The 144,179-nt window shown below is 37.3% G+C and overlaps 4 protein-coding genes across 4 annotated transcripts; 1 reads left to right on the top strand and 3 right to left on the bottom strand.

The window, feature by feature from the left end:
• Positions 1-63,746: 63,746 nt before the first annotated feature.
• Positions 63,747-113,310, top strand: mrps5 (mitochondrial ribosomal protein S5). Its single transcript, XM_028469031.1, has 12 exons — positions 63,747-63,849; positions 68,115-68,267; positions 70,178-70,303; positions 70,511-70,624; positions 71,427-71,546; positions 76,563-76,597; positions 86,279-86,369; positions 86,571-86,617; positions 87,402-87,459; positions 88,940-89,002; positions 112,126-112,259; positions 112,939-113,310. Exons 1-12 carry the CDS (start codon positions 63,801-63,803, stop codon positions 113,161-113,163), a joined length of 1,215 nt encoding a protein of 404 aa, XP_028324832.1. The 5' UTR covers positions 63,747-63,800; the 3' UTR covers positions 113,164-113,310.
• Positions 113,311-115,349: 2,039 nt separating this feature from the next.
• On the bottom strand, positions 115,350-124,514 carry LOC114477060 (myelin and lymphocyte protein-like). The gene is made up of 4 exons (XM_028469138.1): positions 124,307-124,514; positions 117,945-118,112; positions 117,730-117,852; positions 115,350-115,678 (listed from the first exon to the last, which is right to left on the bottom strand). Exons 1-4 carry the CDS (start codon positions 124,397-124,399, stop codon positions 115,604-115,606), a joined length of 459 nt encoding a protein of 152 aa, XP_028324939.1. The 5' UTR covers positions 124,400-124,514; the 3' UTR covers positions 115,350-115,603.
• A 1,421-nt stretch (positions 124,515-125,935) lies between these two features.
• Positions 125,936-134,518, bottom strand: LOC114477030 (myelin and lymphocyte protein-like). The gene is made up of 4 exons (XM_028469068.1): positions 134,234-134,518; positions 131,544-131,708; positions 126,994-127,140; positions 125,936-126,855 (listed from the first exon to the last, which is right to left on the bottom strand). Exons 1-4 carry the CDS (start codon positions 134,318-134,320, stop codon positions 126,781-126,783), a joined length of 474 nt encoding a protein of 157 aa, XP_028324869.1. The 5' UTR covers positions 134,321-134,518; the 3' UTR covers positions 125,936-126,780.
• A 2,172-nt stretch (positions 134,519-136,690) lies between these two features.
• LOC114477124 (myelin and lymphocyte protein-like) lies at positions 136,691-141,843 on the bottom strand. Its single transcript, XM_028469237.1, has 4 exons — positions 141,574-141,843; positions 138,847-139,011; positions 137,056-137,202; positions 136,691-136,917 (listed from the first exon to the last, which is right to left on the bottom strand). Exons 1-4 carry the CDS (start codon positions 141,658-141,660, stop codon positions 136,843-136,845), a joined length of 474 nt encoding a protein of 157 aa, XP_028325038.1. The 5' UTR covers positions 141,661-141,843; the 3' UTR covers positions 136,691-136,842.
• Positions 141,844-144,179: the final 2,336 nt, after the last annotated feature.

The raw sequence follows: 144,179 nt of genomic DNA, 5'->3' as shown, positions 1-144,179 counted from the left end.
TTTAGGAAGCGCAACACAATAAATGTCGATGACTAATTCTTACTTCTGAGAGTAAAATCTAGCCTATGTTTTTTTACTACTATACACTATGTATGGCTAGGATGATGGCCGATGATGAGCGTTCCCAGTGAAGTATATTTTCAAGTTTCCCAAGATGTCTTTAGAACCTACAACGACAAAAACCTGAATCACACTGAGGCTAAATATCTCTGTTGATTCTCCATATTTGAAAGTTCTGAAAACAAGTAGAATATCAACATGTGCTCATTTGATCCATAAAAGTCACGGAAACGCATTTCATGATCACTGCTACTGACAAAACCTCCGGTTAACTTCTAAACAAGAGCCCTATTTACAATACTGTTAAAAAACTAATGGAAGACAAGAAGAGATGCTTTTATTTTGAAAAGAAGATTTTTGATTTTTAGCTTGAAGTCGGTTCCCGAGACAATTTTACAGTCTGTTTGCAATGCATCATGGGGCGGTTGAGTATGAGTAGTGTGGCCACCAGATATAGTATACATCCGGGTATTTCTTGCATACTCATCCTTTACATACTATCTATTGTGAACACATGCACACATGCTCTTCCCAGGTGTGACTTAGTAGGCGGTTCTGGTAAAATATCCTGCTTTTTGATCAAATGCCTGCGAAAACTGATGTTATTAACTTGAATCTTTTAGGTTTCAATACATAAATACCCTTAAAATGTATTGTTACATTGTACAATGCCAAAGCAAAGTGTCTTTAATACAAGGTTGTGGCATTTGTGTGTTTTGTTTTAGAAAGACTGAAGTTGTGCTGAACATGGTTTGGTGTAAATGATTTGTAGACTTTTTGGATGAACTAATCCCCACAAAACCACACTTTGTTACAACCCAGAATAGTGGTGAACTGTTATTTTTGTCTTTTCTGTAGTCTCGTACATGCATTTGTTTAACATTATTACAAGCAATTTTACTGTAATAACGATGAACATATATACTGTATATATAATGTTTTTAAGTCTGAGCACTAAAATAGCTAGAATTAGAATAAACGGCTCATTTATCTTCTGGTGAAACTCTTCTTTTGATGGTCGTGTGTTGTGATGTTACAGTGGTTTACGCCACTGGATAAATCTAAATTACCATAACTTGGTGAGTAAACTACCATTGTGTCATCATGAATTTTAATCACCAAGCAAAAACCTACCTTTAAAATAAAGTTACTATTAACTCCACAGAAAACAAATATGTAGTAGCTTTACAAGGCCTGTGATGTCCATTACAAAGCTTAGGAAAAACTAGTTGTATGGAGCAGTAGCATTAAATTTGAAGTATGCTTGACATTACCTGAGTCAGCCTTCCTCAAAGGAATTGAGGTCACACTTGTTAAAAGCACGAACAATTACTTACCTTTAGATACACCTTTTTCTGTAAGAACCACCTCTTCTCTAGACATGGTTTCATAATATAAAACCTCATCAATCATCTGCACTTCCCTATTGCGTCCTTTTACCATCAACGCATTGATTTTTGCTCCTTAGCACGATGATAGGGATCAATTGATGAATGGATTACAGCGAAAGTACTGAGCTAGCAACATGCTGCTAACTCGTCAACCACTAGCTGAGATCATGGAGCTTAGGGAGGTATTAGACTTGGTGATGAGAATGGGGTTTAGAGTTTTTTCAGCTGAGAAAAACTGTAAATATCTTCAAGGTATGAAAGAAAGTCTTTCTCTTTCTTCTTCTTCTGCTTCATTGCAGGAACATTATTATACTTTGGTTGGCATTTGAGAAGATGAGAGATTTCAAGGTTGATCTTTTGAAGATTGTATTTCAAAATGTCAAATACAAGCATGACTTCAATAAAAATCTGGATGACTTTTTCTTTTAAATCTGTCAGCGTTTCCCAAAAGCTTAGTATACGAAATCCCTCACTCGCTTTACTTTCTTGAAAACCATGTTCCTATCAGTGATGACTCTTCATTTTTGTTGCACTTTCAGTTCTTTTTCTTGTTTTTACAATCACCACCTTCGTCTACCTCCTGTACCTCCATCGAATAGTTGCTTTAGTAGATACTTTGTAGAGTTGTGGTCGCAGACCCTCCGTTAAGCCACACCCTCTCTTGTGCGGTCCCATTAGGGCTTCGTCCAAAGCCACGCTCCCACAGGCTTGAACTGGCATATGATATCAAAATAACCAAAGCAAACAAGCAATGAACCCTCCAACAGAAAGAAAGCAACCTCTGTGTCACTTTCCAGCCCTCAAATCGTCATTTGTACTCAATATTTCCAGGAACAGTGTCACGTGATGAGTTTACATGAAGGAGAAGTGGGGGGGTGGGGTGGGGGGGGGTTGTCAGGACCAGACATGAAGGCATCCGATTGGTTCTTTCCATTTCGGACCAAATCTCAGGGATTGGTCGGAGTTAATACAGAATTGCAGCTGCTACAAATTCTTTTTATTCCTTTTTCTGAATAGCTAATCCATTGACTAGGGTTGAGCATCGATTGGAATCGGGACTAACTTTGATTTTCCCAGCATCGTTCAAATTTAAAAATTCCGATTCCTACTTTCGATACCCAGTCCACCAAACGGAAGAAGAAGAAGCTGCCAAACACCAAGGTACCGTGTAACTAGTGCCCCCCCTCCTCGCCAAGGGGTCAAGGGCCGACCCGCTTTCTTCGGGTGGGTCCGGATCTCACCCACTCCCTGCTGAAGGCGGCTCCACCCCGAGCCCTTCGGGCAGTCGGCCTCTTCCGCCAAGTGACACGTCACTCGGCCCAGCGCTTGGACCCGAAACACCACTCTGCCTCGGCGGGCACAATGGCCTTGTCCTGGCCATCGCCCCGTCTGGTAAAACCGTAATTGTTCAAATTTAAACAATGCCCAAACCAAGTATTGACTACTCTCAGGATGGAAGGACAATTTCCCCCAGAATAACAAAAAGTGATTCTGAACAGGATTCCCAATTCTACCTTTAATGGTGAAAGGAATGCCCATCACTCGGTGGACATTGAGACATGTATTTCATTAGAAGGAGAACAAAGTCTACCTTGTGTGTGTGGATGTGCCCTTTTGTCCAGTAATCTGTATTCTACTCGTCTCCCTTGCTAGACTTGAGACGAGAGCTATGTCTGAGTTGACGGCACTTAGCAGAATTGGATGGTTCAGATCATTCTCTCATTATTATTATTATCATTATTTTGAGTTGAGAGAGATTTGAGATAGATACGGGAGTATTATAATGCAGGCTTGGTTACATGGTAAGATGCAATTTAGGTAAAATCCTTGATATCCAAAATTATTGAGTGGGGATCATATTAAACCACTGTGAAGCAGAAACACAGTTATTCATTTAAAAGTATGTTTTGTAACAATGATTGCACAGTATAACAATTAATCCCTTCTGTTCTACAGTCACAATTGGACGAGCCTTTACATGCCACTTTCATGCTGAATAATGAAGTAAACTGAAATGCCATGTGAGGGTGACTGTCACTCAGGCTGGCATCTACAATGACATTTCCAAATGCCACTAATGTGTTGCACGATGTAATTATTGTCGAACACGGTTTTCGGTTCAGCACATTTCAGCTTTAACTCAAAATCTGTGTTTACAGAGCTTTGTTGCTCGCTTTGTTGTGTCTGTTTCCATCTCATCTTTTATGGAGATCCGATGCATTAAGCCCACTTTCTTCTTCGTTGCTCTTTGTTTCACAGCAAACGTTTCATGGTTGGCCTCCATTTAATCTTTATTTCTAGCAAGTTTATTTTTTCTTCTTTTTTTTTTAAAATAATATGTTAGGGTTTCATTTATTCTGACCACTTTTTTCAGGAAATGTACTTTGATCTCCTGACACATACAAGGACACATCAAAGCGATCAGCACACACCTCTGAGGAAGTTGACAGTTGGCAGTCGAAGCATGTCAGGAGATCAGGGGTAAATTTCCTGAAATATAATGTAAAATAAATGAAACCTAAACATATTACTCCATTTCATCATCCAAACATAACTTTAGGAAAGAAAAGAGAAGAGTGGATAAAACTCACTTATATTTAGTAATATGTCCCATACATTTACTGATTATCATAAAGAAAAAATCAACACCCCTCTCTCTTAGTCATATAAATTATTGACTAAAAGCTTAATTTGGTGTAGTTTTGCTTCCGTATAAAATACAGATTTTTTTAAGTAAAATTTTTAGTGTCCATTGTGAAAAGGCTTTTCAAGTCTATCTAGCTGCAGTAATTGGGTTATAGATTAATCAATTATTGTTTGATTAGAGAAAATAGTTAAAGCAGATTTAGGCACTCCTGATTATTTTCCTCAGCTTCAACTATGGTCAATGAAAGATGTTCTTGTTTTCTAAATAAAGTCTATATAACTGTACATCTTCACCCCATAAAGACATTTAGTTTTTATTGTGTTTGAAATGTGCTTTTGATTTAATTTATCAGGTTCATAAATAGTCTACAGATGCTTAGTGAAGGGCTTCTTATTTCCATCAATTGATGTTGTTGACTTTGAGGAGCAACCTGATGAAACAACATATGTCTGTTTCCGTGTGTACAACAAAAACAAGACTTCTATTCTTTGTCGTCTTGCTATTTTCGCCCCACTTGATTTTTAAAACTCATCTGTTTCCCAGAATCCCATATGTTCTTGTTCTCTCTGTAGTCCCCAGCGAGAAAAGTGCAATAGATACAGATGAGAATAGAGATAGTGGGAGAGTAGAGAAGAGCGGGGGAAAACAATGGGCGTAAATCAAAGTTGGTATGTGAAGTCAGAAATGTGAAGAGAAATACAAAAAGGAAGCAGGAAACACAATAAGAATAATCAATAAAAAGCAATGGAATAGGACAGCAAATACCCATTTAACCCTCAAATCTGCAAACTTTGTGTTGCAACTGTGAAGCAAGAGCCAAACAGTAAAAGATTGACAGCAACGCCACTTTTAAAGTGCAAGACAAATTAAAAGCTGCTATAAATAGCTCTCTACCCATAAAAAAAACTAGGTTTATCACTCTACATTAATACAGTGAGGCAGCCTTTTGTGTGTGGGTGTGTGTGTGTCTTTCATTCGCCCTCTGTAGTTAATTGTCTTCCAGCAGAAATTATTTCTGACAGTGGGGACACAAAAGCCCAATACTGACTTGTCATTCAGAGCAAACTGCGATAAATCAACGAGACAGAGAAAAGTCCATCTCAACAATAGCCTGGCATTTTTTTAATGATTGCATTTATGGGATGTTGGAAAAAAATAATGTTACATCACTTGTTTAAACACCACCAAAGATGGATTGAAGATTTTTGCAATCAAAGTGTCACTTACATTGTAAATTGTTCTGCTCTATCTTCTGTTGTTTGTTTTGGTTGCCGCATGTGAGAAAAACAGATGTTAAAGGTTTTTTGTCCATCAAATGTATTTAAAAGAAACTAAAACTAAAGAGAGAATGTTATTTAACTATCAAACCTTGTCAGAAGTGGATTTATTTATATCTTTTTTTAAATTTAAAAAAAAAATGTTTATGGTCACGGCCTCGGCTTGTCTCGGTCTTGGTCTTGACTCGTTCTCGGCTCCCGGAAGTCTTGGTCTTGTCTTGGTCTCGGTGCATTCTGGTCTCGGGCGAGTCTCGGTCTTGGATAGTGTGGTCTTGAACACAACACTAGTGTGAACGCAGCATGATGCATGTAAAGCAACGAGCTCGATCGTGGATCTCTGCTTCCTTCACAGCAGACTTCTCCGGATTCCAAAAAGCCCTTACTCTCTCTCTCACTCCCTTGTTCTTCTGGTGCTTTTCCAACCAACAGTTGGTAGCCCCACATCTTCATCATTTGCTGGTCATGTGATAACCAAGGCATGACTTCCTTGGTCTTTGTTCTCTTCTGATTCATTATCTCTGAAACATTATCTCCACCTCTCATTGACACATTTACCAAGTCTAGTTCTCCAATAATGATTGTACAAAAGCATCCAGGTTTACAGAATCTGGTAATGTTTACCATAACGTTACAAAGACATGAGAATTTTCAAATCTGCAGCTTGTAAATCTATTATTTTTTGATTACTTTTAGGGAGAAAACAAAACAGGAATCAATGTGAGCAGCTCTGCCATCGTAGAACATCTGCATTTAATGGTAATTTATCTGTCCTCAAACATGCATGTAAAGCTCACATTGCCCCCTAGAGGACACTTATTTTCTTGCTAAAATGTATATGGGAGCTTCATTCATTCTCTTAGTGAAGCATCCTTCTCTCATTCTGATTCGTCGCCCTCTTATCTCTTCCTTGGTTGTTTTTTTTCCTCCAGCGTGCTTACATCCCCCTCTACTCTCTCCTCCTCCCAGTATCTCTCATTCATCATGGTAAGCTCCAGTGACAAGGGAGTGCTGTTCGCTGGCAGTCCGCTTAGTAGAGCCTGACACGCACAGCCTTCACGACAGCCTGGCAAAATGAAAGTGAGCAGGGGGGAATGGGAGAAAGGTACCGGACACTATGTAAATGAAGGTAGTAAGAGAGGAAGAGGAAGAAGAAAGAGGAAAAGAAAGACAACAAGGTCACATGTTCTCCCACAGAGACCATCATTGGCCAGCAGACTCCAGTATGTGTGTGTGTAGATGTGTGTTTGCTAGGTGACCTTGAGAGCTGATGTACAAAGGAAAAGCCAGGGGTGTTACAAACAAAAGATTCTTTAAAAAAAAAAAAAAAAACCATGTTATTTAATTGGTCGACATCGCTCTTAAAGAAGAAAACATGTATGCCTTATATAAAGGCATACATGTTTCCCAGTAGATCCTTTGGTATCGTCAATCAAAGCCTGGTGTCATGGCAACAAAAACACGCACACACACACACACACACACACACAAAATGAACTTTTCATAGTTCACATTTTTGACATTCTTCCCTAGAGGACCAGAAGACTATATATGTACACTACTTACAGATTTAGAAATAAACTATGTTTATTGGTTTTCTCTTGTTTTTGTTTGTTTTTTTTTTACCATGCATACCTAAACTGTCTTGTTAAACTCCTACACACACAAAAAGAGGACAAATCCAAATATTTACATATTACAGAAGCTGACTAGATCCAATTCACCATATACGACAACAGTCTCCCTCAAAACTGGCCCTAATTTGTTTCCGTAGCTCCTCATTAGCTACAGACGGACTGAATGCTCCACCTCCACCAAACGTTCTGAACAGATTACGTTTTTGGTATTATCTCTTCAAAGTCATTAAAGAGATTACAACACTGTATTTATGAGCTAAAAGACAAATAACCCAACTTTGACGTATAGTTGAACACATTCATCAATACACAGCATTTGGTAGATGGCCACAGTCTGCTGTTTGTTGTCATATAATGAATTGGCCCTCATCAGCTTCCATAGATTTGACTTTAATAGCAAACCTTTGACTTTTATCACAATATTGTTTTTTGAGTTAGTTTTCTAAATTTCAACTTTAATCTCGTCTTTTTGACTTTAATCTCGACATTTCGACTTCTCTATTTAAAACTGGCACAAATCCACTTCTGTGACTTATGACAGCTTGTTAATACTTACAGTATATATTTTTTATTTTTTCAATCATCTAGGTGTTTTATCTTTTTCTATTTTTTATTAAAAAAAACAAAACCAAAAAAAACCTTAATATATATTATTGACCATTTTTACTTTTTTCTTGTAATTTTTGAAGCACTCTGAGGTACACATTTTATTTATATGAGAAGTGCAACATTAACAAGATTACTCAGAGAGCACAAACCTCTGCCAAGCGCCAAATCTCTCTCTTTGTCAGATGTTGGCAGTTATCTGGATCAGTGATCCTGATCATGGTACCATAATCATTCACACTTTAAAGGCCTGGAAGACATTTATATCGCCATTAATAACAAAGTAGGTCCAAATTTATGGACACCCTCATTCTTTTGTAAAATCCAGATGAAATACGCATTCCGGATCCGATTCGGATGAAACTTTGCGGTAATTGAGGAACCAACCCAAAATAACTGAGTCAAATTTCATAAAGATCAGTCAATTGTGAACTGGGATCTAAGCAACAGGATTATTTCCATTTTCGAAACTGAATCAGCATATTGATCTGAATCCTTTCAAAAATTGAATGCAATCTTTTATGGCCTAAGGTTAATCTTTGGTTACATTTTTGTTAAAATATATGTTAAAATATTTTTTGACATAATGCTGCTAACAGACAAACAAACAAATGACAATGAAAATATTAAATATTATAGTTTCTTACCTCTTTGGTGGAGGTGATGAATTGCAGTGACGTTGCCGTGAGCACTAGGGTTCGGTAGGCAGGGTGTTGCAAATCGAGACCGCCAATGACAATTCCATGTTTCTGCTGGCAAGTGTTAATCTAACAAAATCAACATCGTAAAACACCATTAAAGAAACACAAGCAGTTATTCAATATAGCATCCATACTCTCCAAACAAGATCTATCTCATCATGACACTGCAGCACATCCGTTGTTTGTGTTGGAAACACAGAAACACGGAGAAAATGACAACAACAGCAGCCGGTTCAGTGAGACGCATTCACAAAGTCAATCCTTCCTTTTGTTCCATTCACTGTGAAAAGTACAAACAATGTTCTGACCTTCCCTTTACTGAAGGTCTGAAGCTCAGGTGTTGGTCTCTCATCTTTTAAAAGCTGTCGTTTTTCCTCAAAAGAAAGTTTATTTATTGTCTCTAGCGCTGTCATCCTGCCTGTAGTGTTGTCCCGCCCACTAGCTAGAGAACGTAGCAGCAGCGGTCACGTGACATCAATTCACTAATGCACTGTGACCTTAGCATTTAGCATTAGCACGGTTACGTCCAAAGGCATCGTAGAGAGCTGCCTTTTTACGTAAATGGTTTTCCATATTTGGGGAATGACTGTGCATGTGCAAAAAAATAAAAACACGCTATGGGGCCAGAGGCAGAGCAGCAATGTCCCTTTGGGAGGGGGCGTGGCCTCCTCCTGACTTACAGCGGAGTGAGACTGTGCCATACCAGGAAAAAGCGATGTTTAGTCATTTGGGCTGTGAAAAGCACAAAATGCTGACACGTTCCAACTTATAGGTACTGTAGGATATCAAAAATTGAAAAATAAATCTTTATAATTATATTATAATTAAAACAAATAATCAAAATATCAATTCACCCTTGGGTAGGCACTGCCTACCTTGCCTACCCTGACGGCACGTCACTGATGAATCGTGTTCCAATTGATTAATACAACCTTATTGAGTTAAAATAATATGAAGCAAAGGCAAGTCTTTGAATATTTAGTTTGATTGATTAAATGATTTCTGTCAGTAAGGATACAGCCAGTTTGGAAGAAATTCAATGAACCAGTTATCACCTTGTCAGAATGCATGGCAATTATTAACTGTGATACATCCACTTAATTTAATTCAAAGCACTAGGGTCAGTGTAAGTTGGATGAATCAGACTGTCATGCTGAGTTCCACTGGATGCGTTCACACGTGTAATTCTGCATTAGTTTAATCATAGATGTTTGCTGCAGCTCAGATCAACTATGTTTGTTTACTCACCGATAAAAACCAAGGTTATCTTTTGTATCATTTGTCCTTCCTTTGGCTATAACTGGCTCCCCTTGGGAAGATATTATGTTCATATTGGGTTTTCTTTTCTTTAAAGTACGTGAAGTCGATGTTTAAAGTGTGTGGTTGAATCATTGACGTATAAAGAACGTTGTGGGTTCAAGTTACGAAGCATAAGCCAATCTTTTTCTGTTGAGAGCCAGTGTTTGCATTTGTGGAGGTTTTCTCAGGGAAAGCTACACTTCATGACCCCATTCTGATATCACAAAGTCCTGGGGAATTCTTTTTAGAGTTTTTATGTTGTGTATGTTTGTGCACAAAGCAAAGAAATGCGCCAGCTTAGATATTTTGTATTTATTTATATGAAAAAGTGAAAGTTTAGAATACAGTTATTTGAGAATATTTTTTCTATTATTTATTATTTATTTTAAGACATGATATTTTAGGCGACCCCATGTGGGCTCACAACCCCAAGGTTGATTGTGTGTGTTTTAACCTATTCCATTCTGAATACTGAAAAGTGATTTTTATATCAGGGCTGAGACTTTAACCCGTTAATTGCGATTAATTCATTACAGAAAAATGTTGGCCAAAAAAACAAAACAAAAAACAAAGCAGTTAATCACTTTTTTTTTTTACTCCAAACAGCGCGGAACCTTTCACATTTCACAGGTTCCCGTATACCCATAATGCTGATGCACAGACTACAATACAACAAACAGGTGAACCCAACGCGAAGTCGTTCCTGTGCTTTGTGAACGTTAATTTTAGTTTATAATAATAATTTCCATGGAGGAAAAAAATACAAACAGGTTAATTTTCTCTGTAAAGACACCAGAGGATGTTCTATTGTCAAAAGCAGTGCAAACAATGTGCTTTCACTTGCATGATATCTTTTTTTTTTACTAATACTTTTAATGTAAATCATATTAGTGACAGAAATGATTCATTTCAACAGCTTGTCTTTGCACATTAAACGTTAATCTACGATGTCTCAGACAGTTTTTTTTTTTTTAAAGGACAAATTTCCCAGAAATGAGCAGAAATAAAGGTGGAATTCAAGCAGCTCATGAAGATCATTTAATGAAACAAACAAAAAGGTGGTGAGAAGGTAAAATTACTTCCAAGGCATTAGACACAACTGATAGACCAGCAGCTCTAAAAGACATAAATGGGAATAAAAAGGGCTACAGGATGAAAAGAAAAGCAATACAGGCTGAGAAACAAAGCAAATCAAAATTGAGAGGTTGATGCACAGACGTGGATTCATGCGGTGCTGCAGTGGGGGAGGAATGGACCGGGGAGAGCTGCCCACAGGCTGGATGGAATTACAAAGGTGCTGTATCTGCAATAGAGTGTGAGAAAGGTCTGAGCACAGCCTCACCAGGGAAGTAATAAGACTCAAGTATTACAGAGGGCATTATAATTCTATATTTACATTATTCCCCAACAGGATTCAATAAGAAATCTCTGTAATATTTAAATGTGTTTCTAACCAGAAACGACGACAGGAAATCTCTGACTTTTCTGACCCAGACAATGTGCTTTGTTGCTGGGACTCTGTGTTCAAGCTGCATCGAGGGAATATTTTGAGTTCATTTCTCACAGTTGGTGGCAGATGTAAACCCATGACTTCATTATATATATGCCTCACTCTTCTGATCCCACACAGACACATCCGTGGGACGGGGAATACACAGACCCTCATAACAGGTACAGTGAACTTTCTCAACAGATTGGTACAGGCAAGAGAAGAGGAAACTATTTTTACTACACAATTAAATACAAATCTAAAAATATGGCATATCGATATGTAAAAAAACAGGCATTAAAATACGTTTTCCAGAGTGAGCCAACTCTGCAGTGTGAACAGAGTAGAGCAGCTCCTCCTCCTCATTGGGACAAGCTGGTAGCAGAGCTTGAAACATCTTAATTTTTTTATTGAACCATCCATCCATCCATCCATCCATCCATCTATCTATCCATTTTCAGACCCTCTTCTTCCTGTTTCCAGGGTCACATGGGTCTGCCGGTGCCTATCATTCTTGAACCATTTGTAACATAATAAAAAAGCGATGGATAGTGTTGAAATCTGCTGTAAACATTATTTTATTGACATTGTTAGAAATGTTTTGTGCATTGCATTGTGGGATGTGGAGTCTCGTGGACGATTCATAGAAGTTTTGCTTCATTCTGACTGTGATTTCTACAGTGGCTGTGTCAGCATGGGGTTTTATTTTGGAGGGCAGGCAGGAAATCTTGGCCTCCCTCCCAGCAGCCTTCTCCTGCTGACTGGTCTCCTGCTGCAACTGATTAACTGCTGGGTATAAATGGGGAGGCTTTGCTTCAGGTCAGTGCTGGGACATTTACTTTGGTTTTATTCTACAGTGATCCCACTTGTGAACTGGGCTCGGTTTTCATGCCAGTAACTCCTGGATGGACAACAAGTGTTTTTGGCTGTTGGGCATTGTTCTTGTTTCCTCTCGCTCCTTGGTTCTGGTTTTGCTTTTTGTTTGTTTTGATTACCTCTGCCTTCCTGGACTGACCATGCCTCAGAAAACAATAAATATTGGAATAATGCACCTGAGCTCCGCCTCCGTCCCTGCATTTGGTTCTGCACCTACACATGCTCATGACAGGTTGGTAGATGTCAGACGATTCGCAAACGAAAAAACACAAATCCAATAAGAAAAACACAATTTGGAAACATCCTATCACAAGGTGAAACCCGTACGAGGCTATATTCATCTTAGCTGATGTTTTAAAACACAGAAAACAATGTTTTACTTACTTTTCTGAACTTTTTGACGAGGTGTGTCACAGTTGAAGTCTTTCAACATCCGTTGTCGTGATGCTTTCGTTCATTTTGTAGCGTTTGCATCCATGTTGGGGCATTTGCATTTGTGTTCTGGCTTTTGCATTCATATTTTTTTGTTTGCATTTGTGTTTTTTTGTATGTAAATCGTCTCACACCTACTGGCCACCGTAGATTTGTTGTGTTTCTTCGCCAGACAAAGTGAACAGTGATTCACCTTTTATGTCACCTCACTCTGTGGAACATTCAATTTCGGCCGGATTTGTATCTTTCCGTGTAAATCCCATAATAAACATCTGCCGTTGTTTTTTTCACAACTTTAAGTCTGTGTAAAATGCAGAAATGTGTTGGGAAGTCGCTTTGAAAGAGTTTTTGTTTAGCAAAGACAAGAAATCACAGTAAGTGTGAAGTAAAAACACCTTTATGAATCTGTCTACGGGACTCCACATCCCACAATGCAATGCGCTAAAATCTCCTGACGATGTACAGTCTGCTCCAACAATATTGGAACAGCATGGCTCAGTGGTAGAGTGGGTTGTCCACTAACCGAAGGGTTTGGGGTTCAAATCCCGCTCTAACCTAAGTCATTGTTGTTGTGTCCTTGGGAAAGGCACTTTACCCACATTGCCTTGTATGTGTGAGTATGAAATGTTGGGCCGTAGGCGCGAAATGGCAGCCACGCCTCTGTCAGCTGTGGCTACATTGTAGCTTACCACCACAGGTCACTCACTGTGTGAGTGACTGGTGTGAATGATTAATGGTTTCTGTAACGCGCTTTAAAGGGGACATATCATGCTAAATCCACTTTTTAGCCCTTAAATGCATTTTGTTGTATATTTAGAGTGCTTAGAAGTACAGAAAAAATCAAATTAGTCTCTTCAGGTGCTCCGTTGATATCTTTATATTCTGTTTTGCTCATATTTTTCAATCTGTTTCGATTTTTCTATTCTCTATTACGTTTTTTGAACTATTACATCACAGTATTTGCAGCGGAACTGCCAAATTAGTACATCATTTTTTACATCATTTACATCAATCCGCCATTTTTTTTTTTTTTTTTTTTAGAACTTTATTTTTCTCTTTTTAATAGTAAACATAAGAAATAACGTTACAGAACATTCCTTGACAGCAAGACAGAGTATGCACAGCAATGTAAGAAAAAATAAAGAATTTGAATAATACAATATAGTAAAATAAAATAAGGAAAAAACATATTGGATCCCAGAAAACCGAACAAAGCTGACATGATACAAATACACAAATCGATTGATGGCAAATCAAAACATTACAGAAAAGTGTAGGCCCCTCAGTTACCCAGGTATCTCTCTATGGGTGACCATCTCCTCATGAAGACCTCATACTTCAGCTGCAACTTTGCTGTTAAAGCCTCCATTCTATACACCTCTCTCACTCTTTGCTTCCATTGTACAACGGTTGGTGGCTGTGGATTCCTCCACTTTATTGTTACCATTTTCCTAGCAGTCATCAGGAGCACATGTAGCAGGTACCTTTGATCTTTTGTATACGTGTCTTTGGGAGTCAAATCAAGAAGAAACTGGCTCGGCATGTATAATAAATCAACTCCCAGAACCTTATCTATCTCCATTTTTACACCTCTCCAGAAAGGAACCAAGATTGGGCAGTCCCAGAATATATGAGAATGGTCACCAACCATTCCACATCCTCTCCAACATTTTCTTGCATCTGGGTGGTCAACAAATTTAGAAACCACCAAAGGTGTGTTAAAGAACCTTATCTTTGTCTTCCAATCAAACTCCTTCCACATGTTACTATTAATTCCTTTATGGCAGCCATTACAAATTGTTTCCCACTCTCCATCCTCTATTATAATATTCAACTCCAGCTCCCATTTATTTTTAATATAGTTAGTATTATCTGATGTGTCCAATAGCAGGTTTCTGTATAAATGGGAGACATGTTTTTTGTTGGGTAGATGATATTTTATTATATTAATCAGGTAAGTTTCAACATTTGATGGGGTAGTTTTAATTGTATTCCAATTTTTATGGTTTGTGATATAGTGTCTAATCTGAAAGTAACGAAACATGTCACTTTGAGGTAGAGAGAACTTGTCTTGAAGATATGAGAATGGCTGTAGAACGTCATCACAGAACAGCTGATCAATAACCTTTAGGCCTCTGCCCTCCCATCTCTTAAAGGTTGTGTCCACTGTGGAGGGGGGGAAATCTGGATTTCCGATAATCCGTATTGCCCGTGAAAGACCGGCTGTCCCTTTAATTCCTTTCTGAACCGTTGACCACATTTTTAAAGTGTGTTTTATCCAGATATTTTTTATTTCCAGTTTCTTCTGTGACTGCTTATCCAGAAACACTAGGGTGGACAGTGGTATAGCTGGCAGTGAGTTTTGCTCAATGTTCACCCATCCTGACTCCACGTCATTATTAACCCAGGCTACCACCGCTGTTAGCTGTGCCGCCCAAAAGTAATATTTCATACTGGGAAGGCCAAGTCCACCCCTCCTCTTTTCAAGGGCAAGCGTTTTAAGTCTCACTCTTGGTCTCTTATTTTGCCATATGAACCTAGATATAAGTCTGTCCAGCATTGTAAAAGCTGATGTTGGGACCAAAACTGGGAGAGACTGGAACAGGAACAAAAGTCTGGGAAGTAGGTTCATTTTAACAGCTTCCACTCTACCCAGAAGAGATAAAGGGAGCACATCCCATCTTGCCAGTTCCTTTCTAAAAGTTTCAAATATTTTTTCGTAATTAGCCTTGTATAATTGAGGCACATAGGGAGTGAGTTTGATTCCTAAGTATTTAAACCCCTGTTTGGTTCTGCAAAAAGACGCTGTGTCACTCAGCTGGTCAGGCCACGCCCCTGACACCATCAATGCCTCTGATTTGTTAGGGTTAACTTTATAGCCAGACACTACACCATATTCATTAAGATTTTTTAAGAGAGCAGGGATTGAGTGAATGGGATTTTCAATGAACAACAATATGTCGTCAGCATATAGGGCTATTTTATGTTGGTTCCCGCTCTCATCTCTTATTCCTTCTATAAGGGGGTTGCTCCTGATCAGTTCTGCAAGGGGCTCAATGCTGAGAGCAAAAAGGGCTGATGAAAGTGCATCCCCCTGTCTTGTCCCCCGTCCCACCTCAAAAAATTCGGAGCATTGCCCATTGACCCTGACTCTTGACCGTGGATTCATGTAAAACACTCCAATCCAGTTCAAAAAAGTTTCATTAAACCCCATACGAGCTAACGTTTGCTCCAGAAATGTCCAGTCTAGTCTATCAAAAGCCTTCTCAGCATCTAAGCTGAGAAGCATTGATGGAGTCCGTCTATTAGAGGCAATAAATTGTAGATTTAGAGCTCGTCTAATATTATTAGTGCCTTGCCGTCCGGTAATGAACCCCGTCTGATCCGAATTAACTAGTTTCCGAATATGTGTTTGTATTCTGTTTGCCAGTATAGAGGTCAATATTTTCAGATCCTGACAAAGCAAACTTATAGGCCGATATCCCATACATTGAGTGGGGTCCTTTCCATCTTTATGTATAACGGAGATAATTGCTTCTGACCAGGTTTTTGGGGGGTCCCTGCCATCTAGTGCGTAGTTGTATACCCGGCATAAAATTGGGGCCAACTCGTTACCTAGAACTTTGTAGTATTCTCCAGAGTATCCATCAACACCTGGAGATTTGCTGTTCTTTAACTTACTAATACTGTCTGTTACTTCCTGTATTGTTATAGGGGAGCTCAACCTCTCAGCCTCATCCTGTGTCAGTCTATTAAGTTGGACTAAATCCAGAACATCTGTTATTTTCTCCTTCTTCCCTACTAATTCTTGACTTTCATAAAGTTTTTTATAATATATAGCAAATGCCTCTGCTATTTCTTTTGGTTGGGAAGTGATTCTATTTGTGTCAGGATGTTTAATTTTAGGCACCACCCGACTTGATTGAGCCTTCCTTAACTGAAATGCTAATAATCTACTTGCTTTATTACCCATTTCATAATATTTTCTTTTCACAAACCGGAGCATTCCCTCAGCTTTATACGTGAGTAGATCGTCTAATTTTTGACGCTCCCGTTTTAGTAATACTAATACATCCCTTCTTCTCGATATTTTGTGTTCCTTTTCTAACCTCACAATTTCAGTCTCCAGAGCATGTGCCCTGGCTTCCCTTTGCTTTTTTAATCTCGATGTAATTTGGATTATATGTCCCCTCATAACAGCTTTGGCCCCATCCCATAAAGTAGACAGGCTAACCTCTCCATTATCATTTATATCCATGTATTCTTTTAGTCTGTCACGTAGTTCTTGCTGGATTACGGGATCGTTCAATATTGAGACATTAAGTCTCCAGTATTTGAATCGTTGTTCTTGACCGAGCTTTATTTTAATCTTAACAGGGCCATGATCCGACAAGGTTATGGGTTCTATGTTGCTCTCTAACATTCTATGTACATCAGCCTTTGAGACCAGAAACATATCTAGTCTGGAGTAAGTCCCATGAACCTGTGACCTATACGTATAGTCTCTGCCTCTGGGGTGATGATATCTCCACACATCAATCAATCCCAATGCATCCATCATTCCCAGAACAGCAACTGATTTACGAGTTTGAGGTCTCTTTTCAGTGGGCAGTCTGTCTACATTTGAGTTCAGGACACAGTTATAGTCCCCTCCAACCACAATGATTCCCTCCCCTTCCTCCGCCAGTTTGGATGCCATTTTCTTGAAAAAAAGTGGACAGTCCTCATTTGGTGCATACAAGTTACAGAATGTAAATCTATTCTCCCCGATAGTACCTACCACCATGACGTATCTGCCTTCTGTGTCTTTCATTACCCTTTCGCAGTTAAAGAAAACACTCCTACTGATCAAGATCGCAACCCCTCTTTTTCTCCATTTTTCATGAGACGCACTGTATATTTGCTCCACCCAGCCTCTCCTTAATTTCAAATGTTCCACCTCGGACAAATGTGTCTCTTGCAACATCGCAATTGAGCAGTGCAAAGCTTTAAGTTGGTTGAGTATTTTCTTCCTTTTAATTGGACTTCCCAGACCCTTTATATTGTAACTAACCACAGTTAAACCATCCATGTACTGTTTTTAATCCTTAATGTCATAATACTTTGTATTCAGATTATAAGTGTCATATGCACCATCAACTATTATAACATTCCTATCTGCCGTCAAGGAGGTAACGTGCAACAGAACAGAAACAAAGAACATTTTACAAAAAAGAACTTCAGAGAATAACCTGGCTTCCAAGTCCTCAACTGGTCTATCTTCAGTAGAGACCAGCTCCCGTATGAAACTGGGCGGAGGGTGGCGGAATCCCTCCGGGATAATGTCACTTTGTGTAGCAGTCCCACTTTTTTGGGTAAACTGCTGCGGCCATACGATGGCTGAGTGTAAATCACTCGAATTATCCATTGCATCTGCGACCACAACCCCAAACGACTTAATAATACTTTAGTTACATTCTAAACTCGGCAGAATATTTGGCAAAGAATAAAATAAAATCAAAAATATAGAAAATAAAATATAATAATAATTAAATATACATAATGAAAAGTTTAAATTACAATAATGAAAATAAAATGTTTTGCTCATTTTTTTTTCTCTTTTTTTTTCCTTCCCTTTCTACAAAAACAGAATGAGTATAAGAATTAAAGAAAAGTATCTAACAAAAACAGATAATAATAATTGTATACATAAAACAGAGATGGCAAATAAAGTTAACAAAACAATAAGATACCCAGATACAATAGATACTAAATATACAAATGTAATAGAAATAAACATAAACATGAATAATAACATAAATAGTAAAAAATAAATAAATAAATAAATTTAAAAAAAAAAAAAAAAAAAAAAAAAAAAAAATTAAAAAAAAAAATTAAAAATAATAATAATAATAATTTTTCCATGTTACGCGTACATTATATTATTTATATAATCCTTCAACATCTACAAGAATGTTTAACTTTAGCCCCTCAACAGAGTTAGCAACAACACCTTACTTCCTGCATGATTCTCCAGTCATTTCACTAGAGGAAGAGCCTGCAGTCCTCCGTAGTAAACACGTTGGCTTTCCGTCCACCTCGTTTCGTCTCCCATCTGTGCCTGACGAGCTCTCGTTCCACTTTGTCCCGTTCGTCAACACGGACCTGGATCTTCAATTCCCGGAGTATCGGCGCTGCGTCCATCACGGTCTGGAAAGTTTTTTCCTCTGAGCCCACGGTCATCCTCAGCCGAGCTGGATACATGCATTTGGCTTTAATGTTTTTCTCCTTCAGCTGTTTAACAACGTGTCTGACCTGGGCGCGTTTCCTCTGCAGCTCAGGTGAGTAGTCATTATCAAAGTAGATCAGCCTCCCACCAATCTTCACTGTGCGCTGTTTCCACGCTTGTTGGAGGATCTGTTCCTTCACCGTGTAGTCCGCGAATTTAACCACAATGGATCGCGGAGGGTCATTTTCTTTTGGTTTGGGCATCAGTGCTCTGTGCGCCCGATCAATCCTAATGTCGTCTTCAGTTAGCGGCAACTCCTCCAGCACTTTCGGTAGCAGCTGTTTAATAAACGCCACCATGTCTTTCCCCTCGCTGCCTTCGGGGACCTGGTACAGCCTTAAATTCTTCCTTCTCGCCCGATTCTGAAGGTCCTCACAACGTTCCATAAGTTCTGCCTCACGCTGTAATAAGAAGCCGATGGCTTTTCCGTGGGCCGCGGTGGTCTCCTCCGTGGTTGTTATACGCTGCTCCGCGTCAACAACCCTCTTTTCCAGTGTCGTCAGTTGTGCGCTTAAACCAGAGACTGACGTTTCAAGCTTTGTGAATGATTCTTTGGTTTGGCCTTTAAATTCTTTTACATCCATCATCATCTGTAGAATGTCCTCCCGAATGTCTTGGTTTGACTTGGCGATAGCTTGCAGCATTTCGGTCATGTTTTTCTCCGTAGCTTCAGCACCTCTGCTGGCGCTAGCTGCTTCGAGGTTAGCAGGCCTGTTAGCATCAGTTGTTTCAGTCGATTTCTCTTCTCCGTCTTTGTTTCTAAATTGATATCTTGAGAGCCTATCGGAGGCATTTGTCTTTGTTGCGTCGGTAGGCATGTTTTTGCCGAGTTTTTGTTTAAATGTCGTTTGGTTGGTTGTTTAGTCAGCAGAGCTCAAACTTATGCGACCTACATAAACATGGCGCCGCCGGAAGTCCAATCCGCCATTTTTATTTCTCGCTTTTATTTTGTAGTCCACGCTCCAGGATGCAGAAGTTACGAGAGGATAAGTCAAAATGTTTGGTTGTTGGATGTAGTAACCCACACGCTTCATTACAACGTCTCCCATCATCAGAACCTTTTCAAAGTGCCTGGTTGAGTTTTATTTTTTATGGAAATGTACCCACATCTGTGGGTAAGATCATTTTTGTGTGCGTGAAGCACTTCAAGGATGACTGCTTCTGCAACCTCCACCAGTATAAAGAAGGATTTGCTGAAAGACTTTGTCTGATTGAGGGTTCAATTCCTTCTATCTTTGGAGACGACGAACAGAGCACTTCGGTAAGCTGTAAATAACGCTAAAAAGTGTGATGATAAGACGTCCCTGTCATTGTTTTGTTAGCATTAGCAGTTGCACCGTCTTCATATGTTAGCGCTGTGTGCTCGTTTTAGATCCTTGATGATATGGCCTACGTGATTTAATTTAAATCTAAAGTTTTCATTAGTCATTTCATTTTGCCGTTTTTGTCTTTGAAAAGACTGTATTAATATGCATTTCGTGACATTAGCTTGGTGCTAGCGTTAGCTCGGTGCTTGTGTTAGCTCACTTGTTAGGGTTCTGCAGGTTCATCATCTTCATTTTCATCTCGCTCCGCTGGGTCCGACTCTGGCTCAAACATGTAAGGCTGGATGGACAAGTATTCTGTTGTTGACATTTTGTAAATAACCTCTGAATAAAAAGTTTATGCGCCGCTACATAACCGTATCTCTTCTATCAAACTACAAAAATGGCCGAGCAGGGTGGAGTTGAACCGAGTGTCACCTGAAGAGGGGGCGGGGTATGAAGTGTCTCATTTGCATTTAAAGAGGCACCAAAACGAGTTGCTCTCAGAAGCACATCAGAAAAGGGGTAGAAAAGTCTGTGGAGCTATAATAATGAGGAATTCAGACCCAAGCATTGCAGTTCCACTTTATATAGACCACAACTGTATGATTTATATGTAAAAATTGATATAAACATCTTTGGTGTGAGCGTCTGAGCCTTTTTGCTGTTAGTATATCCCTCGATTTAATTGTGTGTTTTTTTGTTTGTTTATTTTAAATAGTAAAATGCCCCTCAAAGAACTAACATGTAGTAGGAAAAGTTAATATGAAACGTATTTTAAGAATTATTAACTGTTTGTGTAAGCTATAGAACTGTAACATTGTTCCACAGGTTTGTGTTTCATTCAGTGACAGTTTTTATACAATGTTCATACAAATTAAAATTACAAAGTCAATTATCTGAACTCAATTATGATTATAACAGCAACATATTTTGTTTCCAATTACCAATACACAAAGAAAGCTGTTCTTCTAAGCAAATTCATCTGGTGTTTGTACAAAATTGGAGTGAGACCTTTTCATAAACTTGAGTTTTATTTGCATTGACGGAACAAATTTGTTGCTGTAATCTTCGTTTGATTTCTGTCTTTCATTATTGCAACATAAAAAATACAACGTCCCAAGGACAATGAACAGTTTAATGCTGAAATTTGCAAATCTGAGGACTCTCTTTCTTTCTGGTTTTTTTTTTTTTTTTTTTTTAAGAAAACGCTCATCCTCCAAAATGTAAAACACCTCAGGTAGAGTTTTTATCCTTTGTTCAATTCATCCATGAAATTGTCATCTAACAGTCAAAGAAACCAGAATAGACGTAAGGCAGACACTATACCCTTCAAGGTTCAAATGCTGTCCCTGGTAAGAAACAAAAAACCATTTCATTTCTATTGTTCGTGTCATTAAAATAAGCATTACACTGGCCTGAGGAGGAGGACGCCTTGGCAGCAGAAATATTTTGTTTATTTGTGCAAAGTGGAGATGGATTTAGTGTGTGTGTGTGTGTGCGTGTGTGTGCGTGTGTGTGTGTGTGTGAGAGACAAAGTCACACAGTGTCCTTGGATTTGAGCTGTTACGCTCACGGAAAAAAGCCGGGTCAGATAATCCAGACTCCACCCAAGATCCTATCTTTCATTGTATTGTGTGCATTTCCTGATTTGAATTCATATGTGAGAGGTATAATCATCAATCATCTTTTCACATCTAACATTGTAGCCTTACAACCATTGCATCGTGCACATATTGTACAGTATTTTACATTAGTTCTTATGAAGAAATGATTATCTTCAAACGAACTCATTTTCTTTCATAAATAGCTGTTAAACTCAACTATCTCTCTCTATGTATGTTTTATTTTGTAAGACCACTTTGCATTTCTCCGCAGGCAAATGGCCACACAAATCTACTTTAATTTGCCACCAGAGACCGAGGAAACCTTGAACTTGCTGATGTTGAAATACAGCAGAGAAAACTTCAGGTCACAGTTTTTGAAACAGACAGAAGGCCTTAGTCAGTCATTTCATATCTCTAAGTACGAAAAAACTTTGTGTATGATTTATTTTTATTTTTCTTAGACCCAGGTGTTGAGTCCTGAACAAGGTCGGGGAGCAATATTTTATTTTAATAACTTTTTTTTTTTTTTTTTTTTTTAGAAAAAGTCTCAGACACAATAATAACACTCTTCCAAAAAGAGGACAAAATAAAAATTTAATGACACCCAAAGGGGCAACAAAACCCCCTAAGTGTAACAAACTGTAAACACAACACAGTCCACACAGGACAGGCACTTAGACAGTCACACATATAAAACAGTAGTTACTAATACCATGGCCGTGTTGTAAATGTCATGCTAACGTACTACTCATACTAAGTTTGATTTCAAAATTAGTATGTAGTGCGTTCACATTAGATAGTATGAAAAGATTGAGTATGTGAGAAATACTGGTGCCATGTACTGAGTATGCATCGTACTGAGATTGTATATGCGCTGAGCATATATGACCGGAAAATTATTTTTTGCTAAAAAATAACAATTCATTTTGAGTTTTTTTTCAAAATGAATGAACACGTGTTTTATTTGTTTATTGGATTAGGTTAGGGTTAGGGTATGGGTTAGGTTAGGTTTTTGTTTATCTTTCTCGATTAATCTCCCTGAAAGCGATCCTTCAATCACTCCAGTTTGGTGTAGGGATGAAAAGGCAATGCACGGCCAACACCAGGTACCATGCTCCAGGATCACTCAGGGCCTCGATGTGTTAAAGATGGGCAGGTCTTCTCTCTTTCCCTTCTCTCCCACCTTTTTTTGCATCCTCCTCTTCTTTTCCACTCCAACTCCTGTATCTTACTCCACATAAAACCAAATGAGAATGCCTTTTGCTGGGTCTGGGATTAGGGTTAGGTTATCTTCTCGATTCATAGTGTTAGGGTTAGGTTATCTTTTTGATTCATAATGTTAGGGTTAGGTTATCTTTTTGATTCATAATGTTAGGGTTAGGTTATCTTTTTGATTCATAATGTTAGGGTTAGGTTATCGTCTCGATTCATAGTGTTAGGGTTAGGGTCAGGGCTAGGCTATCGTTCTTGATTCATAATGTTAGGGTAAGCGTTAGGGTCAGGGTCAGGTTATTTTCCTTGATTCATAATGTTAGGGTTAAGGTTTTAGACTCTGGGTCAGGTTATCTTTATCGGTTCATAGTGTTAGGGTTAGGTTTATAATCTCAGTACGGAGGTAAATTCAGTACGTGACACCGGATATCTACTATATGGGGACATTTGTTAAGTATGCACAGTGGGCCCATGATGCATTGCGACTTGAGCGGAATGTAAAATTGTCCTGGGACTGGCTTCAAGCTAAGAATCAAACATCTGCTTTTCATAATAAAAGCATCTCTTCTTGTCTTTGTAACCCAGGTTAAAAAACTGATTATGCTGACTAAAAATATGATATGATTATGATCATGAATCTAAAAACATGTAATTTGAGATAAATAAATCAGAAGATTATTAAAAACAAAGTGGATCTAATATACTGAAAATAAAAGGGTTATTTTATTTGTTAAAAAAGACGATTCGGCAGTATTTGCAAAAATCAGATTGTACTGAATGCACCTTTTGCCGTATCATGCCAGAACTAACACCCAATCAGATCAGCCTGGGAAATCTTCTGTTTCGGTGTCGTAGCTATCTCCTGGCTGGCTCGCCAAGTTACATCTTCCATTAGTTTTTTAACGCTTTTGTAAATAAGGGCTCTTGTTTTGAAGTAAACTGGAAGTTTTATCTGTTGTACAATGGAGGGTCTCCGAAAATGTCTGAAAATGTCAGCATGAAATGTGTTTCCGGGAGTTTTATGGATCAAATGAGCACATATTGATATTCTACTTGGTCACTTTCTCACTTCAAATGTTTTCAGAACTATCAAAGGTGGAGAATCAACAGAGATATTTAGCCTCAGTGTGATTCAGGTTTTTATCATTGTAGGTTCAAAATGCATTTTGGGAAACTTGGAAGTAGATTTCAGTCATCCTAATCATACTTATAGTAGATAGCTGACAGTAAATACCGTATTTTCTGGGGTATAGAGCGCACCGCTGTATTGGCCGCATTGAGTTTATAAGATAGATTCTGTGTTAGATTGAGTAATTTCAATACAAATCAATTATTCTTTATTCATTTTGGTTGCTGTTGTTGTTTTTTTTTTTTTTTTTTTTGCAATAGTACTTTGCTGTTTTTGTAATAAAGTGTCCCCTATAGGCTATAAAAGCAAGACAAAAATCCAATACAGTCTTAAATGACACATTATCCAATCCAATGTGCATCAGACACACTCTCTCATTCTCTTTGCAGTCTTTCCATTTTCTTAATTTTACATCTAAATTATGGTTGACACTGGAGATATAATAGAAGCCACTATGTCGCTAATTACCTCATTACCTTAATAACAACGCCGGGTGAGTTCATAGATGATCAAGCTGTGCCACTTATTAGTTGTGTTCTTATTAACAGAGCTCCGATATTACTCGAACCATAAAAGTATTTCTATTTATTATGTTCAATGCCTAAACAGGGATATTTAATTATGCTCACTCAAAGCATTTGTCCATGCCAGTTGGTTTTAATATCACACTGGCATGGGACACAATTTAGAGTGAGAGAAAATGGGAAAAATAAGTAACACAATTTATCCTGCCAATAACAGTTCTGGTGTGTGAGGTGACTTTAGATGACATTCAAAGAAATACAGCAACAGCAGGAAGAGGTTGTATTACTTTAGTTTAAACCCTACAATTCATTCATTGATAAAAACTTACGTGTGCAAAAAAAAAAAAACAACTAGTTTGTAGAAAACTCAAGCCAGAGGTGCCTAAGTGTGTTTCAGACGCTACCCTGGTCCACCACACCTGGTTTTAAAAGGTAGATCATGAACAGGTAAGAACTACATGGTTACAAAGCTAAATATCACGTTCAACTCAAAGCCCAAACTCTACAAAATGAAAGGTTTCAGAAACAAAATGTGTAATAATAATAATAATAATAATAATAATAATAATAATACATGTTATTTAAAAACGCCTTTCAAAACACCCAAGGACACTGTACAGGGCAGTCATTAAAATAAACACAATAAAAATGTACATTTGCATCGTAAAAATGTTTTTATGAAATCTGCCAGGGAGGAAATATTTTTACCAGGATTTATTTATGTTTTTTTGTTTGTATTTTTTTTGGCAGGATTACATCAGGATTATATTAAAGCTGATATCCGGAGTTTCTGAGAAATTTATGTTTATGTATGATTCTTTTGAAATACATACAAATACTTAACTAGTCTTGTACTATGGCCTACTGCTGGTGGTCGTTCATATACAATGATGTATTTAAGTCCCTCCTTCGTCCTATAGACCCCTATACAAATATATAAATGCGCCCAGCCAATAGGCTTGAACTTCCTGTTTTTGAGACTGTCAATCAAAGTGAATGCAGAACTGTGCACGAAAACAAGGTCACGTGTTACAACAGCAAACAGGTAAACATGATTTTGGCTCCTACCTGACCCGTAAACATATATCAATGTGACCTTGTTATGTTTCGCGATGCGCATGCAGAAAAGTAGAGGCGTGGCTTCTGGTAGATTGGCAGAGGCAGTAGGAGGAAGTGGAGCTGTTTAGGGCGGGACATCAAGACGTTCTCAGAAATTCTGGATATCAGCTTCAACATATTGTGACAAACGTTACGCAGTGGAAGATTCTATTAAATTTTGGAGGGGATCCGGATTAGTATATTGATTCTGGATTAGTTTGAAAACTCCCTATCTCTTATTATTGTAGAATTAAAAAAAAAAAAAATCCCATCACGGTTCATAATTGACATTGACTGTTTTTTTTTTTTTATAGATTTTTACTCAGTTAAGTCGGGTTGGTTCTTCTATTACCCCAATAAGTTTTGGATTGTGCATCTCATCATGATTTACAAACACCAAAATTTGAAGTGAGGTGCCCATAGATGTGGACATGCTTTATTGTTATTCATGAATAATCAAATCAAACTTTATTTATATAGCACTTTTCATATATAAAATATAATTCAAAGTGCTTTACATCATTAAAACTTGACATAGATTTAAAAAATAGTACCCAACGCAAACAAACCACAAGGAACCACATCACACAAACCCCCACACATAGACACATAGAATTAAGATAAGGACAATAGCACATGATAAACAGCTGGTACAGACAATCTTGAAGTGAGAGTGATGATGATCAGGATCATTGATCCAGATAACTGCCAATATCTGACAGAGATGTGGTGCTTGGTGGAGGTTTGTGCTCTCTCAGTGATCTTGTTCAATAATTTAAGTTGCAATAAAATAAGCTGGCAGCTGGGCCACGTATCTCAGTATAAAACCAATACTATAAACATCTTTTAACTTATTCTATTTACACTATTTAATACATTTTGCCTTAAAACAACGAGTGGCATGAAGTGTAATAGAAAAAAGCCACTTCATTGTTTCTGAATTGTACTAAACTTAATATGTTACTATGTAAACACTCAAACAAGTTCTATTTTTTTTAACAGATTATACCCAAGTGTTATTACTAATTAATAAGGGATCATAAGCCTTGACATAAACTAAAACCACTCACAATGGCATTCAATGAAGGAAGAGAACAATGTTTCATCAGTACTTTAAACTATCATCATTATGCCATTTCCATTCTATCGCTCTCAAAGCAGATTTGTGTAACTGCTATCATTAGTTGGTATAATCGCTTTTATTTCCCAAGTCACATTCAAACTGCTTCATTTGCATAAACACGTTGATAATGTATTTGTGTTTTATGTCGCCTGAAAAACACACAGACACTCACAGGTGCAAAATCACCCCGTAAATCAAAGGTGGCACATTGTTACCGAGGCCACTCTCTCTTTGTGAGACATTTAGACAACACTAATTGTGAAATATTCCATGGGAGGCGCACAGACCCCATGTTGGTTATGTTTTCAAGCTGCTTCGGTCTGTTTACTATCCAAAAAAATAAAAATAAAAGTGTAAGTTTGTTTGTGCAGGAGGCTTTTCTCCAAGGACCAACGGCTTCTAAGCTCTGACAAAACAAAAAGTACCTGTCAGTTTATAGAGCATGCCTCAGTGCACTGAGAGGGACACACACACATACACACAAAGACTAAATATGTGAGTCATTTCCTACATCAGATTACCTGCTTGCTGTTGGTGGTGTGCAGAATAACAATGAATAAAAACCAGTAGATCATAAGGAGTATTAAAGAACATGGACATTTGGAGGCGGGCGTGAAAGATAAAAAGATAGATATAGTTGGAGAACTTTAAGGGGAACTATTGAGTAAAAACCGCCTTAAGGTAATGTGTCTCCAACCATTACATAGACTTTATGTAACGTAGTATTTGTAGCTGCAGAGACAAACACAGTCATTCTGTTTCTGTGAGCATGTCTGCTTGCACGTCTGCTGGTTTTCCAGTAATTAAAGAGGAGGATGAGGTGTGTCTGCTGGAGTGTGTGCGCTTATCTGCGTATCCGCCAGGTTTGATTAGATAAGAGCGCGTGAATGTGTGCGCGAGTGTGCATGTGTGTGTGTGTGTGTGCGTTGTTTTGCCAAAGGGAACACATTTTATCAGTCCCACACACTCACATTAACCTGTGTAGACACAGAAACAAGCTTATTTACCAAACGTAACCTGTAAAGTTGGTTGTGAGGTTGCCACAATGACACCGCATGTCACTTTTTGTGCATTTTTTCCTTTTTTGTGCATCGTTTGTAAGCAAATGCAAGAATCACTGACTCTTATGCCATTTTTGCAAGTACAAATGCACACTAACGTACAATACACTGCAAACTCAAACTATATAGTGTCGTCTACAGTGGTTCTCAAGTACTACTTTCTATTATTTCTGAATCCAGGTACCCCCTTTGTTCGACTACAACATTTTGCACATAATTCTATGAAATAACAACTTATGTAATTAATAAATAATAGCACACATTTTAAAGAATCCCATCGTAAACAGTATTTAGTGCCTCCTGAATACATTTATTTCTATAGGTTTTATCATTTCTGGTCATCTCCCACCTGGAGTGGAACCAAGACTGATGATTGTATTTTCAGTTCATGTTCAAATCACGATTTACATCATCATTATTACCCTCATTTGAGAAACACTGGTCTACCAAGGATTAGGATGATGAGCGTTCCCACTGAAGTATACTTCCATCTTTCCCAAGATGCATTTGGAACCTACACTGACAAAAACCTGAATCACACAGAGGATAAATATCTCTGTTGATTCTCCACCTTTACTTTGAAAGTTCTGAAAACATTTGAAGTGAGAAAGTGACCAAGTAGAATATCAACATGTGCTCATTTGTACCATAAAACTCACGGAAACACATTTCATTCTGACATTTCGGATAATCCATATTATCCGCCATTTACTACTGACGAAACTTCTGGTTAACTTCAAAACAAGAGCCCTGTTTACAAAAGCGTTGCAAAATTATTTTCTATTCATTTCAATTCAACTTTATTTATATAGCGCAAATTACAACAAAGTAACCTCAAAGTGCTTACTGGATGACAAGTAGAGATGCTTTTATTTTGAAAAGGAGATGTTTCATTTTTAGCTTGAAACTAGTGCCAGGACAATTTTACATTCCGCTCGCAATGCATCATGGGACGGTTGAGTATGACAATTGTGCCCACCGTACATACTTTAAAAAATGTCCCCATATAGTATACATCCAGGTGTTTCTCACGTACTCAATCTTTTCATACTATCTGATGTGAACATACTACATACTCATTTTGAAATTAAACTTAGTATGAGTGTATGGGTTAATATGACATTTACAACACAGCATAAACAGACATTCTCATAATTACATTATTACAGATGTGTAAATGTGCATCACAATATGTTGCATAGAGGAGATAATGGATTATTTAAAGAAAATCTATTTCAATTCACCTCATTTTCTATTTATTCCTATGAAAAATATGATCAAATGCAACGCTTGAGAAAATGTGCACAGTTCATTTCATCCTTACCGACACCATGCAACATCTGCCCTAAAAATGTGCTCAGAGAAGTCTTAAAGCTGCTGGGCTGTGTAGTCACAGATGGTGGAGGCTGTGGATGGGTTCATGCCCAAAGCCCAACGGCAGCTCTCCGAATAATTCAACCATTAACAAAGCACAGCGGTCAAGGCGGGATTAAGAAAAGAGGATTTATAGACAAATATATGAATATAATCTTAACTTTATAGTAGGCTACTCATTTATAAGTAAACACTCCCATATTTAGAGGGTTTTATTCATTATTACATCATAATTATACATTTTCATTTGTAATTGCATGTTCTAATTTTGAATAGATAGATAGATAGATAGATAGATAGATAGATAGATAGATAGATAAACTGTTTCCAATGTTGATGAAGCTTCTAAAGCCAATCAGAAACCAGTCAGGGATAAATAATTAGAAGGAACGTCCCAATGCAAAGGGACAAGCTGCCCAGTAATCACTGATGTAAATGAATGGCCTTTAATGAATAATTCAACAGAAGGAAGTGCATTGTCATCTCATCCTCTCTCCCAATGTCATTCAGAATATATAATAGAGTTAAACATCTATAATTCATACGCTTAAACATCATTGACTTCTCATGACTCGCAATGACTGTAAAGTATTTGGGAAAAAACAAGAAGCAGTTATTCTTCGCTTTGGAAAATGAAAGGATGACTGGAAAATAAGGATAAAGGTTAGATTGTATGACAAAATATTTAAAAAAAATGAAGAAATGACTGGTGGAACCTTTAATTGTCTGATGAAGAGTATCCTTAAAGCTGCACGTGACGATAAATGAACATTTTTTAAAACTATACCTGTATTTATTCCAAAAGTTATTCTCATCCACTACTGACACCAGTAGACATTTGTGCTGTTCTTATGAAACAAAACTATGGCGAATGTTGATGTTTTGATTTTTAAAATACGTACATAGAACTGCGCGAAGGACGCTGAAATGCTCACCAAATAACTTCCAAATAACTTAAGAAAGAAAAAAGACAGTAGAAGAAATAAAGTTAACCCAAAAGGCCAGATATGAAATCTTAGCAGATGGAAAGTTCCTCAGCCTGAAAAGATCAAGCACTGGTTTTCACTGTAAATGTAAAAAATAATGCAGAAACAGGAATGAAAATACTATTTAGCATAAAGTAAACCTTGAGAAAATGACCTTTGATCAGTGTGTGTGTGTGTGTGTGTGTGTCGCGTTTTATTCCTCTGTTTTATATTAAACTGTGCAATAAGATGGAAAGGTGGGACTGGAGACGCAGCAGAACTCTAGAGATGTCTGTTCTCACTGAATGTCTGCTGACATCTGGGTGATTGTTTTTTCACTGAGCACGACAGTGAACACACACACACACACACACACACACACACACACACACACACACACACACACACACACACACACACACACACACACACACACACACACACTCTCCACCTCTGCATTTTTTAACCCTTTCCTGCCTGTAGCCGAGATGATTTAAAGGAAAAAGTTCTATTGAAGACACTATTCACTTGGTTTAGTGCAAATTAGAGCCGATAAGTTAAATGTCAAATTTCATGTTTTTTTTTTAATTTAATTTTATCATTGAACATGAGCTCACTTTAGCAGTGTGGTTTATGCAATGTTGCTTTTTTAAAATGTAATTTGAAATCATTTTGTTAGATTCTTGAATGTTTATCGGTTTTGTAAAATGAAAAGAAATAATCAATACATGTATTGTTTGAGAAAAAAAAAAAATATATATATAGTATGTAAAGGTATGGTCAGGTAAAGTAAATGATTAAAATATGATAATGAAATACATCAAAAACTCAAAAACTCACAATCAGTAGATTACTCCAGGTAATGGAGTAATCTACTTTCTCTTTCTAAAATAATATTTAGATGACCATAACATTAAAATATTTGTAAAAGTGAGACAATTTGTGACAGTTGCAAAGTCAGAAAGTCAAAAAGTTTACTATGTGAAATCATAGATGTATGGAAGTCCATTTCTACCTTTAAAAAAAAACAAAAAAACAAAAACAGGGAAAAGTAAAATAATGTTATTCTTATGTCAGATTTATAAGGTCATATCTCATAATTATTACTTAGCATCTCATTCATGTGATAGTATAATAATCATGACAGTATATCATAATTACAAGTAAGTAATTACAAGTAAGTAAGTACGTAAAGAGTTAAGTATCTCAAATTTAGTAAAGAATTAAGTAAGAATTAGTAAAGAATTAAGTATCTCAAATTTATGTGATAGTATATCATAATCATGACTTAGTATCTCATTATTATGATGTAGTCTCTCATATTTATGATTAGTATATCATATTAATGATTTAGTATCTCATATTTATGTAATATTATATCATAATAATGACTTAGTATCTCATTATTATGGCTTAGTATCTCATGATTATGTGAGAGTATATCATAATCATGACTTAGTATCTCATATTTATGGCTTAGTATCTTATATTTATGTGATAGTATATCATAATCATGATTTAGTATCTCATATTTATGTAATAATATATCATAATCATGACTTAGTATCTCATATTTGTGTGATAGTATCTCATTATTATGACTTAGTGTCTCAATATCATGGCTTAGTATCTCCTATTTATATAGTAGTACATCATAATCATAACTTAGTATCTCATAATTATGACTTAAGAAGTTATTTCCGAGCCCATTACCACCAGTAAAAAAGAAAAAACTAGAAAAAGTGAAATAATAGTAATAACAATAGTCATGATTATGATTTATACACACATATATGAGATACTAAGTCTGAAGTATTATATATTATCACATCAGTATGATATGCTAAGTCATAATTATGAGATAATATTTCATTATTTATAGATTCTAATAAAACTAATAAGATTTTTCCTAGTTTGTTTTCTTTACTGGCAGAAATGGGCTTCCATATAGATGTCATCCTGACATGTAAATATCTCATATTGAGGTAAAGATATAATGTGTTTGGATTAATTAGTATTAATAATTAAACTAAAAATGGAAATAAAGTTTCCAATCATCATCTTTTTCATTCCATGAAACAGGCGTTTACTGTAGGTACAAAATGAATCATTAATACTCCAGAATGCAAATTAACGTATGAATTTTACATAAAAGTATTCTACAGCGTTACCATGGTGATGTGTATTTTAGAGCACATTGAAATATGAGTTAAATAGGAGGGCGAGGGTTTCCCTAAAGAGGGATAAAGGCCAAGTATAAACACGTTTTAATGATAAACACAGTTTCCAGAGAAACAACAATAGAGACGTCTCATCTCTGCTGACCTTTGACCTCTTCTTTTGAAAGAAAATCAGAGCAATTCCGATGCCGCAGCGAGAGTTATTACTGAGGAGCTGATGGGATGCGTGTGGATGGACAGGAGTCTTCTATCAAATCTGTGCTGGAGAGATTTTTCCCATTTCACACCATTTCATCACTTTTTGAGCTGATAACTGATGGCTCGGACCTGCTACTGTTTGTTGTTTCCTGTATTTTAGATCCTAGACAGAGGGTCAGAGAGAATGAACGAGCTTTAAACTGTGTCATAGTTGTACACAATAGACGGATGAATCGACAACAGTTCGGGAACTTTTCTGTCAAAAATAATTCAACCTTCCTCATTCAAGTTAAAGCACAAACAAATCCTCACAAATCTTTAGATTCTCCAGGAATGACCACTTCAGGCTGAGGAAAATTGCAGAAAGAGAAGAAAAGTGATGATAATGTGTTAATGTCAAGCTTTTATTTTAATCCCCACTTCAAGGGATTTTGCAGCATTAAAAAATGAAGCAGTTAATTTCCAGGAGTCCCATTTTTGCCCCTTTTCCAAAAGAATTGGACACTTTTTTTGTTTTTTTTTCAGATTTTAGCTTTCTTTTGCCAATAATTATTTCTTTTTCCTAATTTTTGTTCATTTTTTAAAGTTCCATTTGACACTTTCATCCATTTTTTGTCAATTCTTTAACCATTTTTTGACACTTTTCATTCAAATAAACTATCTTTTGCCCCAAAAATAACCCTTGGATTCTTTTCTTCCTACATTTTGCCTCTTTTTGTTCCACGTTTTTGCCCTTTTTCACTATTTTGCTCATTTACTCTACTTTTTGCCATTACATATAACTTGTTTCCTCTTTTTTGTCATTTTTTTGCCACTCTTGACTGTTTTTGTCCCGTTTTAGTCACTTGAACAAGAAAAAAAACTTAAATTGTAACAGAAAAAGAACACACGTTAGCGCTTAAACATTTTAGTTAAACATTATTTCCTCACAAACTATGTTTTTGCTTTTAAATGTATTCACTTTCTCAATATCTTATAGTTAATTTAAATTAAGCTTCAAGATAGAATAAAATTGAAATAAAATGCTAAGCAAATGAGACATCACCCTTAATTCACATTCATTTATTGTTAACTTTCCTTAAAACAAAAAATTAAATAGCTTCCCAACATTCAGTTATAATTAACTTTTTAATTCTAATTTTTAAAGTTAAAATTATGACCATGTTTTCCCAAACTCAATTTGTCCAATATAATTTTATTTAAATTGAGCTTTTTTTTTTTTAAATTAATCTTCACTATATAGCTTTAGTTTAACTTTTTTTTCAATTTGATCTAAATAAGAACATCTAAGAGTTGAGAAATATGAATTATAATTTGTGAACTGTGACTTTATTCTCAGACCAAAAGCTGCAGCAGCACATGACCAGGTATGAGAAACAAACCCATTCACCAAATACTTTTGATTTAGATTTGCTATTCCCAAATATTATTTGTTTGTTGTAGATTTTTTTTTTTGGGTTTTATCACGTCGTGTTTTTATCGTTCCAGTAATTTCATAATGGGATCTTTAAAACACTAAGCTTAGTAATAGCAACAGCAATTTAATGCAATTTCTGCACGTTGGGCTCGTGCGTTGTATGTTGGTATTTTTTTTTATTTATTTTTTTTTAAATGAGTTCACTTTTAATGCACACAAATGGGTATATTTAAGTGTTTAATCTCATCTGGATATGCATATTCTATCTGTGCCATTTAGGTTGAAGGTCAGCAGCGTTAAATGCTGATGCAAGCAACAAAACCCAATGATCAATACGTGACCCTGCAGCTTAAAGAGCAACCCAACTCATCAATCTGTAGATACTGTGTGTGTGTGTGTGTGTGTGTGTGTGTGTGTGTGTGTGTGTGTGTGTGTGTGTGTGTGTGTGTGTGTGTGTGTGTGTGTGTGTGTGTGTGTGTGTGTGTGTGTGTGTGTGTGTGTGTGTGTGTGTGTGTGTGCTGTAGTTGATTATTGTTGATTTAATGTTTTTTATTGTTGATTTTAAACCCTGTTAAATCCGTGTATCATTTGTTCATTCGTTTTTCATTATGTAACAAAAACATGAAAAACAAAAAAAAAAAAAAAAAAAACACTCATTATTTGATATTTGTTTCCAAAACCAAAATGAAAAAAACCAAAAACGCCTTGTTTTTTTAAATTCAAGCTCTTTTGCTTCGGTACAGAAAACGAAAAACGGAAAATGAACACTTTTATTTGTTTCTCCATTACCGATTTGCCAGAGTTTATATATAAATATATAAACAATATTTATACAAAAAGTACACACAATTACAACAGAAATGCAGAAAACTACACAAAATGACAACAGAATCACACTACAACACTGGCAACAAAAAACTATAATTATACAAAAACACAACAGAGAGATACACAAATACACATAATGACTCCAACAAACATACATTACAGAAAAATACAAAAAAAATATGAAAATGACTCAAGATACACAAAACTAAATATTTATACAAAAAATACACTCTACAATGGCAACAAAAAAACTATAATTATACAAAAAATGCACAAAAACACAACAGAAAGATACGCAAATACACATAATGACTCCAACAAACATACATTACAGAAAAATACAAAAAAAATATGAAAATGACTCAAGATACACAAAACTAAATATTTATACAAAAAATACACTCTACAATGGCAACAAAAAAACTATAATTATACAAAAAATGCACAAAAACACAACAGAAAGATACGCAAATACACATAATGACTCCAAGAAACATATAAAAGTGAGTAAAAAAAAACAAAAACACATTTATCACATGCACTGTTTTACTTTGCACCCACAAATATACAGCTTTATAACACAGTGTACAGAGTATGTACACGTCTTTGTACATCCAACCTTCAAACACATTTTGCCATAATTGACAACTCTACTTAAGCTCCTCCCACTATATGAATACATACTTTCGACGAGCACTTTACTAGCAACCAAAAACAATCATGCAAAAAATGCACAAAAAGACAACTGAAAATAAAAAAATACACATGACTCCAAAAAACATACATTACAGAAAAATAGAAAATGACTCAAAATACACAAAACTAAATATTTATACAAGAAATACACACTACAATGGCAACAAAAAAACTATAATTATACGAAAAATGCACAAAAGCACAACAGCAAGATACACAAATACACATAATGACTCCAAAAAACATACATTTCAGAAAAATACACCAAACAAAAAAAATATAAAAGTGAGTAGAAAACACATTCATCATGTTCATGTCCCATAAAATTAAACCAGGGAAATCACACACGCTGTTTTATTTTGCACCCGCAAATAAACCCCTTTATAACACTACAGAGGACAGAGCATGTACACCTCTTTGTTCATCCAACCTTCAAACACATACTCATTTGGCCATAATTAACTCTACTGAAGCTCCCACATGAGTGCATACTTCCGACGGGCACTGTACTAGTCTGTATAAAAGACAGTAAAGCTGGAGCCAGTATCAACTGAATTTAAATGGATGTTTGTCCAAATCTTTGGTTAATGCTGTTTAAAGTCTTTAATGTTTTCATTAGACTCTGATCCATTCATTTCCCACACAAAGGAACCCAAACAGACAGACATCTGCGCGGTGAGGATATATTAAGGCTTCCCAAATCTTCAGATGAAGATTTCCTTCATGTACTGGTGTCCATAACAATGTGATGACCTTTCTCTGACATTTCCACTAATTACCATCATTGTACAATGGCTCTGCAGGCAGATTGTGAGGAGTGATGCATATGGAGAGAAGATGAAGGATTCTCACAAGAAACATTGAAGAGCAGACAATTAAAAATGATTTGAATCACAGGCCACGGTCGTGTCACTGCTACAGGAAAGAAGTTGATGACAAAAGATGCAGAATTAAATCAAACAAATACCCTCGTTAGAGAATGTCTGATAATAGGCCGTTTATTTATTCATGGAGTGAACACTATTCAGTTAGAATATTATCAAGATACAAAGACACGTTTAGTTGTTGGTGTATTTGTTCAACTGGTGATTGTTTAACCTGGTGACACGTCATGATAGCAGCATTACACGCCCAATTATACTTTGTATACTTTTATGCAAAACTCTAGGGTGTTTTTCCAGTTGGTGGTAATTAATGGTTTCATAAAGAACGTTTTGGGACCAAATCACACATTTCCATCCTATTTGTAGCGAACGTGGCGTAATCTTGTGTAAATTCATCTTAACCCTCAAGTTTCCATACGTTGTCTGAAGCTAAAGGTCAAATTAATTACAGTAGTTGATGAAACGAAAAGGAAACAGAAAAAGGGAACATTTTAAACGGGAAATTGGATGTTCTAAAATTTTTCATGAAGGTGAGACAATACTTTTAGCATCACGTGTATGATTTTTAAGCATCAATTGTTTAACACGTTGTCAAACTTTCTACAGTCTAGTACCCCTTCAGACATTTAAAGGCTGGGATACACTCATTTGCAGTCTGAATGTGCGCAGCTCACGATTCATATTCTCACACTGTACGGACCGACACTCTGACACAATCTGACACTGTACGTCTCTACACGACACGTCGGGGTCTTGTTTCCAGAAATGCACCGTACAAATTACAAGAAGAAGAAGAACACTGAAGCATCACCATTAAAACAGACAAAGAAGAAGAACCCTGAAGTGGAGAGACACTGACAAGGCTCCGCAAAAAGAGCTTTAAAAAAGAAACGACGGCGATGTGATGGACCAGAAGCTGGCTGGACAGACGTGGGCAGTACAGACTGTCAGTTTTACAGCCAACCTACGGTCCGTGGCACTGCCTATACCCTCTGATACCCTCACAAGGAGCATCTGTCTTTTAAACATGTTTGATTTTCATTCGACCATACAATTGCTGATCGGGAGCTGGTCGTGAGGTGTTAATCGCTTCTCGTGAAGCCATGTACACTACACGATGCACAACACACAATTTAGCAGAGACTCGGCACGGTCCCAAAAATAAATGCACGAGTAAAAAATCAGCTCAAAATGAGCCAAAAATTGCACAGTGGTATGATTTTTCTGTGCGATTTTTGGCTCATTTTCATCCAATTTTTGACTCTAAATGATATATGTTTATTAAAAATACACAGCTACACGTGGACAAGGCATTAAATTGTTCTCCACGCAAAGTCTTGTTTTGTTTTCATGTTGGTCAAAGCTGAAAATCCACTTTTACAGAAGTATGTGGTGGTAAAGGACATCAAGCTTTTTTGGCTCGCTCCAAGATATGTACAGTAGCTCTCGCCATTTGCTCTTTTTTTTTGATGAGATTGTTTCTCTGTCACCACTAGAGGGTAGTCTAGCAGAGGCCAACTTAGAATTTGTGGCAATGCGTGGAGGCTCCTGACTACTGGTCTATTTATATATTACATATTTTTTTTCAAGTACCCCTTATGACAATTTCTGTACCCCTGGGGGTACCCTTATCTAATTTTGGGAACTTAGGCTCTAATTAATTTGGTCTTCACTTTGCTTATAGAAGCCATTTTTTACACAATAAGTGCAGCAACAGAAAGTTACATAAAAAAAGCTCCAGCAGAGTCTGATTATGTTACTAAAATAACTGTTGCAAAGTTGCATCCAAGAACTTGATTCCTCTGATATCCATCGAGCTGCCCTGTGGCGGAAAAAAATGGGAAAAACAAATTGAATCAAATCGAGCTGTAGTGAAGATAAACATCAAAATTAAACTTATTTCAATTCCCACAAAGACGGAGAAATGTCTTTACTTTGTCTCCTTTGAGATATAAAAAAATAGAATAAATTCAGTCCAGATTGAACCCTCTGGGTTCCTAAAATCATATTTCCATGTTGTTTGCTTTTATAGATGCTTTATTTTCTAAAGTTTCTTCTTCATGATCCTGTGGACTTCATGGACATTATTGATAGATAAACCATTGCTATGGCACAGGACGGAGGAGAAGTTGGTGGGGGATCCAATTTCTGAGGACACGGCATGCTGCTTGTCACTATCTGTCAGTGTCTTCTCTGTTTGGCCTCGTAGGCAGACGCCATGGCACTGTGCGTCCTCTGAGGCTTTTATTTTAACTTCCTAATGTTGTGCTGCAGAGAGAGAATTGGAAGGACTCGGTCATTATAGGAAGTGATGGGACAGGGCCATGTTTGTGTGCTGCTATTTGACAGAATCTAATGATGTCTCTGTGGGGAAGTGAAGAGAGACTGAGAGAGAGCCAACAACTCTATTTGGATGGATTGATGTGATCTACCACCTTTGAACCAAGACTGTATATAAATAAACTGTCAGCAGATTGAATAAAACAGATGTCACAAACTAATATACATAGTGTTACACTGCATGGTATCCTGTAGTACAGAGGTGGGCAACTTTTACCACAGAAAGAGTCATTTTCTGATCCAAGTTTGTGTTATCTTGGTCATTTTGTGTATTTGTTTCTCATTTTGCACTTTCTGTTGTTGTGTTGTGCATTTTTAACTGGTGCTTTGTGTTTTTTTTAGGTCATTTAGCATATTTTCTTCTCATTTCATTAGTTTTATTCCTTTTTTGTTGTTTTGTGTGTTTTCAGTCAATTTGTGTATTGTTTTTTTATCATTTTGGAGATATTTTTTCGTGTATTAGTTTTCTGTGTTTTTGTTGTTTGCTGTTTGTGCTCCCTTTCATGTGAACGCCCACGTATCCAGGCTGAAATCACTTGGCTTAAATTAGCGTGTTGCAATCGACCGTCGTAGGACAGCTTCGCTCTGACAGGGAATGTTTGGCTGGTTGAAGCTCGCTAACAGAGATTAATCCAGGATATAATTATCTAAATTCGTAGCATTGGACCTTTAAGTCCAAGTTAATCAATCTGCTCAATCCTTTCTGAAACAAGGATTTACAAATGTAGCAAAAATAATATTTTTTCCTGCATGTACCAATGAACATTTACTGTATATTACTGTTACTGGGGTGTATTATGTGTATATATATATATGTGTGTGTGTGTGTGTGTCATTACTTTATGATGGCTGTGTTGATGGTAACCACTGGTTTAAATATATGTTGTGACACAAATATGCACAAAAAACACACAACACACACACAACATATCCCTGCCTTGCTTTGCAGCTATCAAATGGAAGTGTAGCTACCTCATAAAACACACACACACACACACATGCATGCATATGTGCATGTGTGCATGTGCATGTGTGCATGTGTGTGTGTTTGCGGGCGTGTGCCAATACACAACACTTTGATTTAGTGCGCTCTGACACACACACACACACACACACACACACACACACACACACACACACACACACACACACACACACACACACACACACACACACACACACACACACACACACACACACACACACACACACACACACACACACACCAGACTTGCTGCTCATGCATTTCTAAATGAAAGCAGGGTTAAGGGGAGTCGACCGGCCTGAAGGCAACACTACAGATGGAACATATGGATGGATGTTGTAATGCTTGCAGAGGTTTTTATTTAAACAGGATATAGTAAGAAAATACTGACACAAGATAAAACCTACAAGTGATTTAGAGAAATAAAAGCCTTAGAAAATAAAATACTGTATGGTGTGAATGGGCATGGATAGAATTAAGAGATCACCCGCACATATATTTTCACTTTGGTTTTGAATTTAAGAAGTTAAAATGTTACATAATAATAATGTCACATAATTGTAGATTTATTTACTTAAATATCCTTAGAGAGATGAATCAGAATCAGGAAAAACAGCTTGAGGAATTTCACTTGGTAGTTGGAGCAAAGAACACACATCAACGCCACACGGCGGCGGCCATTAATGTTTAGATGAAAAGTAGGAAAAAAACAGGAGGAAGGGGGGGGGGGGGGGCTCAGTATACAACTATGAAAAACCTCCTCAGCGTACACCAGTGGTTCCCAAACGTTTTGCAGTCGCGTACCCCTTCAGACCCTTAACCTGAAGCCATGTACCCCCTACTCCTGCACACTCAAAAAACATAATAAAGTAATGTCATATCTAACGTAGCCGGCCCTACAGTAGAATGTGTCCCTGAATTTTACCTATTCTGTTGAGGAATAATAATAATAATAATCTATAAATACACAGGAAAATATCTTGTTCAGATTTATTACTTTTTGATTTTCAGCCAACTGGCTTCCTGTACATGTGGGGTGCAAGCCGCTGATTGGCTGAAAAGCTTTCCTTCCACTAGTTATTGGATGAAAAGCTGCTGGGTGGGTCTTGATTAACCACCCACGCCCACCCGTGGCGCCGTGGGTGGTTCAGAGTTAACTTCAACGTTAGCCACGGCTCACTGGTCTCTCATCTCCTTGATGCATATTAATTACAGCTTATTACAAGCATCCTAATATAAAGTGTTGCCTACGCATGTTGACGACGGACCAAATTGAGTTGTTAAAAACCATAATTTCTTCAATTCAAAGTCTATAAACAAGTCAAATCAAAGGTTGTTTAATACTCCTACATATTTCTTGAATGTTAGGTTTGTGGTTAAGGTTAAAAATGGATCATCATATGATAAAACACTTTTCCAGCACAGGATACCAACATAATATGTAGCATAAATCAAACATGGAATTACATTATTGGCAGCTTTGTTTGGAGAATGTACTTTGCTTATTAATGTATTTATTTTATGGCTTTTTGGCTTAATCCCTATCAAACAACAATAATCAAGACAAAAAGAAGAGTAGAATGAATGTTTAGTTGGATGAATAAGAGCGCTTCAGCGTTACTCCACACATGTCATATTAAATATTCTAAACATCTTCACTGGATAAAAAAAATAATACCTCCACATCTTTAAAGTATTGTTGAGCAATTATTCAATTCTTTGTTTCTATGAGGCTCTCTATAAAGACAAGAGCTAACAAAGAGCTCAACTTCACATCATACCTAGTGAAGTAGATGGAGATAAACGAGATTAATAGAATGCTGGTCTGAGTGGCCGCGCGCTCTTGAAGTCTGAATAATTATCTGAGCAACATTAGCCGAACGCTTTCCAAAATGTCATTGAGCATATTAGAGCTTTAGATTCAGAGACACACACACACACACAGTCACTCAGAGAGCACTTAGCTGTAAAATGAGTTCATCCTGATGGGACTGCATGGGTTAGCTTATAATTCTCTTATTTTCTACTTCAGTCCCAAATGGGAAACACAAGCTGTTCAAACGGTGACCACCTGACTGTATCTGTGCGTCCGTGTGTGTGTGTGTTGTGTGTGTGCATGTGCATGTGCGTGTGTGTGAGAGAGAGGAAGATACAGAATGTATGGTGTGAAAAGAAAAAAAGTGTGATCAGATTTCTGTGTCGATAATAGTGTAAGATACTTTATGGATGGCATGTGCAGACTTAGCCCAGAATCAGAGGATTTTTTTGTAGAAAGTGGGAGAAAGACTGTATCTGCTCTTTGTCGGTGATGTTACATGAGGCCGATGGTATTCATCATTAGACACTTAACGCTGCTGGAGACGATCATTTTTAATCAGATACAGTACGTCCTTAGTGTTGGACACATTGATCAATAAATCAAAGATGTAAATGGTTGAAACAGCTGCTCGAAAAGGTTTGTTTTTGACTTTACTTTAAACAATCGTCAGAAATTCTTTGCACATAGCATTGTGGGATGTGGAGTCCTGTAGACCAATATATAGAATTGTTTTTACTTTACTATTCTAAAGGCTCAAACATACTTGTTTGCGTACCTGGTGTCACACAAAACACAAGGACGACAGAGAAGCGCTAAGGATTGAGAGAAATGTAGGATTTTACTGGAAACCACTATGCGGCGGTGCACTCCAGTATGAAAGCTCTGACAAATGGGACGTCCGCCTGAGTATGTTTGAGTCTTCACTCTGGTTTCTTGTGTTTGCCCCCAAAAACTCTGCCAAAGTGACTTCCCAAAACATTTTTGGTGTTTTCACTGAAAGTGAAATAGTGAATTTTTGTGGGTATTTACACGGGAAGATCAGAATCTGGCAGAAATTGAAGCAAATCCTTGTCCTCGTTATTTGGTAAAGAAACACAAGAAATCAACATAAGAAAGAAGTAAAAACTCCATCTACTGGACTCCACATCCCACGATGCAATCCACAGAACTTTTCCAACAACGTCAACAAGAGGGTGTTAGCGATACGTTGGCCAAGTGGTTATGCTTTTGCCACACAGTGCAGAACATCTTGCAAATACTGAGTTTGCCTGATTTCTACGTGTCTGCCATGTAGAACATCTCGCACGTACTGACTTCCAGAATTCCACTAGGGCTTGTGTATCAAAATTCTTCCCGGCAGAACCCCAAAATAAAAATCCACCAATAATTTGTCACAACTTTCAGTCTATGAAAAAGTCCAGAAAAGTGTTGGGATGTCACTTTTATGCATCTGCCTAAGGGACTGTGTTCATTTTAGCCACACTATTAGACACCATATGTAGGAAATGCTTACATCTCAACTATTTCCAGAAAACTGAAAGGAAACAAAACAACATTCATTTTAATATTCTTTCTTTGTCCATGGTCAAGGTTATTTGCCAGGGAAGATGGACAGAAAGTTGTTCACAATGCAATCCAATGCAAAACATTTCCGACAGAGTCAGTGTGAATCAAAACCACTGTGTTTACAGTGGAAATCGAAATGAAGTTTTGAGCAGCAATTTCAACCTTTTACATTTCTTTTGAGCAAATGATGTTTGATTTATGATCTATGACACCTACACTATGTCTTTATCTGATAAAAAAAAATATAGTCTCCGGCAGCTTTAAACCTGATTTTGCCTGATTCACTTCAGGATAGAAGTGTGTGGTTTTGCTCTCCTAAACTGAGGCTGCTTTGACTTTGATTTACATAAACTGTAACTGAAGAATTGAATAAAAGTCTTATAGTTTAGCTTTTAGATGCAAACGCAGATCCCTCAGCCTTGTGCAGATAAAGAGGCTGGAGAAGATGAATATTTTAGGTCTTTATCTATTATTATTGGTACAAATTCTCTCAATGTGAGTCGAAGCATGTACACCTCAATGAAGACTGATGTGCCCAATATAATCTGATTCATACAGATCATATTGGTTTATACACAGCGTATCAAAGTTTGTTGCAAGTGGAGCGTTATTGGGTTCCGATTGGCCCAGTTTTGTCCCAGATGATGGAAACCACAGAGCTGCTTCACTGGTGTAAACACGAGAGAGAAAAAAGACAGCGTGTGTGTGTTGAACCCCTGGGGTGTACAACGAACACACCTGAGCTAACGGAACCACTTATAATTGACATTACAACAAATCAAGACGACGAGGGATAACAAACAAGATTTTTTCTTACATTCCCACATGCAGTTATGGGCCAATGAAAATAATAAAACAAAAGTATTTTTTCATAATTCACCCAAGAACCAATGCATATATCTGACTAATCTGTAGGAAATTCTCTTTAAATTTCCTTAATTTTGAAAACCAATCTTTGTGTATTTTGGGAACATTTTTTTAAATAGTTTGTAGAAGATTGCAGAATTTGTGTAAGATTAAGAGTTTATGTCATTTTTGGAGGGGCTGAGAAATCTACAACTGAATTATTTGGCCATTTGTACAGATATTTTCAACCACGTGTCGAACTCAAGGCCTTGGGGGCCAAATCCGGTCCTTTAGAGCATCCGATTCGGCCCTCTGGAGAAAGTGAAAATGACAGAGAAAACATGAATCATTGTGTAAATTATCAAATAGTTCAGTTGTAAATTGTTATTGAAAGAACTCCTGCATTTAATCTCCCCAAATTTAATGAAAATTGGTCAACAAATAAAAACCTTTTACACCTTTTACAGTTCTTTCGAACAAATGATCCTAGACTTTTGATCTATGACACCTACAGTCCTACACTATACCTTATTATATCTTTATCTGGTTAAAATATATATCGTCTCCACCAGCTTTAAGCTGGATTTTACCTGATTCACAAAATCTCCCTAAATTAGATAACAATTGATCAAAAAAAAGGAGATTTAAGCACCTGTCACTTATTGCTTAGATATTGCTGATGCCTTCCATACTCTATGTCTAATATATAACTTGAAGTGCAAACTTGGGCATATATTGATGTTGAAATTGATCAAAAAAACTGCGGCTCACTTGTGATCAAACTGCTCCGTATTTGGCCCCTGAACTAAAATGAGTTTGACACCGGTGCTCTAAAGGGTCAAATTTAGCACTTGTGCCTTGAATTTGATACACGTGATTTCAAAAACACAAAAACAGTTTGTTTCCCTCTGCCACCAGCCTCATGAACACAGGCTACAGCCCTAGGAAAGAGTGAAAGGCATGTGATTACATCATACATTTTGACACCATTAGGAAAAGCTTGCACATACCCAGTGGTAGGTTAGATTGGCTAGACTTAAACCCAGGTATTACACACACTCATCACCAATTTAAAACTCATAGCGTTTCAAATATGTCGCTATTGCTTGTGCAATTACTGCTTCATGAATTATTCCAGTGTTTTATTACATTAACTCAGGTGTCCAACGTGTCAGAAACGCACAAATTGAACAAGCTCGAACTCCCAACCAAACTCTGCTGCCATGTAAATTGGACACACTAGACTTGCAGTCATCGGGCAGACAGCAGTTGTTATTTGGAGCTTTGTAGCTTAGCTGCCAACTGTTCAGTCAAATGAATCCGCCAAATATTTAAAGAAAATGCAATGTAAATCCTGTGCACAGGAACCTGAGTAAACAGCAAGGTACGTAAGAGCTTCCTAATTGGCTTTTTCTCTCAAATTTTGGTGAGAAAAAGAAAATAAACTTGAAGGGTCGATATTGATAGAAAACATGAGATAAGGCGTAGGGAGGAAAGGGTGTTGTTTTATTTTTAAAAAAAATCATTTTTACACATTTTGACAAACCTTTTATTTTTTTTACAGATGGCTTTGTGGAAAATAAATTAAGTTCCAATTGTGCATTTGGTCTCTTCCTTTTTAAGTTTATACATGAGATGTTTATTGTATATAAGGGAACTGTGGCAAGATTTATTACCAAAAATAATAAATGTGGGGGGTGAAAGTAAGTAGAAACTTTTACTTTGAGCACAAATTAATTGAGCTACTTTCTTGTACTTGTACTTCAGTACAATTTCAATCAAGTAACAGTACTACTACTTCAGTAGAATATTTCAGGACCCTTTACACCTCTGGCGTCCAGTCGTGCAGAGTCCGCTCCAAGTATGTTTGAGCCTTAATTCACTCAATCACCTTCTGTACCCATTTTACCCAGTACAGACACAAAGCAGAGTACAAGAATCGAAAAGAACAGAACACACCTTGTGTTGTTTTGAGCGAGAATATCATGAAATGATGCCTGTGGGTCTTTCTGAGAAGACTTTTTCATGTGCTCCAAGAATGAAGCCGTAGCACCCTGTGAAAATCCCGTACAGTCAGAAACAATTTAAATCCCCAAAGTGCCTTGAGTCGTAAATCTCTAAATGCTGGAGCTTGAATAAGCTCCAGAGTCCTCTAACTCTGAGCTGGATAAGTGCTGCTTGGTAAGAAGGTAGTTGGGTTAATTGCATCCTTGCATCATTTCTCCTCCTCAAGAGTTTTAGCGGTTACGCAACGAGTGGGTCAATCAGTCACGGAGGAGAAAGGTTTCTATGGTCGGCTAATCATCCCTCGGCCTAATCACTTAAACAGCTGTGAGTGCTTCCACAGCTGTGCCACTGTAAGTGACTGTGATGAAGATGAGGAAGAGGAACCCGGGGCGAGACCAACACAGTCTTCACATCATGCTCATGTAGTGTTCTTTAGCACTGTTTATATTTATGGCTGTTTTGACTCATTAAACAGGGATTCTCATAAACCGGAGCTAGGTGTCTGCTTCATTTGTAGTTTAATAGGCAGTAAAACAGAGATGCACTAAACCTAAATAAATGGTTTCACCAGGAGCATTTTGTGTCTTATATTGTGCAAGAAAAAGGGGATCAAATTCTTGATTTGTCAGCAGAAAAGCTTATCTCAAGATCTTTAGTCCTTTCTCTGAAGTTTTACACTTTATCAAAGTTATAGAGCAATAATGTTTCTGTGGAAAATTAATATTAACACACTATATTAACACACTAGATATCATTTTTTTGTTCTTCAAAGGCCGGTCATCACTACTGAAAAAGAAGAAAATCAGTTTCAACGAAACTATTTACAATAAGTGTCAAACTCGAGGCCCGGGGGCCAAAACGAGCCCTTTAGAACATCCAATTTGGCCCGCAGGAGAAAATAAAAATGACAGAGAAAAGTAATTTTTTTTTAAATGAAGCACCAAATTATTTAGGGGGGCTTGAGAATATTTTAGGGGGGCTTCAGCATATTTCCGCCCCCCTAAAATAGGCCTAACTACGCCACTGAGTTATTTAATCTTAAAAGTGAAATAAAATTTGTGATGAAGCTATATTTTTGTAGTTCTTTGTTGCAAATATTACAGCAAAAACATCACAATTAATAATTTCACAGTAACAAACAATCATCAGCTGTTGCTTTGTCACTGTCAAGCTTAATGATCATTTAAAATGCACTGTAGTCATTACATGCAATGATGATTAAGCAGTGGCTCATTTCAGAGTCAAATATCTTTTTTTATTACATTTAAATATTTTTCTATCAGCCAAAATAATACATTTTTTTTGATAGAAATTTGGATCAAAAAGTCCACTTTTGCAGGTATTTCATAGATAAAGTGATTTAATGCTAAATTAAAAAGCTAAGAATATAATGAGGAATGATGTAACTTTCTGTATCTATTTTATAATTCTGTATAAATTCCTGTTATGCAGAGCGAGCGGCGCTACCCACGATAGCACCACTTATCATGGAGGTGACAGCCACATAATAATAAGCCTCTATTGCTAATGGCTCCCACACATTCAAGGCTTCAAATGTGTTTCACTCTGCATAACTCTTGCCTTCCTCCTGCTCAAACATGATGGGATAATACATCCAATGCAGACGTAATGACTCAGGGCTAATGACGGGTGTCGGTGCAGAAGGACTCGTTCGTAGCCTCCGGCGTCAAAAACTCAGCAAAATGAGAGTTTTGTTTTGTGCCGTGGGTTTTTCCAACGTGTCTGTCCGTCATTTTATTGAAGGTTTTCAACAGCATGCATTACAGTAATGTAGTTTGCTTTATTTAGTATGGAGAGCATCAGTTGGAAAAATCGATAGTTCTATGATTGGATTTTTAAATATTTAATCAGAGAAAAAGGAGCTTGGTGCTACAACTATTACATGATGTGAGGATTCATTTAAAATAAAGCCAAAATTACTATCCATCAGCTTCAAACCAAGTCACTTTTAAGAAGACAAGTCATCTGCATGCATGTAAGAATGAGAATTATTTTTTTTTTTAAAAAGTGAAAAGAATCTTTAAGTAAATGATTAAACTAAACACATAGAGACCAAGTCAATGATTATATTGCTACAAGAATATGACTAAGGATTAAATATGAATAATCAGGATTAAATACATGTGCAAATACTCATGGAAATATAATACGTATAAAATTAAGTATAATCAGCCGTTTACAAACTACACTATACAATCCAAGAAAGCTGTTAAAATGATTAAATTAATCAATCAAACTTTATTTATAACAGCACCTTTCAAACAAACTCAATTGTATTCCAAAGAGCTTTACAGGATTTTTCTAAAACGATTAAAGAAAGGTAAAATGACAATAAAAAAAAAAGGTTTAGAGACAAATAACAGTTTATGAAATATAAAACATTAACGTTTGCATAAAAACTTGTAAAAGTGAAAAACAACAATAATAAAAGATTCCCCAAGCATTCCTATTTTGTTGGAATCAAAAGAAATAGTAAGTTTTCACTTTTATTTCTCTACATATTTGCTATAAGCAGTTAATGCTAACTCTAATGCATGTTCACTTATCATTAAAACAAAATGTTAAATGTTTGCATGATCCATCAGGTTTGCAATTGGCGTGTGTGTGTGTGTGTGTGTGTGTGTGTGCGCGTGTGTGTGTGCGTGCGAGCCTTTTGTCTCTGTGCTTTCAGATTCTGAATGTTGAATAAGTTTTACGAGGTCCATGAACGTCATCAGCTGTCATGATGGTCGCCTCCATTGCAGTTTTCTGTTGAGTGTTCTCTTGTTGTTAAAATAGCTCCGTGATCAATGATACTGTGGTTGTGTTTGTTTAGTTACGTGAATGAGCTTCTGGGCACAGTTTCAGTATCATGATGTCATTGCTTCTGCAGCAGGGAAGAATGTTGAAACTGGTTCCTTCATCAAAATTGAATTTTTTCATATATTTTTAGATAGCTTATGTCAATTTGACCTCATTTAGTGTTTATCATTCAAACAATTGACCTCATGCTTTTTTAGCTGTGTAAAACTTGTCTGCCTGTGTGTGACCAATGTGTGACCTTACACATTGGTCACACACATGCTTTGAAGGCTTACTGTCAATGAGGTTTTGGAACAGCTCTTTCACAGTGAAAGTGAAGTTGAGGATAATGTATATGAGACAGAAGACTTTACTCGGCCGGGCCTGCGTAACGTCTCCGTACCGAATCGCAGTACCGTGTTCCGAGAATTCAGTTCAATGACTCGGTTCCACCGAGTAAAACGAGCATATGCAGAGGAGTAGTCATTTGAAAAATGGGGCCCCCTGGCGCCCCCTGTGGCATGTATGGAGTGATGGGCCCCATTCACATATTGGTATGTGTCAATGATTTGGTACCAAAAATATTTGACAAATAAATGAGAAAACAACTTTAATGGAAATTGTGTGAGACATAATCAAAATCTATGTTGAAAGGAGATAAAATTAAGTAAATAAATATGTTTGTGAGAGGAAAAAGGGGTGTCAGCAACATTCTGTGAGAGTCATGAATGTGAACCCAAATTAGAAAATATTTGGATGAAAGATTTTCAAGATAAACTAACTCTGAAAGAGAAATTTTGACCTGATGGTGGCGCTGCAGGAAAGGTCATATTATCACAACGACTTAAAGGGTTCATACTTTTGTGGTCATTAATTTGAGAAGATTTGGATGAAAACTATTCAAGATGAATTCATTTTATTTCAAAAAGTTTGGCCTGATGATGGCGCTAGAGAAGAGGGAATGAAACTTTTTTAGGAGGGTTAAAACAAAATAAAAATAATGTTAAAAGTGCTTTTTTGGATACACAGCAAAGTATTTCTATTTTTATTCTATTCTATTTCTTTGTAATATTCAAACATAGATGAGCTGCTCTGAACTTTGGGCTATGTATATGTATTTTGGACACTCGACTCCCTGGTCCACGACCCCTCGCTGTCCCTGACCCTCAGATGGAGAACAAGCGCCTGTAGCTAGGCTACGAGACAAACGGACATAAAGAGTTTAACAGTATTATTTTACACTAGCTATGGTCCACTGATGGTAGTCCACTCTGTGTTGCTCACAGCTACGTCTCTCTGCGTCAACGAGAATTACAGTTACTGAGGTTCAGAGTAACACGAGTGAGCGTCTGCCATGCCCTCAGCTCCCAGTGGCTCCACTTTTATCTTTCTCTTAACACCCCCTGCCCAGGCTCCACTGCAGGCCACTGCTTACTCATGACAATGTTGTTCATGGAGAGGCCACACAGATTTAGGAAACCCCCGAAAGCAAAACTCTGACCTTTCTAACCCCCCACCCTCTGTGAAGGTCACGTATGAAAGTCACGTATGCTCAGTAAAACAATCCCTTTCATAGTTTTCAAAGACAAAAGAGAAAGAAAGAGCAGAAGCCTCGTAAAAAACCTAAAAACATTGAAATAATTGAGTGTACTTTTGTAGTTCTATCCAATATCAATGGTAAATGTAAAGAACCTTAAAGGACTTTCCTCTCATTGTTATAATATAGTTTTGAATTCACATGCAATGTAAAAAGTATCCAGTAGAGATGCTCAATATTAGAATTTTTGACCAATATCCAATATGCCAATATTCCACAACTTATATTGGCCTAAAACTGATACCAAAACCTTTTTATTTTTGCTTATTTTTACCCTTTTTCTGCAACCACACCAAACTTGCCAATTTTAACCTATTTTTAATTACTTTTTCTTGCCATATTTTTTGCTCCTTTTAAACACATTTTTGCTACATTACTCTCATTTCTGCTACTTCTCCGTCAAATTTCATTGCCTTTTCTGTATATTTTTTATACTTTCAAAACATTTTTGGCACTTTTCCCACCTATTGTCACTTTTAATCTTTCTTCACCATATTTCATGCTTAATTTTGCCCTTTATTTGCCAGTTAAAACCAATTGTTCCCAATTGTGTCACTTTCAGGCCGTTTTATTTCTGATTAAAGCAAGGACTTACATCTTTAGGATGAATATATACTATGGCGCAAATAATTATTAACTTCCTGTTAATAGCTTTAGCGTTAGACAATGACAAAAATGCTCATTCTCGGCATGGTTGCTCTTCTTCTGTTCCTGGTTGCTCTTGTGGGGCAAGAAAACAGCCGTACCTGTCTAACCACGCTTTTCCAACAGATCCAGATCAAAGGAGGCGGTGGATCTAAGCAGTTAGGAGGGATGAGGGTCCGGAATCTGTATTCTACACTACACCGGCTCTTCACTCAGGAGGATTTTGTCAGTGGATCCAGTCACCATCAGCCTCTTTAAAAGTGGAGCTGTTCCATCTCTCTTTCCCTGGAATCATTTTATCGCACCACCGTAGAGCGAGTCTGACTTCGAGTGTGATCAGAAACGGCAGCTTGTCCTCTCACAGCAAGCTAGCTATGCTAAAGCTATGGAGCTGCTACGGCACATCCACCCACAGGTAAATAAGACAAACACATGTCAGAATGTTAAAATAGAATTTAAAAGTCGATAACATGCCTCTCTTTAAACATTCCGAATATTTTTGCAAACTAAAGTAGGTTTCTTTATTACAATGTTTATATTTCATATGCTGTAGATAGCGGTTCGTTCACAAAGGTACTTCTTTTCTTATCTTGACAGCTGTGGATATATTCTTCACGGAAGAACTTATTCCCCTTGTCAAGTTTATTTGCCTGGGTATTCGCCGCTGCGATTGCCTCCGCATCAGCAAGCGAAAATGCTGGCAAGTTGAGTGACGCTGTTGAAAAAACAACTTTTCTCTTAGACCCGCAATAACAGGAAGTTGCTCTGGACCAGGAGGTGCTACTTCCGGTTGTCGTGAAAATGGTCTATTCCCCCTTATAGATGTCTCCACATGAATGTTCTTCAATGTTCAATGTCTGTGTTCAACTACTTCCAGGTAATGTGTGGGTCCCCAGTCTCTGGAACCTTTATTTTTGGGGTTGTGGGCTGAAAAGGTTGAGAACCACTTATAAATGACTTTTTTGCTACTTTTATTTGTCAGTAAGAAGCAGAATGGGGCAACGTTTGTAACTCGTTGAAGAACTGTGTTAAATGCAAAGGTGTACACCAGATAAATATCTGTTAATATCAATAACGCTGTTTTGTTTTCCGGGGCCAAACGTTTCACACAGGAGACTTCCGCGAGCTGAGTAAACTTAACAACTGTCAGAGTCGAGTGCTGCGAATGGCTCTGGGGTTAAAAGCAGTCAAGCTGCAGAGGAAGAAAAATAAAGAGGAGGTCAAGAAGGAGTTTATGAAACATGACAAAGCGTGTTTTCTCAAATTTGGCCCCACAGACACGCTGGAGGTGAACTTTTTCTGTGTGTGTGTGTGTGTGTGTGTGTGTGTGTGTGTGTGTGTGTGTGTGTGTGTGTGTGTGTCAACAAACATCAGATGCTACTGAGGATCATCACTATCTGCTGCAGAGTGGAAAGATTATCATATGGAACATGTTTGTCCAAGGAAAGTGATTACGCAACAAAAATTTACTAATGGTCAGATCAATGACTAATATCACACAATTGCAATTGTTTTAATATAAAAGCGTTCACTTTTTTTGCCGACTTAAATGTTCTTATAGATTTTAAGCTGATGAATGATTTCTGTTGCACTTTTTCACGTATCATGTAAAGCACATTGTGTTGCCTTGTGTATGAAATGCGCTATACAAATAAATTTGCCTTGTCTTGCCTTTTAAGTCATGTGCTGTTTGAATTACAATGCAGCGATTAAAAGCTTTTACATTGAAAGTAAACAGTGTGTTCACTCCAACAAACACTGGTTTGGTTTACCCACTCTAGGATTGGTTTACCCAGAAATTCCACTTTGTTTGGCCATGGGTGATGTCGCAGCCGGGGTCTGAACCTTAATCAAAGAAGTGGCTGCAAGTTTGCAACAGAGGATGTTGGTCAGGCAGCCAATAGTAACACCCTAAAACAGCTCATGAACCACTCTGTAAAAAGGTCTCTGATCGGCTGCAAAGTAGCGTCATGGTCCTGGATTTCTAAAGCTCGATTACAGAGCCACGAGAAGGAGCAGATGTTCAGAGTCCTGTCAAAACACCTTGGATTACAATATAATCAAATATTTGTATGGGTTATTGATCAAATGATGCCAATATAAAATACATACTGCAGCTTTAAGCAGGATGTTGATTTACGAAACAACACCATTTAAACAGCATGTTGCTTCCCAATCTCACCCGAGACACAGCAATGCCTCAGAGGTTTGGATCACACAGCAACAAGGGGAACACTGGCACTTCTGTCACCAACACTGAGTTTTCCCTCCGAGAGCTACACTGTATCTGCTAATTTTCATTTTCAGAGCAACACTGTACATTCATAATTACCAAAGATCATCTCAGTCACTGATGTTAGAGCAGAAAGATTGGCTTTGGAGACAAAGTCATCACAGACTTGAAGTACCTAGAAATGACTCCAAGGAAACATTTTCCCTCATAACCCATAGCATCCATTAACTCCTGGGTTTTTGTCCCACTGTAACAAACAGGATGGTAAACTGTCAGTGATCAATGCTCTGAGACACACCATGTTTCCACTCTCGGTAAGTATTGATCTGTCATAAACTGATATTTTGTCTTTAGTTGGAGTTTTATTGTGGAGTCTGGAATAGAATGTATCAACTTTTATTCACATGTTATGTATTAGCATCAAAAGATTCATATTTTGCCATTAATGTTTCTTCCTAAACAAGATTATTTTGATAATATTTTTTTTTTTTTTTTGGAACATGTAAACAGAATATTATAAGAAACAAAGAAAACAAAAAGATTCTCAGCGCAATACATCCCCTTTTTGTTAATTAACTAGCTTCCATCCATCCATTTTCAAACCCACTTGCTCCTGTCTCGCAGGGTCGCGGGGGTCTGCCGGTGCCATTCTCCGGCTCTCATTGGGCGCCGGGCGGGGGTACACCCTGGACAGGGCGCCAGTCCATCACAGAGCTAACTAGCTTCCCATTTTGATAATTATTAACAACATCAACTCTTCATTTCACCTTATTAACGCCACAAACAGAATTACAAAAACTTATAAAGTCCTTGTATTTTTTTATAAACATGTTTTGAATATGTGTGGCAGGTAAATTATTTTTTGCCTTACACATTATTTTCTGTATTTTATAATTAATGATTAATAATGGGATTAATATCTGTAGTGACTTAAGTCTATTTATATATATATATATATATATATTTTATCATGTTCTTATGTACATCATTAATTATGTATTTATTCCTTATGTTTTAACCTTTCTATGTGAAGTTATAATAGATATTGTATCTTGGGACTCACATGGAAATGTCTTTTCTAAAGCCTTTGGTAGCTTAACATGTTAATTATTGTTTCACTTTACTACCCGTTGGATTTATGAGACCTTTTATTGTAAAGAACATTTTTTTTTTTTAAATCTTTCTTTTTATTCCAAAAGCATTTTTGTGATTGTCAGATAATTGTTTTTCATGCTCCGTGTTGACTAAATTCCACTGATGTAACTCTTATATGCAATAAGACCTTTTGGATGAGTTATAAGCTGCGTCTCAGCATGTTATTGCCGCGTCAGACAGAGTGAGTAATAATGATTAATCCTGGTCACAGTCAGATCATCATGGTACAGTCTCGGGCTGCGCCGCTCATGCTTCCCGTTATCGCTCTGAGGGATGACACAGTGTACCTGACATTAAGATAAGCTGGCAGAAACACACAAATGGGGGTTGATGAACAAATGTCCATAGGCAGGGTAGCACACGCACAAATGTTCAGTCAAGGTTAAATGTTACGTTTATTTGAATGTCAAGCTTTATTGTAAGTTATACCGTAAACGGATGCCACGAAGCCAAACTGGCAAAACACGGCCCGCCAAAGTAAAATGTCAGCGCAATGAAGCTCAAAATTGGTATTCAGGGTTAAGATTACGTAAAGAAAAATTGGAATAGAAATAAAAAACAAGGATAATGTTGAGGTGATGCAGCTGAGTCCTGCTTTGACTTCTTCATCAACAACAGTCAAAAGAGATAGGTATTAGTGGTACTGTCCAGAAACTGTAAATAAAAAATTAAAAAAACTGCCTACATGTGGTGCATCAGACTGTTAGCGATTGATTATTAGAGAAATAGCAAAATAAAGCCCTCAGGCTTTTGTGAAGCCCAGAAAGTAAATGTAAATGTCTCCAAAACACATAGAAAAATACAGGAAAATACACAAAATGATGACAAAATACAAATTACTCCAAAACCATACAGGATAACTATAGGTTACATAACCCCGGTTCTCTGAGTAACATGAGTGAGATGTCTCACTATGGGATGTACATCTCCTCGTCATTACTCAGAAGCTCATTACGGCAATCCTGATTGGCTGGTGAAATGTATTCATCCGTGGCAGGTAGTCCCACCTACTATAAATAGAGTGGGCGGATGATACTACGCCATTCACACAAGCAAACCTCTTCTTACTTGCCCTGCAAGAAGAGTTGTCTGGTGAGACATCTCACTCATATTACTCAGAGAACCGGGGTTATGCAAATAACCTAAAGTTCTCTTTCATAACATTGAATTCAAGTTCTCACTATGGGATATGGTAGCCCCCGTATTGCAGACAAGCTTATCATGCGTATACCAGCCCGCAGGGCAAGCACTGTTCTGACCATGACAGGAGAACAAATCCACCTATGCCCGTGCGTAAGGGGCCCACAACTGTTCCACAACCTCCGGGTGTTGCATCCACTCCCAGTATATCAGTGCCCCCCTGGACAGCAGGTCTGCGCCTGCATTCAGGGCTCCCGGGATGTGTTTCGCCCTCAGTGAGAGGAGGTGACGACAACTCCACAGGATCAGTCTGCACGCCAGCAGGTGCAATTGACAGGAGTACAATTCGCCTTGCGGTTTATGTACGCTAACGTGGTCATTTTGTCTGTCCTCACCAGGACATGATGGCCGTCAGGAACGGACTGGTGTGATGAACTCCCTCCGTGCGCCGTGACACACCGGGTCCAACACACATGCGGCCACCCACAGCTGGAATTCCTGCATGTGGAGGCAGCCAAGGCGGGTCATGAGGATGACAGATGCCATCAACCCTCAGTGCATAAAGTTGTCCATCTTGCCCCTTTTCTAGCCTTGTGTTTGGTGTGAGTGGTTGTCAATCTGTTTTATCTCCTGTAGTCATTTCTGATTGGTTTCTGACTAGTTTCTGTCTAGTTACTGTCTAGTTACTGTCTAGTTACTGTCTAGTTTCTGTTTAGTTTCTGTTTAGTTTCTGTCTAGTTACTGTCTAGTTACTGTTTAGTTACTGTCTAGTTTCTGTTTAGTTTCTGTTTAGTTTCTGTCTAGTTTCTGTTTAGTTTCTGTTTAGTTTCTGTCTAGTTACTGTCTAGTTTCTGTTTAGTTTCTGTCTAGTTACTGTCTAGTTTCTGTTTAGTTACTGTCTAGTTTCTGTCTAGTTACTGTCTAGTTACTGTTTAGTTACTGTCTAGTTTCTGTTTAGTTTCTGTTTAGTTTCTGTCTAGTTACTGTCTAGTTACTGTTTAGTTACTGTCTAGTTTCTGTTTAGTTTCTGTCTAGTTTCTGTCTAGTTACTGTTTAGTTACTGTCTAGTTTCTGTCTAGTTTCTGTTTAGTTTCTGTTTAGTTTCTGTCTAGTTTCTGTTTAGTTTCTGTTTAGTTTCTGTTTAGTTTCTGTCTAGTTACTGTCTAGTTTCTGTCTAGTTTCTGTCTAGTTTCTGTTTAGTTTCTGTCTAGTTACTGTCTAGTTTCTGTCTAGTTACTGTCTAGTTTCTGTCTAGTTACTGTCTAGTTTCTGTCTAGTTTCTGTCTAGTTTCTGTTTAGTTTCTGTTTAGTTTCTGTCTAGTTACTGTCTAGTTACTGTCTAGTTTCTGTTTAGTTTCTGTTTAGTTTCTGTCTAGTTACTGTCTAGTTTCTGTCTAGTTTCTGTCTAGTTTCTGTTTAGTTTCTGTCTAGTTACTGTCTAGTTTCTGTCTAGTTACTGTCTAGTTTCTGTCTAGTTACTGTCTAGTTTCTGTCTAGTTTCTGTCTAGTTTCTGTTTAGTTTCTGTTTAGTTTCTGTTTAGTTTCTGTTTAGTTTCTGTTTAGTTTCTGTTTAGTTTCTGTCTAGTTACTGTCTAGTTACTGTCTAGTTTCTGTCTAGTTACTGTCTAGTTTCTGTCTAGTTACTGTCTAGTTACTGTTTAGTTACTGTCTAGTTTCTGTCTAGTTTCTGTCTAGTTTCTGTTTAGTTTCTGTCTAGTTTCTGTTTAGTTTCTGTCTAGTTTCTGTTTAGTTTCTGTTTAGTTTCTGTCTAGTTACTGTCTAGTTTCTGTCTAGTTTCTGTCTAGTTTCTGTTTAGTTTCTGTCTAGTTACTGTCTAGTTTCTGTCTAGTTACTGTCTCGTTTCTCATCCCTTCTGTCATCGTGAGGTTCCAGCTTGTCGTACTGTCCCTGCTTTTTATTCACCAAAGTTTTCACAGACTCAAACATCATGATGTGGTAAAAACTCTCAGTCTGAATGCTTCTCTACTAAATGTTGTTTTAAAAAGTAAACTGTCATTGCTCCTTTGTTTTCTACACCATACTCTGACAGTTAGTGTATTTCTGTCACCAAGATTCCCTCATTATTTTATCTACTCTTGTTTTCTCCCTGTCATGTTTCCCTGCTTGACCTTCTACCAACCAAGCAGTAAAATGCCTTCATTTCTTCTTATTTTTCCTTCACAAATGCTTCTCCTCAATCATATTTGTTCCTACAGCTGACTTTTCATTTTGGCCTCCCCATCTTTTCTCCTAGGCTTCTTATTTTGCTCCTTTACTTATTCTGTTTAATTTTTTTTCTTACTCTTCCGAGAAAAATAATAAGAAATTATCCCCCCCCCCCTTGAGCTTGACATTTAGATACATCTCAGCTTCATCATAACATGTGGTGATCACTAGCTTTTGGGCATAATTTGCACTTATTTATAGTCTTTTTTTGTTTGGCTGAAAATTTAAGGTAAAAATAAAATATTTTTGTTTTATTAAATTTACGTGAAACCCAGGAAAACTTTTATAATGTCAAATTTTCTCATTATTTCCCATGCTTTTTCCTCTTGTTTCCCTCATACATGCTTGTTATATCTCTCCTGGGTTTTTAATTCTTGCATTTGAATTTATCTCTTCTCTTCTTTGATTATTTCCTAAAGTTCGCCTTCTTTTTTCTTCTTATTTGAGACAAATACAATGGCTTTCTCCTTAATCTTGTACAACAATGGATATTACATAAAGCCTCACATGGTAAATGTTTCATCTGGCACAGATGCAGCTGCATTATTCACCAGCTGGGTGGGAAGTTGTGAACCACTTTTGTCTTAAATGGCTGCATAAAGACGATGAGGTAATAAAGAAAACAAAGGGCTTCCAGGGAGGAGATGAGTTTATTTTTACTAGAAGAGTTATTATGTCAAAGAGTGTTGGAGTTCATTATTCTGTAACAATAACAAAAACAAAACAAAAGCAGAAGATTATTTAATTAACCAAAGAAAGTCTATCTATCTATCTATCTATCTATCTATCTATCTATCTATCTATCTATCTATCTATCTATCTATCTGTCTGTCTGTCTGTCTGTCTGTCCCTTCCTACCATCCTCCTTCCACCTACTGTACCTATCCCTCCATTCATCCATCCATCTCTCCTTCCCTCCATACACATACCTATCCATTCATCCATCCATCCATTCCTCCTTCCCTCCCTCCCTCCATACACATACCTATCCATTCATCCATCCATTCATCCATCCATCCATTCCTCCTTCCCTCCCTCCCTCCATCCACCTACCTATTCCTCCCTTCATCCACCCATCCATTCATCCCCTCCTCCCTCTATCCATCCATCCATCCATCCATCATTCATCCATCCATCCACCTACCCATCCATCCATCCATCTATCTACCTACCTATCCATCCATTCATCCATCCCTTCATCCCTCCATCCAGACCAGGCCAGGCCATCTATCCATCATCCATCCTTCCACCTACTTATCCATCCCTCCTTCCCTCCATCCATCCATCCATCCATCCATCCATCCATCCATCCATCCATCCATCCATCCATCCATCCCTCCCCCTCCCTCCATCCATTGTGCATTCCGTACTTCCATACAAGTAACATCTATCCATCCATTTTCAGACCCGCTTGTTCCTTATTTTATGCCTATCTCCGGCTCACACTGGGCACAAAGGCGGGGGTACACCCTGGACAGGGCATACAAGTAACAATTCAAAAATAATATCAACAAAGTTATTCAACATTCACTAAGTGTTCCCTGAACAGTTGAGTCTTCAGACGTCTCTTAAAAGGGACCCTGCGGATTGAACAAAGTTGGGTAATTAATTTCACCATGAGGGAAAAAGCGCCTCAGAGAACCTGCCTATGGCCAATCATCAATAAAACCAGCCTTTGGGACATGATTGCTATGCAACAGAGTGACTTAGTGGTAATTACTCACCGCATGCATCTCAATTTCACCTCTGTGGCATTCAAGATAATGTTCTCAATTTTACCTGGATTCCCCCCAACGCATGTTGTACAATGGAGATTTGCAATCAAAGAGTTGCTGACAGAAGGAACAGCCAACCAGCTGAGTGACAGCAGGAAGTGGGGGGTTGCTGATGAAAGAATCCATTCAGTAACTTTTCTCTAAATTACCTGATAATGACAGCTTCATAGAGCGTTTTATGTAAAAGAGTGAGTCACTTTATCTTGAATGTGAGCCGCAGAGAGCGGAGGAAATTATTACCTTCAGGTAAACACAGCACTTCTGCAGTTTACTGAATTTCAAGTAGAAATAACACGTGTTACTAAGAAACAGAGAAGGTGCACTCAACAGGGTGATTTACTTTCATTGTTCAGGAAGTTTAGTCAAATCAGAAGCAGTTGGTGTGAAAGAAAATCTTGTTTTGATTTTCTATTCCAATAAAAGAATGAAAAAATAAGATGATTGTGTGCCTGGGGCATTCTTTGATAAAAGGTGTTTTATATTTTTTTAATAATGATTTGATATACAGTATAATTATTTTATGTTCACTATACAATTTTTCAATCCAAATTAAAGGCTCTCTTTTTCTCTACTGCATATTAATCATATTATTGTTGATTTAGCGTTTTTATGGCTGATTTTAAAGACCTTGATTGATTTTTAAACTGTTAAATGTTTTCTGTTGTACTTTTTAATCATGAAGCACATTAATTGCCTTCTGTATCAAATATGCATTACAAATACATTTGCCTTGCATTTTGTAATAATAAATAAATAAAATAAAATAAACAGTTTTTCTACTACAACCCCTGGCAAAAATTATGGAATGACCAGTCTTGGAGGATGTTCATTCAGATGTTTCATTTTCTTGAAAATAAGTATCACAGACATGCCACAAAACTAAAGTAATTTAAAATGGCAACTTTCAGGCTTTAAGAAACACTAAAAGAAAAAAAAATGTGTCAGTCAATAACTTAATGGCTTTCTTAAATCAAGAAGAGGGGAAAAAAATTGGAATCACTCATTTCTGAAGACAGAATTATGGAATCACCCTGTAAGTTTCCATTTCCAAAACCAACAGCTGCATCAGATTCAATCTGCTCATTAGCCTGCAGTTAACAAGGAGTGCTCACACCGTGGAGAGCTGTTGCACAAAGCAGATCGACATGAATCATGGCTCCAACACGAGAGATGTCAGTTGAAACAAAGGAGAGAATTATCAAACGTCTTAAAGATGGTAAATCATCACGAAATGTTGCAAAAGATGTTGGCTGTTCACAGTCAGCTGTGTCTGACATCTGGACCAAGTACAAACAACATGGGAAGGTTGTAAAAGGCAAGCATACTGGTAGATCAAGGAAGACATCAAAGCGTCAAGACAAAACTTAAAGCAATATGTCTTGAAAACAGAAAATGCACAGCAAAACAGATGAGGAGGAAACTGGAGTCAACGTCTGTGACCGAACTGTAAGTTACCGCCTAAAGGGAATGGGATTCACGTACAGAAAAGCTAAACAAAAGGCCTAAACAGAAAAGAACAAGGTTACAGTGAGCTAAGGAAAAACAATGGTAGACTGTGGAACGTCATATTTAGTGATGACTCACAAATCTGCATTGGGCAAGGTGATGATGCTGGAACTTTTGTTTGGTGCCTTTCCCAATGAGATTAATGAAGATGAGTGCCTGAAGAAAACATGTCACTGATGATATGGGGCTGCATGTCAGGTAAAGGCACTGGGGAGATGGCAGTCATTACATCTTCAATAAATGCACAAGTTTATTTTGACATTTTGGACACTTTTCTCATTCCCTCAATTGAAAGGATGTTTGGGGATGATGACATCATTTATCAAGATGATAATGCATCTTACCATAGATCAAAACCTGTGAAAACTTTCTTTGAAGAAAGACACAGGGTCAATGTCATGGCCTGTAAATTGTCCTGATCTCAATCCAATTGAAAACCTGTGGTGGAAATTGAAGAAAATGGTCCATGACGAGGCTTTATCCTGCAAAGCTGATCTGACAACAGCAATCAGAGAAAGTTGAGGTTGGATTGATGAAGAGTTCTGTTTGTCACTTGTTAATTCCACGCCTCAGAGACTCCAAGCTCTTATAAAAGCCAGAGGTGGTGCAACAAACTACTAATGGTGTGTTGTAGTGTTCATTTGTCTGTTTGTTTTTCATGATTCCATATTTTATCCCTCTGCTTGATCTAATGCCTCATTCACACAGGATAAGTATTATCCAAGGACCCCATGTAATAAATAAATGACCCCCTAACATCTGCTTTTTATGTGGCGCATTCGAACGGGATAACCAAAGCCTGAATTTTTGCTGAAATGTATGGACATCTCCTGGATATGACGTCAATGCGCTGCATTTTGCGTAACATTTGCTCACATTGTTTTCACCATGGCGGGTGCAAAGAAGAAAAGTCGGCCCTGGACGCGAGAAGACCTTAAAATTAATCTAAATAAATAAATAAACATGCGTCCCGGAAACAAAACAACGCGTAATCACGCATTAGATCCCACCCACTTCTGTCCAAATCACAGAGAGGCCTATTTGCATTGGATTAGTTTTATCACAGGACCTTGGAGTTCAGCAAAATATAGTAGGTCATATTCGTGGGAATTTGTACTTCACAAATTACTGACATGGTCGATTTGCACGGGATTAACATCACAGACATTCTCCGCAATTATTACAAATTGCATTTGGTCACAAGGTAAAACACAATCCATGCGAATAGGGCTTAAGAAAGCAATTGTTAATGAACGCCGACATTTTTTTTTCTTGATTTATTTTAGTGTTTCTTAAAGTCAGAAAGTTGCCATTTTAAATTACTATCAGTTTTGTGGCATCTCTGTGATCTCTTTTTATTCTAAAAAAAATCAAACAGACAAATGAACGTTCCCCAAGACTGGTGATTCCATCATTTTTGCCAGGGGTTGTAGATGACAGCACCAAGTATGTGTTTTAATTCCAGACTAAATTCTTGCTGGTGTTATATACGTTGCTATGGACAAAAGCGTCTGTGAAAAGAAATTGTAGAAATGTAGAATAAATGATGTAGGAAATGATCAGTCTGAGGCATATCAAGCATTCCTTCAAACATATACGCCAACATGCTGTGAACTGAGCTCCCTCCTTTCTTGGCATGCATTTGTATTCACAGTTGGAAGCTTTGGTTCCCTGTCACCATGTGATAGGATTGCTTACCTCTGTGCTGATTTCTTCCCACTGCAATTCACGCCATGTGGTTTTCCTTCCATTCCATGATTTCCTCCTCAGATGTTTCTTCTCACCGCCCCCTCCCCATTCCCCTCATCATCTTCACCTATCGTTTCATCTTCTCCACGTTCCTGCTGTCTTGTTTTCTGTCCTCTCAAAGTGTTTATTATGAGCAGCGAGGGGGAAAAAAAGAGCACGAAAATGCTGCTATGCTGGGGCTTTAATCAATGCATAACCATTCATGTGAAGAAAATTATTGCTTTTTCTTTTGAGTTCTCACTCTGTTCCATTTAAAAGGAAAATAAAAGGCATCAGGAGGCTTTTTACAAACACAGCTTGAAAAAAGTGCATTAAAACCTTAATTTTGGTAAATTAATTTGATTTGTAATAGGCCCTCAACTATTTTAATCATGTGTAGAAATCAAAGCAACACATTTATCATGATGGATGAATGGATTCTTCTTCATGGACCCTTATAATTCAATAAAATGTGACTAAAATTGCATCAGATTACCATTTTGATCTAATTAAATTCTGTAACTTCCTTTGTAATTACTAGTGGGTTAAGGTTTTGCAAGAGGTTCATTTAGCCTGAAAAATGTAAGACCTGTATTTAGTTATAATTTTGTTAAATTTGATTTAATTTTAAAGGACAAAATTTGGAATTCCTGTGTAACAATTTGATGATATTTGAAAAACATTTTATACATAAATGTAGATTTGAAAAAAAAAAAAAAAAATCCCCAAATTTTAAAGCTGTTAAAAGTGAACTATAAAATGAATTGAAGTCATTTAAAACATGACAAAACAGAAGCGCTATAACACTGTCCAAAGTTCTAATGTTGTATGTTGAATAACCCCTTTATTTATTTATTTTCATTTTTTATTTTTTATTTTGAAAGATCTACACTGGTATAATGTTTGTATATTAATGTTCAAATACTTGTTTTTCAATAAAGCATTAAAAAGAAAAAAAAAAACTTAGCCTGGATTAATCAGCCCCTGTATTTAATTAATCATACTCCCAATTTTAGAGCTTTGTGGTTGTCTATTGAATGATTTATCATATAATAAGTGACCAATAATAATATAGCGACCAGCCACTGTATTCTAAACAGGCATATCGGAGCTATCCTATTCTCCTGAGAAGGACCCAATATTTTCCAATATGGCGGCGTCCATACGTGTGTGCTGTGTCCTCCGCATCGCAGTCGGAGGTAAATTATGGTTAATTTTGAGCCTTTCTTACATTTAACGATGATAAAATTGCACACAGATGAGTCTTTGTTGTGTACTGAGCTTTAATGAAGTTGACTGTTATGTTTCACCTCTGTTTGATGGCGTTGTCATTACATGCTGCACGGGTTCTTCCCTCCTGTCAATTATCTGTCTGTAAATGAGAGCTACCGACTAAAACTGAATCTAAATGCGATGTGGGACTCTAACTTGTTCAGATTTTGCACGACTTTGCTTTTCTCTGGGTGAAGTGTCATTATTTACTGTGTGCAAATCTACTGTAGTGTTTGTTTGTACATCATCTTCTTAGTGGTGGTAGTGTGTGAGTTACCTTGTTAAACACAGGTAACAGTGTCATTAAATGTTATTTATAGGTTTCTGTAACATGGCAGCATGTTTTTTGTGATTATGGGGCCAGCAATCATTTAAGACAGTGGCTATTGATACGGAAACGTATCAATAGTCTATCCGTACGCAGAGCCCCTCATTGGACAGTTTAGGTGACGTGATAGGTGCACCACGTGACTTAGTTCCGTCAGTTGTATTTTAGCTCATATTTATTTTTAGCTACCCCGTTAACCCTTGTATTTGAATCCTAACCCAGGAAATACCCAAAAATGTAGATTCTTTTTTCTTCTTCTTTCGTTTATGTATTTTTAAAGGTGGAATTTGTCATGTTTAATTAGTTAAAATGAAAAAAAAAATACAAATGACAAAAGTGGGATTTGAATCCACAGCAGTGGAAGAAAGAATCCTCGAGTCAGGCGCCTTAGACCCCTCGGACATCCCGACACGGTGAAAACACAGGCACATTACGCTTATGTAGAAAACGTATCCATAGTCATGTGGGCTATTGATACGTTTCTGTATCAATAGACACTTCCATCATTTAAATGCACAACACAGTTTATTCAATTTTTACCTCACCCAAGGAGGTAATATTTGCACTGGTGTTTGTTTATTTATGTATTTGATTGTGAGCAGGATTACATCAAAAGTACTTGATGTTTTTTGACAATATTTTAACCAAAGATAAACCATACATACACCATGAAAGATTCTATAAAATTTTAGAGGATTCGGATCAATGTAAGGATTCTAGATCAGTTTATAAAATAAATATTTATAATAGTAACCCCTCATTCAAAAATTAATATCTTGGTTTGTAATTGACTGATCTTTATGAAACCTCTGTTTCATTCAGATCGGATCCAGATTGCGTATTTCATTATTTATTTATTTTCATTTTTTTATTGGGTGCCCATACATTTAGACCTACTTTGGGGATGGTATGTTTCTTCCAAGCCTTTAAAGTGTGAATAATCATGGTACCGTGATCATGATTACAATCACATTGTTTAGTTTTCTATTATTCTGAAAGAGTTGGACTTCAGAATAATCAGTTGCCTGGGTAATAGTAGGGTTTGACAACGATGCAAATACTTCATTCACAAGGTTAGAGGTCGAAACATTAAATCAGAGATTGACACCATTTATCAGTTGTCACCAGAGTAGGGCCCTATAAAATCTGCGTTAACGGAATCACGGAATCGACTAATAAAAATGGTTAAACGCGGAAATCGACAGAATTGACATGAAACGCCGTCACCGTGAGGCATGGAATGTTTTTTTACGGGGAAATGTTCCGAGGGGACTGCTTATTGGGTGCCCCGCCCGCCAGCTTCCCATCCTGGCTGCATTAAACACGGCTTAAACCACCACAAACACCATCTAAACTGCCAAAACAATCTACTCAAATCATCCCTGACTCCTAAATACAGAGCCACCAGTGCCCGTTTAACTTTGCTGTGCCTGTAAACCTCCGTCGGTTTCTCGTGTAGCGCTGCATCGTTCCGTGAAAACGTGATCGATTTTAATCAGCTTCACCTGCTCAGAGCGTTTGAACATCAGAGCTACAGAAGATCTGTGGGAAAAAGTTCCGTGTTGTTGTGGACGAGACCAGCGATGCCAGGGATTGTAGAGTTTTAATCATCATAGGTTCATTATAACTGTAAGATATTCTGACCCCTAGTGGTGAAATAACTGATGCATCCATGCGTCCATTTATTTTTGTTTAATCATTACAGTCTATAATGATGTCATCAGGATAATTTAAATTAAGTTGATCAAAACTTAATCAATAAACCTGATCAGATTCAGTCATTAATCCCTGAGGGGAAATAATTGGGTGACATTAATGCTGTTCTCATACATTTTTATATGACATAAATAATTAAAAAGGAGCAGTCAGTCTTACTTTATTTTTGACATACATTTTTGTTTAATTTATTATTGATTTTATTAGTGTTTATATTGTTTTCCATTTGAAAATCCTGCGTAAGTTTGACTTAATTTGCTGTTATTACAAGCTATTTAACGTCCTGAAATTGTTTCCTACACTTGCTGAAGCTAACATTATTAGACCACCCGTTTTACAGCAAAAAATCCCAAAACACAAGGGTTTAGTCTGTTATATGGTTATTTCCATTTCAGAAGGTGAAATCTGTCGTATTGCGTCATATTTTTTGAGAATTGTGTGTGACGGGGTTCCCGCGCATCCCTAAAAAGTCTTAAGACATTAAATTAATTCATCTAATAATAAGGTCTTAATTGTCATAAAATGTCTTAAATCAACTTTCAAAAGTGTTGCATTTTAACACGTTTATCACTTTAAAAAAAAAAAAATGTATAAACATGCAAAAATTTAAATTTAATCAAAATTGTCTGTCCAACAAAGATTTTTCTTCATGGTTTTAATTTTTTGTGTTTTTGCTGTTGTTTTATAGATTTCTGGCTATTTTGTCACTGTTTGTTGAAAGAACCAATATATTGTTTACTGGAATATTGCACTATAATGGTGTCACTGGTAAGAAAGACGCTATTTTTTGTTTACACAAAGCGCTATTGGAGATACTTATTCATTTACATTGGTATGTTGACACTTATTTACAGAAATGTTGCACTAAAATAGTATCACTGTTTATAGGACACTTTTTCAATTTATTGTCTTTCAGAGATATAAAATAAAAATTGTATTTTTTCACTTAATCTTTTTATTTCTCATGTCATAGGTTATCGTAGATTGATTTCTGACCAATGTATTGATAATTACAGTATCGTCATATTGTGAGCTTTGTATCGCGTATCGTATTGTGAGGTACACAGAAGTTCCCACCCCTAATAATAATAATAATAATAATAAAAATAACAATATTGCCTTTTCCATTTGAATAATGGGAATTCCATTTTTTTTTTTCTTCCCAATTACGGAAAATAAAGTCCTTTTCACTCCCATGGAATAGAATTTAGGTATTCCAGGTAAAGTCACATCATGCATGGGTTGGGACTGTGGGAGGAAAAAAGTTTACCCATAGACAACGTTATTACAGCTACTATCTTAAACAAATGATTAGGGATGTAACGATTCACTCAACTCCCGATACGATTCGATTCCCGATACTGGGTTCACGATACGATTCTTTCACGATTTATTTTACAAAATGGGACTGTAGACTTTTATATTTCATTGTCAAAAGAATCCCTTGATAAACTATTCAAAACAATGCAATTTAACTAAAAATAAATCTTGAATGAAATAAATAAAGGAATAATAGAAATGAAGCCTATTAATTTAAATTCTGGTTCTATAATAAACAATGCAAAACTGCATAATAGTTCTTTTTCTTTTTAAAAGTGCAACTGAAAATGTATTTTGTGCCTTAACAACTGGACTTTAAAAAAAAAAAAACCGTGATTACACTGATTTACGTCATATTTGTTTGGACCAGCAGAGGGCACTGGTAACACAGTGGTCGGTTGGCATGCAGAAATTCTTGCAGTGAAGAAGTGAAGCTATGCTAGCAGTCAGAGCTAATAGAAAAACGTGACTTTTACCGATATTCAAGTAATATTACAGATATTCTTTCGGTGCTAAAGGGGCAATGAATCATTTATTAACATATTTAAGAGTAGAAGGCGGCCAGAAAGAAAGTATTAGCAGACTCCGCCCGCCGCCTACACTTGTGGATAGCGCCCTCTGCTGGTTAAAAAAAGTACTGCGATTCAATTTTCAGAAAATCGATATCAACCGTGAAACCTATGAATCGATTTTTAACTGCCTTACGATTAATCGTTACATCCCTACACATGATCATTGTTCTGCTTTTTCATCTGATCATTTTGCACTCAGTGGTTTTATACTGTGTGTGTTCACTTGTGTCTCGTCTTTCTTTCTCGTCTCTCTCAGGTCCAGCCCCACTTCGCCTTGCATCAGGACTCGTTCAGGTTTCCCACTTCTCGAGTCAAGCTTTACAAGCTTCCTTTAAAACTCCTCCCACTCCTCCACTGCTACCTTCAAATGCCCTGCAGCAAATCAGATATGGAAGCTTCTTTAATAAGTGTAAGTTCATATGTTATACAAGCTTTTATATTTATGTTATGATGTGACCACAATGTACAGATTTTCTTGTCGTGACCCCATTTTTATGTCACAAATTTCTGGCAAACCTGGAGACTTTTTTTTCTGAAATTATTTTTTTTACAAATAGAGAGTAGTAAGTATTAGTGCACAAAGTAACAATAAGCGTCAGCTCAGATATTTTTACACTACATTTTATTTTTGCTAGATTTATATTTGATAAAGTGAAAGAATAGAAGTTTTCATTTGAATAGTAATTATTTAAGCTCTTTAGGCTTTCTGCCTCTTCCTGCACTGTACCTCTATTTCTGTGATATCATGTATTGTTTTTTTAATTGTGCAAAATAGATAGATACAAATTTAAAAAATAAATGACACATTTTTTCATTATTATTTTAAGTTTAATTGTTTTTTTTTAAGTTAATTTTTATTTGTTTATTTTTATATTTTTTTTCTTGTTTACATTTTTTTTAATGATAAATAAATGTTTTTGATTTATTTGTATTTTAACAATTACTATTTTTAAAATATAATTTTAATAGGTATTTTATTTTATTATTACTAGACATTTCAGGCTACCCCATTTTCTTTCCAGGCCACCTCCACATGGGGTCACGCCCCCAATGTTAAAAACCCCTGGTCTATACTTTAACGCTAGCTGCATTTAGCATGTCTGATGCATGTTTTATGAACTGAAGATTCCATTATATCATGACTTCTTTTTTTTTTTTTTTCTTGTTGTTTGGATCATTTTGGTTCCATCAGTGAATGCAGGTGTTTGTTAGAGGAAAACATGTCAAACTGATGAAAGCAGATTAAAGCAGCGTGTGTGCAGCCGTCACAACAAGTCTGAGCGCTCTTTATCTCAGTTTCACTTCAGTTTTACTCCACTTAACGTGTTTTTTTTTTTAGTCAGAGACTGTGTGTCAGGTGTCTGTCAACATGTCTGTTTAGTACTTCGTGAGGAAAACACACATTTTTTCACTAATAACCTGTCACATCTTGTCAGTTATCTCTGCAGCTCTTCATGTACTACTAGTTATTAAATAAAAAATGACTTCAGGAAGTTATTCTGCTTTTAATATTGTCCTCAAAGCCTGGAATGAGTCTATTAATCAGTGTAAGGAACATTTTTAACATTGCCAACACTTACTGGATTTGAATGTTTTGCCTTGCATTACAAAATATGAATATTAATTGTCGTAATATGATAATAATACTTTAAGATTGCAGCTCAACAGTAGTCTATCAACTATGGAAGTTACAATAATTGGTTTTAACCACAGTTTGACATCATTATTGTTCCTTATTTTAATCTTTCTTTAGTTTCTTTTAGTGTTGGAAAGTAGAGCAGTAGCCTGTAGGGGTGTGCATTGCCATAAATTTGACAATAACAGGGTTCTCGCCAGTGCTGTTGAGCATAGGGACCCACAAAGCTGTGATATTTGATCCCCTACGGTGTGATGTCGGCTCCCTTCACTATTTCAACCAGCATTGTTGTTTTCATTTTTTTAATCGGTACAGTCGTAATAATTGTTGCACACTTAGTCACAAAGGGACTTCCAGTTGTTCATGGGTTGTTTGAACTTTCTTTTTAATTTGCATAACTAAGAAACACATACATTAACGCAGGGTCTATTAACTACAGGCGATTTGCTCAAAAGGTTCAGGGTGGATGCCCTCTGACCCCCTATAAAAGTTGCGCACCAAGCGATCCCCCTACACTGTGAAAAATTCCTGGTGAGAACCCTGTATACGATACGATTCACAATTTGCATGTCACGATATGATAAAAGACAAAAACAAAGATTAGTTTTCGATCGCTTAAGCACATGTAATGATGTAGAAGTAATAATCTGTGTGTGTGTGTGTGTGTGCGTGTGTGCTCTCAGTGACGGCAGAAGAATTGTGGAAAGGTGTGTTGGCCGAGTCTGGAGCTGGGGGAAGGAAAGGTCGAGGAAAACGAACCAAACGCAAAATGAAGAAGGACCTGAACCGCGGACAGAACATTGGAGAGGGTGAGACGCTGTCTTTAATATAAAGACTTAAACATTGTAATTGATAATTCATTTTAAACTCTATTATAATGATTTTCTGTGCTTTTATGGTTGTGATCTAATAATTTGCCCCTCACAGATATAGATTTTTTTTTTTTTTTTTTTTTGATTTCACACACACCCATCATGATCTTCTTTTTTATTAATGTATTTGTCTTCTCCCCTCAGGCCGAGGTGGTTATCTGTGGCCTGGTCTCAACACGGTGGTGCTGAAAGAAGGAAACGTGCAGCGCATGAGCCGCAGAGGAGAGAGCGAGCAGCAGGAAATTCAAGCTGAATTACGTAAATACAAACCCTGTTGTTCAAACAGAACCTCACAAACTCATGTTGTCACCTGCAGCCAGGGTTGGGGTCAATTATAATTGTAATCACGCAATTGAAAATTAATAAAAATTTTGACGTCTTTATAATTGTGAATGGGAAAAAAATCTGTTACTCTTGTAATCATAAATGAATTGTAATTGAGTTCAGATAATTGACTTTTCTTTAAAACTGTCAATTTCAATTGAATAAAACGCAAACCTGGGGAACCATGTTACAGTTCTTTCCAGGATCATTTTACAGTTTTAAAAAAAGAAAATGAAATTTAAGGGTATACATACCCACACCAAAAAATTGTCCATGAAAATATTTTCATGGATTATGAGGCCAAATAAGGTAACCAATAGATGAGAAACACAGTGAATGATTGATTATATATTTTTTAGTGTATTTTACAGCTGATTTAAGACATGGGTCAAAACTGACTCATTACCATAAGAGATGCTAACTGTATGCTAACACAAGAGGAAGGATATATTTTATGGTATTATTTATTTCATGCTCAGTAATTGTGATTAATTGTAATTGAATTTCAGGGGATTTTTTTATTTTTATTGTAATTGGAAAAAAATGGCCTTCCCCATAATCGTAATTGAGTTGTAATTGAACATGGATAATTGAAGACGTAATTATAATTGAGCCCAACCCTGTCTGCAGCCATCCTACAACATGTTAAACCTCTTAATCTGCAGCAAGATTTTGATGGAAATACACATAATCACACAAAATGTGTTATATTTATACTGCTTGTGTTCTCCTGCAGTGCGTCAGAGGGAGGAATGGGACAGGATGAGGAAGATGAAGGTGAAGAGGGAGAGAGGGTGGACGGGAAACTCCTGGGGAGGCATCAGCCTGGGCCCCCCCGACCCCGGACCCAACGGAGGTAAACTTCACCCACATACATGCCAAGAGTTTTAAATCAAGAAAGGAACTCATTTTAATACATTTTAGGAAAACAGAATGTTGGAGTTGAAATGATACACTTCTTTTTACCCTGTGTAATAAAAAGACAAATATTTCAAAACACAGTCAACTCTGAAGCAGATGCCCAAAAAGGGCCACATAAATCTTGCTTTAGAGTCGCCCAAAGACCCAGTGCAGATTCCGGATCATGACTTGGCAAGTTCACTTCACACAGGCAGGGACATAATGATGCAGCAGTGATGGATGAAGAAGAGACGGATGTAGCAGTTAGAGATGAATAGGTAGTGTACTCCTCGGTTTGGGAGAGAGACACATTTCCCAATTTAGAGAAAAGGCTCTCACTCACTCACTCACTCACTCACTCACTCACTCACTCACTCACTCACTCACTCACTCACTCAGCTTCTCTTTTTATTCTGTCTCATTGTTATAATACAGTAGGAACTGTTTATCGCAGGGGTTACGTTCTAAAAATAACCCGCAATAGGCAAAATCCGCGAAGTAGTCAGCTTTTTTTTTTTACAATTATTATACATGTTTTAAGGCTGTGAAACCCTTCACCACACATTTTATGCACTTTTCTCAGGCAGGAAATAACATTTCTTTTTTGTTTAAACACTCAAAGTTCAAGCCTTCGTAGATTTTAAAACATAAACCTGTTTTCAAACATAAAGCACTTCAGAGTCACTGCTAGTGATCAGACATTGATCCTGAACGCATTCAGAGTCTTTGTTGACGATGACGTCATGTTAACACAGACCCCGGTCTGTTCACCCATTCAACCATGGAGTAGAAGCTGTGTGTGACCACCTGGAGCTGTATGACACGGCCTTTATAAACGGGACCGGACTAGGAAGGATTTGGCGTGGAGGAGAATCAGCGAGGAGGTGGTAGTAGCAGGTAAAAGTTATCTCTGTAGCACTGAGCTAGCATAGCATTAGCTGCTAATCACACTGGCTTTTTTCACTGGTGGTTTATGTTTATGAGAGGAGAAAAAGGAACGCAGCTCCTCATTTCAGCAGGCAGTGAAACGCACCGAGTTGGATGTGTCGCTGATTGGGCTGGTCGGTGAACGCAGCATTAGCTGATCAGAATGCAGAACCCAATGCGCGTTCATACGCTGTAAAGAAATGCGAAACACTGAGGCCGTGAAAAGTGAACCGCGATACAGCGAGGGACAGCTGTACTGACCAAAGCTAGTAAATGTACATTTTTCCTCTGTTTTTATTGAGAAAATAGAAATAACAGAGGCTTTGTATTCTGTAAATATTTACAATAAGCATCAACCATTAACCAACCTGCAGCAAATATATATTTATCCTTTATTTATCCTTTATACGTTTTATATTTGGCAATTGAAAATTGTTCTTGTAGGAGTTTCTTATTATTTTCCTTCCGCAACTGCTTTGTCAAGGAACTCCTCCTAGGCTATTAATGCAGCACTAATGACACGTATGTCATCTCATAGGGTCATTTGCAAGAATGTGCATTCGACCTGTTTTTGGAGCCAAAATGTCGAGGTTAAGGTTGCGTGAGTCAAGTGTCAAAAACCAAAATCTTATCTTCCATATCTCTATGAATATTTATCGTACAATTTTGATGCTTACATTTATGAAAAGCTCATCTTAAGTGGAGTATTTTATTTCATTGGACCAAAGCTGTACAACCTACCTGTAAAAAGATCGGTATGGTTCAAAGTTTATGATGTCACAAAAAACTTTTTTCCCTATAACTTGGCCACACATTGAGATACAGTGCTCAAACTGGTACCATTGAACAGCATTTCCTTTTAATGTGTGACCTTGACCTTCTCTCAAGGTCATATTTAAGGTTATGGTCAGTCTTTTGTTTTTCCTACATTATTACTTTCAATTTAATTAGTAAAAAGAACAACATGAAGGGACATTACTCAACAACAAATTACACACAATAAGATGTGTTTCACATGAACAATTCTATTTGCCAATTTTCAATTGCCAGGTCTTGCCTAGTTATTATTATTATTATCATTATTATTATTGTTTCTGGTTTGTTTTTTGTTCTTCGCACCAACTACCAAGTTAAATTTCTTGTACTGTTTTTTTAAAACTGTACTTGGCAAATAAAATATTTTCTGATTCTGAACCATCCACTGTAAAAATCAGTTGTAGTATCTCAACAGGAACAGGTTTCATGACCTGGACACAGATTTTTGCAAGTAGTAATCACTTAAAGATGTCTTGAATTGAAAAAGAATAGAAATAATGTATCTGAAGCTGCTGCCACATGAAAACCTCCATTCACCCACTGTTGGTTTTCAGTTGCTGGTCCACCATGTTAGTTAAATTCAGAATTTAGATCTTAGTTGTTTGTTTGTTTTTTATAATATTATTAGTTTATTAAGAAAAGCTGTTATTATAAGTCTTTTTTTTTTTATTTGTTTCAAATATATAGTTTCAGTGTTAATCGCGATTCATTAATTCCAGAAAAATAACGTACTAAAAAAAGTAATGCAGTTAAATGGTTTGGGTTTTTTACACACCTAACGGTGCAGAACCTTTTTCATTGCACGAGTTCCAGGTATATGCATAATACTGATGCACTGACCCACAACACAAGAGACGGGAGAACCTGAGAAGTCTTTGTTGTGCTTTGTAGGTGTTCATTTTAGTAAAAAAGAAAAAAAAAAAAACACTAGATGGAAAACAAAAGCCCAGTTGTGTTCAAATTGTGCTTGAAGGAGTTTCATCAGTTGGTCTAATTATTTCATGCCACGGATTTTCTAACTATTTTGCATTGTTCAGTTTCCACTTCTCTGGAATGTTCTGTAAGTGCTGGTGTTTTTTTTTTTTTTTTAAATGCACAAAAACACGTTTGTTTTAGAGTTTATTAAAAGCATGAATATAGCTTACTTATATTTAAGTTTGTGCTTTGTAAACAGAGCAATCCTAATATTCTTTATTCATATTAAAAGAATAAAGAACACTGTGATGGAAATAATAAACACTATTTCGTTGTTTAAGCTCATGTATTGTTTGTTATTGATTCAGTCATATACTAAAATCCATTTCAATTGGAAAAATGTTGCCTATTTTGTCAAATATTTGTTAGGCGATTAATTTAGATTGAGATTAATGAACTACAAAGTCTCTAAATTCATTAGATAATTTTTTTAATGGCGTCTCACCTGTAATATTTTTATAAAACACTTGAGTTGATTATATTTAATCAGTGTACTGTACTATTTTACGGCACAGAAACCCAATAACACCCTGCGTTCCTTCTGCGTTCTAAAGAAAAGAACTACTGCTAACAAATAATAACTTTGGCTCGTGTTCTCTATTGTCGTCACTACCTCGTCTAAAGTCCTTTTCAGCAGCAGCAGCAGGAAGATGCCGACCTTATCAACCGTTTCATTTTAGACCCCGTGGAACCGTTGGAGGTTCATTTCTGCTGATTCACTGCCGGAGCCGCTGGCCTCTCGTCCTCAACCTCATTACACAGTTAAATCTAGAATTCACTTGAGCTTGTTTACCTCAAACTGCTGACAGACGAGGGATAAAGCTCCGTGTTTACTCCTCACTGCCTCTATCCACATCCTTTTAAATCTTTTATCTCTTCTGTTTTTCTTCTGAAATCTTCCACTTTTGTTCCTGTGAGGACTGATTCTCCAACATTGTAAAACTATTCTTCGTTTTATCTTCAGATTTCACTTTTAAATTGTGTTCACATTTGAAAAATCCGTAAAGCTGCACACTTTAAATCAGTTTACAAACCTGTGTGGCATTTTGCACCAGTGATTTAGACCCAGAACTGACTGTATTGAGGTTAAAGTATGTAGTTATATCATAAATATCACCTCACCATATTGCCTATTTTGAGGAAAAATATGGAGATATTAAATTGAATTAAGTTATGATCACTTAAAGGTCATAATAGACATTTGAATTAGGGGTGTGCATTGCCGTGAATCTGACGATACGATGCAATTTCCGATTTGCACGATACGATATGTCCCGATACTAAACAATACAAAACATTGTGCATCGTGGTGTATCATGATACTAAGCAATATGATATACATCGCAATCGCCTATATCCTGATACTAGACAATACAATATATTGTACATCATGATATATCCCAATACTAAACAATACGATATTCAGCGCGGTTTCAATAATTACAAATGTCACCTTTACATGTACAAAATGGCATGAAATACAATTTATTTCATTTTTTTAAATGGTAACTAACTGTAATTCAATTTATCAAACTGTCAAAAAAGTTTTGCTTCTGCGACAGATTCTGATTTCGTTAAGTTCTTAATGTTTTTTTTTTAAACTAACCTCATACATGTATAAAAGTGCCCAGTATGTTTTATGAAAATAAAGTATGCATTGAGGAGTGAGGTACGTGTGTGTTTACGTGCTAGGCATATGTTAGCGCAAATGAATGTTGTTTTTTAAATGAAAAACACAATAAAGAAAATTGATTTGGAAATTTTTTTGGATCAATTAGATAATTGTGTCCTTAAAATTTGCAATATGTTGCCAAATCGATTTATTAATTTTTTTTACATCCTTAATTTGAATTACTAAACACTAGAAGTATTCTGGTACTTATTCTATTCCATTGGCAGCCATACATCATGGTAATCCTCACTCCAAACGTAACGCACCTTATGAAATAAATCCTAATTTTCCAGCTAAACTGAGTGCCTGTACGATACGTGTGTTGTTAATGTGAGCTTATTTCCTTTTAAGCCTTTGGGTTCCCTCTTTGTTGTTAATTGGTTAGAAGTGAACACTCAGGCTGCTGTTTCTTTCATCCATCCTTTAAGACTCACTGACAAACTAAAGAACAGCTTCTTTATGTTGCTGTGACGACCGCTGGCTACTTGTGACTCCAATTAGAGACAATTCACTTTCCTCTTGTGCCTGTTTCTACGTTATCGTGGTTTAAAAACTGAAACAATTTTCTCTTTTTCTCCACAGAAACCTATGAGAATTTTGATTCACGTGTCATTGAGGTGAGCACTCTTTTTCTTCTGTCTTTGTTTGGTTTTATTTATTTTGTAGTCTTGCATTCACAGAAATACCCAAAATTAATCATTGTAGTCATTTTTCATTAAATACCATAAGTTTTTACACAGCTTTAATGTTAAATTTGAGTATTTTTCTAGAGTTGACATCCGTTAGTTTTTAATAAATGGCTGAAAAACCTGTAGATGATAAAATCCAAACAGGAAGATTCAGTGTTTGCACGCACGCACACACACACACACACACACAAATGCTCTACATCAGGGGTTTTCAACCTTGGGATCATCACCAATGATTTTTTTTTTTGTTAACAATTTGAGCCCATTTTTGCTTATTTTTGCCATATTTCTGAAACTACACCGAACTCGCCATATTTTAACCTGTTTTTTTATCACTTTTTTGCCATTATTTTGCTTCTTTTTAATGCATTTTTGCAACTTTACTCCCATTTCTGCCACTTCTCCATCAAATTTCAGTGCCTTTTCTGCACATTTTGTCCACTTTCAATAAATTTTTGCCACTAATAAACGCTTTTCACCACTTTTCCCACCTAATTTTGATGCATTATTTTAACTACTTTTCACCATATTTCATGCTTATTTTTTTGCCAGTTTAACCACACACATGATTTGTCATGCCCATTATTTGCCAGTTTAAACTAATTGTTTCAATATTGACACTTCAAACCCTTTTAACCAATTTCTGAAGTTGTTTATAATCCCATTTCAGCATCTTTTCCACCATTTTTGGTCACTTTTAACCCATTTTATTTCTGAATAAAGCAAGGATTTCCATTTTTAAGATGACTATATATTATGGCACAAATGATAATAAACTCTCATTGGATATTATTCAGATAAATAAATAAATGTGGTTATCACAGATTTGTATAACATTTTGCTGAAAAGTCAGTTAGTCTCCTTTTTATGGCAAAGACTTTCTTGAATGTTGTATTTGGATAAAGGTGCGTTCACACCGAACGCGACTGTAGCGTTGCGTCACTTCCATCGCCCCTGATGAGTCGCTTGCACATAGTGGTGCTTTTTGGTCACTCCATCACTTCATCGCTCCAGTGACGCGATCACCAGGGAACAATGTGTGTGTGTGTGTTGAGTTGGTGACAAGGTAAAGAGAAAGATAATCACTTATTTTCCTTCTTGCTCCGCTTTTACCGTTTAAATGATGATCTTACGTAGACATTAAAGGATGATTTCACTCAGAATGTGTTATGATCAGTAGTGACTGTGGTTTTCAAGAAGTTAACTGCTTTAATTTTGACGCAAAAGGGGGGATAACTTGAGGTTGCGTCATTTACATTGATTTTAATGTAATTTAGTCGGTTCAGTTATGTTCGGTGTGAACTCACTTTAAGAATGAAAACAAGTGTTGGTTGGTTTTGAATGTATTTTTTTTTTTTAATTAATGCTTGGTGTTTTTATGGAAACCATTTTCTCCAGACTGGCTCATTTAATGAATTCATAATTAATCCATTGGGGATTCTTTTATTTAGTGTTAAAAAACGCTACAGTGGAGATGTTAACACCTCAGTGTCATGCAAAATAAACCGACATTTATTCTAATTAGAATTATTTGTATTTATTTGTCTTTGTGTGCTGTATATGGTTGTACATGTCGTACTACATATCTGTTTATGCTATTTAGTGTAGTATTGTCTCTTTATCATCAGCACAATGGCTTCCCTCTGGATTGTCAGTGTGCAGCACCCATGGCTCCATGTGGCATGTATCCAGTGAATATGCAGTTGTTGATTACGGAGATGTTCCTAGACGGGCAAACATTGAAGTAAATCTGTCACGACAAGATGTGCAGTAACGGAAATTGTCCTTTAAAATAACCTTTTTCCCCTCATGGGATTCCAGACAAATATCCAGGTTTGCTCTTCTTCATCTTCTTCATCTTCAGATACTCGTTTGTCTAAAATATCTCACACGCATACATCGGGAAGCTTTAGACCAAACATGTTTGTTTTGTTTATGTTCAGTAAGTTTAAAATGTAAAAAAAATAGATGCAATCCATGAATTTAAAGTCAGTTTATGTCTGTGATCACATGGTACGGTTTAATCTTTGATGACCTGAGCTGAGATGTTCTGGCTTTGATGTTTCTCAGTCTCCTTCCTGGGGGCAGAAGGGGAATCGTTCTCTGTGAGGGGGTGGGTGGGGGTCACTCCTGATGCTTGTTACTTTGTTCCTGCTGTAAATGTCACTGAGGGGTGGGAATCTGCACCCAGTGATCCTCTCTGTGCACTGTGCAGGGGTTTACCGTCCAATGCAGAGAGGTTATTGGTTCTGCACCATCTCTGCAGGTGCACACTGACTCATATTTGTGAGACATTAGCCCCACAACAGCCATCTGTCAGCTAACCTGTGAGCATAGCGGCCCTGCTGTGAGTCAGTAAGGGTGTAGAGCAAAGAGCCTAATGCACAATTCTGTGGAGCACCGGAATGATGGATCATGGATCTTCACAGTTCTTCATGTGAGACATCACCTGCCTCTCATAGTTCTTCATAACCACAGAAGTAAGGGCCACAGGGCCACAGTCATTCATTCTGGTCATAAAGGGGCTGCAAAGGAAGAATATGAGCAGGAACTATTTATAGAGCAGTGCAATCATTTGTACATTTACCTTTAACTTAAAGTGGCTCTGCTCTTAATTTGAGCTTCTGGAGTTACTGATATTTATTTATTTATTTATTTATTTATTTATTTATTTATTCAGCACACATTAAAGAAAAAACATTTAAGATACAAGGAGAGAAAAGCCCAAAGATCTTGTATGAGTTTCACCTCTTTCAATGAACACATACAATTTAAAATAAAGGCTAACAAATAAACACTTATAAAATCAGGAGACAAAATGCACAATTAATGTTTGATATATGAGGAAAAATTATCTATGAATAAAGTTCACAAAAAACAATGAAAATATTGTAAATGAAAATCAAAAAAGAAGTACAAAATGAAAACATTATGTATTTACATACCTACACCCGTATACACATGCAAATACAAACATACATATTAAATGTGGATTGTCATCATGATGAAAAGGCATAGAGGCATAGGCTTATGTTCCAGGCTTGGAATTTACATATTTTTCAATATGAATCGTGTTTGCATGCGTGCATAGGTGTCTATATTTTCTTGCAATACTTGCATACAGTCTTTGTCCTCACTGTGATTTTTTTAACTTGATTTATTTCCCGACTTCACAAAACCAAAATGCTGCCACCCCTGGTCTGACTTCAAACTAATAGAGCTTGAATTCTTTGCCAAATCCAGCCCAATGTAAGGATATATGCTATCATTACCTAGTTTTAACACATTAAATTATGAAGTTAAAACACTTCTATGCATCTGTCTACAGGACTCTACATCCCACAATGCAATGCACAAAACTTTCTCAGCAATGTCAATAAGAGTGTGTTTACAGTGGAGATCAAAACAACCTTACGAGTTTTTTTCAAGCAAACGATCTTTTATTTTATTGACCTATGAGGCCAACACTATGAATTTATCTAATAAAAATAAATACATAGTCTCCAGCAGCTTTAAGTTAGTCTCTTCAGTCATTATCTTTATTGTCCATACGTGCTTAGCGTGTGAGAGACACTGTGAGTTTAGATTCTTATCTTCCTTTAATTCAATTAGCGCTAATGGACCTCATTGATTGAATGGAGGTGACGGAGCAAGGTCGACTGTAGCAGCTGCAGGAAGATCTGTGTGGAATGTGCATATGTGCTTTTTTTTAAACTACCAGATGTGCACAATAGCGGAAAAAAAAGGATACTGTTGCACTTTTTTTTATCGTCTATTGGGCACAGTTCATGTGTCACAGTCTTAGTGCCCCCCAGTGCTTGTGTCTACACGGGGCCACAGGCTTAAGGCTTTCCCCCTTAAAACCAAAAGATGTTTTTACGATGCCATTGCCTTCTATTAATAGTCCCCTGTGTGTGTGTGTGTGTGTGTGTGTGTGTGTGTGTGTGTGTGTGTGTGTGTGTGTGTGTGTGTGTGTGTGTGTGTGTGTGTGTGTGTGTGTGTGTGTGTGTGTGTGTGTGTGTGTGTGCTGTGTGCGTGTGCGTGTGCGTGCGCGTGTGCAGACTATAAATTCCAGCCTAATGAAATGAAAGAGGCTTACTGGAATAAAATGCTCGTCTCCCAAGGACGATGACGATGGCATGCCATTAGTGAACGCATTCATTCAGGAGGAGGGGGGTGGGGGGCGGGTTTCAAAAGGAAGTTTGGTTGTGCAGAAGTTAACAAAGAGGGGTATGTTAAGAACGGGATTTTTTAATATTTAGACTTTCCAGAAATGTGATGCATTCAGACTTTGTGTTGCAGTGCACTCCATCGGCTAAAGTTAAAATCTATTATCCAAATGTTTTGTAGATGTGATCCAATTTACATGAACTTTTATTGCTACTTAACAATGTCAAATAATCGACAAACAAGCGTCACAAATGTCAAAGCAATACATTGAGGCTTCATGGTTATTATGTTATCTGTATAATTATGAAGCATTATATACAGTAACTGATTAAAATGTTATTGAGTAAGTTTATTGCAGTTTGTTTTCTCTACACGGTGTGCTTTGAATTAGTCTCTAATTTTCAATGAATGTGTGATTGTGATTAATAAAAAATAAAAATAAAAAACGCAGAATGAATGAGCAGGTGCAGAGGAGCATAAGGACAAAGCCTGTTTTTATTAATATACAACTGTTAATGTCAACGTCAGTTCAGCGCACGGGGAAACAAACGCACGTCAAACACAGGTGCGATTATTTACATAATCCACATATCAAATATAAGGATAATCCATGTTCTTGTGCAGAAAAAAGGATTGATTCAATAGTGGATGCTTGTGCTTCAAGCCTGTCCTAATTCGTGAAGCGCAATGCTTTTTTTTTTTTTTTTTTTTTGCAGCCATTACTAACATACAAAGCTGTTGCTAGACATGGAATAATATTTAGGCATTAAATGAATTATATTTGATATTTAATTCATATCACCTATATAAGTGCATTTTTTTTTTTTTTTTAAACGGTATTGAAACTGATACAATTGCTGGTCGACCAATGAAAATTTTGGTCGGCATCAATCAATTAGTCGACTAAACAACCAAAGTTGGCTGCCCTACTAATTTGCAGCCTTGTCTTGTTTAGTGCCTGGTGCCTTGCCCATTAGACCTACAAGAAGAGCCATATGGAGTGTAATTGAAAGGTTCCTCCACTGTTTTTACAAATGTGGCCTTAAACCTTTGAAATACACTTGAAATGATCTGTCTAACAAAACACATTATTTTGCACCATATTTGTTTTATTAACTTTTAAAAATGGGACTACTTTACCATTTTAGAGCCTGTGTTCCGCCATCTTGAAATCACGTGATTGATGATGTCACACGGCCCCACTGCCTGTAAACATCCCAATGTTTCCTATTGGAGTGAAGCATTCAACCTGCTTTTTGGATCATCTTGCAGCTTTTGGGGTCAAAATGACAATTTGTGCTGCTTTTGGTTGCTCTAAATAACCAGGAAAAGTAAAAGATGCTGATGTAACCCTTTTTAGTTTGCCTTAACTCCCCCTTAAACAGTGCAGGGCTGATGTTCTGATTTTCTGTTCTCTGGCTTTGTGTGTCTTCAACAGTCTGTGATTTACTCTCTTGCTTCAGCCATGAGAGCATCAGCTACACACTGTTTAAGGGAGATTAAAGGTCCCTTAGGAGAGCTCCTCTTCTCTGCTTCATTGTCTACTACGAAACCGCAAACTGTTATCCTTTTTTGGTAAAACTAAAGTGGTTTACATTGGCATCTTTAATTTTTCCTGATTATATAGAGCAGTGGTTCTCAAACTTTTTTCACCAGGTACTACCTCAGAAAATACTTGGCTCTCCAAGTACCACCATAATGACCAACATTAAAATACAGTAGCGTAGTAGGTCTAAGTATTCATTAAAAACAAGACAGAGGTTTTATTAAACAAGTATATTTAATGTTGTTGGCCAGTGTAACATTACACACAGTTTCAACAGTAACACTGTAGGAAAATAAAACACTGTACTTAAATAATGAATCAAATTAAATTAATTTGGTGTACCACTAGATGGGCCCACGTACAACAGTTTGGGAATCAGTGATTTACAGCAACCAAAAGCAGAACTAGTTGGTATTTTGAGCAAAAAGCTGCTAAATGATGTAAAAATCAGGCTGAATGCTTCACTCCAATAGGAAACAATGGGATGTTCACAGGCAGTGGGGCCGTGTGATGTCATCAATCACGTGAATTCAAGATGGCGGAACACTGGCTAAAACTGTAAAGCAGTTTCATTTTTTAAAAGTTAATAAAACAAATACGCTAAAAAATAATGCATAGATTTTCTAATAAGTACATATCAAAGGTTTTATGCCACATTTGTAAAAACAGTGGATTATCCATTTAATAAGGGATTACTCCTTTCCTAATGAAACTGTCGTCAGTGCAATGTTAGATTGAGCTACTGGTTCATGTTCAGTGTCCTAGTGGTTGTGAAAAACCTTTAATAGTGCCCAACTTAAGAAAAGTAACAGCAACACAAGGTGCAGGAAAACTGAAAATATGAGTACCGAAATGTGAAAGTCAACGCAACTCATTAGTATTATGAGCTAACACCTTAGTATGAAGGTATATATTCCACCTCGGCTTCAGTAGAAGAATAATGATAATGTCAGCAGTGATGTTCATGGCCTGTGTCCAGCTCCAGCAGCCTTTTTGGATGCTACTCTGTGATTTCATTAGCAAAGATGGATTGTTGTCAGAGTTAGATCAGGGCTTTTATGTTGTTGTTTAGTTTTTTTTATGTCCTTTCTCAATCCAATAACCTTGAAACTTTTATTAAAAGTAAACTTATGAGCACTGCTCCAGTCCAGAGCTTTCAAATGGATTGAAAGTACTCAAATCAAAGCAAGGCAGTGCTCCGCATACACAGTTTAGGATTTACCTCTTTACCTGTTTTTGTTGAAGCTGTTTGACTTTGTTGTAGCTAAAACACTGCTTAAAGATAACATATATTATTACAATTACAGTGTGCTCACTTTTGTTTTTTGGCACAAATTCAGAGCTTTTCAAAGTGAGTGTAAAGGCCACTGCTGATTGGACAAATAATGTAAGTGGTTTAAAAGTTGCATTGGGATAATGAAAGTCATGCAAATAACTCTTATTGCATTAAGACAAATCCACTTACTTTTTATGGTGCTTTTATCATTTAATGTATTTATTTTTAGTTTTAGGAACTTTGAACTTTTAGTGTTTTTGTTTTGCTATGTTTAAAATATATCAAATATATACAATTTATTAGTATTACAGTACTTGCCCAATAGTATATAGTCATCCTAAAGATGTAAATCCTTGTTTTAATCAGAGATAAAATGGGTTAAAAGTGACCAGAAATCGTGGAAAAGGTGGTGAAATGGGAATTGGTTAAAAGTTGCCAATTAGAGTGGCCAAAAACAGACTTGTCAATATTGGAGCAATTAGTATGAACATGTAGTTTAAACTGGCAAATAATGGGCATGACAAATGGGGAGTGTGGTTAAATTGGCAAAAATAAGCATGAAATATGGCGAAAAGACGTTAAAAGTGACAATAATGGGTCAACATATGCAGCCTTAGGTGGGAAAAGTGGTGGAAAGGGTTTATTAGTGACGAAAATGTCTTGAAAGTGGAAAAAAATGTGCAGAAAAGGCATTGAAATTTGATGAAGCGGCAGAAAAGGGAGTAACGTAGCAAAATGCGTTAAAAGGAGCAAAGAATATGGCAAGAAAAAGTGATGAAAATTGGTTAAAAATATGGCAAGTTTGATGTAGTTGCAGAAAAAAGGTAAAAATAAGCAAAAACTGGCTCAAATTGTTCAATGAAATATAATTCTGACGACCCTCTCCTAGTATCTCGCGACCCTAAATCGGGTTTTGACCTAAAGCTTGGGAACCCCTGATCTAAACTATAGCCTTGTAGAAAGCTAGTAGCTTATAATCTAGACTGTGGAGAAGCTTTGTGTGTTATTGAGAACTTATCTCAGTACCGCTCTAATATAGATGGATGAAGAAGGTAAAGTCGTGCAGCAGATTGTGGAGAAGTTTATGCAGATATCAGAGCGAGATAGAAACATCCTCCCACTGACATGCTGTCACTCATCCTGTAAAGAAAAAAAAAAGCGCTCCATCTGCTTCACTGCAGCGTCATCGTCACCTCTTAGTCTACAGACCAACTTTACCAACCACCATCGCTTCTGATTAAGGACGCTGAGTCGTGTCGTTCTGAAGAGATGCAGAGTTTCCTTGACAGGGAGGAAGGTTTTGTCAATATGGATCCTATCCTACACTAGTGTAATGGTTAGATACTGTATCACTGTTCATGTTTGCTGTAACTTAGGGACGTCGAATATGCTTACGTGCGTTGCTGCTACTCTGACTTTAAATAAAATGTGCAGATGTCGGCATATCTTGACTTTGACCTTACCTCAGCTAAAATTCAACGCCGTTGTGTAGTCAGTTTCATAACGTCCCTACTGGGGTGGATGAAAGAGTTGAGTTGAATAACGGCCCAGTTGAGTCCAAGCCGACATCCGGCAATGGTCTGCTTAAAAAATTAAACACACACGCGCGCACTGAAAGAGCTGAGTCATGTATTTGTCACTGAGATAATGACGTGATAATCATTGTTGAACCTTCAAATGTACAAATCCTCTGCTTTTTTTTTCTTTCGTTGTTTGTAAAAGATTGTTTTTGTTTTTTTCGCTCCCAAAATTGTACGTTTCACCTCCAGCAGGTGCGATTCTGACTCTAACTATTCATTTTTTTTGTTTGTTTGTTTTTTTTTTTAACATTTTTCAACCTTTTTCAACTTTCTTCACCTTTTTTCAACATTGTAAACTTCTTCAGTTTTTTTATTTATTTATTTTATTTAGATTTAGTTTCAGATCATTTCAACTGCCTTTTCACCTTTCTGCAACTTTTTGAGCTTATTTCAACTTTCAATGCTTTTCCAACATGTTACAGCCCATATCTATGTTTTTCATCCCAGTTTAACTGTAATCAGCACATGCATCCTCGCAGTTTCTTCAGGAAATGAATTTTTTCTTGTTTATATCGGTACGTTTTACTAATTTAGACATTTATTTTATTTAAATCTAATTAATATTTTTGTTTACATTTGGTTAATTTATGTCAATTTTAAATAGGTAATTCTAAAGGGTCTAATTTGGGTAATAACTCAATTTTTAACAGTTTCTAATTAATAATATTGTGTTTTCTTACATTTTATTGAGTAAATATGGGGTATCTTTTTTTAATATAGTGTATATGTTTATTTTTAAATGGAATCCTATGACGATCTGATTGTTTTAATCCATATTTGTTTGAAATATACATGAGAATGTCAAGAGGCCGTGAAAGCATCACTCAGCTAATTCTGACTCCTCTCCTCCCTCTGTGGTGGCTCTATGCTGCCCCCTGGTGATAACATTTATTATGAAACTTGTCAAATACATACTTATAATATACTATATTAAATCTCAAAGTAAGCGTATTTATCAGCAGCATGGATGGTATATTAGCAGGTTAATTGGTGAAGTGAGTGTATGGCTTAATGTGTGTTTCTATTGTTTTTTTTAGTTAAAGAGTGTCTTTAACATGACGGCGAAGGAGGGCAGGAAGAAATCAATCAGCTGTCTGGTTGCCGTGGGAAACGGCCAAGGAGCTGCAGGTCTGCACAAACACTAAATAATCTACATGCAAATACATTAAGACATATATTTAGTATGTTCGACTCCATAAGAGTCTGTAATTTATTTATGTAAATGAGTGATTTTATTGTGACAGGTTTGTTTGAATTAATTTTAATTGAAGAAAAGTGAGAAATTTTATTCAGTGTTTTTAAAAACGTGACTTTTCTTCTTCCCATCAGGCTTTGCTGTGGGTAAAGCAGCTGACAGAAACACAGCCATGAGGAAGGTAACATAGAGTTTTTGTTATTATTTAAGAAGAAAAAAAAACAAAAAAACACATCATTCATATTTTCTTAAGATTTTTCACTTATTTTTTAAAGTTTTTTTTTATATTGACAATATTTAAATACAAAAGAAGGATTAACAATGACCATACAATTAAAAGAAAGTGCTGAACACATCTTACAGTGATGGTTAAAAACATTATTATTATTAGTATTATTATTATTAGTTAATGAGGTTTTTTAACAGCCATTTTGAGTTTTTTTTTTTTTTGTCTAGTGTATATCTGTCATCATTTTGTGTTCTTTGGACTGATTTTGTGTGTTTCTGTTGTCAGTTTGTAGTTATTTGTTGTCATTTTGTGTGTGTTTTTGAAACCTATTGTATATTCTGTTGTCATTTATGCATGTTGTGATTATTTTGTATGATGCTGAAGTTCTTTTTGTTGTATTTTTGGAGTCATGTTTTGCATTATTTCATCCTAAAATCCAAAAGAAATGTGTATTGCAATAAGAAACCTCCATATTTCTGTGTGTTTTGGAGTGCTTTTATGCATTTGTTTTGTCAGTTTGTATATATTTGTTGTCCTTTTGTATGTGTTTTTGAATCCTATTGTGTATTTAGTTGTTACTTTTGTACATTTTTGTTTTTTCTTGTGGTTTTTGAGTCATTTTTGTTGTAATTTTGTGTATTTTTGGAGTCATGTTTTGCATTATTTGATCCTAAAATCCAATAGAAATGTGTATTACAATAAGAAACCCAATTTTTCTGTGTTTTCTGATCTGCAGGCTAAGAACAGAGCCATCCACTACCTGTACTACATTGAACGATACAACAATCACACCAGTGAGTGACTGCAATCATCAAATCTTGTTCTTCTGAAAAATGCCATTTTTCATGTGTTTTTTGTTTGTTCTGTTTGCTGGTGGAATTAGAATGTGTATGAGTCATTGATCATCAGGCTGACAGCTGGAGGCCTGGAACCACAACACTAGTGTGTCTGTATTTTCACCACAGCTTGATTTCTTAGCACTGATGTATCCAATCTTCTTTGTATCATAGAGCAGGGGTGTCAAACCCATTTTAGTTCAGGCGCCAAATTCGGACCAGTTTGATCTTAAATGGGCCGCAGGTTACATTTGCAATATCGACAATATCCTTGATAAATTTAAATTCTCTCTATATTTCCTCGTTTTTTTATTATTTAATTTGAGGATATTTTGTAGATATTTTTGCATGATTTTGGAGAAAATGGTAGTTCTTTCAACAACTTGAGATTAAAAATGAATTCCATCACGTGATAAATTGAAATTTTCCAGTCATTTTAGGTGTTTTTCTTGTCCTACTGTATAATTAATTTTTTTCCCCGCTTTGTGTTTTTTTTATTTATTGTTTTTTCGTTTTCTTGTGTTTCTGTAGAGGTTTTGTGAGTTTATGTTGTAATCTAGTTTATTTTCTTCCCTGTTTTTATTGTTGTTTCTTTTGTTTATTGTGTTTCTTGCTTATGCTTTTTTTTTTTTTGTAATTTTGTTTTCCTAATTCATTGCATCCTTATTTTTTTTTTGTATTTTTTTGTGTTTTTTTGTGTGCTTTTATAGTTGATTTGTGTTTGTATTTTTATTTGTTATCAGTTTTTAAATTTTGGAGGCATTTTGTGTGTAATAGTGGGTTGTGTGTCATGGGAAAACTCTCCAAATATTGTGACATTTACTTGAATTTGTGTGTTTGGAGGGGCAGAGATATCTACAAAGGAATTAGTTGGTAATTTAAACAATAATTCACGTTTTCGGTCATTGTTACTTTTTTTGCGGGCAAAATTGAATGCTTTAAAGGGCCGGATGTGGTCCCCTGGCTTTGACTTTGACATGCATGTGATAAAGGTTCCTTTGCTATTTGAATAGTCGAGAAACGCACCGCTCGAAAATCAATTCAACTTGAATCAATCGCAGCTCGACTAAAACGAATGTTTTTGATTAAATTAAGGCCAGAAACAGTGACAGGTACATTTTCTGAGTTCTTTGAGTTGCTGTTTTATCCTGAAACTACGCAGAAGATTTAATCCAGCACACACACACGTGCATGTACTGCTGCTGCTCAGGGGCCGTGCATGCGTACGTGTGTGTGTTTGAATAAACAATGACCCACAGCTGCTTCAGCGCTGGCATGTATACAACCATCTGGTGGGCAGCACAAGGACCTGAAAAGGAATGAGCGTCTTCATCTGGAAACGGCACTGAAACCTGATGAAATAATGTTTGATTTATCTGTAAGGTCATTGTTGTGTTGGTTTTGTGTAACGCTGCTCTTTGTTTGTGTCTGGTGACAGTTTATCATGACATTAATTCAACGTTCAAGAGGACAACGCTCTGCATGAGGAAACAGAACGAGGGTACGGTTGGTGTTTATTTGTCTCAACATTTTGATTATGATCGTAACGATTTGTTTTAGCAACGATTGTGGTTAATTTAGAACAATTAGATCCCAGACGATATAGTCCTTCAGTTTTTGGCCAAAATATTCATTCAACCACTGTGACCGAAGTAAATACTGGACAGTTCAAGTGAGGTTTCATAGATTCCTGATGTTTCTTGTAAGGGAATAATCTATAAGTTTATTACTGTAAGCACATAAACAACATTTAATGACAAATATATTCACATTTTTATTTATTTATAAAGTCCAAACCAACACTTCGGTTTAAATTTTCTGCTCTCAATTTCAAAACTCAATACGTTTTCAATTAAAAAGAAATACATTTTTAGGTTTCCCTGACTCATCTGTTTTTATACATACAAAAAAGTGCAGCCAACATTTGTTCAGGTTAAATAAGCAGTGGTTAAACCTGATGCTTTATTCTTAAAAGCGCTTTTAAGACACATCCATATGAAGTTTGTCGTGCTTCAATCACATGCATTATTTCCTCGTAACGATACAGTGAATTGATAACCTTTTAAAACTATTTTAGATCAATTGATGTCATCCAGAAGGATAACATGCCGAGCACAGATGTATCTTCCGATACCATACGTGTACTTTCTGCTTATTCAGTGTTTTAAACTCTCCACATCTCATTCAATTTAAAGACTAATTGTATGAAATTTGGGTTTAATTTTTTGTCTTCATAGTTCTATGATCACTTTTATTGCTAGCTGTATAGAACAGAAGATATAAAAATGTACCGACACTCTTTGAGTTTGGGATCGATTTGGTGTGCGTGTGCGCGTGCGCGCGCGCGCGCACGACACGACACGTGTAAAAAAAAAAATTAAAACTTTGCATTTATGGTTAGGTCTGGAGTTGTTGAAAAGATCTGATGAGAAAAAAGTGGGGGAAACATCTTTGTGATATTTTGAAGACACTTTTATGAAGGGTGCCCCATAGGGTTAATGTTTTTACTGCTGATTTTAATGTTCTTATTGATTATTGATTTTTAAACTGTTTAGTGTTTTCTGTTGCACTTTTTAATCACGTGTGTAAAATGCACTATACAAATACATTTGACTAATAGCCTTAATAATTGGTTGAGTTTGGTTAAATTTTTTATATATATAATGGTAAAAACGGTAGGAAACCCTTATTTTCACAAACAAATTAAAATGAATGTTGCCCAATGTTTGTGTTGATATTACTGCTCTACTTGATATGATTCAATGTTGAAACCAGAAAGCTCAAAACTTAAGCTCAACAATGCAGTGGTTCTCAAACCTTTTTAGCTTTTTGTTAATTGTGAATCCAAGTACCCCCCCTTTGTCCGACTACAACATTTTGCTCAGAATACGATGTAAAAACGACTATAGAACGTAATGATGGAATGAATTAGTGATAACACTTAATACAACACAGCGAAATAAAAAGCAGGAGAGTCTGCTGAAAAAAGAAACCTTTGATTTTTTAGGCTTTATTTATCAATTTCTTACATTTTCTCTCCCTCTCAAGTACCCCCTGTAATAATACATTCTATTAAAAAACCAGTTTATCTAAATCACAGAGACAGAGCAGGGGTGGTCAGGTGGGAAATGCTGTTGGGAATAAGTGGGTTCTGAGTCCACTTCTAAATTGTGAGAATGAGTCCATGTTCCTGAGATCCAGAGGTTGTGAGTTCCAGAGCGTCTGAAAGCACTGCTCCCCATTAGGTAAGGCGGGCTGGGGGAGTGGACAGATGAATGGAGGAAGAGGATCTGAGGGAGCGAGTTGGAGTGTGGACGTGGATGGAGATCAGTCAGGTGTAGAGCCATCGCTTTTCCCAAGGGTTACACGTACCCCTATATGGGAAACACTGCTACAATGAACTGGGTGTTGGGTCGATTTCCTGCTGATCAGCAGAGTTTTCCCCGTCTTCACTGCTCATTGAATCATGGCTACTGTTCACTTGGAGCTAATTTGGGTTTCATTTTAGACTGATGTAATGAAATTTAACTTTTCGAAGGGTTTTGATCTTCTCCTGTTCCGTCATTGTGTCATACCTGGAAGTCTTCAGCCGTGCATTCTCCCTCTTTTCCTTTTATATATTTTTTGATCCAAATCTCGAGTGGTCCCCTCCAAGAAATCAATCTGTTCTTTCTGACGTTGGATGGTGTTGTTTCTCGTAGTGAGGTCACTTTGCAAGTTGTGGATTTTTTGGAACTGTATCTCTTTTACATTTTTGAAATGTTGAAGCTTCGTAATCAGGTCGTTTTTCTGACTTGTCAATTGTTCAAATTTTTTTCTCAAAAACAAATACTTTTTCTTGGCTTCCGAATTTTCTTTTTCTTTCTGGTACTTGATGTTGAGATTTTCAGTAATGACTGTGTCTTTTTGCCTTTTCAGCAAATTATGCTGGTGTTTAAGTTTCTGCTGCTCCACATTGCAATTACTTAGCTTGGATTCAAGTATTATCTTTTCATCTTGTAGTTTCTGTACATTGTTCTTCGTCTGTGCGAGTTCGTTTTGACAATCGTCCAGGCTCTTCTCGCTTTTTTGAAGTCTTTCGCTATATTGCATTGCCTTACTTCTAAAGGCTTCATTTTCTGCTCCCAAAGCTGTAATTTCTTTTTCTAGACTGATAATTTCGATTCTCTTGTCTAAGCGATACTCACAAAATTGCTTCTCCTCTATTTTTAACCGTGATAGTGATGTCTTGCAAGTTTTGGCATCTTTCTTCAAGTACGTGCGTTCAGTTTTCATAGCCTGTACCTCAAGCTCTAAGTTCTTTATTTTTTCATTTTGAACAGCGTTTTGTTCCTCCATTGTTTTTCCTACGGATGCATTCGTTCTTTAATTTCAGTTCCAGCTCTCTTATTGTGGATTTCATCTGCGTGGTTATTGCTGCTCTACTTTCTACTTCGCGTTTTTCACCATCCATACTGTTGGAATCCTCGTTGTCCGAGAGATGGTTCTTTTCATGGAAGCTGTGCATTTCATCTTGGACTTCATAGTTGTCTTCCTTGCCGAGGTCCATTTTCTGCTCCCGGGTAGTGGCATCACCTTTCTTCTTTTTTGACGATGAAATATCATCATTCGTTATTTTGGATATAATTTTTTCGAATTTTCTATTCTGGGCTTCACTCCTTCTTAAGTCAAGTTTCAGTTTGTCGAAGTCAGCTTTCCATTTGGTGTTAGCCGTAATGAGCCGTTGCTCCGAGTCTTTGCTTCGGTTCAGCAACAAAGTAATCCGGTCTAACTCAGCTACTTTAGCATTAACGAAACGTCCGGTACAAGACATCTTTCAGTGTCTTTCTGTCTTTATTCCTCTTTGTTTTGTTTACTGGCTGCTGGCAATTAGCGTTATAGCTGCGGCACTGATCAAAGTGTAATATCCGTCTTACCGGCTCCGTGATGTCATTGTGTTCCGCTACATCAAAGCCTGGTGTGATGTCACTGTGTTCCGCTGCAGCAACGCCTGGTGTGATGTCACTGTGTTCCGCTGCAGCAACGCCTGGTGTGATGTCACTGTGTTGCGCTGCTGTATGAGTATATCAGTATGGTGCACTTTAACTGGGTTTTTCAAAATAAATGTGCGAAATAATGGTAATGACATTAACTCATTCAGTGCCAGCCGTTTTTGAGCACTTTGACTGATTTTAAAGACCCACAGAATATTTTCTACTATGACTATCTGAAATCTGACACCAGATTCTGAAAGATTGAAGCCTCTACTGTCATGAAAAAACACCATTTGTTTCTGGCTCGTTTCGTTCTTTTGTAATCAGCTGTTGAATAGAGCAAGTTTTACACAAATCTTCAGTTTCAGAGCAAAAAGCTGAAAAAACAGCCTTTTTGTAAAAAAAAAACCCAGTGACTTTAAAGCTATTTCTTTTTGCTTTAGTGACAACTCTAACATCTGAACATTGTTTCCTTATACAAAACATTAAAAAAAACACTGAGACCGGGCTTTTGATGGCAAAATTATTATTTTTTGTCTATCTGGGTCAGAGTTGAATGGATTTCTTACTGTATTTTGGCGTTCCTCCAACTTTCCCTCCCGTCAGTCTGCACACAGACGTAACTTCCTCTTCCTCCCGACACGCAGCAATGACCCGTTTAGCCCGGTTTGTTGATGGTTTTATCTCACGATCACAACATTATTAATAATCCACTCAGGTCCACACATGTTCTGTGTTAGTATGTGGAGCTGTGAGCTGCTGGATATGTCACAATATCACTCTGTAGCACCATAATCTCACTCGTTCCTGTTTCTCCTCCCCAGCTAATGGTAGCATCAGTGGCTAATCTCTCATCTAAAGGTGCACTGCTGCCATCTTCAGGGCACAGTTGGTCACTACAACACCCCACAGCTTAGATATTGATGAGGGACCTCCGCCAGGGTGTTTTCTAGTAATCCCCGTGAAAAAACGCAAATGACGAGGTTCTCGTCAATGTTGCTGAGCGTTTGGATTTGAAATGACGAGTTATCTCGTCAGTGGCACCGAGTGAGTTAATGATTGCCTACGATGAAAGTGCCGTGCAGCTGAGAACAAAACAAAAGAGTGGCTGCTAAAAGGAACATGGATCAACAAAGAAAGCTTGAGAGGCTTGTTTCGACTAAAAGAGGAACTAAACGAGGCACATGATGAAAACTGTTCAAAGGACTATAAAACCAGTAACTCGCCAGCAGTGGTGTTAAGTAACAAAGCCAATAACTGTACAAATATTAGGTACTTTTACATCACAATTCTTCATATACAGTATGTATTTTAATTTATGGTGTATTTTGCCTTATATTCTCTTCAGAGTGTTCAAGATTACTTTATTTGTGTTAAAATAAAAATAAAAATATCTGGGGGAGAATCCCCCCAGACCCCCCTATGATAGATTTTTTTTTTTGTCACTTTTTTCACACCTTTGGTGTTTGCATGTCTGAAATACACAGAGCATATAGACATGACGTAAAGTGGACGCATACAAAATAGTTGACAGTTTGATTATTATTAAATAGATAAATAAATGCACTTTCTCAGATAAATGTAGATCGATTTGAATCACGATTTGTTGTTGTCGAATCAATTCAAGGATGATATTAATTAATTCAGAACGATTTCATCCCAAACGATTCAGTGACGTGATATTGATTTAGTAACTTTTTAGCCAAAATAATTATTCAACCACTGTGACTGAAATTAATACTGGACAGTTCAGGTGAGGTTTCATAGATTCCTGATGTTTCTTGTTAGGGAATCGTCTATAAATTAATTATGGACTAGTAAACAACATTTAATGACAAATATATTCACATTTTATTTGAATAAAGTCCAACCAACACTTCAGTTTAAATTAGAAGGATGTTAACTTTTCTGCTCTCAATTTCAATACTCAATACCTTTTTCAATATAAATACATATTAGCTTTACCTGACTCTTCTGCTGAAATTTTTCAACATACAAAATATACAATATTAATATCAGAAACTAAGTGCAACTGAGATCTGTTCAGGTTAAATGAGCAGTGGTTAAACCTACTAATTTTCCTTTTAACATGATGGTGAAGCCTGAGCTAATGCTAACAAGCTAACGCGACATGTGCTGCTGCAGTGAAAGCAGTCAGAAGGACCTGGTGGTTGACACCGTGAGTGAATCCTTTAGAACAAAGGTTGGCAATTTTTAATCACAGTGGGGCCACAAAAATGTGTTTATTTGATCAGAGGGCAATATGATCGACAGTAATGTTAGCATTTAGAAATATAAGCAATCTGAGCATTAACACAGGAAAGAATAGTTTTTATAGTAATTTAAACTTTTGTGTATTTTACCTGTAAAATATTTGTTTTTTGGAGTCATATTGTGTATTTGACTTGCTATTTAGCATTTGTTTTGGAGAAATTTTTGTGTGTTTCTGCTGTCGTGTTTCTGCAATTTTGTATATTTTTCTGAGTAACCCTGTGTATGGTTCTCAAACCTTTTTAGCTTTTTGTTAATTGTGAATCCAAGTACCCCCCCTTTGTCCGACTACAACATTTTGCTCAGAATACGATGTAAAAACGACTATGAACGTAATGGGAATGAATTAGTGATAACACTTAATACACACAGCGATAAAAAAGCGGAGAGTCTGCTGAAAAAAGAAACCTTTCATTTTTTAGGCTTTATTTATCAATTTTTTACATTTTCTCTCCCTCTCAAGTACCCCCTGTAATAATACATTCTATTAAAAAACCAGTTTATCTAAATCACAGAGACAGAGCAGGGGTGGTCAGGTGGGAAATGCTGTTGGGAATAAGTGGGTTCTGAGTCCACTTCTAAATTGTGAGAATGAGTCCATGTTCCTGAGATCCAGAGGTTGTGAGTTCCAGAGCGTCTGAAAGCACTGCTCCCCATTAGGTAAGGCGGGCTGGGGGAGTGGACAGATGAATGGAGGAAGAGGATCTGAGGGAGCGAGTTGGAGTGTGGACGTGGATGAGATCAGTCAGGTGTAGAGCCATCGCTTTTCCCAAGGGTTACACGTACCCCTATATGGGAAACACTGCTACAATGAACTGGGTGTTGGGTCAATTTCCTGCTGATCAGCAGAGTTTTCCCCGTCTTCACTGCTCATTGAATCATGGCTACTGTTCACGTGGAGCTAATTTGGGTTTCATTTTAGACTGATGTAATGAAAATTTAACTTTTCGAAGGGTTTTGATCTTCTCCTGTTCCGTCATTGTGTCATACCTGGAAGTCTTCAGCCGTGCATTCTCCCTCTTTTCCTTTATATATTTTTGATCCAAATCTCGAGTGGTCCCCTCCAAGAAATCAATCTGTTCTTTCTGACGTTGGATGGTGTTGTTTCTCGTAGTGAGGTCACTTTGCAAGTTGTGGATTTTTTGGAACTGGATCTCTTTTACATTTTTGAAATGTTGAAGCTTCGTAATGAGGTCGTTTTTCTGACTTGTCAATTGTTCAAATTTTTTTCTCAAAAACAAATACTTTTTCTTGGCTTCCGAATTTTCTTTTTCTTTCTGGTACTTGATGTTGAGATTTTCAGTAATGACTGTGTCTTTTTGCCTTTTCAGCAAATTATGCTGGTGTTTAAGTTTCTGCTGCTCCACATTGCAATTACTTAGCTTGGATTCAAGTATTATCTTTTCATCTTGTAGTTTCTGTACATTGTTCTTCGTCTGTGCGAGTTCGTTTTGACAATCGTCCAGGCTCTTCTCGCTTTTTTGAAGTCTTTCGCTATATTGCATTGCCTTACTTCTAAAGGCTTCATTTTCTGCTCCCAAAGCTGTAATTTCTTTTTCTAGACTGATAATTTCGATTCTCTTGTCTAAGCGATACTCACAAAATTGCTTCTCCTCTATTTTTAACCGTGATAGTGATGTCTTGCCAGTTTTGGCATCTTTCTTCAAGTACGTGCGTTCAGTTTTCATAGCCTGTACCTCAAGCTCTAAGTTCTTTATTTTTTCATTTTGAACAGCGTTTTGTTCCTCCATTGTTTTCCTACGGATGCATTCGTTCTTTAATTTCAGTTCCAGCTCTCTTATTGTGGATTTCATCTGCGTGGTTATTGCTGCTCTACTTTCTACTTCGCGTTTTTTCACCATCCATACTGTTGGAATCCTCGTTGTCCGAGAGATGGTTCTTTTCATGGAAGCTGTGCATTTTATCTTGGACTTCATAGTTGTCTTCCTTGCCGAGGTCCATTTTCTGCTCCCGGGTAGTGGCATCACCTTTCTTCTTTTTTGACGATGAAATATCATCATTCGTTATTTTGGATATAATTTTTTCGAATTTTCTATTCTGGGCTTCACTCCTTCTTAAGTCAAGTTTCAGTTTGTCGAAGTCAGCTTTCCATTTGGTGTTAGCCGTAATGAGCCGTTGCTCCGAGTCTTTGCTTCGGTTCAGCAACAAAGTAATCCGGTCTAACTCAGCTACTTTAGCATTAACGAAACGTCCGGTACAAGACATCTTTCAGTGTCTTTCTGTCTTTATTCCTCTTTGTTTTGTTTACTGGCTGCTGGCAATTAGCGTTATAGCTGCGGCACTGATCAAAGTGTAATATCCGTCTTACCGGCTGCGTGATGTCATTTTGTTCCGCTACATCAAAGCCTGGTGTGATGTCACTGTGTTCCGCTGCAGCAACGCCTGGTGTGATGTCACTGTGTTGCGCTGCTGTATGAGTATATCAGTATGGTGCACTTTAACTGGGTTTTTCAAAATAAATGTGCGAAATAATGGTAATGACATTAACTCATTCAGTGCCAGCCGTTTTTGAGCACTTTGACTGATTTTAAAGACCCACAGAATATTTGCTACTATGACTATCTGAAATCTGACAACAGATTCTGAAAGATTGAAGCCTCTACTGTCATGAAAAAACACCATTTGTTTCTGGCTCGTTTCGTTCTTTTGTAATCAGCTGTTGAATAGAGCAAGTTTTACACAAATCTTCAGTTTCAGAGCAAAAACCTGAAAAAACAGCCTTTTTGTAAAAAAAAAACCCTGTCAGTGACTTTAAAGCTATTTCTTTTTGCTTTAGTGACAACTCTAACATCTGAACATTGTTTCCTTATACAAAACATTAAAAAAAACACTGAGACCGGGCTTTTGATGGCAAAATTATTATTTTTTATCTATCTGGGTCAGAGTTGAATGGATTTCTTACTGTATTTTGGCGTTCCTCCAACTTTCCCTCCCGTCAGTCTGCACACAGACGTAACTTCCTCTTCCTCCCGACACGCAGAAATGACCCGTTTAGCCCGGTTTGTTGATGGTTTTATCTCACGATCACAACATTGTTAATAATCCACTCAGGTCCACACATGTTCTGTGTTAGTATGTGGAGCTGTGAGCTGCTGGATATGTCACAATATCACTCTGTAGCGCCATAATCTCACTCGTTCCAGTTTCTCCTCCCCAGCTAATGGTAGCTGATGAAATGATGAAAACTGTTCAAAGGACTATAAAATCAGTAACTCACCAGCAGTGGTGTTAAGTAACAAAGCCAATAACTGTACAAATATTAGGTACTTTTACATCACAATTCTTCATATACAGTATGTATTTTAATTTATGGTGTATTTTGCCTTATATTCTCTTCAGAGTGTTCAAGATTACTTTATTTGTGTTAAAATAAAAATAAAAATATCTGGGGGAGAATCCCCCCAGACCCCCCTATGATAGATTTTTTTTTTTGTCACTTTTTTCACACCTTTGGTGTTTGCATGTCTGAAATACACAGAGCATATAGACATGACGTAAAGTGGACGCTTACAAAATAGTTGACAGTTTGATTATTATTAAATAGATAAATAAATGCACTTTCTCAGATAAATGTAGATCGATTTGAATCACGATTTGTTGTTGTCGATTCAATTCAAGGATGATATTAATTAATTCAGAACGATTTCATCCCAAACGATTCAGTGACGTGATATTGATTTAGTAACTTTTTAGCCAAAATAATTATTCAACCACTGTGACTGAAATTAATACTGGACAGTTCAGGTGAGGTTTCATAGATTCCTGATGTTTCTTGTTAGGGAATCGTCTATAAATTAATTATGGACTAGTAAACAACATTTAATGACAAATATATTCACATTTTATTTGAATAAAGTCCAACCAACACTTCAGTTTAAATTAGAAGGATGTTAACTTTTCTGCTCTCAATTTTAATACTCAATACCTTTTTCAATATAAATACATATTAGCTTTACCTGACTCTTCTGCTGAAATTTTTCAACATACAAAATATACACTATTAATATCAGAAACTAAGTGCAACTTAGATCTGTTCAGGTTAAATGAGCAGTGGTTAAACCTACTAATTTTCCTTTTAACATGATGGTGAAGCCTGAGCTAATGCTAACAAGCTAACGCGACATGTGCTGCTGCAGTGAAAGCAGTCAGAAGGACCTGGTGGTTGACACCGTGAGTGAATCCTTTAGAACAAAGGTTGGCAATTTTTAATCACAGTGGGGCCACAAAAATGTGTTTATTTGATCAGAGGGCAATATGATCGACAGTAATGTTAGCATTTAGAAATATAAGCAATCTGAGCATTAACACAGGAAAGAATAGTTTTTATAGTAATTTAAACTTTTGTGTATTTTACCTGTAAAATATTTGTTTTTTGGAGTCATATTGTGTATTTGACTTGCTATTTAGCATTTGTTTTGGAGAAATTTTTCTGTATTTCTGCTGTCGTGTTTCTGCAATTTTGTATATTTTTCTGAGTAACCCTGTGTATGGTTCTCAAACCTTTTTAGCTTTTTGTTAATTGTGAATCCAAGTACCCCCCCTTTGTCCGACTACAACATTTTGCTCAGAATACGATGTAAAAACGACTATAGAACGTAATGATGGAATGAATTAGTGATAACACTTAATACAACACAGCGAAATAAAAAGCAGGAGTCTGCTGAAAAAAGAAACCTTTCATTTTTTAGGCTTTATTTATCAATTTCTTACATTTTCTCTCCCTCTCAAGTACCCCCTGTAATAATACATTCTATTTAAAAACCAGTTTATCTAAATCACAGAGACAGAGCAGGGGTGGTCAGGTGGGAAATGCTGTTGGGAATAAGTGGGTTCTGAGTCCACTTCTAAATTGTGAGAATGAGTCCATGTTCCTGAGATCCAGAGGTTGTGAGTTCCAGAGCGTCTGAAAGCACTGCTCCCCATTAGGTAAGGCGGGCTGGGGGAGTGGACAGATGAATGGAGGAAGAGGATCTGAAGGAGCGAGTTGGAGTGTGGACGTGGATGAGATCAGTCAGGTGTAGAGCCATCGCTTTTCCCAAGGGTTACACGTACCCCTATATGGGAAACACTGCTACAATGAACTGGGTGTTGGGTCGATTTCCTGCTGATCAGCAGAGTTTTCCCCGTCTTCACTGCTCATTGAATCATGGCTACTGTTCACTTGGAGCTAATTTGGGTTTCATTTTAGACTGATGTAATGAAAATTTAACTTTTCGAAGGGTTTTGATCTTCTCCTGTTCCGTCATTGTGTCATACCTGGAAGTCTTCAGCCGTGCATTCTCCCTCTTTTCCTTTATATATTTTTGATCCAAATCTCGAGTGGTCCCCTCCAAGAAATCAATCTGTTCTTTCTGACGTTGGATGGTGTTGTTTCTCGTAGTGAGGTCACTTTGCAAGTTGTGGATTTTTTGGAACTGGATCTCTTTTACATTTTTGAAATGTTGAAGCTTCATAATCAGGTTGTTTTTCTGACTTGTCAATTGTTTCAATTTTTTTCTCAAAAACAAATACTTTTTCTTGGCTTCCGATTTTTCTTTTTCTTTCTGGTACTTGATGTTGAGATTTTCAGTAATGACTGTGTCTTTTTGCCTTTTCAGCAAATTATGCTGGTGTTTAAGTTTCTGCTGCTCCACATTGCAATTACTTAGAATGGATTCAAGTATTATCTTTTCATCTTGTAGTTTCTGTACATTGTTCTTCGTCTGTGCGAGTTCGTTTTGACAATCGTCCAGGCTCTTCTCGCTTTTTTGAAGTCTTTCGCTATATTGCATTGCCTTACTTCTAAAGGCTTCATTTTCTGCTCCCAAAGCTGTAATTTCTTTTTCTAGACTGATAATTTCGATTCTCTTGTCTAAGCGATACTCACAAAATTTCTTCTCCTCTATTTTTAACCTTGATAGTGATGTCTTGCCAGTTTTGGCATCTTTCTTCAAGTACGTGCGTTCAGTTTTCATAGCCTGTACCTCAAGCTCTAAGTTCTTTATTTTTTCATTTTGAACAGCGGTTTGTTCCTCCATTGTTTTCCTACGGATGCATTCGTTCTTTAATTTCAGTTCCAGCTCTCTTATTGTGGATTTCATCTGCGTGGTTATTGCTGCTCTACTTTCTACTTCGCGTTTTTCACCATCCATACTGTTGGAATCCTCGTTGTCCGAGAGATGGTTCTTTTCATGGAAGCTGTGCATTTCATCTTGGACTTCATAGTTGTCTTCCTTGCCGAGGTCCATTTTCTGCTCCCGGGTAGTGGCATCACCTTTCTTCTTTTTTGACGATGAAATATCATCATTCGTTATTTTGGATATAATTTTTTCGAATTTTCTATTCTGGGCTTCACTCCTTCTTAAGTCAAGTTTCAGTTTGTCGAAGTCAGCTTTCCATTTGGTGTTAGCCGTAATGAGCCGTTGCTCCGAGTCTTTGCTTCGGTTCAGCAACAAAGTAATCCGGTCTAACTCAGCTACTTTAGCATTAACGAAACGTCTGGTACAAGACATCTTTCAGTGTCTTTCTGTCTTTATTCCTCTTTGTTTTGTTTACTGGCTGCTGGCAATTAGCGTTATAGCTGCGGCACTGATCAAAGTGTAATATCCGTCTTACCGGCTGCGTGATGTCATTGTGTTCCGCTACATCAAAGCCTGGTGTGATGTCACTGTGTTCCGCTGCAGCAACGCCTGGTGTGATGTCACTGTGTTCCGCTGCTGTATGAGTATATCAGTATGGTGCACTTTAACTGGGTTTTTCAAAATAAATGTGCGAAATAATGGTAATGACATTAACTCATTCAGTGCCAGCCGTTTTTGAGCATTTTGACTGATTTTAAAGACCCACAGAATATTTTCTACTATGACTATCTGAAATCTGACACCAGATTCTGAAAGATTGAAGCCTCTACTGTCATGAAAAAACACCATTTGTTTCTGGCTCGTTTCGTTCTTTTGTAATCAGCTGTTGAATAGAGCAAGTTTTACACAAATCTTCAGTTTCAGAGCAAAAAGCTGAGAAAACAGCCATTTTGTAAAAAAAAATCCCTGTCAGTGACTTTAAAGCTATTTCTTTTTGCTTTAGTGACAACTCTAACATCTGAACATTGTTTCCTTATACAAAACATTAAAAAAAAACACTGAGACTGGGCTTTTGATGGCAAAATTATTATTTTTTATCTATCTGGGTCAGAGTTGAATGGATTTCTTACTGTATTTTGGCGTTCCTCCAACTTTCCCTCCCGTCAGTCTGCCCACAGACGTAACTTCCTCTTCCTCCCGACACGCAGCAATGACCCGTTTAGCCCGGTTAGTTGATGGTTTTATCTCACGATCACAACATTATTAATAATCCACTCAGGTCCACACATGTTCTGTGTTAGTATGTGGAGCTGTGAGCTGCTGGATATGTCACAATATCACTCTGTAGCGCCATAATCTCACTCGTTCCTGTTTCCTCCCAGCTAATGGTAGCATCAGTGGCTAATCTCTTATCTAAAGGTGCACTGCTGCCATCTTCAGGGCACAGTTGGTCACTACAACACCCCACAGCTTAGATATTGATGAGGGACCTCCGCCAGGGTGTTTTCTAGTAATCCCCGTGAAAAACCGCAAATGACGAGGTTCTCGTCAATGGTGCTGAGCGTTTGGATTTGAAATGACGAGTTATCTCGTCAGTGGCACCGAGTGAGTTAATGATTGCCTACGATGAAAGTGCCGTGCAGCTGAGAACAAAACAAAAGAGTGGCTGCTAAAAGGAACATGGATCAACAAAGAAAGCTTGAGAGGCTTGTTTCGACCAAAAGAGGAAATAAACGAGGCACATGATGAAAACTGTTCAAAGGACTATAAAACCAGTAACTCACCAGCAGTGGTGTTAAGTAACAAAGCCAATAACTGTACAAATATTAGGTACTTTTACATCACAATTCTTATATGTATTTTAATTTATTTTATTTTTTGCCTGAAGGAAATGGTGTATTTTGCCTTATATTCTCTTCAGAGTGTTCAAGATTACTTTATTTGTGTTAAAATTAAAAAAAAAATATCTGGGGGAGAATCCCCCCAGACCCCCCTATGATAGATTTTTTTTTTTGTCACTTTTTTCACACCTTTGGTGTTTGCATGTCTGAAATACACAGAGCATATAGACATGACGTAAAGTGGACGCATACAAAATAGTTGACAGTTTGATTATTATTAAATAGATAAATAAATGCACTTTCTCAGATAAATGTAGATCGATTTGAATCACGATTTGTTGTTGTCGAATCAATTCAAGGATGATATTAATTAATTCAGAACGATTTCATCCCAAACGATTCAGTGACGTGATATTGATTTAGTAACTTTTTAGCCAAAATAATTATTCAACCACTGTGACTGAAATTAATACTGGACAGTTCAGGTGAGGTTTCATAGATTCCTGATGTTTCTTGTTAGGGAATCGTCTATAAATTAATTATGGACTAGTAAACAACATTTAATGACAAATAATTCACATTTTATTTGAATAAAGTCCAACCAACACTTCAGTTTAAATTAGAAGGATGTTAACTTTTCTGCTCTCAATTTCAATACTCAATACCTTTTTCAATATAAATACATATTAGCTTTACCTGACTCTTCTGCTGAAATTTTTCAACATACAAAAACAATATTAATATCAGAAACTAAGTGCAACTGAGATCTGTTCAGGTTAAATGAGCAGTGGTTAAACCTACTAATTTTCCTTTTAACATGATGGTGAAGCCTGAGCTAATGCTAACAAGCTAACGCGACATGTGCTGCTGCAGTGAAAGCAGTCAGAAGGACCTGGTGGTTGACACCGTGAGTGAATCCTTTAGAACAAAGGTTGGCAATTTTTAATCACAGTGGGGCCACAAAAATGTGTTTATTTGATCAGAGGGCAATATGATTGACAGTAATGTTAGCATTTAGAAATATAAGCAATCTGAGCATTAACACAGGAAAGAATAGTTTTTATAGTAATTTAAACTTTTGTGTATTTTACCTGTAAAATATTTGTTTTTTGGAGTCATATTGTGTATTTGACTTGCTATTTAGCATTTGTTTTGGAGAAATTTTTGTGTATTTCTGCTGTCGTGTTTCTGCAATTTTGTATATTTTTCTGAGTAACCCTGTGTATGGTTCTCAAACCTTTTTAGCTTTTTGTTAATTGTGAATCCAAGTACCCCCCCTTTGTCCGACTACAACATTTTGCTCAGAATACGATGTAAAAACGACTATAGAACGTAATGATGGAATGAATTAGTGATAACACTTAATACAACACAGCGAAATAAAAAGCAGGAGAGTCTGCTGAAAAAAGAAACCTTTCATTTTTTAGGCTTTATTTATCAATTTCTTACATTTTCTCTCCCTCTCAAGTACCCCCTGTAATAATACATTCTATTAAAAAACCAGTTTATCTAAATCACAGAGACAGAGCAGGGGTGGTCAGGTGGGAAATGCTGTTGGGAATAAGTGGGTTCTGAGTCCACTTCTAAATTGTGAGAATGAGTCCATGTTCCTGAGATCCAGAGGTTGTGAGTTCCAGAGCGTCTGAAAGCACTGCTCCCCATTAGGTAAGGCGGGCTGGGGGAGTGGACAGATGAATGGAGGAAGAGGATCTGAGGGAGCGAGTTGGAGTGTGGACGTGGATGAGATCAGTCAGGTGTAGAGCCATCGCTTTTCCCAAGGGTTACACGTACCCCTATATGGGAAACACTGCTACAATGAACTGGGTGTTGGGTCAATTTCCTGCTGATCAACAGAGTTTTCCCCGTCTTCACTGCTCATTGAATCATGGCTACTGTTCACGTGGAGCTAATTTGGGTTTCATTTTAGACTGATGTAATGAAAATTTAACTTTTCGAAGGGTTTTGATCTTCTCCTGTTCCGTCATTGTGTCATACCTGGAAGTCTTCAGCCGTGCATTCTCCCTCTTTTCCTTTATATATTTTTGATCCAAATCTCGAGTGGTCCCCTCCAAGAAATCAATCTGTTCTTTCTGACGTTGGATGGTGTTGTTTCTCGTAGTGAGGTCACTTTGCAAGTTGTGGATTTTTTGGAACTGGATCTCTTTTACATTTTTGAAATGTTGAAGCTTCGTAATCAGGTCGTTTTTCTGACTTGTCAATTGTTCAAATTTTTTTCTCAAAAACAAATACTTTTTCTTGGCTTCCGAATTTTCTTTTTCTTTCTGGTACTTGATGTTGAGATTTTCAGTAATGACTGTGTCTTTTTGCCTTTTCAGCAAATTATGCTGGTGTTTAAGTTTCTGCTGCTCCACATTGCAATTACTTAGCTTGGATTCAAGTATTATCTTTTCATCTTGTAGTTTCTGTACATTGTTCTTCGTCTGTGCGAGTTCGTTTTGACAATCGTCCAGGCTCTTCTCGCTTTTTTGAAGTCTTTCGCTATATTGCATTGCCTTACTTCTAAAGGCTTCATTTTCTGCTCCCAAAGCTGTAATTTCTTTTTCTAGACTGATAATTTCGATTCTCTTGTCTAAGCGATACTCACAAAATTGCTTCTCCTCTATTTTTAACCGTGATAGTGATGTCTTGCCAGTTTTGGCATCTTTCTTCAAGTACGTGCGTTCAGTTTTCATAGCCTGTACCTCAAGCTCTAAGTTCTTTATTTTTTCATTTTGAACAGCGTTTTGTTCCTCCATTGTTTTCCTACGGATGCATTCGTTCTTTAATTTCAGTTCCAGCTCTCTTATTGTGGATTTCATCTGCGTGGTTATTGCTGCTCTACTTTCTACTTCGCGTTTTTCACCATCCATACTGTTGGAATCCTCGTTGTCCGAGAGATGGTTCTTTTCATGGAAGCTGTGCATTTCATCTTGGACTTCATAGTTGTCTTCCTTGCCGAGGTCCATTTTCTGCTCCCGGGTAGTGGCATCACCTTTCTTCTTTTTTGACGATGAAATATCATCATTCGTTATTTTGGATATAATTTTTTCGAATTTTCTATTCTGGGCTTCACTCCTTCTTAAGTCAAGTTTCAGTTGTCGAAGTCAGCTTTCCATTTGGTGTTAGCCGTAATGAGCCGTTGCTCCGAGTCTTTGCTTCGGTTCAGCAACAAAGTAATCCGGTCTAACTCAGCTACTTTAGCATTAACGAAACGTCCGGTACAAGACATCTTTCAGTGTCTTTCTGTCTTTATTCCTCTTTGTTTTGTTTACTGGCTGCTGGCAATTAGCGTTATAGCTGCGGCACTGATCAAAGTGTAATATCCGTCTTACCGGCTCCGTGATGTCATTGTGTTCCGCTACATCAAAGCCTGGTGTGATGTCACTGTGTCCGCTGCAGCAACGCCTGGTGTGATGTCACTGTGTTCCGCTGCAGCAACGCCTGGTGTGATGTCACTGTGTTGCGCTGCTGTATGAGTATATCAGTATGGTGCACTTTAACTGGGTTTTTCAAAATAAATGTGCGAAATAATGGTAATGACATTAACTCATTCAGTGCCAGCCGTTTTTGAGCACTTTGACTGATTTTAAAGACCCACAGAATATTTTCTACTATGACTATCTGAAATCTGACACCAGATTCTGAAAGATTGAAGCCTCTACTGTCATGAAAAAACACCATTTGTTTCTGGCTCATTTCGTTCTTTTGTAATCAGCTGTTGAATAGAGCAAGTTTTACACAAATCTTCAGTTTCAGAGCAAAAAGCTGAAAAAACAGCCTTTTTGTAAAAAAAAACCCTGTCAGTGACTTTAAAGCTATTTCTTTTTGCTTTAGTGACAACTCTAACATCTGAACATTGTTTCCTTATACAAAACATTAAAAAAAACACTGAGACCGGGCTTTTGATGGCAAAATTATTATTTTTTATCTATCTGGGTCAGAGTTGAATGGATTTCTTACTGTATTTTGGCGTTCCTCCAACTTTCCCTCCCGTCAGTCTGCACACAGACGTAACTTCCTCTTCCTCCCGACACGCAGCAATGACCCGTTTAGCCCAGTTAGTTGATGGTTTTATCTCACGATCACAACATTATTAATAATCCACTCAGGTCCACACATGTTCTGTGTTAGTATGTGGAGCTGTGAGCTGCTGGATATGTCACAATATCACTCTGTAGCGCCATAATCTCACTCGTTCCTGTTTCTCCTCCCCAGCTAATGGTAGCATCAGTGGCTAATCTCTCATCTAAAGGTGCACTGCTGCCATCTTCAGGGCACAGTTGGTCACTACAACACCCCACAGCTTAGATATTGATGAGGGACCTCCGCCAGGGTGTTTTCTAGTAATCCCCGTGAAAAAACGCAAATGACGAGGTTCTCGTCAATGGTGCTGAGCGTTTGGATTTGAAATGACGAGTTATCTCGTCAGTGGCACTGAGTGAGTTAATGATTGCCTACGATGAAAGTGCCGTGCAGCTGAGAACAAAACAAAAGAGTGGCTGCTAAAAGGAACATGGATCAACAAAGAAAGCTTGAGAGGCTTGTTTCGACCAAAAGAGGAAATAAACGAGGCACATGATGAAAACTGTTCAAAGGACTATAAAACCAGTAACTCACCAGCAGTGGTGTTAAGTAACAAAGCCAATAACTGTACAAATATTAGGTACTTTTACATCACAATTCTTCATATACAGTATGTATTTTAATTTATGGTGTATTTTGCCTTATATTCTCTTCAGAGTGTTCAAGATTACTTTATTTGTGTTAAAATAAAAATAAAAATATCTGGGGGAGAATCCCCCCAGACCCCCCTATGATAGATTTTTTTTTTTGTCAGTTTTTTCACACCTTTGGTGTTTGCATGTCTGAAATACACAGAGCATATAGACATGACGTAAAGTGGACGCATACAAAATAGTTGACAGTTTGATTATTATTAAATAGATAAATAAATGCACTTTCTCAGATAAATGTAGATCGATTTGAATCACGATTTGTTGTTGTTGATTCAATTCAAGGATGATATTAATTAATTCAGAACGATTTCATCCCAAACGATTCAGTGACGTGATATTGATTTAGTAACTTTTTAGCCAAAATAATTATTCAACCACTGTGACTGAAATTAATACTGGACAGTTCAGGTGAGGTTTCATAGATTCCTGATGTTTCTTGTTAGGGAATCGTCTATAAATTAATTATGGACTAGTAAACAACATTTAATGACAAATATATTCACATTTTATTTGAATAAAGTCCAACCAACACTTCAGTTTAAATTAGAAGGATGTTAACTTTTCTGCTCTCAATTTCAATACTCAATACCTTTTTCAATATAAATACATATTAGCTTTACCTGACTCTTCTGCTGAAATTTTTCAACATACAAAATATACAATATTAATATCAGAAACTAAGTGCAACTGAGATCTGTTCAGGTTAAATGAGCAGTGGTTAAACCTACTAATTTTCCTTTTAACATGATGGGTGAAGCCTGAGCTAATGCTAACAAGCTAACGCGACATGTGCTGCTGCAGTGAAAGCAGTCAGAAGGACCTGGTGGTTGACACCGTGAGTGAATCCTTTAGAACAAAGGTTGCAATTTTTAATCACAGTGGAGCCACAAAAATGTGTTTATTTGATCAGAGGGCAATATGATCGACAGTAATGTTAGCATTTAGAAATATAAGCAATCTGAGCATTAACACAGGAAAGAATAGTTTTTATAGTAATTTAAACTTTGTGTATTTTAACCTGTAAAATATTTGTTTTTTGGAGTCATATTGTGTATTTGACTTGCTATTTAGCAATTTGTTTTGGAGAAATTTTTGTGTATTTCTGCTGTCGTGTGTTCTGCAATTTTGTATATTTTTCTGAGTAACCCTGTGTATGGTTCTCAACCTTTTTAGCTTTTTGTTAATTGTGAATCCAAGTACCCCCCCCTTTGTCCGACTACAACATTTTGCTCAGAATACGATGTAAAAACGACTATAGAACGTAATGATGGAATGAATTAGTGATGACACTTAATACAACACAGCGAAATAAAAAGCAGGAGAGTCTGCTGAAAAAAGAAACCTTTCATTTTTTAGGCTTTATTTATCAATTTCTTACATTTTCTCTCCCTCTCAAGTACCCCCTGTAAATATACATTCTATTACAAACCAGTTATCTAAATCACAGAGACAGGCAGGGTTGGTCAGGTGGGAAATGCTGTTGGAAATAAGTGGGTTCTGAGTCCACTTCTAAATTGTGAGAATGAGTCCATGTTCCTGAGATCCAGAGGTTGTGAGTTCCAGAGCGTCTGAAAGCACTGCTCCCCATTAGGTAAGGCGGGCTGGGGGGAGTGGACAGATGAATGGAGGAAGAGGATCTGAGGGAGCGAGTTGGAGTGTGGACGTGGATGAGATCAGTCAGGTGTAGAGCCATCGCTTTTCCCAAGGGTTACACGTACCCCTATATGGGAACACTGCTACAATGAACTGGGTGTTGGGTCAATTTCCTGCTGATCAGCAGAGTTTTCCCCGTCTTCACTGCTCATTGAATCATGGCTACTCTTCACGTGGAGCTAATTTGGGTTTCATTTTAGACTGATGTAATGAAAATTTAACTTTTCGAAGGGTTTTGATCTTCTCCTGTTCCGTCATTGTGTCATACCTGGAAGTCTTCAGCCGTGCATTCTCCCTCTTTTCCTTATATATTTTTGATCCAAATCTCGAGTGGTCCCCTCCAAGAAATCAATCTGTTCTTTCTGACGTTGGATGTGTTGTTTCTCGTAGTGAGGTCACTTTGCAAGTTGTGGATTTTTTGGAACTGGATCTCTTTTACATTTTGAAATGTTGAAGCTTCGTAATCAGGGTCGTTTTTCTGACTTGTCAATTGTTCAAATTTTTTTCTCAAAAACAAATACTTTTTCTTGGCTTCCGAATTTCTTTTTCTTTCTGGTACTTGATGTTGAGATTTTCAGTAATGACTGGTGTCTTTTTGCCTTTTCAGCAAATTATGCTGGTGTTTAAGTTTCTGCTGCTCCACATTGCAATTACTTAGCTTGGATTCAAGTATTATCTTTTCATCTTGTAGTTTCTGTACATTGTTCTTCGTCTGTGCGAGTTCGTTTTGACAATCGTCCAGGCTCTTCTCGCTTTTTTGAAGTCTTTCGCTATATTGCATTGCCTTACTTCTAAAGGCTTCATTTTCTGCTCCCAAAGCTGTAATTTCTTTTTCTAGACTGATAATTTCGATTCTCTTGTCTAAGCGATACTCACAAAATTGCTTCTCCTCTATTTTTAACCGTGATAGTGATGTCTTGCCAGTTTGGCATCTTTCTTCAAGTACGTGCGTTCAGTTTTCATAGCCTGTACCTCAAGCTCTAAGTTCTTTATTTTTTCATTTTGAACAGCGTTTTGTTCCTCCATTGTTTTCCTACGGATGCATTCGTTCTTTAATTTCAGTTCCAGCTCTCTTATTGTGGATTTCATCTGCGTGGTTATTGCTGCTCTACTTTCTACTTCGCGTTTTTCACCATCCATACTGTTGGAATCCTCGTTGTCCGAGAGATGGTTCTTTTCATGGAAGCTGTGCATTTCATCTTGGACTTCATAGTTGTCTTCCTTGCCGAGGTCCATTTTCTGCTCCCGGGTAGTGGCATCACCTTTCTTCTTTTTTGACGATGAAATATCATCATTCGTTATTTTGGATATAATTTTTTCGAATTTTCTATTCTGGGCTTCACTCCTTCTTAAGTCAAGTTTCAGCTTGTCGAAGTCAGCTTTCCATTTGGTGTTAGCCGTAATGAGCCGTTGCTCCGAGTCTTTGCTTCGGTTCAGCAACAAAGTAATCCGGTCTAACTCAGCTACTTTAGCATTAACGAAACGTCCGGTACAAGACATCTTTCAGTGTCTTTCTGTCTTTATTCCTCTTTGTTTTGTTTACTGGCTGCTGGCAATTAGCGTTATAGCTGCGGCACTGATCAAAGTGTAATATCCGTCTTACCGGCTCCGTGATGTCATTGTGTTCCGCTACATCAAAGCCTGGTGTGATGTCACTGTGTCCCGCTGCAGCAACGCCTGGTGTGATGTCACTGTGTTCCGCTGCAGCAACGCCTGGTGTGATGTCACTGTGTTGCGCTGCTGTATGAGTATATCAGTATGGTGCACTTTAACTGGGTTTTTCAAAATAAATGTGCGAAATAATGGTAATGACATTAACTCATTCAGTGCCAGCCGTTTTTTAACACTTTGACTGATTTTAAAGACCCACAGAATATTTTCTACTATGACTATCTGAAATCTGACACCAGATTCTGAAAGATTGAAGCCTCTACCGTCATGAAAAAATACCATTTGTTTCTGGCTCGTTTCGTTCTTTTGTAATCAGCTGTTGAATAGAGCAAGTTTTACACAAATCTTCAGTTTCAGAGTAAAAAGCTGAAAAAACAGCCTTTTTGTAAAAAAAATCCCTGTCAGTGACTTTAAAGCTATTTCTTTTTGCTTTAGTGACAACTCTAACATCTGAACATTGTTTCCTTATACAAAACATTAAAAAAATCACTGAGACCGGGCTTTTGATGCCAAAATTATTATTTTTTATCTATCTGGGTCAGAGTTGAATGGATTTCTTACTGTATTTTGGCGTTCCTCCAACTTTCCCTCCCGTCAGTCTGCACACAGACGTAACTTCCTCTTCCTCCCGACACGCAGCAATGACCCGTTTAGCCCGGTTAGTTGATGGTTTTATCTCACGATCACAACATTATTAATAATCCACTCAGGTCCACACATGTTCTGTGTTAGTATGTGGAGCTGTGAGCTGCTGGATATGTCACAATATCCACAAAATGTTACTGTTGATGTTTTGTTCATTTTTGTAATAGTTTTGTGTTTTTGAGTATTTTCTGTGTTTTTATCTTGTCTTTTATTGTATTTTCCTGCAGTGTTGTTATTCTTTGTTTTTTTTTTATGTATTCTTGCTCTTGTTTTGTGTATTTTTCCGTCATTTTGTACATTTACTTTGTGGGCCGCATAAAATAAGACATAGGGCCACATGTGAGCCCCCCGGGCCGCCAGTTGCTTATGTTTATTTAGAATATCTCCGTCTGTGCTAAAGTCAGTGTTTCCACACACTGGACCCTAAAGGTGGATTATTGATTGTTTTTTTGCTCGCCGGCTTCTTCATTTTGTAGATAGTTGGCCGTAACGTTTTTAATATTAAAAGCGCTTTTAAAACATCCATATTAAGTCTGCTGTGCTTAAATCTAATGCGTTATTATTTCCTTGTACTGATACACTTGATTTTTAGAACGATTAATGTCATCCTGAAGGCCAACTTGTCGAGCACAGATCGATGTAGTTGATCCATCAATCAAATGGAATAATCATTACACCCTTAATTTTGACTTATTCACCTGTTATTCTTCACTGTCGGTCTTAAATGATGAATTTGTCTCCTCTCGGTGGTCAGGTTACGGCCTCCACTGCCACAGAGCCATCATCACCATGTGTAAACTCATCGGTATTAAGGACATGTACTGCAAAGTGAAGGGATCCAACCTGCTCAACATCACACGGGCCTTCTTCACTGGATTAGCCAATCAGGTGCGGACACGCCCACTCTTACCAACAGCAAAGTTTTTAAACATTTTAAAATGTCATTTATGATCTTTTTTTGTTTTCCATTCATGCTAAATTTAGCTTTGAGAAAAGTGTTCCTTCCTGCACTTTCAAGACATTTTTTCTTTCCACCACTTTTTCCACCTAATGTCATACGTTGACCCATTATTGTCACTTTTCACCTCTTTTCACCATATTTCATGGTCATTTTTGCCAATTTAACCACATTTGTCATGCCCATTATTTGCCAGTTTAAACTAATTGTTCCTACTTTTTAAATCACATTGCACCAAGAACCCCCTCCACCCTTCATTTCTGCCACTTTTAAGCTAATATTGACACTTTGAACCCTTTTTACCCCTTTTTCTGTCTGTTTTTGGCCACTTTAATTTGCCATATTTAGCCAATTTCTCTTGTTTTTTTTAAAACCCCATTCCACCATTTTTGGTCACTTTTAACCCATTTTATGTTGTATTTACATCTTAAAGATGACTATATATTATGGCCCAAATAATAATAAACTTCCTGTATATCAGTGGATATTATTCGGATAAAAAAGTAAATGTGGTTATCACAGATTCATAGAACAATGGGTCATAATTTTGTCTGGTAATGAAGGATTTTCTCTGTTCTCCAACGCCTCACTCCACTTTATCCGACGCAGCAAACCCACCAGGCGCTCGCCGACAAGAAGCAGCTGCACGTGGTGGAGTACCAGCAGCATCGAGGTCCACTTCCTGTCGTGGTGGCGAGTCCCAAAGAAGGTGCTCGACTTGACCCAGAGTCCGAACACGAGATCCCCAACACCAAGCTGCACTGGGACGATGTGCGAGCGGCGCAGGGATTCAAACGCTCACCGTGGGCCAGCGTCAAACGCACCATCTGGTAGATCTGGTGCTACGTGAAGAGCGGTTTTTAGAGATTTCATTCATCAAAAACCGAAACACCTCAGTGTATGAAATTGCTTCAGAGAAATGCAAATGGATTGTAAGATATAATTGTAACAGAGGAAATAAAGTTACATCTGTGAAAAGTTTTCTATTTGCCTTTTTATTTCCTCACCTATAAAATAACTTTCCCCTTTTTAAAAAAACTCAAACGTGATGTTTGTCTAACACTGTAAATGGATTGATAGCTTAAAGTCTACTAGAAATGCTCCTGCATGTTTTGACTACCGCTATCAGCAGCTACGAGACCAAACGGCTGAAGCTGGTTTTTACCTCCAACCTTTGACAATAAATCCTGGATCTGCATCTGACCAACAACTCCTAAATATTGACTCTCTCTGCCTATTTCACCCATAACCGTATCAATATTGATTCTTTAGATTAGAACAGGGGCGTCAAACTCGTTGTTGAGGGGCCAAATTTTTACATTGTGTCACACACACCGCTGTCATTTTTCCTTCAGACACTCCAAAAAGTATATATACACAGTATATACACCCTCAATCTTCTGCCACTTATCCATAGCCGGGTTCCCAGGGCAGCATCCTGAGCAGCAAGGCCCAGACTTCCCTCTCCTCAGCCACTTCTTCCAGCTCTTCCCGGGTGATCCTGAGCTTTTCCCAGGCCAGCTGAGAGACATAAGCTGTGTACGAATAGTCCCTCTTATCTCCTTTCCACCTTTGCTTAACCCCGTGGATGACGTCACAAGGTTAAGGAAAGGAGTTAGGAACTGGCCATTGCGTTTGTTTTGACAATCAGACGCGCTTCTACGAGGTGATGTGATAATCTGACAGCGGTGAAGGTTAGTGACGTCTGCCGTGGTTAAAAAACTACAAATTTACGAAGATGGACTAAAAACACATTTTTTAACACTTTCCGCTGATATAATCTATAATATCACAAGGTTTGAATGTAAATCAAAGGAAAAGAGGTTACCAGGCTACAAGGAACAAAAGTGAAACTAAAAATGTCACATTGAGAATGGTTGCTCACACATCTTCCACTCACTAATATGAATTATGTTGAATAAAACATAATGTGGCTAAAAATGTCTCTGATCCCTTTTTATTGAACCACAAAGTGTCTGTTTAATGTCAGTTATAATAATATGTCATATATAATAATATATGATTTTTAGATTAATTATTTAAAGTTGTTCAAGGCATATTATTGCATTAGTAACTTACAGGATCTCCGTTACTTGTCGGTCATCGTGAGTTTCCCTTTAAATGTTGTCGCCGCAAAGAATTGTGGGTCATTATTATCTTGTGTCCTTTGGTAAAGGATGTATCAGTGTTTCCTAGGCTATAGGAGATTATAAAGGAAGCATTGAGCCTCTTCCTGATCTTAAAGAGAGCCTGGACGCTCTTGATCATGGCCACCACTTAAACACTTCCCGGGGTGAAGGAAAAGTGGATAGGAAAGGAGATAGGAGGGACTATTCAGAAACAGCCATAGTCTCCCCACCGTGTACTGGGTCTTTTTTGGGTTCTCATACCAGTGGGACGTACCCTGAACACCCCACCAGGGAGGGGTCCGGAGGGCCTCATCGGGCTCTTCTCAATGCAGAGGAGCCACAGCTCTACTCTGAGCCCCTCCCAGATGACGGAGCTTCTCCTCCTATCTCTAAGGGAGAGGGACACTCATTTTGGCCACTTTTACCTGCGATCTTGTGCTTTCAGTCATGACCCAGAGCTATAATATATATATATATATGTGTGTTTGTAAAGGTTAGCTCATTATCAGCTGCATGGTGATATAGTCATTAGATTCAGGTGTGTTGGAGCAGACAGAGCTCTGATTTGCTGCGCTGTGATTGGATGATTAAAGTCAGGTGTTGACAACTAGCTCAACAACAGATATATTTCTAGTTTAATGTTCAACACAATTCATCCACATCACACGCCTCACAGGTAAGAAAATGTCTGATTCTAATGCTACGACCAAATGAAGCAAACAGAACAGCAGTGAAAGGTGAAGACATTTAATTCAATCAATGTAAAAAAAAAAAAAAATCTAATTTGCACAATAATATTGAAGAGGCTTAAAAGAGAAAGAAAAGACTCTCCACTTGTGAATATCCAAGGAAACCATTTAATCAATCAAAAAATAGATCATGTTCCCAAGAAATGACGACTCATTGTGTTGTGTTCTAAAAACAGTGACATTTAAAAAAAAAAAAAAAAAAAAGTTTTTCCTTCATACGCTCCAAAAAAAGTTGGTCCTTTTTCACAAACTCACTTTTCAAATGAGCTTTAAACGCCTGTATACTGCGTTTATATCATATATATTTATGTGTATAAAAGATTTGATCAGCTGTTCTCAATCAGATGTGGTTGATGATGGCCGTACGAGGACACGTGTCGTACATGTTGCGATCCGTCAGAAATGTCTCCATCTCAGAGCAGAGAGGGTGGCGTGGATGAAATACAGCAGCGTGGCCAGGAAAGCAAACACCTGCAACACACACGTCCAATCACAAGCTTGATTCTGGTTACAGCGTTCGTCATAACATGTTAAAAATACACCCAACATGTATATTTCATATTCCTCTTAATGTGGATCAGAGCACACGCCAAACAAATAAGATCATGGATAATAGTGTTTAAAGCGTCACATGGAACAGCTGATCAGCAGTTATATTTGGTCTTTTTTTTTAGCTATTATTAAGCGATGGGCAGAAAATGTAGATTTAGTCATAGTTTTTTGACTAAAATGCAACTTGGTTTTAGTCATCAGGACTGTTTCAGTTATAGTCTAGTTTTAGTCAACTTTAAATGACAAATAAGATTTTAGTCGACTAAATCTGTTACAGATGTAGTCGACTACTTTTTTTTTTAATAGCTAATATTAAACGACATGCAGTGTAGGTATCAATGTAATTTCGGATTTAGTCGTAGTCTTTTGACTAAAATGCAACTTGGTTTTAGTCAAAATGTAGTCATCAGGACTGTTTCAGTTATAGTCTAGTTTAAGTCAACTTTAAATGACAAATAAGATTTTAGTCGACTAAATCTGTACCAGGCTACCTGTTCCAGATTTAGTCGGAACAGATTTAATTTGTTTTAATAAGTTGAGATTTAATTTGTTTAATTCATAGCTAATTAAACGACGGGCAGAGTAGAAAGCCGTCTTAATTCTGACAGCAAATTTTGACTAAAATGCAACTTAGTTTTAGTCAAAATGTAGTCATCAGGACTGTTTCAGCCATAGGCTAGTTTTAGTCAACTTTAAATGATGTTAAGATTTTAGTCGACTAAATCTGTTACAGATGTAGTCGACTAAAATATAAAACATTAACAGAGTTTATGCATTTTTAAAAAAAATGAATTATCATTGATCAATCTGATATTTGATGGTATTGATGTTTTTAAATTCACACAGAGTTGATGAGATCAATACCTAAGATCACATGAATTCTGATTGGTTTTTGTCACATTCACTCATCATTTTTTTTTTTTTTTTTTTTTTTTAACCCAACCCATGTGACGAAGTTATAGTTTAGTTTTTATGACTCTGCAAAAACATTTCAATATTTTTTTTTGACAGTTTTTTTTAATTTTTTTTTATTGTGCATCTGGCTTAGGACTACAGATGAAAACTAGCCTTTGGGCTAACTCTGGCATATTCTACAGTTGAGCTGTTATGTTAATATGCACTGTCCTTGTAAATAAATACAATTTCAATTATGACGTAGATTTTAGTCGACAGAATTAACACTGGTAGGAAGCGTCTGACACTTAGACTGTGTTGTAAATGTTACACTCCGAACTATCCGCTACAAACTCACTGAGTATATACTATCGTCTATACACTATAAGTATGATTAGTGAAGTATACTTCCAAGTTTCCCAAGATGCATTTGGAAACTACAAGGACAAAAACCCGAATCACACTGAGGCTAAATATCTGTTGATTCTCCACCTTTGAAAGTTCTGGAAACATCTGAAGTGAGAAAGTGACCACGTAGAATATCAACATGTGCTCATTTGAATGATTTCATGCCGACATTTTGGAGATTAACGAAGACCCTCCATTGTGCTACTGACTAAACTTCTGGTTAACTTCAAAACAAAAGCCTTATTTACAAAAGTGTTAAAAAAATTTAAAAAAACTAATGGAAGACAAGAAGATATGCTTTTATTTTGAAAAGTGATGTTTGATTTTTAACTTGAAGCTGGTGTCAAGGACGACTTTATATTCCGCTCACAGTGCATCATGGGACGGTTGAGTATAACTAGTGTGCCCACTGTGCATACTTAAAAAATGTCCAGTATACATCCAGGTTTTTCTTGCATACTCAACCTTTCCATACTATCTAATGTGAACCCACTACATACTCATTTTGACGTCAAACTTAGTATGAGTAGTACGTTAATATGACATTTTGGACACGCACCAATGATGCACTGTGGTGATCAGTCTGTGCTAACACAGGTTAGATATGACCAACACTGAACATCAAAACATTCAAACTTCATATCGTATAAAGACGTTCTCAGTCTCACCACAGCAGCAATGTCAATCTTGTAAATCTTATCAGGGGCAATTTTTCTCAGGAGAGTGATATAAGCCAGGGCCACTCCTGCACTGAGGTAGAAGATCACGGCCAGGCCATGGTAAGCAAAGTCCTGCACACACACACACACACACACACGCAGAGTCAAACACAGTCCCACGTTGTCTTTTCAAGCCTTATTTCCATGTCATTTCTCCGTCTTACAGCAGCGGCCCAGCCATAGCTGTTCTTGTGACATCCAGCGGCGAAGATGATCATCCAGAGGAAAGTCATGACGAAGCAGAAAACTGAGACAAACATCACCCACCCCAGAGGGTTGGTGGGGCTGATGTGGGTCGAGGCCACCAGGATCCAAACCAAGCCACCAAAAATCTGCAGAACACAGTGTAGAGTCGTGACATGATGAACAATCAGTAAAACGTTCAGCGTTGCACAACACGAACAAGACGGTGTTATTATGAAGATATTAATAAGTCATTCTGAGATCAGACAAGGCCAGTATTTAGCAGCACCATAGTCACCAATGGTCCTAATACCAACTGTTTACAAATGTCTTTTTTTTTTTTAAGAGATTTTCACTTAAGGAACAAATTACCTGGCGACCTGGAAGACGTCATATTTAAAAAAAATTACCAATCTTAATGTATTTTTTTTAATGTATGTGTTGATGTAATGAAAATTGTGTCTTGATGTAACTTTTTATGTAATGTTTCTGTATATTTTAACTGTCTTTAATTTTTTTTTGTACAAGAATGTTTTTTTTTTTTTTTTTTTTTTATATGGTCCTCAGGAAGATTAGCAGCTATGATGGGAATGCAATGAAAAAATAAACAAACCATGCAAGAATCAGTGATTATTAGTTATTATTAGTGGCCACACCCATTAATAACACACAGGTGAAAGTAACACATTACACGTACTGTACTCATGTTACTGTAATTCAGTTGATTTTTTTATGGATACCTTTTTTGGGTATATTTCTAAATCAGCAATTTGAATTGTACTTAAGTATGTTTTAATAAAAAAAAGTAAAAGTCATGCGTTACATTTCATAAGGAAGTTTACATAAGGAACAATTGTTTAATATCCCAAGAAAGAGTCATTTTTATACTACAAATTAAAACACATCAGATTTTTTTTTTCTTACATTCCCACATGCAGCCGAAAATAGTGAGAAAAAGTGTTTGTTTTTTTTTTTTTGTCACCCAAGAACCAATGCTATACAAACCCATTCCAAAATATTAGAATATCATGAAAAAGTTGTTTAATTTCCATAATTCCATTCAAAAAGTTAAACTTTCATAGATTATAGATTCAGGGCCCACAATTTAAACAATTTCAAGTATTTATTTGTTTATTTTTACATAATTTGAGCTTCCAGCTCATAAAACCCACGAAAACAGGAATTAAAAAAATTTGAATACTATGAAGAAATCACCATTTACTTTTCAGTTTTTGCAGAAAAAAGAGGTGAAGAAGGACTGGACTGTTGGCCAGTGATCCATGGTCCTCTTTTCTGATGAAAGTAAAATGTCTTTCATTAAGGAATCAGTTTCCTATGTGATGTAGTTCCTGAAATATTGGAAGAAAAATAAGGACGCACGAAAATTGACACAAAGACCCTTTCACTAAATTGGTCATATCTTAAAAAGTCAAAAAGTAGTTATCCAATCAAACTATAAATGCACAGTGTGTCTTTTAATCATAATAATCATGAAACAATTGGTAAAACATTTCTGAATCATTTGTGACCAAAGTGTGTGGGATGTATTGAAATAACATGGAATGACCTTCCTGTAGTGATGAGGCTAAATGAGTTGCTAATGGCTGTCGTCAGCTACTATTGGACAAAGAAAAGAAAAATCTAAGGTATTTATTCTTCATGATAAGTTCAACAAAAGCTCTGTATCCTACAGGCATGACTTTTAAAGCCAAATTGAAATATGTGCAAAGTCAACATTTGGTGGTTAAAGTCTGGCCTGTAACCAGTCAGACTGGATGGAGCGTATATAGCACAACTTTACTGAATAGAATCATGTTTGTGAAACACGTTCAGAGTGGCCAAGTCATCTGCTGGAACTATGTAAATACATGCATGACTGAATGTCTTTGTAACATAGAGTTGTTCATTGACAGAGAGGCTTTACCAGATATTCTTTTATCGTTGTTTTAATGAAATTCCTTCAATTCTTTGATGGGTTAAAAACTTCCCTGAGTATGGACTGTAGGGTTGAATAATTTGATGAATGGCTTAAAACATATTTTGCTACTAAAAACATCCATCCCTCCTCTTATCTTGTAGTATATCTACACCTGATGACACGCCCTGCACAGGCTTATTAGGACTTTGGTGTTTATTAAGGAGTTTCTCTTTATTTCTTAGTCATTTGTCACATCTCCTCCTACAGAGTCAACACTAGTGAAGTCTGTGATTAGCACACCTTCAGGGCGTGAAAACAGTAGTCCAGTCATAGTTACACTAACTGTGTGATGAAATTACTGCTTCAATTTATTGTGAAAATACTGAATATTTTGGTTTGTCTGTCAGTCTTCAAACTGTTTTCTAAAGCTCTAAAGTGGTCGAATAGTGTTGGAAGTAAATGTATTTATCTGTACGTGTTGCACTGCAGACGTGTAACAGACGGGTTATAAAATATAAAGTTACATTGAAGCGTTTTGGAAATCTACAGCGTCAGAAAGTGCACGTATCAATCCACTCTTTGCATGTTTGGTTTGTCATTGGGTGTAACCAGCATTCATCCTGCTATTCTTTTTTTTTTTTTAGAATTCAACCAACCAAATTGAATTTTTCAAAAACAGTTGTTGAAAACATACATACATATATCATATCTTTTTTAAACATAAATCTATATATTTTTCCTTGCAACATGCATTTTACATCTCGCCTGTCAAAAGAAAAAGTTGCTTTCAAAATAAAAGACAAGTCCAACATGAGAGACGTTAAGTGTTTGTTCATTTTTGACCAGCTGTCTGCGACCCACACAGTACAGTTCTGCGACCCACTTTTGGGTCCCGACCCACCAGTTGAGAATTAATGCTCTCGGGTACACAAATAAAAACTTTATGAGAAATTTAAAAAATAATATAAAGACTTATATTATTGCAAACTCCCATAAAAATAGGTGTAAACACGAGTGAGAACAATCCAGCTCATGTTGGGATGTTTTACATATTACACTTTTAACTAATTAATTTATTTATTTATTTATTCATTTGTTCATTTATTATATTTCATTTTTTTTATTTTATTTTACTTTCTGATTTTTTACCATTCTGATAAATATTTGTATTTAATTATACCACTATGACATTTTGTTTTATTTTAGATTTATTTTACTTTCATTATTATTTTTAAATTAAATTTACATTCCGTACAATATTTGATTGTTTGTCGTCAGCATTTCTTCTGTAAATGTTCTTTATCCAGTAAATCTCTGAGTTTTGTGCTCACAAAAAAATAAATAAATGAAAAAAAAAATACGAAAATTCAAAAAATATTTATTTTATCGTTAAGCATCATTTATTTAAGCATTCAAGGAACCTCAGTGTGTTATTTTCAATGTTTTACAAACATTACAAAATTAACAAAACTATATATATATCTATTTATGCATTTATTTATCTTTTTTATTAAAACAGATTCATTAATCATGTTTTGTCAAATATGTGTTTGTATCTTTGAGTTTGGACAAATACATTTACAAATTTGACCAAAGATTAAAATGTATTAGATAAGTTGACTCTGATACACCATTCTTCTCTGTGTTTAATTTATGAATTAATTACATGGTTTATTGCATGGGGATTGTTTTAAATCATGAAAATGGCCACAACCATGGAGGAAATCTACTACTCTGCCATGTCACACAGTGATGAATAGAAATGAGGAAACCTTCGCCCCCATAAAACACGTAAATCAAGCTAACGCTAAAGTGCAGTAGCTTCATCAAAGATAAACCTCACAGAACCAACATGACTTGTGCACCATAAACACATCTCGTTTGCTCAAATCTCAGCTCAACATCTTTGCAGCTGTATTTCCTCCCAAACACACACACACACACACACACACACACACCCCGAGTCCATCAACTGCAGGTTTTCACATACTTTAGCAGAAGATTTATTAGGTGTTGGTCAGAGATAAGAGCCTGAAAAGATCACAGCATTCCTTTTATTGTGGTGAGGAAATATGTGGGAATGTGATCCAGAAACAAAAAAGAGCAGCATGTGCTCTGGAAAATAAAGATCTTTGGGTTTTACATTCAGGAATAACACAGAATGCTAATTTTAGCACGAGCAATGATAAAAATGAGTCACTTAATTAGTGGAATAGACTGAATTATTCACATAAAACCTCATCTATGGGGTATCGACAGTAAAAACTCACTTTTTCATAGCAGACATACTGTATTTTGAATATTTATCTCTCTGTCTGCACATTTAGCTTTTTTTCTTTCATTTGAGACAGAAATTCATGTGAAACAGCATGTTTTATATTATATAATGTCTACACATGACAAATAAATCTACATTTAAATGTTAAATGTAAATCTAAATGTTAAATGTTAAATCTAAATCTAAATGTTTAGAAAATATGCAAAGTGGGCAGGTCAGTGCCCGTCAATCACTAGGCCCCGCCCACATCACTGACTGCGGCTCAGTGAGTGAGGGAAGGGGAATTTGTTAAAAATATGTACGCATGAAAAATAAATGTAAATTATGTAAATGTGAATATAAATCTAAATGTTAAATGAAAATCGAAATGTTAAATCCACACCACCGACTGTGCGGGATCACTCCAAACTGATGAACTTGAAAGAGCGGTAATGACTGGTGTGTTGGCTGCACGTCAGCCGAGGGAATGTTTGACAACTGCCCTCAGACCCCACCTTTGAAGGTGGGGTGTGTGGGAGGGGCCACGTGATCGACATGCGCTGACCAGCTCACTTTGTTTAATTCCTAAACATTTAGCTTTACACTTGGATTTAACATTTAGATTTCTTTTTACATTTAACATCTAACCTTTAGATTTACATTTAACGTGTACATTTACATTTAACTTTAACATTTACATTCAACATTTAAATTTAACATTTAACATTAAAATAAATAAATCTAAATGTAAATGTTAAATCTAAATGTAAATGTTAAATCTAAATGTGAAAATAAAATTTATTTTATATTTAGATTTAACATTTACATATAGATTTATTTTTATGTTTACGTATTTTTAACAATGATATAGAACATGCTGTTTTACATACACTTGTCTCAAATTAAATAAAAATGAGCTACATGTGAAAGAAATGAGCTAAATGTTCAAAATATGACGGCTATGAAACAGTGACTAACTTTTTACCCATACGTCATCAGCATGCCCACATTAAAAATACAGGCTATGTATACGTTTCCAACGTATCCATTATTCTAAAGCTATAGAATGTAGAAAAAGGTGTTTACCATGTTGCCTGCATGCTTTGTTGGAGCTCTATCACTAAATAAAAGATGATCATTGACACTGCCAAGATTATAACTCGAGGAGCCGTAAATATAGGTCAGATATCGATCATAACGTCACTGATCAGAATATTTTGTCAGTATTTTAACACACGGTCACATCCCATTCCCAGCAGCTGGTAAATGAACAGTGACTGGCTTTGTTTCAAAGTAATAACAATCGCCCACATTCTTTCTCGACTCACAAAAAACGGACACAATATGAGTGTAATGCGAGATAGAAGTCCTCCTCCCTCGTGACGACCATGATCCATTGTGTTCCCGTCAACAAAACACACTTTTTGTCCCTTTATTCAAAAACCATCTCTGTTAACACTGCAAACTGATATTTCAAAATTCAAATAAGTCATTTTAACCCTAACACTTGCATTAAATATATATTTTTCTTCAGTTTACACCTGTAAATGGTAACACTAGCACTACACAGTGAGTTTTTCATCTCGCCTATGGCTAGTTGTCCTAAAATTGCTCTAATGTCTATACAAATTATAAACATTGTAATAAATCCACTGCATCAACTACGTTTTCTCTCCAAATAACATTTTTTTAATTTATTGTGAACGAACGAATATGTGAAATTTGTGAAATGACGTCAACATAAACATGATGGAGCTAGCACAATAGCTACATTTTATCTGTTGTCCTGAGGCAGGTAAACAAGATAAAACATAATACAGTCGAACAATAACATTTAACACACAGTGAAGCAACATGGCACAATGAGACAAACATTAAACTGACTGAAAACATGATACCACATATAATATTTACAATAAAAAACAACAACAGTCAGGAGTTAAAAGAGCGCAAGACAACAGTAAAGTGTGCAACGTACATTATTTAAAAATTAAGGGTCAAATTTAGTGCAGAAGTGTACTGAATATCAGTTTTATTGTGGCTGGAATGTAAAAACAAAACCATTATATTTTACAATATTCTCCAGTTACATTTCTTGCACCCAAATGGGATCAAATTGTGTATGTAATCCCTTCAAGATCAGAGTCACCAGTCGTTCCCACACTCACCAGTTCAGGCAGGTACAGGATGTCTGGAGCAGTGGTACATATTCCCAGTCCACTGGGCAGGCTGGACAGAGCCTGAGCACTAGTGGCAGCCATCTCTGCCTCTTCCTCGTCCACAGCGAGCCCTCAGTGCTGAACTAACGGAGCAGCAGCAGGTGGTGTCCACCCTTATATCCACCCTAGACAAACCCGTTCTGCTGTTGTAGCTGACAGAGACAGAGATCCCTTCCCACAACAGCTGCTTGTGGTGCTACAAACCATGGAGGACACACCCTTCCTTCGTCCTCCAGCAGCTACAGACCAATGAGCTACTGACCTGACACTCACTGACAATATGTACTGCCTGAGGCTGCACAGACAGAACATCCAATGAGTTTTTGAGGCTTGTTTGATGTTTAGCCTGTGTTTTTAGTACAAAGACTTCACAGGAACTTTGGTTACTTTATTTGAAGTTTTATAGATAAAGCTAACATAACGCTGTTATAATGTTAGCAATGTTAGCATTAATTAGGTGTCATGAAGGCGGTCATTAGGTGTTGTTCACTAAATTATGACACCTTTGGAGCTATGTTGGCATTTTTGGGTTAGGGCTAGGGGTTAGGATAGGGAATTAGAGGCAATCTGAGCGTAAAGACTGGCTCTGGCTAGGTTAGGGTTAAGTAGGGTTAGGGTTAGGTTAGGTTAGGTAGGGTTAGGTTAGGTTAGGTAGGGTTAGGTGAGGTTAGGTAGGGTTAGGTGAGGTTAGGTAGGGTTAGGTGAGGTTAGGTAGGGTTAGGTGAGGTTAGGTAGGGTTAGGTGAGGTTAGGTGAGGTTAGGTAGGATTAGGTGAGGTTAGGTAGGGTTAGGTGAGGTTAGGTAGGATTAGGTGAGGTTAGGTAGGGTTAGGTGAGGTTAGGTAGGGTTAGGTGAGGTTAGGTAGGATTAGGTGAGGTTAGGTAGGGTTAGGTGAGGTTAGGTAGGATTAGGTGAGGTTAGGTAGGGTTAGGTGAGGTTAGGTAGGGTTAGGGTTAGGTAGGGTTAGGGTTAGGTAGGGTTATGGTTAGGCGTTAAGGTTAGGTAGGGATAGACATGTTTAAAGGCACAAGCTACAGGAACCCCTTAGGTGATGGGTAGGGCTAGGATTAGCGGTTAGGTTTAGGGTTACATAGGGATAGGTTAGGGTTAGGTTTGCTGTTACTTTATCTCGATGAAACCCCCTGAACGGTTCTGGACCGTTCAGTTTGGTATGGGGAGTCAAAGGCAGGGCACGGGCCAACGCATGGTACTCTGTTCCGTACACCGTTCATCAAAGAGTTTGTGAAGGTGCATCAGTGTTGGCAGTGTCTGAGACGTATTCAGAGACCAGAAGTGGGTAGACTGGATGTAGTCAGCCACAACGTTGCCTGCTTGGCAAACCCTGGAGAAAGACTATGTACAAGTAAGATGGAAATGAGCATGGGATATGGGTGTGCAGTGCAGAAATCATTGGGTCACACATACTTGCACACACAAACACATACACACACACACTGCAGTGCAAAACATTATTTATTTCTAATCTTTGATTCTAGTTGTCTAATGTCTCTGTAAACATCATGTAATGATTATATTTCATTTTTAAAGGCTAATTTTGACTAAATCAGACAAACATGATTTAATTTTAAATAGGTTTTATTTCAAGTGCATCTAATCTGACTGAGATCATTTGTAAATCAGTTTTTTATTTATAGGGAAACACGTGCTGCAGCAGAAAGAGTTAAAAACAACATAAATATATTATGAAAAATTTAATTCATGTATAAAAAAAAAAAAAGAATCTATGAAAAATGGCCGAATCAAACTAGTTTTATAGTTTTAGATATAGTTTTAATTATTCTTTAATATAATTATTCTTAATTAGAAAAAATATTTTTCCTTGTGAAAGGACCAAAATGTGGAAAATCATTGTTTCTAATGATCAAAACCAAATAGACAGTAAATAACAGTAACTACAGTGACTAATGCTTGTTCCTACGTCATCCATCTATGCCACATGTGAAACCCAAGGCCCGGGGGCCAAATCTGGCCCGCTCGAGAAAGTAAAAATTATAGAAAAGAAAAGATGAATTGTTTTGTAAATGACCAAAATCTGATATTTTCTTCCAATTATTCCACGAAATATCCCCAAATTCCCAAAGATCAGGTAAATTTAAGTTCAGATCATGCAGGGACTGATATATATCTACATATTTTATCTTTTATATGTAGAAATGCAAACCAGGGCACAATAATGTTGAATTTTCTCTTTTTCCACCTAAAATCTGTGGCCCACTTAAACTCTGACTGGTTTGTTTTTGGCCCCTGAACTAAAATAGTTTGACACCCCTGATCTATGCTCTGCATTTATGTTAACAACATAGTTTAGACATCCAATCAAAATGTGTAAAAAAACAGCTTTAGAGAAAATTTCTCTTTTCTTCATTGACACCTTGAGCTTAAGTTTTGTTTGAATTTATGCTTCAAGACCTTTTCCATCGAATGGCAGAGAAAATAGCGTGGATGAAGTAGAGAAGAATGGCCACGTAGCACATCACCTGCAAACACAGGCAGAGGATTATTATATATCATACACCAAGGATAAATACTACAGTACAAAAATCCATCCTTAAAAACTGTAAATCAATCCAGATCTGTAATGATAGAATAGTGTTGGATGCATGTTTTCTTCTTACCACTGCTGCTATGTCGAGTCTGTAGATTTTGAGAAGTGGGTCTATTGGTAAAGGCTTAACAATTTCACCGTAGATATAGGTGATAAAGGCCAGATCCACTCCTGCACTCAGGTAGAAAACTGCTGCCAAAAAGTGAAACCCCACATCCTGCAAACACGGAGAAATCAGAGTCAGCTGTGATGAGGTCAGTGTAGATGATATAGATTTAAGTCATTTATGAATAAAAAGGAGAAGCAAATGATTTAGTATGTTCCTTTGGACTTTAATCAGAGCGTCCTATATTGCTCCTTTGTCCTGTTAGCATAGCAACAATAAATCGAGAGAAAAAAAAGATGTAAAAGGTTGAAATTGCCACTCAAAGGTTTGTTTTATCTCTCCCATAAACACTGTGGGGTCTGACGTTCCTTTATATCAGTGGTTCTCAAACTTTTTAGCCCGCAACTCTCAAAATAAACGTGCCAGAGACCGAGGACCCCCATTAGAACAGTCATGTGGAGACAGGGTCATCTATAAGGGGGAATAAAAGGGAGAGATTTTTGGGGTCCATCCATAAGGTCAGCAAAATGATGGTCCATTGTTCTATGAATCTGTGATAACCACATTTATTTATTTATTTATTTGAATAATATCCACTATTATCCAGGAACGTTTATTATTATTAGTATAGTATATACAGTAGTATATGTATATTCTTGTTTTAATTGCAAATAAAATGGGTTAAAAGTTATCAAAAACTGTGTTGAAAATGAATTTTAAAACCACAGACATTGGTTAAAAATTGCAAATTATAGTGGCCAAAGACAGACAGAAAAAATGGTAAAAAGGGTTCTGAGTGTAAATATTGAAACAATTAGTAGGAACAATTAGTTTAAATTGGCAAATAATGGGCATGGCAAATTGTGAATGTGGTTAAATTGGAAAAAATAAGCATGAAATATGGTGAAAAGAGGTTAAAAGTGACAATAATGGGTCAACATATGCAGCATTAGGTGAGAAAAGTGGTGTAAAGGGTTTATAAGTGCCAAAAATGTCTTGAAAGTGAAGAAATGTGCAGAAAAGACATTGAAATTTGATGGAGAAGTGGCAGAAATGAGAGTAATGTAGCAAAAATGCATTAAAAGGAGCAAAAATATGACAAGAAAAAGTGATGAAAATAGGTTAAAATATGGAAAGTTCCGTGTAGTTGCAGAGAATTGGTAAAAAAATAAGCAAAAATTGTTCAAAAAATATTCTTAGTTTCTTAAAGGCATCTGGTGTCTCGCGATCCTAAATGGGGTCCTGACCCCAAGGTTGAGAACCCCTGCCTTAGACAGATTCATGGAAGTGTTTTTTCCTTCATTCTTACTGTAATTTCTTAAATTTCTCCAATAGATTACTGTGATGAAATGACTTCCCAACACATTTAGGGTGTTTTCATTCACTGAAAGTCGTGGCAAAAATAACTGTGGATGTTTATTTCGGGCGTTTACACCAAAAAATCTGAATTCTACCGAAACTTGAATGTCTCCCAGAGTGAGGTGATATCACGGGGAATACTGGGAACAAACTAGAACAAAATAATAGTGTCAACCCAATCACTTTCTTTCTTGTCTGGAGAAGAAACGCAAGAAATCACGTTAAGAATGAAGGAAAAACTGTCACGATGGGGTTTTATTTTGGAGGGCAGGCAGGAGATCGTGGACTCCCTTCCAGCAGCTTTCTCCTGCTGATTGGCCTCCAGCTGCAATGGATTAGCTGATCAGTATAAATGTGGAGGCTTGGGGTCACTTCAGTGCTGGGACATTGCTACTTGCTTCGGGCTGTGACTATGGTTCTTGGGTTTACTTTATGTTGTTTTTCTCGTTTGCCTCCCTGGACTGACCATGCCTGTGACTACAATAAATTCTGGTAAAATGCACCTGAGCTTCGCCTCCGTCCCTGCATTTGGGTCTGCACCCACACATGCCCGTGACAGAATGTCCCAGCCCTCAGCAGACCCAGCGGGACCTTTGGTGGATTTTGCTGAGATGGACCTGGCAGAAAGAACTGCCTACTGGCAAAGCTACCTTCTGGAGGCCAGGGAGGAGCTGTTATATGGATGGGAGGACGAGCCTGTTAGGGATCGCTACTGGGGAACTCGACTGGCTTTGGGAGGACCCCGGAGCCTACAACGAGGTAAAGGTCGGTCGAGAAGGAAGGGTCAGCCCCGCCAGTCTCCTAGCTCCCAGGCTAGCGTTCCTGTATCTCCTAGCGTCCTGGCTAGCGTCCCTGTATCTCCTAGCGTCCAGGCTAGCGTCCGTGTATCTCCTAGCGTCCAGGCTAGCGTCCCTGTGTCTCCTAGCGTCCAGGCTAGCGTCCCTGTGTCTCCTAGCGTCCAGGCTAGCGTCCCTGTGTCTCCTAGCTTCCAGGCTAGCGTCCCTGTGTCTCCTAGCGTCCAGGCTAGCGTCCCTGTGTCTCCTAGCGTCCAGGCTAGCGTCCCTGTGTCTCCTAGCGTCCAGGCTAGCGTCCCTGTGTCTCCTAGCGTCCAGGCTAGCGTCCCTGTGTCTCCTAGCGTCCAGGCTAGCGTCCCTGTGTCTCCTAGCTCCCAGGCTAGCGTCCCTGTGTCTCCTAGCTCCCAGGCTAGCGTCCCTGTGTCTCCTAGCTCCCAGGCTAGCGTTCCTGTGTCTCCTAGCTCCCAGGCTAGCGTTCCTGTGTCTCCTAGCTCCCAGGCTAGCGTTCCTGTGTCTCCTAGCTCCCAGGCTAGCGTTCCTGTGTCTCCTAGCTCCCGGCTCCCCGCACCCGGCCGCCGCCTGCCCAGCCGCCGCCAGTGCCGGCTCCCCGCACCCAGCCGCCGCCTGCCCAGCCGCCGCCAGTGCCGGCTCCCCGCACCCGGCCGCCGCCTGCCCAGCCGCCGCCTGCCCAGCCGCCGCCAGTGCCGGCGGCTCCCCGCACCCGGCCGCCGCCTGCCCAGCCGCCGCCAGTGCCGGCGGCTCCCCGCACCAGGCCGCCGCCTGCCCAGCCGCCGCCAGTGCCGGCGGCTCCCCGCACCAGGCCGCCGCCGCCAGTGCCGGCGGCTCCCCGCACCAGGCCGCCGCCTGCCCAGCCGCCGCCAGTGCCGGCGGCTCCCCGCACCAGGCCGCCGCCTGCCCAGCCGCCGCCAGTGCCGGCGGCTCCCCGCACCAGGCCGCCAACGTCGCCGCCAGTGCCGGCTCCCCGCACCAGGCCGCCAACGTCACCGCCAGTGCCGGCTCCCCGCACCAGGCCGCCAACGTCGCCGCCAGTGCCGGCTCCCCGCACCAGGCCGCCAACTCCCAGCTCTCTTGTCCCGTCTGAGCCCTCTTTGCCGGAGGTCTTCCCGTCTGCCTCGTCTGAGCCCTCTTTTTCGGAGGTCTTCCCGTCTGCCTCGTCTGAGCCCTCTTTGTCGGAGGTCTTCCCGTCTGCCTCGTCTGAGCCCTCTTTGCCGGAGGTCTTCCCGTCTGCCTCGTCTGAGCCCTCTTTGCCGGAGGTCTTCCCGTCTGCCTCGTCTGAGCCCTCTTTGCCGGAGGTCTTCCCGTCTGCCTCGTCTGAGCCCTCTTTGCCGGAGGTCTTCCCGTCTGCCTCGTCTGAGCCCTCTTTGCCGGAGGTCTTCCCGCCTGTCCCGTCTGAGCCCTCTTCGCCGGAGGTCTTCCCGCCTGTCCCGTCTTCGCCCGGCCCGCCGGTCTTCCCGTCTGCCTCGTCTGAGCGCTCTTCGCCGGAGGTCTTCCCGTCTGCCTCGCCGGCTCCGCCTCATGGGAGGCCGCCGGACTCCTGGCCCCCTGCCTCGCCGGCTCCGCCTCATGGGAGGCCGCCGGACTCCTGGCCCCCTGCCTCGCCGGCTCCGCCTCATGGGAGACCGCCGGACTCCTGGCCCCCCTGCCTGCTTGCCTCGCCGGCTCCGCCTCATGGGAGGCCGCCGTACTCCTGGTCGCCAGCTTCGCCGGCCCCGCCTCATGGGAGGCTGCCTTTACTAAGGGTTAGACCCTCCTCCGGGCCCCCGTCCGCCCACCCTGGTTTGGTGTTTATATGGGTTAATTTTTGGTTTTGGAGCGTTTGGAACCCGCTCCTTAAGGGGGGGGCTATGTCACGATGGGGTTTTATTTTGGAGGGCAGGCAGGAGATCGTGGACTCCCTTCCAGCAGCTTTCTCCTGCTGATTGGCCTCCAGCTGCAATGGATTAGCTGATCAGTATAAATGTGGAGGCTTGGGGTCACTTCAGTGCTGGGACATTGCTACTTGCTTCGGGCTGTGACTATGGTTCTTGGGTTTACTTTTTGTTGTTTTTCTCGTTTGCCTCCCTGGACTGACCATGCCTGTGACTACAATAAATTCTGGTAAAATGCACCTGAGCTTCGCCTCCGTCACTGCATTTGGGTCTGCACCCACACATGCCCGTGACAAAAACACTTAATAACATGTTATAAACCCATTCATATACAGTATGACAGCTGATCAGTTGTTCCCTGTCAGTGTTAAACCTTCTTCTTTTATTACGTGTTTAACTTGTATGGAGACGATGTTGCTTACATGTTCACATGTTTTTAATATTATATATATTATATATGAGCGAGTCTCACCAGTGAGGGCCAGACGCTTCTCTGATTTCCTCCGGTGATGAAGATGAAAAACCACAGCGTCGTCCCCACAAAGCAAAAGATGGACACAAACATCACCCAACCCAAAGGGTTAGGGTCGTGGACCTCGGTCGATGCCACCAGGATCCACACCAGACCACCAAAAACCTGAAGTGGTAAAAAGAACAGAAAGAGATTCATTTCAGTGAGATATTGTATTTATGCTTATAGATTAAAAATGACAGCGTTAAAAAAAAAAGTTACAAGTGAGTGTTTTCTACAAAACCCAAAAAAAGAATCAATGATTTAAAATGCCTTTCCTTTCTTTTTTTTTCTTCTTGAAGGTTGACAACTTATAACATGACAAACTCATGGCCCGGGGGCCAAATCTGGCCCTTTAGAGCAACCAATTTGGCCCACAGGAGAAAGTAAAAATGGACAAAGAAAACATGAATTATTGTTTAAATTATCAAATAATCCAGTAGATCTCTCAATACCTACACATTTACAAATCCAATGACAATCTACAATGTTTGCAGGGTTCACACTTTTGTACGCTTATATCACATGAGGGAAGTTATTTTTAAACTCAAATTGTTGAAAGAACTCTCAATTTTCACAAAATCCAGCAATTTTCCTCAAATTGTTCTTCAAAAATTCATCAAAAGATGATCACAAAATAATAAAATCTACTTATGTGACAGCCGCCAAACAAATTCCCGAAATGTTTGATTTAAGAAGTTGGAAGGAATATAAAACCCAACACACACAGTAACAACAAAAAGATTCCAAAAATACATACACCAAAGGAGAGAAAAATACACAAAATGACAGAAAACACTTAAAATGACTCCAAAAATACAGTAATTGACACAAAAAAGACAGAAGATACACAAAATGACTGACAAAACAGAAAACAAAAGCATTAAATATCTTCTTTACCAGATTTACACAGTTATCAGTGAAATGTCATGGAATATTCCAATAGTATAAATTATATCTTTGGTTAACATTTTGTTTCTAATATTTTATTAAATCCTCGCAGCACGACTTCAAAAAAAAAAAAAAATCTTTTTATCAAAGTGAAAAACAAAGAAAAAAATAACAAAATATTCAATAAATTATTCCAATGCATTATGATTTTCTTATTATAAATATTATTAAAATACAAACACAGATTGGTCTCAGAAATAAGAGATGCTCAAATCAACTTTACAGCTTTAGAGTTTTGTTTAAAATGACAGACACACACACACTATTTCAGATAAGAGACATTTTAAAAATAATAGCGCGTTTTTAAACTGTTCCCATGTAGTTTTGAGTTACAAACTTCTTATATTTTACAATCACAGGTGTAAAACAAACATTAGATGAGATTCAAAGCCTTTATTAAGCAAAAAGCTGATGCTGAATTAGAGCTGGGCAATTTTGCCTAAATAAAATTTCAGTAATGATTTTATTTTTCAGTGCACTTAAAAATGACTGCAGACATCAGATATATTGTCAAAAGTGCAACTTAATTGCTGTGATTGTCCTCAAGAGTTAAAATGCATAAAACAATCCCAAAATAAAAAGTAAATGAGGCTCTGTCACAAGCTTTAACCCAGGTTTCAGAAAAAGTGCGACAGCAACTTCACAGTAGCTTCAATTTTCTGATTAAGAAATCAGATAATTTCATATTTTATAACATACTGTATAACATTAAAATTAAAAAAAATAATAAACTCTTCTCTTAGCATCTCAGCATAGTGTGAATAAATCATTAAACATGCCTGTGGCACACATATAGCCTACTCAAAGGGTAAACACATGTAAACAAAGAGGGGGCTGGCTCACATCGTGTTACGGTAACCCACAAGGACAAAATGTGAAAAAGTCCAAAAAAACTGTGGTGAGAAAAAAAAATAATAATAATAATAATAAAAAATAATAATAATAATAATAAATTATAAAAATAATATTAAATATATATATATTTATTATTATTTTTATTTTTATATATATATATATAGGAAATGCCATTAAAACATATCTGTAGCTATTAAAGTAGCATTAGCGCCTAGCTAAACATAAAACAAGAGGAGCAGCTCTGAATAAACGGGAAAAACTGTTTATCAGTGAAAGGACAGTAGTTTATGCAAATGTATAAGATGTCCTCTGCTATTTACTGCTGTTTTTGAGTTGTGTGAGATTAATATGAAAACTATAGTCATTTGTCATAATACAGTAGGGTTAGGAACCGGAAGTTCTTTCACGGTCTTCATTCAAACGTAGAAATGAAGCGTTCATACAGCCCATTGTCTGCTGTTGCTGTTTTTTTTTTCCTTTTCAATCAATAATTAATGAATAGAAAAGCTGATATAAGTTATTAGCTGTAATAGTTTGATTGACACTTTAACCAGTCCATCGCCACCTCTCATCTCCTCTGCTCTACTTGTTAACAACACTGATCAAACACTAACGTCTGACTACAACCTTTACATGCAGAACAAGGTCGAATCTTATCTGATCAGAGGTTGTTCAGGTGAGGAGGAGGAGGAAAAAGATGCTAACCTGAGGCAAAAGTGGGAAAAATTGAGAAAAGCAAGAAGATCCTTTGAGTTAGGAGCTCAATAAAAAGTTAGAAATAGAATAACAAGAAAGCTGTAAACTACGTCCTTGTTGACATAATCGGGAAAAATAAACAAACTCACAAACTCAGGAATGAAGAAGATGTCAGGAAAGGTCACGAAGATCTTTGCGCCCGAGGGCAAAATATCACCTGAAGTGGTGGAAGCCATAGTCCAAACACAATGAGTGTGTGTGTGTGTGTGTGTGTGTGTGTGTGTGTGTGTGTGTGTGTGTGTGTGTGTGTGTGTGTGTGTGTGTGTGTGTGTGTGTGTGTGTGTGTGTGTGTGTGTGTGTGTGTGTGTGTGTGTGTGAGATTTCCTCAGGAATGAAATGTGTAACCTAGCTTATTCTGATATTTAAAGGCTGTTTTTTTCTGCCTTTCCTTCCATCCTGCACCTCCCTCTGTGTCTCCTCCACTCCACCTACTCATCATTTGTTTATGAGCCACTATGAACGTCAGCGAGACGTTTATCTGTTCACACACAAAAGGTATTGTGATGCAGGTCATTGGAAGCATAAAGATGTAAAAGTCTAGAAGGATTTGCAGATTTATGGTTTTATTGTTTAGCTTTAAAGCTTGAGACAGAAACATTTTTATCAGATGAAAAAATCTGGCCACTTCAGAACTCTCCAAGATAAAATAAATGAACATGTGAATACCAATGTGTTTGTAATTTCAACAATTTTCTGGGAGAAGTGGTGCATTATCTGACAGAAGCGCAGGGGTGCCAATATTTTTGGCCATGAATGCACAACTTATTTATTTGGTAATGTAGACAATTATTTATGTTTTTTTTGTCCTTTTAACTTTGTCCTACGGGCTGAATTGGATTGTCCAAATGGCCGTATTTGGCCCCCAGGCCTTGAGTTTGACACGTGTCATTAAATAAAACCAAATTTTATTGCAATCTGAGCTTCAGTGTCAAAGTGCATTTTGTAAATTTTGCTTTCAGTTTTGTTAAGCTCCTCCCCTCTAGCCGCTCAAAGGTGAATCCAATTAATGATTACCTCCATTGATTATTTAAGCCAGGTGTGTCTGAATAGAAGGTTCTTGCTGGTATTTTGTCTTTGATTTTTGGAGGGAAGTGTGATAAAAAAACAGAAAAATAAATGAAATTAGTGAAGTGTGTAAATATACTATATGTACTGGTATATTTAAGTACAAGCACTCAAGACTCTAACTACAAATCATGGCTTTTTACATTTCTCACCATTGTGAACGACAATCTTCTCAATAAAATCTGTTTTCCTTTTCTCGGTTAGAACGATTGGAGCAGCCGTAAAATACACAAAACATGGACATTTTGATGATTTCAGACGGAAGATTCTCACGCTAAATTCTGATGGAGAGCAGAATTTAGCGCGCTCGCTTTGTCGCGTGAGTGACGTCACGTGAATCAACAGAGCAGGCCATAGACATAAACAAATTCTATTGGCTGATCCTAACAACAGCTCTAGGGTACGTTCAATAGCACAAATGTAGCAGACTCCCGTCAGCATGCGGAATTTATTTTACTCTGTAACGGAATCTATTTCAAATGGAGCAAAGTACAGTTACTTGAACAAAACGTATTAAGTAAAAGTAAAATTACAGATTTTTAAAAAGTACTCAAAAAAGTAAAAGTACACAAAAAAGCTACTCAATTACAGTAACGAGAGTAAATGTAATTCATTACTTTCCACCCCTGGTAATAAATCATTTGTTAGCAAAATGTGGACGTATCACTTTTATTATACAACATTGTGTAAAAGGTCACATGATGATGGCTCTGAATTAAAAAGGCCTTTGTTTAGCTAACGTGCTCTTTGATTCTAGTTGTCTAATGTCTCTGTAAACATAATGTAGTGATTATATTTCGTTTTTGGAGGCTAATTTTGACTAAATCAGACAAACATGATTTAATTTTAAATAGGTTTTATTTCAAGTGCATCTAATCTGACTGAGATAATTTGTTAATAATTTTATTTAAAGTTAAACACATGCAGTAGCAGAAAGAGTTAAAAACAACATAGATGTATTGAATATATGAAAAATTTAATTCATGTAAAAAAAAAAAAAGAATCTATGAAAAATGTGCAGATCAAACTAGTTTTATAGTTCCATATTTTAGATTAAGGCTTTAATTATTTTTTTAAAATAATTATTCTTAATTAGAAAAAAATCTTTTTCCTTGTGAAAGGACCAAAATGTGGAAAATCATTGTTTCTAATGATCAAAACCAAATAGACAGTAAATAACAGTAACTACAGTAACTAATGCTTGTTCCTACGTCATCCATCTATGCCACATGTGAAACCCAAGGTCCGGGGGCCAAATCTGGCCCGCTCGAGAAAGTAAAAATTATAGAAAAAAAAAAGATGAATTGTTTTGTAAATGACCAAAATCTGATATTTTCTTCCAATTATTCCACAAAATATTCCCAAAGATCAGGGAAATTTAAGTTAAGATCCTGCAGGGACTGATATATATCTACATATTTTATCTTTTAAATGCAAACCAGGGAACATTAATGTTGAATTTCCCCTTTTTCCACCTGAAATCTGTGGCCCACTTAAGCTCTGACTGGTCCGTATTTGGCCCATAGTTTAGACATCCAATCAAAATGTGTAAAAAAAAAACAGCTTTAGTCCAGAGAAAGTTTCTCTTTTCTTCATTGACACCTTGAGCTTAAGTTTTGTTTGAATTTATGCTTCAAGACCTTTTCCATCGAATGGCAGAGAAAATAGCGTGGATGAAGTAGAGAAGAATGGCCACGTAGCACATCACCTGCAAACACAGGCAGAGGATTATTATATATCATACACCAAGGCTAAATACTACAGTACAAACATCCATCCTTAAAAACTGTAAATCAATCCAGATCTGTAATGATAGAATAGTGTTGGATGCATGTTTTCTTCTTACCACTGCTGCTATGTCGAGTCTGTAGATTTTGAGAACTGGGTCTATTTGTAAAGGCTTAACAGCTTCACCGTAGAGGAAAGTCATATAAGCCAGATCCACTCCTGCACTCAGGTAGAAAACTGCTGCCAAAAAGTGAAACCCCACATCCTGCAAACACGGAGAAATCAGAGTCAGCTGTGATGATGTCAGTGTAGATGATATAGATTTAAGTCATTTATGAATAAAAAGGAGAAACAAATGATTTAGTATGTTCCTTTGGACTTTAATCAGAGCGTCCTATATTGCTCCTTTGTCCTGTTAGCATAGCAACAATAAATCGAGAGAAAAAAAAGATGTAAAAGGTTGAAATTGCCACTCAAAGGTTTGTTTTATCTCTCCCATAAACACTGTGGGGTCTGACGTTCCTTTATATCAGTGGTTCTCAAACTTTTTAGCCCGCAACTCTCAAAATAAACGTGCCAGAGACCGAGGACCCCCATTAGAACAGTCATGTGGAGACAGGGTCATCTATAAGGGGGAATAAAAGGGAGAGATTTTGGGGTCCATCCATAAGGTCAGCAAAATGATGGTCCATTGTTCTATGAATCTGTGATAACCACATTTATTTATTTATTTGAATAATATCCACTATTATCCAGGAACGTTTATTAATATTAGTATAGTATATACAGTAGTATATGTATATTCTTGTTTTAATTGCAAATAAAATGGGTTAAAAGTTATCAAAAACTGTGTTGAAAATGAATTTTAAATCCACAGACATTGGTTAAAAATTGCAAATTATAGTGGCCAAAAACAGACAGAAAAAATGGTAAAAAGGGTTCTGAGTGTGAATATTGAAACAATTAGTAGGAACAATTATTTTAAATTAGCAAATAATGGGCATGGCAAATTGTGAATGTGGTTAAATTGGCAAAAATAAGCATGAAATATGGTGAAAAGAGGTTAAAAGTAACAATAATGGGTCAACATATGCAACATTAGGTGAGAAAAGTGGTGTAAAGGGTTTATAAGTGCCAAAAATGTCTTGAAAGTGAAGAAATGTGCAGAAAAGTGGCAGAAATGAGAGTAATGTAGCAAAAATGCATTAAAAGGAGCAAAAATATGACAAGAAAAAGTGATGAAAATAGCTTAAAATATGGAAAGTTCAGTGTAGTTGCAGAGAATTGGTAAAAAATAAGCAAAAAATGTTCAAAAAATATTCTTAGTTTCTTAAAGGCATCTGGTGTCTCGCGATCCTAAATGGGGTCCTGACCCCAAGGTTGAGAACCCCTGCCTTAGACAGATTCATGGAAGTGTTTTTTCCTTCATTCTTACTGTAATTTCTTAAATTTCTCCCATAGATTACTGTGATGAAATGACTTCCCAACACATTTAGGGTGTTTTCATTCACTGAAAGTCGTGGCAAAAATAACTGTGGATGTTTATTTCGGGCGTTTACACCAAAAAATCTGAATTCTGCCGAAACTTGAATGTCTCCCAGAGTGAGGTGATATCACGGGGAATACTGGGAACAAACTAGAACAAAATAATAGTGTCAACCCAATCACTTTCTTTCTCATCTGGAGAAGAAACGCAAGAAATCACGTTAAGAATGAAGGAAAAACACTTATCGTATCCATTAATAACGTGTCATAAACCCATTCATATACAGTATGACAGCTGATCAGTTGTTCCCTGTCAGTGTTAAACCTTCTTCTTTTATTAAGTGTTTAACTTGTATGGAGACAATCTTGCTTACATGTTCACATGTTTTTAATATTATATATATTATATATGAGCGAGTCTCACCAGTGAGGGCCAGACGCTTCTCTGATTTTCTCCGGTGATGAAGATGAAAAACCACAGCGTCGTCCCCACAAAGCAAAAGATGGACACAAACATCACCCAACCCAAAGGGTTAGGGGGGTCGACCTCGGTCGATGCCACCAGGATCCACACCAGACCACCAAAAACCTGAAGTGGTAAAAAGAACAGAAAGAGATTCATTTCAGTGAGATATTGTATTTATGCTTATAGATTAAAAATGACACCGTTAAAAAAAAAAGTTACAAGTGAGTGTTTTCTACAAAACCCAAAAAAAGAATCAATGATTTAAAATGCCTTTCCTTTCTTTTTTTTTCTTCTGGAAGGTTGACGACTTATAACATGACAAACTCATGGCCCGGGGGCCAAATCTGGCCCTTCAGAGCAACCAATTTGGCCCACAGGAGAAAGTAAAAATGGACAAAGAAAACATGAATTATTGTTTAAATTATCAAATAATCCAGTAGATCTCTCAATACCTACACATTTACAAATCTAATGACAGTCTACAATGTTTGCAGGGTTCACACTTTTGTACGCTTATATCACATGAGGGAAGTTATTTTTAAACTCAAATTGTTGAAAGAACTCTCAATTTTCACAAAATCCTGCAATTTTCCTCAAATTGTTCTTCAAAAATTCATCAAAAGGTGATCACAAAATAATAAAATCTACTTATGTGACAAACAAATTCCCGAAATGTTTGATTTAAGAAGTTGGAAGGAATATAAAACCCAACACAACACACACAGTAACAACAAAAAGATTCCAAAAATACATACAAAGGAGAGAAAAATACACAAAATGACAGAAAACACTTAAAATGACTCCAAAAATACAGTAATTGACACAAAAAAGACAGAAAATACACAAAATGACTGACAAAACACAGAAAACAAAAGCATTAAATATCTTCTTTACCAGATTTACACAGTTATCAGTGAAATGTCATGGAATATTCCAATGGTATAAATTATATCTTTGGTTAACATTTTGTTTCTAATATTTTATTAAATCCTCGCAGCATGACATCAAAAAAAAAAAAAAAAATTCAATAAATGATTCCAATGCATTATGATTTTCTTATTATAAATATTATTAAAATACAAACACAGATTGGTCTCAGAAATAAGAGATGCTCAAATCAACTTTACAGCTTTAGAGTTTTGTTTAAAATGACACACACACACACACACACACACACACACACACACACACACACACACACACACACACACACACACTATCTCAGATAAGAAATATTTTAAAAATAATAGCGTGTTTTTAAACTGTTCCCATGTAGTTTTGAGTTACAAACTTCTTATATTTTACAATCACAGGTGTAAAACAAACATTAGATGAGATTCAAAGCCTTTATTAAGCAAAAAGCTGATGCTGAATTAGAGCTGGGCAATTTTGCCTAAATAAAATTTCAGTAATGATTTTATTTTTCAGTGCACTTAAAAATGACTGCAGACATCAGATATATTGTCAAAAGTGCAAGTTTATTGCTGTGATTGTCCTCAAGAGTTAAAATGCATAAAACAATCCCAAAATAAAAAGTAAATGAGGCTCTGTCACAAGCTTTAACCCAGGTTTCAGAAAAAGTGCAACAGCAACTTCACAGTAGCTTCAATTTTCTGATTAAGAAATCTGATAACTACATATTTTATAACATACTGTATGACATTAAAATTAAAAAAATAATAAACTCTTCTCTTAGCATCTCAGCATAGTGTGAATAAAGCATTAAACATGCCTGTGGCACACATATAGCCTACTCAAAGGGTAAACACATGTAAACAAAGAGGGGGCTGGCTCACATCACGCTACGGTAACCTACAAGGACAAAATGTGAAAAAGTCCAAAAAAACTGTGGTGAGAAAAAAAATAATAATAATAATAATAAAAAATAATAATAATAATAATAAATTATAAAAATAATATTAAATATATATATATATATATTTATTTTTATTTTTATATATATATATATATATATATATATATATATATATATATAGGAAATGCTATTAAAACATATCTGTAGCTATTAAAGTAGCATTAGCGCCTAGCTAAACATAAAACAAGAGGAGCAGCTCTGAATAAACGGGAAAAACTGTTTATCAGTGAAAGGACAGTAGTTTATGCAAATGTATAAGATGTCCTCTGCTATTTACTGCTGTTTTTGAGTTGTGTGAGATTAATATGAAAACTATAGTCATTTGTCATAATACAGTAGGGTTAGGAACCGGAAGTTCTTTCACGGTCTTCATTCTTCATTCTAACGTAGAAATGAAGCGTTCATACAGCCCATTGTCTGCTGTTGCTGTTTTTTTTTCCTTTTCAATCAATAATTAATGAATAGACAAGCTGATATAAGTTATTAGCTGTAATAGTTTGATTGACACTTTAACCAGTCCATCGCCACCTCTCATCTCCTCTGCTCTACGTGTTAACAACACTGATCAAACACTAACGTCTGACTACAACCTTTACATGCAGAACAAGGTCGAATCTTATCTGATCAGAGGTTTTTCAGGTGAGGAGGAGGAAGAAAAAGATGCTAACCTGAGGCTAAAGTGGGAAAAATTGAGAAAAGTAACAAAGATCCTTTAAGTTAGGAGCTCAATAAAAAGTTAGAAATAGAATAACAAGAAAGCTGTAAACTACGTCCTTGTTGACATAATCGGGAAAAATAAACAAACTCACAAACTCAGGAATGAAGAAGATGTCAGGAAAGGTCACGAAGATCTTTGCGCCCGAGGGCAAAATATCACCTGAAGTGGTGGAAGCCATAGTCCAAACACAATGAGTGTGTGTGTGTGTGTGTGTGTGTGTGTGTGTGTGTGTGTGTGTGTGTGTGTGTGTGAGATTTCCTCAGGAATGAAATGTGTAACCTAGCTTATTCTGATTTTTAAAGGCTGTTTTTTTCTGCCTTTCCTTCCATCCTGCACCTCCCTCTGTGTCTCCTCCACTCCACCTACTCATCATTTGTTTATGAGCCACTATGAACGTCAGCGAGACGTTTATCTGTTCACACACAAAAGTTATTGTGATGCAGGTCATTGCATTCACGTGGAAGCATAAAGATTTAAAAGTCTAGAAGAATTTGCAGATTTATGGTTTTATTGTTTAGCTTTAAAGCTTGAGACAGAAACATTTTTATCAGATAAAAAAATCTGGACTCATTGCTGGCCACTTCAGAACTCTCCAAGACTTTGTCTTCAGTCATTTTTCGGTGCTTTTTGAAGTGTGCTTTGGGTCATTGTCCTGCTGGAGGACCCATGACCTCTGACAGAGACCCAGCTTTCTGACACTGGGCCCTACATTGTACCCCAAAAGTCTTTGGTGGTCTTCAGATTTCATGATGCCATGCACACAGTCAAGGGATTCAGTGCCAGTAGCAGCAAAGCAACACCAAAACATCAGTGAACCTACGCCATGTTTGATCGTAAGGACCGTATTCTTTTCTTTGAAGGCCTCATTTCATTTTCTGTAAACAGTACAATGATGTGCTTTTACCAAAAAGATCTACTTTGGTCTCATCTGTCCATAGAACGTTCTCCCAGAAGGATTTTGGCTTCTTCAGGTAAGTTTTGGCAAACTCCAGTCTGGCTTTTTTATATCCCTGTGTCAGCAGTGGGGTCCTCCTGGGTCTCCTACCATAGCATCCCTTCTCATTCAGATGGCGACGGACAATGCGAGCTGACTCTGTTGTACCCTGTGTCTGCAGGTCAGCTTGAACATGTTTGGAAGTGGATCAAGGTTCTTTATCCACCATTCAAACAATCCTTCTTTGCAATCTTCCATCAATGTTTCTCTTCCGTCCACGTCCAGGGAGGTTAGCTGCAGTGCCATGGGCTGTAAACTTCTTGATGATGTTGTTGTGGACACAGGAACATTTAGATCTCTGGAGATGGACTTGTAGCCTTGAGAATGTCGATGCTTTCCCACAATTTTGGTTCTCAAATCCTCTGACAATTCTTTGCTCTTTGTTCTTTTCTCCATGCTCAGTGCGGTACACATACCCAACACAAAGGTTGAGTTAACTTTTCTCCATTTTAACTGGCTGCAAGTATGATTACTATATTGCCAGCACCTGTTACTTGCCACAGGTGAGTTTAACTGTGAATTAAAGGAGCATCACATGCTTGAAATACAATTAAGTCTTAAAATGTATTCCAGTCCATTTTTGGAGTTCTGTGTAGAATGATATCAGATTTCTGCTTTTTTGTGTTGTTCCAATGCAAACAAAATAAATAAACATGTGAATACCAATGTGTTTGTAATTTCAACAGTTTTCTGGGAGAAGTGGTGCATTATCTGACAGAAGCGCAGGGGTGCCAATATTTTTGGCCATGAATGCACAACTTATTTATTTGGTAATGTAGACAATTACTTATGTTTTTTTTGTCTTTTTAACTTTGTCCTACGGGCTGAATTGGATTGTCCAAATGGCCGGATTTGGCCCCCAGGCCTTGAGTTTGACACGTGTCATTAAATAAAACCAAATTTTTTTGCAATCTGAGCTTCAGTGTCAAAGTGCATTTTTTAAATTTTGCTTTCAGTTTTGTTAAGCTCCTCCCCTCTAGCCGCTCAAAGGTGAATCCAGTTAATGATTACCTCCATTGACTATTTAAGCCAGGTGTGTCTGAATAGAAGGTTCTTGCTGGTATTTTGTCTTGGATTTTTGGAGGGAAGTGTGATAAAAAAACAGAAAAATAAATGAAATTAGTGAAGTGTGTAAATATACTATATGTACTGGTATATTTAAGTACAAGCACTCAAGACTAATGACAAATCATGGCTTTTTACATTTCTCACCATTGTGAACGACAATCTTCTCTATAAAATCTGTTTTCCTTTTCTCGGTTAGAACGATTGGAGCAGCCGTAAAATACACAAAACATGGACATTTTGATGATTTCAGACGGAAGATTCTCACTCTAAATTCTGCTCTCCATCAGAATTTAGCGCTCTCGCTTTGTCGCGTGAGTGACGTCACGTGAATCAACAGAGCAGGCCATAGACATAAACACATTCTATAGGCTGATCCTAACAACAGCTCTAGGGTACGTTCAATAGCACAAATGTAGCAGACTCCCATCAGCATGCGGAATTTATTTTACTCTGTAACGGAATCTATTTCAAATGGAGCAAAGTACAGTTACTTGAACAAAATGTATTAAGTAAAAGTAAAATTACAGATTTTTAAAAAGTACTCAAAAAAGTAAAAGTACACAAAAAAGCTACTCAATTACAGTAACGAGAGTAAATGTAATTCATTACTTTCCACCCCTGGCAATAAATCATTA

This window comes from Gouania willdenowi, chromosome 15 (genome assembly GCF_900634775.1).
Source record: "Gouania willdenowi chromosome 15, fGouWil2.1, whole genome shotgun sequence".
NCBI classification, from domain to species: domain Eukaryota; kingdom Metazoa; phylum Chordata; class Actinopteri; order Blenniiformes; family Gobiesocidae; genus Gouania; species Gouania willdenowi.
The sequence above is the reverse complement of the archived record's forward strand: the minus strand, read 5'-3'. Positions and strand labels throughout refer to the sequence as shown.

Bases quoted from the DNA above. Each gene is read 5' to 3' on its own strand.
- mrps5 (XM_028469031.1), top strand. From the start codon at position 63,801: ATGGCGGCGTCCATACGTGTGTGCTGTGTCCTCCGCATCGCAGTCGGA. The intron at 70,304-70,510 runs GTGAGACGCTGT...TTCTCCCCTCAG, and splicing joins CGGACAGAACATTGGAGAGG to GCCGAGGTGGTTATCTGTGG. The intron at 112,260-112,938 runs GTGCGGACACGC...TATCCGACGCAG, and splicing joins TCACTGGATTAGCCAATCAG to CAAACCCACCAGGCGCTCGC.
- LOC114477030 (XM_028469068.1), bottom strand. From the start codon at position 134,320: ATGGCTTCCACCACTTCAGGTGATATTTTGCCCTCGGGCGCAAAGATC. The intron at 131,709-134,233 runs GTGAGTTTGTTT...TTACCACTTCAG, and splicing joins TCTTCTTCATTCCTGAGTTT to GTTTTTGGTGGTCTGGTGTG. The intron at 126,856-126,993 runs GTAAGAAGAAAA...CTGTGTTTGCAG, and splicing joins GACTCGACATAGCAGCAGTG to GTGATGTGCTACGTGGCCAT.
- LOC114477124 (XM_028469237.1), bottom strand. From the start codon at position 141,660: ATGGCTTCCACCACTTCAGGTGATATTTTGCCCTCGGGCGCAAAGATC. The intron at 139,012-141,573 runs GTGAGTTTGTTT...TTACCACTTCAG, and splicing joins TCTTCTTCATTCCTGAGTTT to GTTTTTGGTGGTCTGGTGTG. The intron at 136,918-137,055 runs GTAAGAAGAAAA...CTGTGTTTGCAG, and splicing joins GACTCGACATAGCAGCAGTG to GTGATGTGCTACGTGGCCAT.
- LOC114477060 (XM_028469138.1), bottom strand. From the start codon at position 124,399: ATGGCTGCCACTAGTGCTCAGGCTCTGTCCAGCCTGCCCAGTGGACTG. The intron at 118,113-124,306 runs GTGAGTGTGGGA...TGTGTTCTGCAG, and splicing joins TCCTGTACCTGCCTGAACTG to ATTTTTGGTGGCTTGGTTTG. The intron at 117,853-117,944 runs GTAAGACGGAGA...GTGTGTGTGCAG, and splicing joins GCTATGGCTGGGCCGCTGCT to GACTTTGCTTACCATGGCCT.